Raw genomic sequence first — 123,250 nt, 5'->3', positions numbered from 1 at the left:
CTGTCCCACTTTCTTGTATATTCTTGTGGCCCAGTTATCTCCACTCTGCTCCACCTACATTTCTTAATTGCTGGTAGGTTTCAGGTCACGTGTGTGGCAACTGTGTGGTGTTAAGGTTGTGAAGTTAAGGTGGTATCAGTTTGGTTTTCCATCTGCTATGCAATGACTGGTATTCATGAAACTATTAGGAATTCAGTATTTTTGAGATCTCTATCTCTTTGTTAAATGTTGTTGAAATTAGCAAAGTATTAGTGAGGGACTAGACACACAAAATGATTATGTAGGCCTTTTATTTTTTTCTCAGAAACCAGAAAAAAATAGCCAAACAAAGGTTCGTTATACTTCTTCATCAGCCTCTATGAAACATTCATTCTGGGAATATATTAATTTTCAACTGATTTTTTTCTGAAAGCCAGAAACACAAGAAAACTTAGAATAAAAGTGTTTCTCAGCTATAGTAATAGTTCAGTAATAGAATCTTTGATAACAACTGTTCATTTTAAAATATTAACTTCTGTATCTTTTCAGGAGTATCCAGCATAAGATTACAGAACAACACATAGATGAGTAGGAACTACATAGAATTAGAAAAAATAAGTAATGCAGTACTCCAGGAGGAACAACAGATACTACAGAGCAGCTTAAAGAATTATGTTGACTTTATAATGTCGCATTTTTGCACGATTTCTTAAAAGCTTTGGACAAAAGGTCAGCAAAAAAAAATATTATTTATTCTTAATTCAAGAAGAAAGTATTTTTAAGAATAATAAGACTTTCTCTAATGCAAAAAAAACCCCATGGACTGAGTTTTGAGTTGGAACTTTATTCTGGAATTTCTTTGTGTCCTCATTGAGAAATAGAGAGCAATGGGATTTGCCATATTCTGGTACTTTTCTGGCCAAAGCGTGACGGGATGGGATCTTTGCTTCTTCAAAGAGGGCTTTGCATGCCAAGTCCCATGCCCTCATAGGTGTCTTGGTTTCACTGGGATCTCACCTGAGGGCACCTCGACACCTTTGAGGACATGGCCCTAAGGGTCAGCCCTTCCCAAGGCCCTTCTTCGTGGCAGGGCAGAAGGGTGCAGGCCTGGCCGTGGCCTGCTCCCTTGGGGGTGCAGCAGGCCGGCCCAGGTGCCGGCCCTCGCCCTGGCGGCGTCCTCGTGGCGCAGCCTGGGGGCTCGCTTGTGTTGCCTGTCTTTCCAGGGGGGTCAAGCAGCGCGTGGCCTCCGAGGGGCCAAGAGGAGAAACCGCCAGCGGGGACCGTTGGGACACCCTGAGGGAAGGAGGCGTCGTGGCTCTGCCCCCCCCCGGCCCGCCGAGGGCGGGGGCCGGGCCCAGGTGAGGGGCGGGTGTGTGAAGGGGGTTGCCGAGACCTCTCTCCGCACACACACGCGTGGGGGGTGGCAGGGAGCTTTCGGGAGAGGAGCGTCTCCGCCTCTGGGCGGGTCTGCGCCCGCCGGGGGCCCGAGGGCCGCCGCCTCGGCTCGGCTCGGCTCGGCTCGGGGAGCGGCTGCTGAGGGGCGTGCCACGCAGCCAATGGGAGCGCTCGTCGCAGGAGCCAATGGGGGCGGCGGTGACATCGCGGGGGCCGCGGGCGGGCGGGCGCGGGAGCGCGCTTTAAGGAGGAGGTCGCCGCGGCGGCGAGGCGCGGTGTGGCGCCCGGTCCCGCATCCGCGCTGCTGCCGCTCCGGCCCGGCCCGCGCCGCCATGGAGCCCGCGCGCGTCGCGATCGTCGGCAGGTAAAAGGCTCCCGTCTCTCGCGCGGGGGTGCGGGGCCCGGCCGGCCCGCGGGGGCCCCGGGGGCGCCGTGCCCGGGAGCCCCGGCCTGCGGCGGCGTCGTTGCTCCCGCAGCCGCTCCTGGGCCGGAGCCGCTGGGGGCCGCGAGGCGTCGCGTTAGCTGCTGCCGCGGGCGGCAGGTGTCCCAGTGAGGTGTTACCTGGGGGCGCTCGGTGGCTCTCAAGTGCATGAACTCTTCGCTTCTGTGCTACGAAACGCCTGAAAGAGGGTTGAATCCGGGACAGGAGTGTCCTGTAAGGGAAATCTGGCTAGTTACAGTCGGTGCTACTGCTAAAATTCAGGATCCTCTGTGCGTGGGTGAAAATGTTCCTGTTACATTTGATTTGTTAGAAGGTGTTTCTTTACATAAGACCTTGAAAGCTCTGTGTTGTTGTGCAATAAAAGTGTTTCCTTTTACAGCAATTCCTGAAAGCCCTTCACTTTTTGCCTATATTCTTTATGTAAGTGAAAAACCAGTGGAGAAGTTGAAGTACAGCTCTGACATACTCTGATATCTGAGATGTTTTGACTTCTGTGTGAATGGATTGTGCTTCATCCTCTTGTTAAGCTAAAACTGAAGCTCTTCAACAATAATCTTGTTAAGGAGAAAAAAAACATCAGCCGATAACCAACCTGTGCTCACCGTTACTTAGTCTTAGAAGTGCAGGCAGCAACAAACTTTATCTGTGGGACTGCTTGAGGACTTGAGACACGTGTCTCAGTGCTGTCATGTGATAGTGACAAAACTTGCTGCTGTCTGTGGCACTCTGAATGCTTGTTTCCCGTAGATGCGTGAAGGGTTGGGAGGGAGAACTGGGCTCTGGTATCAGCAGCCTGCGCGAGAGTTGCACTGAACAAGGAAAAACTGGAAGCAGACATAGGAGCTCAGTGAGCAGGTCTGGAACCTTGGTGGTCAACATTTCACCACTGAATCCAAAATAATGGTGTTTAAAGTGTCAGAAAGACCCCTCTTGGGATCAAATGTACTAACATCATATTGTGATATTGCTATCATGCAAACTAGAATTATCTGTTATCTACCATTGACTTATTTTATACATTCTATACTTTTAAAGAAAATCCAACAACCTTAAAACCTATGTCACAATAAAAGAAAAAAAATTTTTTTCATTTGTCAAACACTGTATTAAGGAAATTTGCTGTCTACTTAACAACGCTAAATGCAAAGGTTCGCTCAATTTTTTTTTTTTGTGTCTCATATTTCCACTGCTTCCTGCTGCTGCCTGTGCTTCCTGTTTCATTCTATTTTTGTTCTTTATTCATTTCTTATAAACTAAGAGCTGAACATGTTCCTGTTTTCATTTCTTCCTTTTCTGATCTGGCCTATTGCCTCTATCTTTTTTTTTTAACTCCCCATGTCATCCTTTACTAAGACCCTAGCGGCCTCACATTTTCCAGATGCCAGAGGCTGCCAAACCCAAGTTTAATGCTAACAGTAATCTCAGAAATGACAGGAAATGCATGTAATGATCAAAAACTCACTGTAACAATCATGGATGTGGAGCTGTGTTCTTGTCACTGTTAAAAATTTTTTGTGATCTCAGGTTTATTTAAGCTTACTTAGTGTGCCTCAGTACTTCCATTTGAAAAGGCTAATGCCTGCTATAAAGCCACTTAAGTAAAAATGTGCATTGTTTTGAGAGACATGATAAAATTATTAGCTCCTGTAAGTTTCTTCTTTATATTTCTCAATAATGCGCTATAGGTGGCATGACTTCACCAAAAGATGTTGACAGACTGCTCCTGCATGCCTCCAGCATGGTAGGCTGCTTCATCTAAAAATAAGGGTGATGCTAGAGTTGGGTGGGTGCAAAAGTAGCCTCAAAGCCATGTTTTTCCTTTTCACATGCTTAGAGTACTGCCAGAATTGTAGTGGACCTGTAACTTAATTAGCTGGGCCTTGGTTTCTCTGATCGTCTCTGAAGCAGGTTCCCAAACTCTTGGACCAGTGGACTGCTGTCAGTCTTCAGACCTTGAACTGGACAAATGAGTTTGCAAAAAATACTTGTTAATATGATTCCATAAACTGACTATGGGTCAGAATCACAGGTGGGGAAGCTGTTGATACTTGAGTCCAAGGTCCCAAAGTAGCAGTTCTTATTCTCTCAAATTCTGCTGTCCCTTTTTTCTTTTTTTCTCATTATCTTTCCCCCAATTCTGAGAAGCTGCTGCACAGCTAGCAAAGGATATATAACTATTAAAGAGAGAGATTTTTTTTTCTTTTCCTCAATATGTAACTGATCTGTTCATCAGAATAGTGAACAGAGTCCAGACTCTATTTTGCTTCTTGCAACACTTGTCAGACCCCCCCCCCTCCCTAAAATAAATGCTTCCTTATTAATTGGCTAATATTTCTTTTTTTCAGTGGGCTGATTGGTCGCAGCTGGGCTATGGTGTTTGCTGCTGCAGGCTTCGAAGTGAAACTTTATGATATTGTGCAACAACAGATAACAGGCGCACTGGAAAGCATTCGGTAGGTCACCTGACTTGTGATGACTGGCATTGAAATAAATGTGGGATTTCTGTAATTATGAATGAATAGCCACACCTTGTTATTTGAAGGAAATTCTGTTAAGATCAGAAAAATTGTGTTCTCAGATCTCTGAATGTTTCAAGAACTCTTTAATTCTTAGGTAATGATTTAAGAGCTTGGGTTCAAGTTCTTGAAATAATGTTTAGCATAATTAGATTATCTATAGCCTATGATTAAAATACATGAACATAAAGGCTTTTGTGTAGAAAGACAGCATAGTCCCATTCAAAATGGGAGGAGGCTAATATTGATTGCTAAGGAGCCCCACTACAATTATCAGTATTCTCTATAGCTTAAAAAGTAATGTTTTGGGAATTGTAGAAGAAGAGGTTATTAGTTCTACTAAAGATGTGACTACTGATCAGTTAAAGGAGATTCCAGGACACTACTCTATGAGGAGCAAATCTGAGGGCTTGAACATGTGAGCAATTACACTGGCTTGGACCAGTAATCCTCTAGTTCTTCGCCCTGTGAGCCTGTGGCTCTAGGGCTAAAGCCTCATGCTTTAGGTACGCGACAGAGCTCCAAGTTAAGTCCTGCCTGCCTGCTTCCCCTCCCCCAAGCTACAGTGCCCACAAGTGGCTTGTCTACTCAGTAACTCTGACTAGATCTCCCAGGTATTTCTCTAACCTTCCTTTGAACCCATGTAAACCCTTTTGCGTCTTCCTTGCCAAAGGACTTTGTGTTCTACAGGTTTACTACTCACTCCATGAAGAGCTATTTCCTTTTGCTTGTTTGAACCTGGCTCCTCACTTGCTTTGTTTGGCTCCTAGTCCTTATGTTAGCAGGGGCAGTGAATGGTGGGTCCTATTCACCCTGTTCTTACCAATCTAACCATGGGTATATGCCCCATGAGAGAGAGCATTGCTAGAATGGTTCTATACACAGGCCTATATTGCTAAATCAGCATTTAATGCTAAAGTTCACGCTGTTCTGTGATCAGCCCCAAGTCAAATGCATCGGCCTTCCCCTCTTGCTATCTTGAAGGGAAGAATGCCAGCTGCCTTGTGTCAGCCAGCACAGGGAGTAAAGTTGCACCTGAAAGAGGGCTGTGGCATGCTGCACCCTGACTGCTTTCTGCAACAAGTTTTACAACAAAGCCTTGGAGGAGTGACTTTGGAAGCCCCTTGTGGGACAGTTCAGTTGTTACTACTTCTAAGTCCTGCTCTAGGAGGACACTTTTTTTAAGTTTGATGGAGGGGAACATGTCTCCCACAAATTTTCCCTCTCCCCCTTGTCCTACCCCCAACTTCTGTTTCCAGGAAGGTGTTAGTCAAACTTAATATCTCTGTTGCTAAGCCTAAATAGCAGACACTTTTGGTTTTGCAGAATTGCTGTCATAGCTGGGAGGTGACTCTGGATTATTTGTAGGAAAATAAGAAAAAAAATAGGGCTGTATGCTGTATCTACTAATGTAGACTGCAAAACTTTTTTTTTTTAAGCAGAATTAGGACTTTAGCCTTCTAAGGCTTTTGGCTTGGAAAATAGAAGCATAAAATGACATGTGATGACATGCAGAGAAGTATGTGGGTGTGTCACTGAACTTTCCTGTGCCTGCATATGCTGTCCCATAGGAGTTCAAGGCAGGCTTTGCCTTTTGCATAAGCAGTTCTTAACTCAACTTATAATTAACCTATACATCTTGGCTGTTGTAGCATCTTGGTTAACAAGTCTAGTTTCAGAAGAACATAGTTTTTTGTGACAGGAACAAGCTGTGCAGTTTCTTTGAACAGTATTTTAATGATTATATCTGTCTAAATACCCTTGAACTTGAACTCTTTTTTTTTCCTTTTTTTTCTTTTTTTCCTCTGACTTTGTAGTGCACAATCTGCAGTAAGTCCCTTTGATTTACGGATATGATAGCTGTATAAGAGCTGGAGCTTGAGTAAAAATGATCACTGTGCAAAGTTATTCTTTTGGTGTAGTAGAGGTAGGCACTCACAAAAGAGCAGCAGAGGAATGCCTGTTGAAGCTGTTGGACAAAGCCAGTCAATAGCTACTTCTCTTTGAACTTACTGGGATTTGTTTTCTTTTGTCTCTCCAAATCCCTAATACTTTTAGGGAAGTTCTTGAATTTAACATCTCAATAGTTTTCGTATTGAAAGGAGCTTTGTTTCACTCTCATTTGCAGTTCATGATCTTAGTGTATGGAGCTACTTTACATGTTAAAAAGTAAGTAGAGTGCACAGAGGATTGTTTTTAGTTTCCTTTTTTAAAAAAAGGAAAAATAGATTTGAGTAGTAAACAGCAGTCACTTCAAAAGGAACAGGAATGAAACATAAGCATTAAGTATTATGTGATTGACTTTTAGTATACTGACTCTTATAAATCCAGAACAATGAGTTACAAAACCATGTTTCAAAAGGGCATTTCAGGGTTCTTTAAGCTAATGAATTTAACTCTTGCAAAACAATGTGTTGGTAGCAGGCATGTGTAGTCCTGCTGGAAGACTGAGATAGAGACTAGGATGGAACTATGTTGATAATGACAGCTTGCATGAATCGGTGTGGAAAATCTAAAATGTACTAAAATGTACTCTGTCTGGTTGGGGTCAAAACTGAAACAAGTGAAAATACTTTTCAGGTTGCCACAATACCAGTAGACCAGATAAGGAAAGGAAATGAGTGGGTTTGCTAATGCTTGACTTGGTGTGATAGATTTACTACCTACTTAATTGTTGATCAGCGCATGGCAATTAGTGCCCTGACACAACAAACAGCATATTAGATTGAACTGGGTGTACCAGCAGCATTATTAACCAGTGTCTGCTCTAATGGAACAAACAACTTCTTCCTCCCCAACCCCCTTCTGCTGAAGATGCAAATTAATGAACAGCTTTATGCCACACTTGGTCTCCTGAAAGCCTTACTAACCTGCCTTGGAAAATGTAACTTTTCATATCCATTATGCTTTGTTCTAAGTCAATGTCATTGATTGATTCTACTTTGAATATAAGATTGCTAAACTTTAAAATTATGAGAATTAGAAGAACAAGTAGTACTCTATTCCTGAAAGTAACCCTGACACATACTATATGTATTATATATGTGCATATGCTTTAGTGTATGCCCAGCCTACCAAAACCCCCCCAAACATTTATGACTTAAACTTTTTGTAATATGTAAACTCTTTCAAATACTTCCTGTGCTACTGTTTGAGACATAATTATGCTGCTGGTAAAGGTTGATAAATACAGTGGAAACACTGCATTTTTCCTTTATGTAATTGGCTCATGTTCTATGTAGAACAGTTTTTGTTCCATATTCATGCTTATAATGAAAGACTACTGCAAGGAAAAAAGTTTATTTGACTTGGAAGAGAAGGACACTAAATCTTGGAAATGTGTGCATGTATATTCTGTGGTTTCTTTCTAGAAGTGGATGCTGGCTAAGTATCATCGTATTTACTTAGACACAAAACTGTATCTCCTCTAGGACATAGGAACTGGTAACTGTTTTTAATTTAAAAAAAAACCCAAACAGTTGCCTGCCTAAAGGCTACAGGTTAAGTTTGGAAAAAAATCATAAACATAGTAGATCCCAGGGAGTAGCCTGTGCTAAAATATAAAGACAAGATTATTTTTTCAAACCAATTACATCATCATATTCCACTGTAATAAACAGTATATATGTCAATTAGAAGTTCTTTCTGTCTGCCAATCCTTCCCTTCTTCTCTAAGCTGACTACAAAAGTCTTCTAGGACAAGTTGAAGTTAACTTTGTGAAGTGGTGGTTGTATCTAGAGATATGAGCGCGTGAAAACTGGTATTGCTACCTTTATTAAATATATTCTATTGAAGCAATACTAGTATCAAAACATGAAATACTTGGCTGGAGAAGTAACTTCAGCCATCTCTTCTGTGTGTATTGGCTGTTGGTGAGGGCGAACTTGTTTAAAAACCTATGTGAAAATATTCCATGCAATCTGGGTATCTAAAGTTAGGATTCTTGGGTCATAGATCTATATTTCACTCTGGATTCTTGTCTCTTCTACCCAGAAAAGTGTGCTAGACACTCTTAAATCACAGTGGAGTTGATGCAAGGAGTCAACACTGCTAAAAAGTGATGGACTTCTACTAAGGATCTAGACTTGTAAATCCTGTCTCTGAGAACATCTTATGAAACTCGAAAATGTCTGTGTACATGGTTGACTTGCATCATCTGCCTCTCCCTTAAGCCCTCTTGAAGGAAATTACCTATAATGTCTTGTCTCTAGAAGCTGTTGCTTTCTGAAGTAGGGTCAAAATATCCTGTATCAATCTTGCAGTCTCTGAGTGTTTTGCACACCTAGAGAGACAGGCTTGGCTTACATTCAGATTACAATCATGGATTACAATCAGAAGAAATACTGCAAAAACCATTTTTTATTAATGGGACTCGAACGGTCTTTGTAGGATACCCCCAAAATCTTATGTTACAACTTGTCCTTGGCAATGGTACCTGCTTTGTTGGAGTCCTAAGCCTTATGGACTTCTGCTGCTGGTTACTCTGCATGGGGGGCTGTGTAGTGGGATCATGGTAGAGGTGCATTGGTGAAAAAAATTTACCCATCTTTGGAACTGTGATGGAAGTAACTGCTTTAAGTGTCTCGCAGGATGTTTCAATGTTTGAAATCTATCAAGAATTATAAAATAATCCCCAGAAGTATACGGAAAAGGAAGCTTTGTAGCATCCGTTTCAAGAACTGTTTGAGGGTGCTTGGAGAGTACTTTCTGATTACTGTATCTCTTTGAACTCTTAAAATATCTGACAGGCTAGCTCAAAGTATGCATTTTGACTAAATGTGCATCATACATAATATGCTTTATCTATATCAGGATGGACTCTGTAAGACATCTTATAATGACTATCCGTATGAAGTTCTGGTTTAGTAATAACTATCCTAAACATTCTTGCATTCTGTAAGATAGCTGAAAATATGAATGTTTGTAGGAAAGTGCTGAAAGCTCTATCAGATTTTTAGAACCCATTTTTAATAAATGTATTGTTTCAAATAGGAACCAGGTAGCTCATCTTTTTGAGAGATTTCTTAAATACCTCATACTTGTCCAACATTTAAGCTTGACCAAGCTGAAAGAGTGGGATTATCCTTTTTTCCTTAGATTAACACATTGTACAAAGCACTCGCTTTCTTCAGTTTTACAGAAGATAGGGTATGAGAAATAAGAGGTGGATTGCTGATTGCTTTACTCCCCTGTTCTCTCCGGTCCTTGTAATGTGCCCCTTCACCCCCAGATACTGAGGCTGTAGAACAAAATATATATGAAAAAATAGATGGAGTGTTTGAGGCTCGCTCTGTGGAAGGATCTAAGACTAATCCTAGAATAGCAGTTTTCTCCAATCATCCTTCTCACTGGGGAAGAAATGAGTTCCCAAGCTCTTCCAAGAAAGTGAAGGACATGGGGCAGGGCCCCCACTGTGTTAGAGGTAATAACTCCAAGTTTGCATTTCAGAAGAGGCTAAATGCCTTTGCTGTCTCCTGAGATTTGAAGGAGTGTGTGCCTGTGTGTCAAGAGGTGCTTTGGGGCTTGTCTGCTCAAACAGTGGATGGTCATGTACTCATTCTGTCCATGCTCTGAGCTGTTGCTAGGTCTGGAAGCTGTACAGCCAAGGCCCTGCAGGCATGGTATGTACTCTCATCTCTTTCAATCCTTTCTCCCTGCTATAATAATAATGGGATATTTGAAAGTCCTTTTTATCTCTTAACTTTTTTTAAAACTTTCTGTTCCAGATCTTTTGGGATAGGATGCCAAATAAAAAATTGGGAGACATAAGTACTCTGTTCCGACATGCTCTGTGATTGCGAAGGGCTTCCATCTGTGACACTACCATCTTTCTTGATCTAGAGAGCCGATCTGGGATTCTGCCTTTGAGTGTTTGCAAATCAGTTAAGTCTTAGTATTTATGGAGTCCAGAAGACCTGTTGCTTCAACCATGGATCGCTTCAGATATTATACACTTTCTTCCTCTAGTTCTGCAGCTAATGATACTCTGACTGTAAACTTCCTTGTCCTCCTATGAAATGTGGTTTGGGGCAGTGACTTTTCAGCTTCCAAAAACCAAGAGTCACTTGGTCTCTGTATGAATCTTTCAAATAAGTCTCATCTGAACCTGGAAGATGTGGTTAGATTTATTAGTGTTTTAATTGAGAGATTAGCTTCAAAAGTGTGCTCCCAATCTTCCACAATTACTATGCTTTAACTTGCATCTTAGAGCAGTCTGTATGGGACTGGGTTCCTTTCAGATGAAATTATAAACCAAAAAATGTACTTCAGGAGCTCATCTGGTGTGCTCCAGACAGTAATGGTTGTTCTGTCCAATGGGACAGTCTAGAGCTGAGTGAAAGCCCCACTCAAAATAGGTATTTTGCAGACATCCAGTCCTTAATATGAACTGCTTGCGTCTAAAGGTCTATTTTTAATGCATTACATTGATTGCTAGAGTAGACATAGCCTTAATTTATTTAAGCTGATTTTGGGGGTGGAAGGGGATAATCCAAACCTTCCTCATGATGGCTTTGGTGCAAGTTAAACCATAAACAAAACTCTACCAGTTTATTAAACTGGAATACCGTAGTTAAAGTATTAACTTCTCTATACAATGTTTATCCTCTGTACTGTCAAATCTAAGACACGTTCTGGTATACAGAGAAGGGGATTCGAGCCATGGTAGACAGTGAACAGGAGCTAGTATAATGCTGTAACCTATAGCAGAAATGTCATTATTCCCCACCACCACTTAAAAAAAATATATCAGCGAGTTCTGTTCTTCCAGAATGGACTTATGCAGAACTTTGCCTTCTGAAAACTGATTGATTCTGATCAGATTGTGTGGGACTGAATCTAAACTCTCGGACATGGGACTTGGGTCTGTTCAGTGGGATTTGCTTGTATGTCAGCTTCATCTGACTACAGGTTGCTCTTCTGGATGTTTCAAAGACAGTAGATTGCCACTCAGTCAAGAGACATTTAAAACTAAACTATAAAGAATTACGGCCGAGCAGTCTTGAGATCAGAATATCATACTTTCTCTCTTCATTAAGTATTAATTTAACCATAAATTTTATTGGACTTGATTTATAGTAGGGTGCGGTATTGGAATAAGCAATTTTAACTTTGCCATGGTATAGGAGCGCAATTGCTATGAAAAATAAGCAAGACTCATGGGCTAGAAAAAAGTAACATTTCTTCTTTCAATCCCTGGCCAGATAGAAGTACTTTAAGAATTTTGTGAACATTGTAGACTGTGTCTGGAACTTGTAATGAAGTGTCATATGTATGGCAGTTCATATGACCAAGGAAGTAAAATGTATCTGTGCCCATGACTTAGTTATATCCTAAGTTCTGAAATAATTTTCCCCCTGTAATTGAAGCTCATCTTTCTCGTTCCAGTAAGAGACTGGTCTCTAGAATATACTTGAACATATGTTACTTCTTGCTGTCTGGTGCCCTCTTATGCTTTGTAGGTATAAAAATGGCAACAGCTTGCTAGATAGAAAGATTCTGTCTTTCCAAGGGTTGTGCCTGGCCATTCTGTAGCTGAAAATGCCTCCAAAGGTTTTGCAATTACAAAGGCCGTGTCTTGAGAGTCCTTGTGGTGTTCCCGTTGGCCTGGTATGCAGAAGTAACGGGTTATCCAAAGAGGTGACGAAATCTCCGTGCTTGAAGGGTTTCAAGGCTTGGCTAGACAAAGCCACAGCTGACTTGATCTGGTGTTGGCAATAGTTCTGCTTTAAGTGCAAGTTGGATTAGATTCTTCCAAAGGCCTATTTCAGCCAGTGTTTCTGTGAATATGTGGGAGACCCAGGTTCTAGGCTGCCCTGTGTGGTATGAAGCAGGGATGTGAATTGTGGTGCTCTATTTTCAATAGGTCTCCCTTGGTTTTGGTGAGAATTTCCATATTGGACATAAAACCCCAAATGAACAAAAAAAAACCCACAATGAAAAACTAAAGAAAATGCTTCTTTTTTCTTTTTAGAAAGATTTCCCGGTGTCAACTTGTCAGTTCTGGTGCTAAGACTCCAGAAGTATTCTGACAAACTTAATGAATGAATTTATTTAGTTCACTGGATCTGGCAACAGCATTGGAATTGATCTACTAAGCTTAAGAAGTGACTTGTAATGAACTGCAGACCCAGCTCAGACTTAAATGCACAACTGCCAGCACTGTTACCATAAAAAGACATAATGGCTAGATCACATTTTCCTGTTACAAAATCTTTGCTCCCATTGCAGCATCTGGTTTGTGGAATGCCAGTGCTGACATCCTGAGTGTGCCATGGCTGGCATGTGTGCGTGCAACAACTTCAGGAGATTGCAGATCTTACATTGACTTGCCTGCGTTGCTGTGCTCTTTTGCTGTGCCCCAGCTCCTCTGAAGTCCTTTGCATTGTCCCTCTTCAAAATTGTGCCAAAGCAGATGGGCAGCCATCCCTCTTTAATACACTGCCGTTGCTATGGGCAAACTGCATTTGATAGCTCTAGATCTCACTGGTCAGAAACCCAGGTACTTTTCTCAGCTTATACTGCTGTTTTGAAAAGATACCTTGTAATGTATAACAAATTTTCCAGGTTGCTTGTTGTACATCTACCTTTTATCTGGGGGAAGAGGAAAGCTGGTTGCTAACACCTTTGAATGGCCACTTGCAACTTGATATATTAATTGGCCATTGTGTGTCTGGATGGTGAGCTGGTCCCAATGCCAGGGACTTACGGTTGCATACCATGACTGTTGTGCCTCAGGGTAGAAATTTGGGGCTGGTGATGTTTTTTCTGGCCCAGATACCCTCTCATTTGTCAGGGCTTAGTAGATAGCAAGCTGGTGCAATTACTGGTTTGTTATCCTAGCCTTTGAGCAATGGCAGTTGACTGAACTTGTGAAGAATGATGCTGGTGTTCTCTTGTCCTCTTCTCCTCCCTTCCCCCTGCCAGTTTGGACAGTGAGTTTGTGAGACTCTGGTCTTTAATCTCATAAGTGCTTGCTTGTTGCAACAGTATTGGTATGAATGCTCTATAGTAGCTATGAATAAAAGTGAAGTAAAAGGGTATGAACAAGATGAGTTAAGTGCTGCCATCACTTGCAAGACCCTTCTGTAAAGGCTTTTTGGAGTAGGAGTTGTAACTAAGAGATCCCAGCAGTTTGTGATCAGGAGTGTTAATATTCATTGGGTGCTTGAGGTACTTACTGGTTAAGTTCCCAGAGTAGCATTGACATGGGCAGTGAGGTATGACAGTAAAGTTTCAGAGCTAAACAAAGCATGAGCAGTAAAAGTGAGTAACGTTCTTATCGACATGAAGTGTTCATTTTCCAAAGACCTTAGGAGGCTACTGAGTCAAACCCTTCAAGTTGTGCGCATGACCAAATTTCAGACTGAAGCTGTGTGGTGTGTGTTTGGAGGTATCTGGGATGGCCTCAGGATCTGTGCTCATCCTCAGGGATGATCATCTTGAAGTCTGCATCTTTGAATAAAAAAGTCATCCAGCAGAGGTCAGTAGTGCACTGCTGTATATATTAGCCAGTATATTATGTGCTTTAATGTATGGTAAGTGTCAGGGGAAGCTCCCTTCCTTTGCCTACACTTTTGTGGTAATCCAGTGCTCTAAAGGGAATATAAAGAGGATTTAGTATTTGTAAGACTTGAAATTTGTTTGTGGAACAAAACAGCTAAAGAGACAATAAAACTGTTTTAGTGGAGAAGACCAAAAAGTTTTCCCTGGGAGGGAAGGCCAAAACTGAAGTAATGCACTAATCATGTTTCCTGTTGCATGGCTTTAAATAGCTATAGTAACTTAAATAAACGGTTAGCATGATGGTCAGTGATGTTAACTGGAGGATTTTTGTTTAGAAGAAAAAATTCAGTCCAACCTTAAATTTCAAAAGATGAAGACAGTGGCTTTGCAAGTTAACTGAAGATGGCTCATATATATGTATAATGGCTCATGAGAGAAGTAGAAATGTCAAGATAATCATCATTGGCAGAGAAAGAAGGGAATAGAACAGGAGACAGATGCTGAAAATTTCTAAAGGAGCTTGTGAAAGAAAAGTAAAAGTCACATCTTAGTCTGTCAAGATCCAGATGCTGGATTTAGGCAAGTGCATCTGGGAAATGGACTTCTGAGGAACTGATAGCCAAGACCTTTTGGATTCTTGGTTCCCTACCATCTCACCTCACAAGGTGTGAAGGAGCTGGAAGTTTGGATACTCTAGCTTCTGTTTCTTTTACAGATAAAGCGCTAGCAGACTTTAATAAGCTGGAAGCCTTAAGAAGTCTTAGATGGAGCTTCTGCCTAGCAAGTTGTAGTGTACCCTTGCAACTTGGAAAATGGACCTGAAGCTTCCTGTTTCTTATCACTTGCCATGCAGATTGCTCAAGAAGCAGAAATCTGGGCTTTTTAGCCATCCGTTGGTGTGTTGTCAAGGAACCAAATGAGGAACTCATCCAGAAATGTGATAGATTTCCAGCTGTGGTTTCTGTGACACTGCCTGGAGGGGGATGTGTTTGGACACACATTTTTCCCCGAAGTGTTCTTAAACAAAAAGTTACTAGAAAGCAATTTCTGACTAGTTTAGCTTTGGTTGGGAAAGGTCTAGTTTTTTAATCATAAATGCATAATCGGAAAACGGGCAGAAAGCTATTAACAGAAGTCTTTGCATGAGTTTTGGTGTGCATAGACTGGTAGATTTTTAGGCCGAAATTAGCATTTCTAAGGGGCTCCGGGGAAACAAGTGTGACAGAACTGAGCAGTGTCTGAGATGTGTGTGGCTTCTGGCCTCATTTTCCAGCTAAGAGTGACCTGAGCCTTTTCAAAGCTCTTGTCCAATGTGAACAGAATGCAATGTCTGGCTATTTACCCAGATGTGCTCTGCCCAAAACTGAGTAAAAAGTCATGGTCAATGATCAGCTGTGACTAACATAAAACAAAAGTGTTAGAACTTGCTGTATGGAAATGATTAGCTGGAGTTAATTACAAAAGCAGTACCTTGAAGAGGAAAAAGTTAATGCTTGTAGGAGTTAGCCCTTAAAAATAAGTGCATGTATGCTGGGTTGGAATACACAGTGTTGCCTTTTCTTCTTTCAGATAGAACCTCAGCTGACATCTTACCTACTCCCAAGGTATTGGAAGTATTTTGATTTAAGGTACAAAGTCCACTGTGATCTGAAGGTATTTCTCTCTTCTGGCTATTGTGCTAAACCAGGAGCAGCACTATTCTGTGCCTTTTTGGCTATTGCTAAGTAGCTACTGAGACCTCCTTACGTTGATGTTAGTGGGGTTGCTCTAGGATAAGATACTTTTGCTTCAGACTGGTGTCAGAAAAATATACTAGGAACCTGGCTTGTTTGCTGGGAAACAAATGTTCCCTTTCCACTACTTTGAGTGGAAAGGAGAACGTCAAAACAACTTGTAAACCAGCAGATGTCTATGACCTCTTAATAAAGCCTTGATAAAACTGGTAGAGCCTGTATCTGTATGTGCTTTCTTGGACACAACACAACTACACTGGATTTGGATGCTGAAATAAAATCTTAATTCTCTGGAAGTTAATGGTTGATTTAGTTGAGCCATGAGCTCTAGCTAAAGATCTGAGGGCCCAGTGTGTCTCTGCTGAGGTTTGACTTGCTTCTGTTTAATTCAGTAGGAACTGGATCGTCTAAATTCCATCCTTCTCTTCTGTAAACTTTATCTTTGGTAACTTCAGAAGACTGCAATCTAAATGTCTTGGACTGAGTTAATCACTCTATAGGGACTGGGGAGAAATAGGTACCTCTATTATAAGATGAGATGGATTGCATACTTGGATGCCTGAAAAAGATCAGACAAATGCATTTGAAGTGCATATACATGTTGACAGGCTAGGTCAAATGAATCCCATTCATTTTGTTCAGGAAATCTGGAGGAGAAAGCTTGATATTTTTATTGGACCTATGGATTCAATACTTCACAGAATCACAGAATGGTTGAAGTTGGAAAGGACCTTTAGAGATCATGTAGTCCAACCCCCCTGCTCAAGCAAGGTCACCTAGAGCAGGTTGCCCAGGACTGTGTCCAGATGACTTTTCTTCCTTGACAGAAAAGAGCTCTGAATAAGAGGATGGTTTGACAAAGTGCAAGTGCATTATCACACACTGCTCAGCAGGTAGCGTGAAAAGAGCAAAGAAAAAGTTAGAGGCAGAGTGATTTAAAGCAGTGTGTTTGTGTGTGTGTGTTTTTTAAGCACTCTGTACATCTCTCTCCCTTTCAATTAACTTAATGTTGCTTGAAAAGTATAGATGACTTTTTTTTCTTTTTAAGAAAAGAGTTTTCATAAAGCAACTGAGAGCTGGGAGCCAGTCTAAGATACCTACTTGTTTAGGATTGCTGATGTAAAGGTGCCTGCAGCTGTCTCATTGGCAGGTGGCTGAGGGAAAGCTGCCCTAGAGTGCACATGCTGGAGTGGGACTGAAGAAGAGGTCTGGGGCTGATGTTATTGCAGTCCTGTGGCTGGCTGCCTGTCCTGCTTCATGAGGGTGAAGGACTGTGTGTATCTCTGGCAGCTGCAGAAGTCCATGACAAACACACAGGGACCCATCTCTTCAGAGGACTCTACATGCAAAAACAAATACTATTACTGTCTGGATACATGTGGGGGTCTGGGCAGGCATATTAAGGACTGACGTATGTCTGGGTGTGGAGTTTAGCTGGGCCTGTGTAAGTAAGTTCTGCCCATGTAACATGCACTGTCCCATAAAGTCCCTAATGAAGACAAACATGTCTGCCCAAGTACCACAATCACTTAGGAAAGACATGATGGATCACTGGTTGTTTCTATATTCAATTAATGTGTTACATTACACAAATCATATAACTTGGTCCACACTGCAGAGCTTCTCTGTTTGCTCCAGTTCTTCCACCCTCCAGGTTGGTGGCAAGTGCAGTTCCTTTGGGATGTTTTCTTACATAGTAAAAGAAGCCAAAGTTTCAAAGCTAGGTTGGTAGGGAGAACAAAGGATCCCACCTGTCCCTGCTAATCATTAGCAGGGACTTTTCCCTTCAGAAAGAGAATTTTTTGCTGAATAATAAATGGAGGCTCAGAGGAGTTGTCTTGAGTTAACTGTGACAGATTTAACCATAATAATGGCTGTATCAAATAACTTCAGGCTGATCACAATCAGATAGTTTAATCCCACCTAACTTCTGTGGAATTGCACCTCCAAATTATTTGAACGGTTTTGAAAATGTCTTGCTTGCTCCTGTGTTGTGGTGTTTTGTTGGTTTTTTTTGGTGGGGGGGGGCGCAATTTCAAGATATAGCGAATTCTTCCTTTGGGGGGTGGCATGTGCAGCCACAGCAGTGATGCATATTTGATTTGTTCAGTTTAAGCTGTGGGATGCTCAATTCAGTAACTACTCGGATTTTCTGACGTTTGCTCTGCAGTTATTACCTATATTAGGGGGATGTTTGTTTAGGAATGGCTCCTGGCTGTATTTTCTTTTTTTAATACAGTTAAATAGTGTTCTTACAGAAAGGCTTCACAACAAAAGACCTGTTTGTAAAACTAGAGGAACAATGTCAGTAAAGGCCTCTCTCTTCTCGTTAGATATGAGAAGAAAAACCTCTTACTGATCCTGCACCAGTGAAAACAGGCTTGTGGTGGTGACAAGCTTGGGACTAGGACTAGATTCTAGAGCTTGAAGACAAGAAAAATCTTGTAAGAGAGTGCTGGTGGTAGAGTGGGCAGAGAGAAATGACTGAAATTAACCTTTATATTTTTGAGTATAAATATAAGCAGTAGCATGACAAATAACATAGTACTACTGGGTTGTTAAGAAGCTTTTAAAAGTGACTTTAAAATGATAAATACTTAAACGTATGTGGTGTTTTTGTCAGCAAACAAATGAAGGAGCTGGAGGAGTCGGGATTCCTGAAAGGAGCCTTGAGTGCAGAGAAGCAGCTGGCTCTCATTAGTGGCTGTACAGACCTGAAGGCAGCAGTAGAGGGTGCTGCTTTCATTCAGGTAAGCAAAGATTTGGCAACTCCTAGCAAACCAGAAAAATTATTAAATTGTTCTGTGTAGTAGGTACATACTGGAGAGTTCAACCTCCTGACTCCTTGAGGATGATCGTACTGGCTACTGATGGCTGACACTGGCTAAGCCTGGAGTGACTTGCTGATTTCCATGTGTGACGCAGACTGTGCCTGTTAGAGGGAGGAATGTAGAGGGAAGGTGGGCAGGAAACTCTCAGAGAAGAGCTCCTCTGTTAGGCAGCATCACACACACTAGTGCTGGGACTAAAAAGTATTTCTTCTTCTCCAGGTATCTATGTAAGGCAGGGAAAATGGCTATGCCCAGGGGTGACTTCTGTTCTGACTGTGCTGGAACTCAAGCTCTTTCCTGCTTGGGCCTCAGACACAACCAAGTTTAGTACTGTGGAGTGTGCACCCTGTCTCTGCCAGAAGTGCTCGTCATGGGTGTTATAAAGGGTGCTTTGTGAAGGAGGGGAAAAACTGCAGCCCAAAGCAGCTGTCTGCATTAGAGTATTAAGAACAGGGTTAGTGTATAGGGCTGGGTCTGTGCTGCTAAGTAAGACTGGTTTGGGGAACAAGCTGAATTACTGGACCTGATAGTCTGTGCTGCTTAGCTGTTGGTATGCTCATTGACATGGGCAGTTCAGGGAATAGTGGCAGAAAGGACCATTTACAGTAGACAGTGTGAATGAGTTTGTATCAGACTTGGCACCTTATACACTAAATGGTCCCCCAGTACTATTCCAGCTTTGTATCGTTAACTGTCTATACATGTATGTATGCTGCACTCCAAGACTTACAATTTGTCCTGTTTCAGGCTATAAATCTACCACTCTACTGAGCTGCAGCACATCCCTAATAATAATAATAGTAAGAGATAAAAGGGGACAAATTAAGGATACTGCATGCAGTCCAAAAGAGACTCAGTGTTAAGTATTATGTATTGTGGATGTCTCTTACTTGATTTCAGTACAACTGTCTGCATCTGTCTGCTCTTTGGTCTCAGAGCTAGAGATGGTTTGCAGCCCTATGCTGTTCAGCAGTATGGTACAGCCTGTGGTGCTTTCTCCTAGTACTCTCTCCCAGCCTTTCAGTCTCCAGCCATTGCAGCAGAAGGATTTCCCAAGACAGATATTGCTTTTGTCCATTCAGAAGAATGTCTGAACATGAAGAAAAGCTGCTTTACTGTGAAGATGACTGAGCACTGGAACAGGTTGCGCAGAGAGGTTGTGGAGTCTCCATCCTTGGAGATATTCAAAAGCCATCTGGACGCAATCCTGTGCAACGTTGTCTAGGTGACCCTGCTTGAGCAGGGGGGTTGGACTAGATGATCTCCAGAGGTCTCTTCCAACCTCAACCATTCTGTGATTCTGTGAACTTCTAGCATCCAAGCAGCCTATCAGCAGCAGGATTTTTTTTAAATCCTGTGTGCTGCTAGCTTGGCTTGATGTCCTCTAACTTTTCTGCTGGAAGACAGAATTCAGAGAGTAAACAGTTTTATTCTCAAGTCAGGATTTTTAGACCCCTATCATATCCACTCAGTCTCTTTTTGAATTTGAGGAGTTCTAGTTTTGCATAAAACAACTTCTCTGTCTTCAGAAAGCTTTGGAGAACTGCAGCAGGAATTGTTGCTTTCAGAGTTCCAGACCTTTCCCTTTTCCCAAGTTGGCTTGGTGCATGGGGGGAGAATGGGAGACAGCAGAGCCTCGCATGGTAGTCAAGATGTGAAGGCACTATAGATTTTTATAGTGGCAAACTATGAGAGCTGGCCATTTCATTTTACTGTTTTCACTTAAGTTTATCACTTACTTCTACTGAGTTTAATTTATTGCCTAGTCAGTCTTGTGAAGTCCTTCTGCAGATGTTTGAGGTAGTAATGACAAACACTAACTTAATATTATGAGCTAACTGTCTACTCACTGCCCACCTGTCTTTTAGTTCATTATGAATGAGTATAACAAAGAGCACTGATCTCTGAAACTGCACTGGTCATCATCTTCCACTGAGTAAGAACTGACCATTATTCTTACCTCTGTTTACTATCCCTTTACCAATTACTATCCATGAAAGGACCTCTTATCTCTCACACGGCCGGTTAACTTCCTTGAAAGCCTTTAGTGAAGGACTTTGTTGTAAGACTTCTGGAAATTCACATGGACTGCGTCAGCTAGATCACTCCTATTCCCATGCTTGTTGCCTCCTTTAAAGAATTCCACTACGTTTGTGAGTCAGAACTTCCCTTTGAAAAAGCTGTTTTGATTCTTCTCCATTTATTTAATACTCATTCAGTGCTACCCTTTTCTCCTGACTTGCTTGATAGAGACATCAGGCTTACAGGCTCATAGTCAAGATTTCCGTGAAGCTCCCCTTAAAGTTGCATCACGTTTGCCACTCATCACCTCTCTGGTAGCAATGTGTACATTTGGTTTGGTTTCAAGTGAGCAGCTGTATATCACTGTCAGTGTGTTGGGTATTTCAGCCAATTTAATTTAGAACCTTGAGGTGAAAACGGGTCTCAGGGCCTTGTTATTGGTTCTTTCTGTCCCTGCACCCCTGCTCTGTTCTATGACTCCTTCAGCTTCTTCCAATTTGAGGCAGACCCTGGGAGCCTCAAAAGCAAGGGCTTCAATCAATACGTTTCTCCTTTCTAGTCCTTGCAGAAAACTCAACAGTCACAAAGAAATCACTATTTGTTTTGTGTGTTTTCCAGATATTCCTTGTGTACTTTAATCATTTCTTGGCCCAGTGCATACCCTGGGTTCCTCATCTCCATGCATTTTGAAAGAAGAAGGGATTTTTTAAATTTATTTACTTATTGACTATTCCTCCTGTAGGCAGTCATGGATGTTTTCTACCTTGTTTTATTGTATTCTGGCAAAATAACAATCTTTCACTGCCATCTTCATCTGGGTACCTCTTCAGCTTTGTGAAGGCTGCCTTCTTGGGTTTAGTAGCCACTTTGTTCTGCTTGGTTCCTTCTGCTCTTTCAAGCACTTCTTACTGCTTGGTAGGTGCTTGCTTTGTGTTGCTTTGTCCTTTACTACCACTTGTGTATCTCCTCATTAGTGTCCCCACTTTTATTTGACTACTTTTTTTTGAAACTTAGCATAGCTGTAATGAAGTTCTTGGCTCTTGTTGATCCTACAGAGATGCTAAGTCTTAATATTTTATGGTTGCTGTTAGTGTGGCTCTTCAACTATAAGATTTCTAAACCAGGTCCTGCATGCTACTTCAGACTAAATTGGGAGCTGCATTTCCCCCCCCGCCCCATGGTCTCTTTTAACTAGCTGATCTATGAAACAGGCATTGGGCAAATGTCACAATCAGTAATTAATGTTGGAAGGGGCCTCTGGATGTCATCTGTTTCAACCCACTGCTCAAAGTAGGACCAGCTTAGATCAGCTTACTTAGGACATGTCCAATTGAGTTTTAAATACCTGTAGGATAAAGACTTCTAGCCTCTTTGGTTAACTTGTTACAATGTTTGATTAACTTCATTGCAAAACTCTCCTAATATCGAATTGGAATTTCCCTTCCTGCAACTGGTGACTCTTGCTTCCCATCCTACCACTGTGAACCTCTGAGAAGAATCTGGCTTCTCTGTGAGCTCCCTTTAGATAGCTGAAGACAGCAGTGTTGCATTGATAGTGTCTGAAATACCCCAGTAGCAACAGTCTGCCTGGGGTAACTCAAGTTTCCCATTACTATTTTATGTTCCCGTAGCCCTTCTGATGTCTCTTAACGTGTTGTTGCTAATTGAATTATATATTTAAAAAAAAATAAGTTAAATGTAGTAGACACAGTGTACCAATGGGTAACAAGCCTTTAGCATGACACCTTCTCAGCAGTGCTCACTAGCTCATCAGTTTCAAAGCACAGTATCAAATTTTGCCTCCAGACAAAGTGTTACCATATATACAATGTAAATGGACAAATTTGTTTGAGCTAGTCTTTACTATTTGTACTTAAGGAGAAAAAGTAGATATAAAAGACTATGAGCCTAGAATAAGGATTTTTATTTCAGCAATGAATTGGCTACCTTATGGCTGAATGAACAATATTAAATTTCGGTAAAGTGACCAAGTGTAGCTCTGAAACTAGAAGGACAAAATGGTCTAGTTGTAACTTATGAGTGCAAGTGTATTGGTTTGATTATTATTTTAAGTAAAACATAATTTGCATTAATGGTAGTTGAATATAGAAGACTCAATTTTCTTGCTTAATGATGTAACCTACTGATTAACTTGTCAGAGGACTTCCATGAGACCTGCATTTCTTTGCACTAGATTTCAGTTGGTTAAATCTTAACTTCTTTTCAAATTTGGCCTCGGTAGAGCAGGTCCAATTCAGGCTCTGAAAACTTCCTTCATATTTGCACTGCTTGAATCAAATCTCCAGACCCTTGTCTTCTATACTGTTTTCATGGGACATTACTACTTTGTCCATTTGTTTTAAGTTAAAATGTGTATCTTAAGTAGCATTAATGCGGATATCAAAGTGAAAAAGATACATGAAGTAATTGGAAAGACTGAGTAAGAAAAAAATTTAGAACGGTAATGTCATGAACCTTTAAAAACAAGGTATTGACATATTAGTTTGTATCTTCCATCACCTGAGCTTTCTTATGAAATAACTCATCTGGATGATTTGGTGTGCTTCGCACCAACTGCAGAAGGAAATCAATCTGTTTTTTGCTCTACAACTGAGTCTACACCCAGAAAACAAAATGACGAAAGTAGTGCTGTTTCACTTCTTGGGACTTTCCTACGCCACTTAAATCAGTGCATAACCTGTGGCATTTAGGTGAATGTGCACTGTAAGCTTTTTCCATCAGTAAAAGCTTTAATTTTAAAATATCTTTTTTTATTAGTGTAAAACTCCATGGAGACAAATGAATTGGGACTTCTGTACTATAATGTCCCTGTCATAGGATTATTAGAGCTGAGATAAATATTTCTTACTACTGTGCACCTAATTTTCCTATGTAAATATATGATTACTTTTGGTTTTGCCGTTGTCGTCGTTTTGTTGTCTCAGATACTAAACTTACTGGTATTCCTTTTGCTATTAAAAACAGATTTGGGTGGAAGTGTCTCCAGTTACAAAATAATATAAGCTGAATAGAAATTAGAGCAGCATTTGCATGACCTCTTACCACATTGCTGTTAAAGTAGAAGCATCTCTTTTAAATGCTTTGTTTCATTATTCTGTCAGTAAATTGTTCCAAAGCTTGCTGGCCCTCAGAGGAGGATAATATGGCTAACTGTTGGTAAGATCTAACTTCTGACACTTGAGCTACTGTGTATTCTGGCAACAAGTGGGAGAGAGTGACCTGGCTTTACAGCGAGTGCTTACAGTGAGTTGTGAGGCTTAGCAGGGCTCGGTGAAGCCACATATCAGAGGTGCTCTCTGTGAACCCATCAGTCATGCTCTGGCACAGGGGAAAGCAGACTGGCAAGGAGCTAAAATTAAGCTTGTAATTTAGATTGCTCTAGTAGAGAGAACATATAATCCTCATCGTCTGAGGGTTTTCTTGTTTCTTTTTTTTTCTCTTTTTTTTCCTTCACCTTTTAAAGGAACTCTGCCTAAAAGCCTCAGAACAATGTGGGGTGTGTATGTGGCGGAGTGTGGTTTTTTTTTTTTTTTTTTTTTTTTTCTTTCCCCCTTTAGAAAGAGGTGGACATCCCCCCCACTTTCACCTGCAAACTCTTTTAAACTGGTAATAATGCTAATAGGTCTTCAGCCTGGTCTATTTTGGGTCTTGCTAGCCATTTAATCTCTGGTGGACATATTTAGAAAAACAATGTTACAGCTTAAAAAGAACTTTGAAAAAGATGGGAAGTGCCTCAAAATGGGATACAAGCATTGACTTGGGAGTCCTGACAGTATGTGTTTCATGGCTTCTGTCAGAGAAACTTATCTTTAAATCTGAGATTTTTCTGGTAACAGTTTCCAGACACTAGCTTTTGCTTTACTTTCCCTGATGGCTTTCAAGAACCATTTTTCTTCCACAGATGAGGGGGTGACTGTAGGTAGCTCCAGGCAAAGCTGAATTCAGCTGCCAAGAGCCAGTAAGATGGAAGATGATCTGGTCTGGGAAGCTGTATGGCTGTGTCAGTGAAGCACCTCTGTAACTGAAAAGCTGCTGAAGGGCAGAGTATGTGAATATTGCAGTGACACAGCTACTTCTGGACTAGTATCTGGTCAGCTCTTAGTATTGGGCCAGTAAACAGGGGTCTGTTTGCTTTCAGCTAGGTAAATATAACCTTAGGCCTGGTTTTATCCTATCTACCTTAAACACTTAATGGCACCACAAGTTGCATTTTAGCTTCTGAGACAGCTGATTCTAAATGGGTTAACTGCCTTGACCTCTTTGCAGAGGATTGGGGAAAATTTAAGGGTTGAAACAATCTAAGCTCAAAGACTCTTGCTGTAAAATATTTTAAAGTCATTTTAATAACTCTTGTGATCCCTTTGTACAGTGTAATGACCGTGTTTGAGTCGAACTGAGAGATGGTGTTCCAGGAAGCAGCTTGCCAGGGTCACCCCCGTGGTGTTGTGGTTGCTGTTGCCTCCTCCTGACAGGCGGAATTGCCTTTCTTCTTACTAACTCCTGTTCCAGCATCCAGCTGTGGCATAACTTCTTAGAGTGTCACCCACAAAACTTCCCGATCAGTTGTTTTTCCTGCATTGTCTAATTGTACCTTTTTTCCAGGTTCCAGTCTCTTGCTTTGCAGTTAGAGCTGGTTATATTCCTTTTTCCTAAATCTCATCTGACTGGCAGCTTAAAAAAAAAAAAGACACATGGTGCTTTTGGGGCAACCAAGTTCCCAAAGACAACTCATTTTCTAAATAGTGAGAATGTATGATTGTAGACAGGCCCTTCCTTTAAGTCAGACAGACAGCCTGTGCCACCTGAACTGAGCCAGGTCTATTTAAAAGTGTAGTCAAGTGCTAGCATAGAATTTGGTAGGAGGGCTGAGTTGATCAGTAGTGTTCAAGAAAAAAAAAAAATTGTGTACACCCCCATTTGACTTTTAGTATGAGTGGAGTTTTATCGTTCGCTCCTAACACTCTAAAATTCACTCCCATCTATCCTGGGTGTGTAACCACTGGTATCGTCTACCATTACAGACTTGCCTGTTCAACTTGTTTTTCTTCTGAAGGTTTTGTCAGACACATGAACCTCACGGAAAAAGACAAATCTCTTCGTATCATGATACTGACCCTAGATGAAGCTTCTTTTGTGTGTATTTAAAAAACAAAACAACAGCAACCCCCCCAGATCTGCAAGTTTTGACTCTGAATTGGGTAACATAGTTCTGAAAAGCAGTGCTTCTCCAGCTCCTGTTTTGTATTTCATACTAAGTAAAGGTTGAACAAACATTTGTAATGCAGTCATTTGTTCTGAACAGTGTACAGTGGCAGTAATTTGATATTTTATTGCTCCAGTTCCTTAACAGTGTATGTTTCTGAACTACAGGAAAGTACAAAATGCTTCCGTCTTAAATGCTGGATTTCCACTCACTGGAGTGGTATTTACTTGTACCATATCATGTGGGTAGAGACTCTTTGATTTCACTTAAGAGCTAGTGATTTAGCAAGCATCAGATTTCACACTGGTATGAACTAATACATTCAAGACACCTGAGTAGTTGTCAAATCTTTAGATTTGAAGGGAATTATAGCCCCCAGTTTTTAAGCAGATTAGCCTAAAAATACCGATGTTTTAACTGATGCTTTACAACTGCTACCTAACAAATTAAAACCACAAACTAAGTGTAGCAGTAGATCGGTGAGATTAAGTTCTATTAAAGCTTTTCTGAATATGAATTTAAGACTATTTTAAAAGCCAGTCACTTGTAGATTTGCTAGAAGACACTTTTTGAATTCCAGTTCAAAATATAATTATAACAACTTCAAGCCCTATGAATCAGAATTAAATTTGTATAGGGGTTCCCCTCACTGTAGTCCTCTGCTCCTTGACAGAACAGCATATGAGAGGATCCTGCCTTTATTAGAAGATTCACCTTTAGCTTTGTTGGCCTACCAACTATAGAGTTGTCCAAAATCGGGCTGGAAGAGACTTCAGAGGTTACTTAACCCAACCCCAGCCCCAAGGCAGGATTGGTCATACCTAGACAATTGTCTGTCAAAATGATTTAACCTGTTCTTAAAAACCTCATGTGATAGGGGCAGAGAAGGAATCCCATGTAAGTATTTTATTTCAGAGCATAACTTACTCTGAGGGAGTCTAACTGAAGTCCCAGGTTGTGACCATACCTTTCTGTTTTATTTACTGTTTTATAGTTATGTCAACCAGCAATAATCTGGGCCCCCTCATTAAAGAATCACCAGTCTGCCTTTTAATTAAAGGAAGTGCTGTTCTAATCCTGTTCTCTAACACCTGATTTACAGGATACCATGTCTTGTTCAGGTTGGGAATAAACACTTGATTGCCCATGTCGTTTTGGGCTAACTAGAGTTGTTTTCCATCTAAAAAGTCTTTTGTCTACAAACATTTTGTTAATGATCTGGTGTTTGAACATGTGCTGGGAATCCCATTTTGGAGGAAGGTGTGTACTGAGGGCTGTGGGAATGAATGGCTGTGGGATGGGGTGGGGGGAAGGTAAGCAACCTATTGAGCTTTGGTCACGCTGCCTTGCTTTATCCCATCTTGTTTGGGTTCCTGCATTTCCCCCAGGTGTTTCAGGGTCCATCTCGCTTGATCTCACCTCCCTGCTCTGGTGCACAGCCAGGTACTTCCCTTCCTTCCCCCCTTCTCTGTGATCCTAGCTCCTGGAGGGGGGGCAGGGCTCAAGTTCAAATCATGTTCTAACATCAAAATAATGTCACTTTCTAGAGTCTGTACTCTTTTATTTTTAAATCCTCATTTTAACTGATCAAAATGCTGGCACCACATTGCAAGATGTGTGGCCTGGGGACTCCTTTGGTAATAGCTGTATGCACATCTGATGTTTCTGCCTTGTGTCCCAAACCCGTGGTTTTGGTTTTCCTTGATGCTTGCAGTAATCCTTCTGCTCCATACTATCCCTGGCTTTTCTTATTATTCCCGATTTACCATTCTTAATATCTCAGACTGTTGTAGACACTCCTGGTACTTTCTTTCAACCACAGTTTTAAGGGCAAATGTTTTGGAAAGTCACTGTCAAAACTCTGATAGGGATGGAAAGAGCTGTTGGGAGGTAAATTTCAAAAATACAAGGACAGGGGGAGGAAACTTTTCTTTAAAGACTCCATGACCTTCTTTCCTTCTGCCCCCCCCCCCCTTCCTGCTCCATGCCAGGGAAAGGATTTGACTCTTGGCAGTGATTTAGTTCAACATATAATGGAGTGTGCCCTGTATCATGGGGTTTTATTTCATCTGTTGTGTTTCCTTAGACAAGTATACCTTTAAATGCTGGCTTTTACAGGTTGCTGCTGGGACTAGTTTCAGACAGTATTTTCATGGGTGATCTGGAAAAAGTGATAGCATGCTCCGTACTCAAGGTTGCAGGTGACACTAAGTTCTTTAAGGTGGCCAAATGCAATGGTAATCTGAGGAAATCCTGAAAAACCTTATGAAACTGAGCAGAGAAAAGGTAGTAGAAGAGTAGTAACACAGATAGATGTTTTTCCCTAGCTATGTTTCTTCACAATCTGAATTATGCCTACATGATTCTGAAGTCTCAATAGGGAGTTACAACTTAGGAAGAAAATCATGGAGTTGTCCTTAACAGTTCTCTGAAATCACTGATGCAATGTACATTTGCAGCCAAAAAAAAGGCCAGCGAAATGTTGGTCATCTTTGGGAAAGGTGTGAGAAACAAACAGGAAGGTATCATTATCCTGCTGTGTAAAGCCTTGGTGTGCCCACATCTTGCGGAGGCTCGAACTGCAGGCAGCACTCATCTCAACAGGGAAGTAGTGGGACCAGAGATGGGGACCAGAGAGGGTGACTAAAATAATCAAGGGATGAAGCGATGGCCTGAGAAGGAGAGACTGTAAAGGCTGGGGCTTTTTGGTTTGTAGAGGAGAAAGATCAGGGGAGATATGACAGGTTATAAAATCAGGAAGATGGTAGATAACTGAGTATGAGGCTTGTTTTCTGCATCCTGCAATACAGGAAGCAGGAAGCTCAGTAAATCTAGTAGATCACTTTAAAGCAAATAAAAGAAAGTACTACATTACCTTGTGGGCAGTGAACTTCTGGCATTGCCTGCCACAGGAAGTTGTGTTGGCAGGAAGTATCAGCAGGTTCATACAGGAATTTGTCAAATTGGGGGACAACATATTGCCAGAGGACATTTCTTATGTTCTTAGGGAAAACCTGAATAACTTTTGTCTCTGAGCCATTGCATTCATTTTACTTGGTTTGGGGAGAAGCCGTGTGTGTGTTAGAACAGGTGTGCCTTAGGTAAATGCAGAAAGAAGCTGTAACCTCTAAATTTAGAGTTTGTGTGGAAATTGTTGATAAAGAAGTAGGTCTTTAAAATTTTACATCTGCTTACATCACAGTTTACCGGTATATCCACATACTATTTATCTTTAACATATCTCAAAATAGGCATCTACAGCCACTTTGTCATCCTCCCCCCGCCCCAGAAGGGGGGGAGATGAGCACAATGGAAAAGTCTAGAATACTTGTAGGCAAGTATTTGCATTTGAAATGTGTAATTATTTCAAATTTTATGAAATTACCAAGCCTATTGAACACATGCAAAATGCACGTAGTTGAGAAAGTTATGATGGTAACAGTAAAGTTGGAAACAAAATTAGTACTCTGATGTAATAGTTTGTTCTGATATTACAAATATCATTTTTCTCTGCTTTTTCTACTAGCTGAACACCAAACTTTGCAGGCAAAATGTCACATTTTTAATTGCAGGTGGTATAACTCACTAGGTTCATGCATGTAACCCTTGTCTGCTGAATATATCACACACTGATGTGCAGTCTAGAATGCACAAGAGATGAACTCCTGTTTCCCTAATAGAACATGCAACTTTAGTCTTCCAGGAGAGAAATAGAGACTTAAACCCAGCAGGAAAAGCCCAAGCTAGCATGTCAATACAAAAGCCTAAGTAGAAATAATAATAATAATTAGCATTGAAATTCTAATTATTGTTGCGACCCTCTTATACACTATTTTACTTAAAATGTAACTTGATCTTGTTTAATATGAATTCTATAAAATGGTGATAAAGACAGAAACACAGCAGGTCATGCGTTCACGAATGGAATGAGCAGATACAATTTTGCTTTGATAACTTTATTAACCTCAGCTTTGTGTGTTATTTTGGGGGGGGGGAACAGAATCTGCTGTTAAATTGCAGAGTTTAATTTGCATATAGATTATTTTTCATATTTCCTTTTTAAAGTCAACTGCTTTTTACAAGAATCTTTTAATTACTATTATTTAGATGTGGTAAAACTGTATGGAATAATCACATTAGACTTCACAGTTGCTAGCTATTGTAATAGTCCTTTGAAATGTTTCATGTAACTGAATTTCCAAATCTTTTTTAGATATTTTTAATGTCTTATACAGCTAAACTGAATGCTGTTTAAAATCCACAGGTCCCTGCTTTATGTAGATTTATACTAATCAGGCTTTGTTTTAAAATTATGGCTTTCTAAAGTGATTTGATAGACTGAAAATAAAGCAGTTATGCCTGAAGTCTCTTCTGTGTTCTTTTTTTAGTAGATTATAGTTATAGAAGGTCATAGAAGTATTTATATAAATTGATTAGAAATCATGCTCCTCAGAAGAGAAGCTTTCTGGGATGCAGAAATCTTTCTGTTTTTTAATCCTTTGTGAAGATCTTCATATTCTTGTGACAAGCCAGACCTAATGTGGTTCCTGTCCCAGGAGTGGTGACAGTCTAGATCCAGCTTGTGGGATAGGTCTGTGCTCTGAAAGTTGCTGCTGCATTTGCATGTATGAGAGGTTTGCTGTCACTTGACTCTGGAAAGTGTTCTATAGAAGTGCCTCAAAATTGACAGCTAAACCACAGCACTGAAAAACCACTTAATATACTGTAAAGTATTTGTGTATAAATTCAAGAGTGCCAGGGTTTGTGGCATGTTTGGAGATCCTCACTTGACTGCGTGAGATGAAGAGCATACTTGTAGAAATTAAAGCAGTTATGATTTCTGAACAGTGTACCTGCTACTTGAAGTTCTATTGAATTTAGTGGGAACAGGGAATGCACAGAACTGTTAAAATTAATTTTCTACATCAGTGATATGGTTACAGCAAGGCTACAGGGCACTCTTGCTGTAACAGCTACAGTATGGCAGTGAAGTATACCTTGTGGGGGTTAAATGGTAAGCTCTGGGTGCAAGATAAATGCAGGAGGGGAGTACCTGCTGAGGATGTTCATTGCATGCTGTGAGCTAGAATGCATGGAGCTCTGCCAGGTATTAATGATGAGCCAGTTGAGAGCTTATGGATCAGGATTGGTGGGTGGACCAACATGGGTCGTAATGTCGGTATCTGCTACAGACTGCCTCATCAAGAATTTGTCCAGACAACTGGAAGACACCTCACATACACAGGCCCCTGGTGCTCTTGGGGTACTTTAAGCACCCTAATATTTGCTGGAGAGGCACCAAAGCAGCAGAGCATAAGCAAATTGGGAGGTTTTTGGAGTGTATTGATGATAACTTCCCGATGTAAGTGATAAGGAACCAATGAGGGGAGATGCTTTGCTGGACATGATGCTTGCAAACAAGGAAGAACTGGTTGGGGCTGTGAAAGTTACGGGGAGCCTTGACTGCAGCAACTGTGAGATGGTGGAGTTCAGGATCCTGTAAGTTGGGAGCGAGACATTAAGCTGAATCACAAACCTAGACTTCAGGAGAGCAGACTTTTGCTGGTTCGGGGATCTGCTTAGAAGAATCCTATGGGCTATGGCCCTGGAGAGGAGGGTCCAGGAGAGCTGGTCAGTTTTCCCCCCTCCCTGATCACCCCCAAAGCTCCAGATTAGTCTGTCCTAAGGGCAGGAGGTCAAGCAAAGGTGGTAGGAGGCCTGCATGAATGAACAAGGAGCTTCTGACAAAAATCAAACATAACAAGCAAATGGACAAGAGGTGGAAGCAGGGACAGGTGACCTGGAATACAGAGACACTGTCCAAGTACACAGGGATGGGGTTAGGAAAGCGAAAGCCCATCTGGAATTGAGTATGGTGAGAGATATATGAAAGGCAACAGGAAAGACTTCTGCAAGTAGAAGAGCAGCAAAAGGAAGACCTGGGATAACGTGGGCCTGATTCTGTATGGGTCAGGGGATCTGGTGATGAAGGACACAGAAGAAGCTAAGGCTACTTGATGCTTTCTTCATCTTGGTCCTTGCTGGGAAGACCAGCGTTCAGGAATCTCCAAACTATGTAATCAGGAGATAAGGCTGGAGCAAGGAGGACTCGCTCTTGGTAGAGGAAGATCAGGTTAGGGAACACATAAACAGACTAGACATGCACAGGTCTATGGGACCTGAACAGGATGCACCCACAAGGCAGCTGGCTGATGTCTTTGCAGAATCACTCTCAATTATCTTTGAAAGGTCATGGCAATCAGGAGAGGTTTCTGATAACTGGAAGAAAACAAATGTCACTTTTATCTTGAAGGAGGATCCAGGGAACTGCAGGCCGATCAGCCTCACCTTGATCCCTGGGGAGATGATGGAGCAAATAATCCTGGAAATCATTTCAAAACATGTAAGGGACAAGAAGGTATTTGGGAGTAGTCAGTATGAATTTAAGAAGGGGAAATCATGACTGACCAACCACATAGCCTTCTGTGATAAGGTGACTGGGTCAGTGGATGCTGTTTACCTTGATTCTAGTAAGGCTTTTGATACTGTCTCCTAGAGCACCCAGTAGACAAAGCAATGAAGTACAGGCTAGATTAGTGGACAGTGAGGTGATGAGATAGAGTGCACCCTCAGCAAGTTTGCAGACAGTACAAAACTGGGAGGAGTGGTTGATACACCAGAGGGTTGTGCTGCTATTCAGAGGGACCTTGACAGGCTGGAGAAATGGGCAAACAGGAACCTCATGAAGTTCAACAAAGGGAAATGCCAAGTCCTGCACTTGGGGAAGAATAACTCCATGTAACAGTATGTGCTGGGGGCTGGCAAGCTGGAAAGCAGCTTTGCAGAAAAGAACCTGGAGGTTCTGGTGGGCAACAAGTTGAACCAACCGTGTCCCCTTGTGTCAAAGAAAGCTGACAGCATTCTGGGCTGCATTAGGAGGGGTGTCACCAACAAGTCAAGAAAGGTGATTATTCACCTCTATTCTGCACTGGTGAGACCACATCTGTGGTCCAGTTCTGGGCTCCCGAGTGCAAGAGAGACGTGGATGTACTGGAGCGAATCCAGCTGAGGGCCACAAAGATGATTAAGGGATTGGGGCATCTGACATACAAGGAGAGGCTGAGAGTGCTTGTTTAGCCTAGAGAAGAGAAGGTTATGGGGGAGATCTTACCAGTGTGTATAGATACCTGATGGGGGGAGAGGGGAGGAAAGAAGACAGAGTCAGACTCTTCTCAGTGGTGCCAAGTGACAGGACAAGAGGAAATGGGCACAAATTGAAACACAGGAAATTCCATCTGAGCATAAGAAAAGAAATACTCACTGTGAGAGTGGACAAACACTGAAATAGGTTGCCCAGAGAGATTGTGGAGTCTCCTTCCTGGAGATATTCAAAACCCAACTGGATGAGGTCCTGAGTTACCTGCTCTAGCTGACCCTGCTTTGAGGTTGGACTAGATGGTTTCCAGAAGTCCCTTGCAACCTCGGAGATTCTGTGATCTGCATCACATCTGTAGGAGCAAGGCTGAGTGTTCCTCTACCTACTAGACTTCTTGTGATTTGACTGCATCACTGTCTTCTCTTTACTGTCCTTTCGGTTGACCTTCCAGCCCATCAGTACCTGTTACCAGTGCTGCGGCCCCACAAGTGTTGAGTTTGCCTGCACTCACAGCTATTCCGTACTCTTCCTCTTTTCCTTCCCCCTGTTTTTGAGGTGCTGTCTGTACACCTCTTAGCCTTGAGAAACCAAGTTCTTTCTTGGATTTTCATCCTTTACATCTTGCTGTCTAGGGGTGCTAACCCTCAGGCAGCCTACGCTTAGAGTTGATTGTTGCTCTCTTGCATGTTCCGCACAGTGGGCATTAGGTCCCTAGATTAGTGTTCCCAAGGTGTGATGCATATTATGTTTGCTCCTCTGGGTCTGTTTATCAAAAGTACAAATCAGATCCTGGGTACAAGGAGGTCGAGCTACCTGCTTATACTTGTGCTTCAGCAAGTGGTACTTCAACCTTGAAGATGACTTTCCTAGCATATGTGATTAAACAGCAGAGAGACTACTGTCTGTGTAAAGGAGTCTTTACAGCTGTGTGTTGTTGCTGATGATCTAGAATGAGGATTTTAGAGGCATTTCACAGATGGAAGAGCATAGACTGTGAACTATGCGAAAGTTGAGGGTTGGTCCTGCTTTGTTACAGCATTCTGTAGCAGAGCTTTATCTGAAATTTCACTTCCTCTGCAGACATACTCAAATTTTGCCGTGTTATAAGGCACCTGCCCTTCAAGGATTGCTGGTGTGTCAGTTCATGGAGCAGGACCGTGGACATTAGCACTTGTGGCTTCTAAATCTGAATTTTTAAATGACTGAACTGCTATCAAGTCTTCTTGAGGGTTGTGCTGCTTCAGGGGACTGTGAATGTAAAAGCATTCAAAATGCAAAAAAGACACTGCTGAATGCTTTCCTGGGCTGCCTTCCTTTTTCATTCAATAAAAAAAAATTGTTGTAAAGGTTCATAACTCAATGAACAGTCCCAGGGAAGAAATATTTTCTTGGTTACTTTTTGAATACACAGCAGCCAGAACCTAGTCAGAAGGTGGGAAGTCACCACTGAACAGCTATGGCTTTCAAACTTTGTTGTTCAGTGATTCTTCATGCTTGGTGACCACTGGAAGGCTCCATACTCACTACTGAGGTGGCTTAATGCCGGTCTCCTTGATGCTGTTATAGAAAGATGGCTTGCTTGTTGCTGAATGGTTAATATCTTTCATCTTCTCTATGTCCAGTTTAAATCTTTGGCTTTCACCTCATGCTGTCGTGCTTGTGCTGCCATGTTAGGACTGTACCACTGTGTGCATAGTGGTTGCAGTGCTTTGCTTAAGGTGTTGACCTGGTTGTTTCAACTCACGATGCTAATAAATCCATGGCCTTGGCAGCAGTTCTAATTGCCAGTGTAAAGAGAAGGTATTTTGCAAAACAGTGTTTTGGAGAGTGTTTCCTAGAAGGTGATACAGGTGAGTTGCTACCTTGGCATACCCAAGAGTGGATAGGAAGAATCTGTGTACATGCCAGCATTTAAATATAAGTAAATGAAGTTTTGCACTTAGATTAAAATGAGTATGAGTGGGAGCACAGATGGCAGGCACGACACTGTGGAAAAGCATGTACAAAAACATTGAACCACTGGATTTAAACAGATAAAACTTCCTGGCTTGCTGTGTACTGGCACTCAAGGGGTTGCATCATATGAGTGCAACTTTTTAACCAGGAGCTACTAGACCTTGATCAATTTGTTTGAGTGTCAGTGTTGTCTGTTGGGGAGATAGTCTAGTGTGTGCTTATCTTTGTAGGGTTCCTTAAGACTTCATAGGCTGGTCAAGTGGTTACTATATGTTGCCTGAACATATGTTTAGATTTTTTAATGCCTATTGCTTGTCAGTCTTTAATACAATGCAATCTTTCTAGGACAGGAATTAACAAACTGTCATGTTCTGATCAGGCTGTTACAAAAGATGTCTAATAAAGTTCAATTAAGTTGAAAATCAGATTAGTAGCAACCTTGTTCAGGTGCTCAAGCCTTTGAATAAGGGTGTTCTGTTTGCTGCAAATGAGAAGTGTGATCTTCTCTACAAAAAGGGCACAGGAATATACAGTATCACTTAAAATGCATTGAAGTATACTCTAACCTTGTTACACTGATTCTTTGAGAGACTGTGTGATAGCTTTAAAACCGTATTTTACCTGCTTACTGTTTGATCTTTTTTTTTTTTCCTCATAGTAAATAGAATAGCTTCAGACCTCTCCAGGCTTCATAATTGACAGCAAATGAAGTTCCTGTTTAATAGATTGTTTAGAGCTTAATTTCTCCTCTGTTCTTAGGGGAATTGGTGTCTCTGAGAAAATAATTGTATGCTTGATGAGGACAGAAATTTTATTGCAGTGGTCCAACAACCTGAATACAATTGTGACACTATACAAGTAACTGCAAGCAAATGGCCCTTTCAGAAACCTTACGTAACCATGACAGGTTTGAATTTCCAGCAGATTTGAGTTTGCCTTTTTGATTATCATCTGATGTGAGAGGAGGCTTAGAATTTCAGGTTCACAATCAACCTATTCAGTGCAACTCTTTTATTAGTTTGAAAAGTATCTGCAAAGTTCTCTTCATCTTTGGCTTTACTAAAAGAAACTATTTAAAGTTAACCAAAAGCAGGGATCCAGGAATTATGAGCAGAGTATCAATTTGTTTTGATAAGGAGCTCTGTTACTTTGGGCTCTATCTGGAGCTCTTAAATGACCCTGTTTATCACTTCTACATCATGGAACTTTTAGTACAGTTCCATGCAACCTGTTTATGTTTTAAGAAGACTTCAGATTACTTTTAACTCATTTATATCCAGTCTGATGGAAATTCTAGCCTTGGGCATTCCTGCTACAGTCTGTCTGAAGTTACATGTATTAAATGGATAACTTCATATTATATAAAATGTATAACCTTTTTCCCCACCTTCATTCACAGAATAGGAAGGACAAAATAAAATGCTGATAGGTGGGAGAAGATTAGGACTGGAAAAGCATGGAGAGGTATTTTCTGTGTGTTTTAAGGGGAAAGCTGAGGTTTTGCAAGTGTGGGGTCCTGTTTGAATTGTGCCTGCTTCAAGAATAAGAACACAGATAACAACTAATTGTTTTAAAAAAACAAATGGGGGAATGAAGGTAGGTTGTTTTTTGAAGTGAAAAACCCTGTTTTTTCCTCTGTTTTCTCTTGGTGAGACTGAAGACTATCCTGTTGATTGTGGGATCTGCTGTACTTATTCTCCCATGTTCTTGTTGCTCCCAGACTGGGGGACTTCTGTGTGCTCTCTTTCAGGCGGCTCTTGGGGATAATTCTAAAATTCTAGTGACTGCAGGTTGTGGCTGTCTGCTCATACTTGTTAAACTTCACACCATGCTTCAGCACTGAACGTGCTCGTGAGCTTTGGGGAAAGTTTTGATAGCGTGCTTTCTGGCTCAGAGATCTTTCTCAAAGTTGAAATCAGTGAAGATACTTAACCTTTTTAAGTCTGCGGGTCCCCAACAGATATTTCAGAGCAGGTTCCAGAGCTGTAAGTTGGTATTCGCAGCCTTAGTTCTGGAGATGGTAAGCTTGTCTTTTGAGGTATGATGTAATACCTTCCTGTTCGTTTCCATTCTGTCTGAAAAAAACCCACAGACCATTCTAATTTGAGGTTCTCTGTAAAATAGAGAACAAGTCTTATTCCTCCATACTATGTTATCTTTCTATTCATGAATAAAATAAAAGTCTATACTTCATACAAAGCAGAATCATCTGTTGTGTGTTAAAGCTCCTGTAGTGTGTGCTGGTCCATCTCCTGCTACAGAGGAACCCTTGTGCTTTCCTTTTCTTTATACGTGGGAAGGTATTTTTGTGTATTATGGCTCACTGGTATATCTAGACTGATTTATGGAGGTATTTAAAATAGATGGTTCCTGTGATTTCCAAGGTATTGAAGTAGGATCAGTGAAGTCTGAAATGTATGGATAAATACTATTAAACTAGAAGACTTCTAATACTGTTTTTTGTTTTTATTCCAGGAATGCACTCCAGAGAACCTAGAACTGAAAAAGAAGATTTTTGGTCAGTTAGATCTTATTGTTGATGACAATGTTATCCTGAGCAGCTCAACCTCTTGTCTCTTACCTACCAAGTTGTTCACTGGCCTTAAACATGTTAAGCAATGTGTTGTGTCACATCCTGTGAGTACAATGGCATGTTTTGCTTTTATATTAATAGTACAGCCATTTAATTAATCTGCAATCCAAGCTCTTTCCTGCAGACTGAAAGATACTGAAGGATATTTGAAGTGCTTGTATGCCATCGTGTAGTGTGTGAGGCCTAACTTTTCAGAAATGCTTTAGTTTGGTTGTTCTATGTGCAGCAGCATAAACTAAATTGAGAGGATGTGTGCACCTTTTGTACTACTGGCTCAAGATACTTTCCATGTAAGTTATTGTGCTTATATAGCTGTGTGTTACTCAAACTAATGTCTCTCAAAATACAGGAATTCTGTATTTTGGAGTCAGACCTATAAAATTCCCTACATTCCCTTATGACATCCATTGTTTTTTTCTGGTGTCCTTTTCCATCTGCTGTTGGGTATCAGTGAGGACCCAAACAGCAAGTTGCTCGTGCATTTCAGCACATGCAATAGATAGATAGTTGATGTAGATAAAAGATGGAAGGTTTTGGCTCTGGTTTCATCAGACTTTGAATGCAGAAGCTATATACCTGAAGAGGAAAAGCAGGTGGATGAAACAGAATAAATTGTACTTGAAGCTAAATTTTCATGCTCTGTGATGGGCTGGGACAGGCCAGTGATGCATAAATGGCAAGACTAGACGTGGCAGCAGAACCCTCAAAATGCTGACAGGCACTTGTCTGTGAGTTTCTGTAGAGGTCTATGTGGAGCTGCCAGGAAGCTTTATCACATCTCTGTTCAGCCTCGAAGAGCATTTTGTCTTCATCACTGGGATTCTTACTGCTTCTGATTTCCACTACTCAATAGCTAATGAATTTGCTAACCTAATGTCAGTCTAGTATTTGACAGATCAGTTAGGAGGGCTGTTGTCATGAAAGTCTGCAGTACCTGGAGGCAGGTGCTGCTCTGCTGTCTGCAACTTGGTATATGAATTTCATCTCTCCAGGGCATCCTTTAGAGGTCATGACTTGGAGGTAATTTCCCAGGCAACACAGAAGGACCTTCTTAAGAAAGACAGTATGCAGTCTAGAAAGGTAAACAGCAGTGGTGGGGTGACTTGCCCCCAACTGATCTAGGAGTGTAAAGTAAATGCCAGTTCCCTGGGCGTTCTCAAGAGTGGCAGTGTGAATATCAAAATACAGCATTACTTTACTGTTATGTCTCTCCAGCTACCTGTAGCCTAATGCCACAGTATCAAAGGGTTTGGTCAGTCCCTTTCTGACCCCTCTCCTTGTGCTTTGAAGTGATTGAGGAGCAAAAGGATTGTTTTCTTGCCATATAATTTAGTTTTCTTCCCCTTTTAATTCAAAAAAAGAAGTCAAGTTAGGCATCAAAGTACGTATCTGTGCCTAGGCTTAGCCTTTCTCCCATCTAAAATTTGGTAGTCCCTTATCACTTATTTCCAGGGCCATTGCTTTCTGCAGTGCAAGAAGAGATGATGTCCCCTCTTCTGTGTTTCTGTGTCAAGTAGCTATGACCATAACTAAAATTTCATACCAGATCGTGGACTTCATATTCTTGCTGGTTTATCAGTCTTTCATTTTACATTACTCATTCTTACTGTTTTCTCAAGTTGGTCGTACTGGTTGACCTGTTGACCTGTTTGGTTTGAGCTGCAGTCATTATAGGAGCCACTTCTGAAAGCATTTTTAATCAGATCTGGGAAGGTAGCTAGTCCCTCCATAAACTTTCTGTGTTGCTGTTGTGAGGGTATATGTATTCCATGAGATGAAGTGATTTTTTTTTCCTTAAAATATCTAATTACTCTGAAATGGCTTTGCAGTCTGATTGACACCATTTTCTTAGAAGTCTCAGCTTCACTCAGAGGTGAGTGTAGTGGTGAACCTGTGAGCCAGTGTACTGTTCCAGAGGCCCTTCTGTATCTGCTGTGTCAGGAAACATGCTTGCTTTGCAATAGCTATTGCTTTTTGGGGTGTGGGTGTGTGGGTTTTTTTGTTTTTTTTTTAACTGCGACCTTACTAACATTTTGAACAAGACGGGTAGGATGTGGGGAGGGATGGCTGAAAGAAGTAAGCAGCTCAGGAAGAAGATATGAAAACAAGTGTGAAATTTGATATGTCAGAAAAACTAAGTTTTAAAGCCTCTAGCACAGGTGAGTCTGCTGAAGAGAAATGGAATCAAATGCCCAATGGGCAGAAGGAGCTCATCACTTTGCCTAACATAGCAATAGGCTCAGTAATTGGAAAAAGTGAATGAAATCCAGTAGTGCAGCTGTATGATAGAAATGCAGTGTACTTACAGGCATAGCTGTTTTCTGCAAGCAGTTTCAGGCAGTGTATTGGTAGAGCTCTTCTGCATAGCAGCTTGTTTCTCATGTACTGTATAAACCTGCTAGGTCAGACAGCTAGAAAATGGAATTAGAGGAGACTGTGTGCCAGTGAGTAAAGTCCCTTGCTGTGGAGGAAACCACATAAAAAAATCACCGTAAAAATATATTAGGCTCTATCTGTTAGATTTTTTTTTAACTTCACTACTCCTATTGGAAATTGTTTCTCTCTTCTAATTTCTATTTCAATCATATTAATGGTCCATTAAAATTAATTTGATATTTGCTGATAGTTTGTTGTTTGTATTTACTTTGTCATATCCTTCCTTAGCTTTCATTTTGTTAGGCTGAGTAAGGTGAGCTCTTCTACTCCCTTAAGAAAGGCTTTGCATTTCCCTTCTCATTTTTAGAAACCCTTCTCCCCCAACCTGTTCCATCTGCATTTTTACCACTTTTAATTTTTACCAACATCCATTATCTCACTCCTAAAAAATTGTCTTCCTAAGTCTCCTCAGTTTGCTCATTAGCACACCCATGTACTCTTTGTGCCAAGTTCATGAAATAAAATATTTCAGTAAGATCACTGTCAAGAGCAATCTTGGAGGAAATTCATAATAGCCTCGTCTCTCTCAACAGTTTGCTTGTTCTCTTCCTGATGAGAACCTGTGATATCCTGACAGGTTAGAAAAACCTTCAGAGAACTCTTTGGTGCTTGCAGTGTTTGGGGTCTCACTGAATCGCCTGGCATAGTTTTGCGACTAACTGTCCCTCACACCATTCTCAGCTTTGGTGGTGGCGCTGCCAGAGTCTGGTGTGAGAAAGGTTGTGCTGGAACACAAGGCACTTTAAAGGCAATGAAGTAAACGTGTTACATGAGTAGTTCCAGCAGACATAACCTGACAGCAGGCTTGCATCTGTCAGTTCCTATAGTAAAGGGTACCATTCAAATACTGAAAAGAAAGAGCAGACAGAGAGGAAAGACTGCTTGCACGTTGCTGTGACTAAGTCCTGTATTTGCATTTACATGAGCACGGTTAAAGAAAAGCGGTCCACTCTTAATTGAGCATGGTGAAAGAATCAGTGCGTAATTGCCATACTTGGAACATCGATGTTATTTCTGATAGTCAGTTATGACATGTTAGGTCTGTCTGCTGCCTGGCAATGAGTGCGAGAGCTGCATTTAAGACATTAAGAATATGGCATAAGGACTATTACTTTTGGAAAGAGCGTGCATTATGTACTGTCCATAACTCTTAAGACCTAAAGAACTTTTGACTGTTTCTGGGACGCTCTTTAGAGTTCAAAAAGTTTAGTTGGCTGTTTATTACTTCAAAAATACGTCACACAAAGGTCTTGGCTTGATGAGAAATTACATTTGGGGGAAGAGTCAGGAGAGGTAATTTTTTTTTTTTTTCAGTGGGTACAGTGTTTGAAGGTAGCCTGTTCTGTAACTTTTTTTGGAAGTATGTTTTATGTGATATCTGTTAATGGGATTAGCATATATTAGACTTGGGCTAGTAGCAGCTTATCTCTGAAGTGTTGCATCTTGCAGGCAGTGTATAGCAATAATTTTGTTATAAATTTCCTGAATGTCTAAAAGAAAATACTTTGGAAAGAGATGTGATGGCCATATGTTTTACAAAAACAAACAGCTTGAATATTGGGAAAACATCAGATATTCAGTAAAAAGTCTTCTAGTACTGTTGGACTGCACTGATCGTTAGAGTAGCTTGATGAATTTTGCTAGAGTTAAACAGAAATAGATTTAATCATCCAAGACTAACTATTTTTTTATTTGAATTAATTCTCCAGCTCTTACTGGTTTGGTGAATGCTTTCTGGGCCTAGAGATCAGGCTCACTGTGTTCCCTAGAAAACACCCACACTAATAAAAAATTGCAAAGATGCTTTATACTAAGTGGATCTGTTTATCTGTTGATAATTAACATTCTTCTTTTGTGTTTCCTCTTGAGGTAAATCCACCTTATTTTGTGCCGTTGGTTGAAATTGTTCCACATCCAGAAACAGATCCTTCAACTATAGAGAAAACATATGCTCTGATGAAGAAGGCTGGTCAATCTCCTGTCAAATTAAACAAAGAGATTGAGGGGTTTGTTCTGAATCGGCTCCAGTATGCAGTGATAAGTGAAGCCTGGAGACTTGTGGGTGTATGTATAATTTTTTTCCGTTTCTATGTGCACGTTGCCAGTTTTATAAATGTGAGAAACAAGATTGTATATTTAAATTTCCTATAAAATTGTGTCTTCTTTGTTAAACAGTCGCTTATGTACATGAAAATAAAATAAGTAAATTTAAAACAGTAACAAGTTTGGACAGTAATAAATAGCAAAGCTTATGAAAAGGAAAGTGATATGATGATAACACTGTCCTTTATCCTACTTTCTTTTCAGAATACTGTAATTTTCAGGACAACCAAAATTAAAATGTTAATAGCACAGAAATCAAAATACTGATTTTTTTTCAGGTTGTCTCTTCATTTCCTGTTATTTTCTGAATGTTGCTGGCCTGCTTTACAGGGCTTATGAAAATAATATTTTAAATGCATTTCTCTTTTGCCTTGTAGAAGTTCTTATGTTCAAAAGTTATTTGATACTTGTAGGTAAAGACAGATTTCTCCTCCTCCTGCCCATTCAGACTTCTAGCTCAGAATCATCTGTTTGTGCCACTTCAGCTTTTCCCACAGCTCTGTGTTCTGTGCTACAAAGTCTGATCTTTCATCAAGAAGAGCTGAATTATGAGTCTACTGCTATTCTGTTGAGATTAACTAGAGTTTGAGGAGAACTTTTTTTTTGCCACGGAGAATGTTTTGATTTTTCAAGCTGTTTAAAACAAACATTTGCACACAAAAATAGGTAAAGACTTTAAAACTAAAGTAATATTAACATATCATAAACAAAGGAGCTCTTATTCCAAAGCAATACCTAAACATAGTTGCTGAACTCATTTTGCTTACCTCCAGTTAACTGCCATTAGCAACACTGTGCAACAATATAAAGTAGGTGGTGAATAAGAATACATAAAGCCATGTTGTTAGGAAGGAACTGATCTTCTACTGGAGACCTTTAAATTAAAAAGGGTTCTGTTATTAAAAAAAAATAAAATTAATAAGTATACTGTAAAAAGAATCCCTTCAGAAAGCTGTGGTCATGTTGAAATACACAGGATAGAAAGGACAGTAAACTCTAAGTTGTTTTTGAAACCATAATAAGACTGGCCAAAAAAGATTTTGCGAATAACTTCCTAAAAACATAAAAACTACTACTACAGAATGTGAAAAGAAAGGTAAGTCCATAGGAAAAAAAGCTAACTGAACTGTGATGTTCACTACAGATGATTTTAAGGAGGTTCCTACACTGTAACCTTTTCTTAAAAGGGAGGGATTGATCTGAGGAACTGTCTTAAGCTGAACTAGAACAAGTCATGTTAAGAACAAAGATTTTTAGAAACAGATAAAATGAATAATAGCAAAATAAGAAGGTGAGATGAAATTTATTCAGGAATCCCAAAACTCAAATATGAAGTTGATGAAATAAAGATGTAAGCATGTTTTTACGCATCAATTAGCAAAATACTGCAGGAGTAGAAGCCAGCACTTACAGCTGAGTTCTTTTAAAAGAGTTCAAAGGGTAGCTGAGAAACTGTGGACCAGTAAGTCTGATAATACGTAGGTATATTGATATGATATCCTGGGTCAGTGTGAGTATCGGGGGAAGTAATGCCTCAAACATCTAGTAGGATTCTTTTATGTCTCTGAGAGGCATAAACTAAATTGTGGAACTCACAGCCATAGAAACCTTGGATGTTAAAAATGTGAATGGGTTCAGAGGATAATTAGACAAATACACGGAAATGAATTCCATCAAGGTATGGATGCAGAAGCAACCTCCATCTCTCAAAGTCTCTGACTACAGACTGCTGGGAGCTGAGAGGGTATATATCATTGAAAGTATCATTCTGTATTTGCTGTTCGCTTATGGAAAGATTATAAGAATCCTTTATGGACTACTGTCAGAAAGAAGGTGTTGACTTTTGTGGGAGGCTGTGCCATTAATATGACCCTTGATGTACACTTTTTGGGTGGGGGAGGGCCTGTTCTTATGTGAATAGTAACAAAATAGTGCTTGAAGCACTGACAGACATGAAAGTTGCTTTCTCTGTGCTTCATCTAAATTTCCAAACTGTTTCTTCTTCATGTTCTGTTCTTGTATAATTTTACTGCATTTCAAGCAAATACACATTTAAACTCTAACAACTTTGATGGCCTTATTTCTGTTCCAAAAGTCTAGATAAATACCAGCATATCAAAGGTATAGTTTCGGCTGTGCTACTTTGAGCTAAATGCTGCCTTTGATAGCAGGAGAATCATTGTAGATAGGAGAGAGGTGCAAGCCTGAGGCAGTTTCTATCTTTCCACTATGCTGCTGCCAACTTATTTTAATGCAAGTCTTGTTCTTTTGGTGTTTTGCACTTTCAAAGTAGGGAAAAATGTTTCTTGGTTCTGATTTTTAAGTCGCTTTTCAATCCTTATGGTTGAAGGGTAAAGTTTTGAAAATATCAGCCTCACCAACTCACAGTCTTTGAAAAGCTCCTAAAATTGAAAGTTTACTCAATCTAAGCATGTTTTTCTTCCCTTGCTACAGTAAGCTGCATGATTCTTTCTGGTAATGGAGCTTTCGTTATCCTAAGAAGCTCTGGAGTGGAAGCTAAACAAAGAATGTTTGCAGTAGAGACATAGCAATACAACATCCTTGTCCAAAATGACCAAATTACTAATCCTTCTGTGGTCAGATATGTAAATTGCTTGTATTAGATTTGGCAAGCTAAGTCGTCTTGGATGCAGAACACAGCATTCTTACAAAATTACTTATGAATGCTTTAGTACTTTAATGCTAATGATTGTACATTACGTTTAACTATTGTAAAGGAACAATGAAACAGAACCATAAGACATAATTTCAAGTTCACTTATATTATTACTAGTTGTAAAGGTCTGAACAAGTATCTTTATATGTGTGCAATTATTTGTTATAAATTGATCAGTGCTCCTATTTCAGTTCTAGGTTTTCTTTGATTTTTTTTAATATGGTGAGTGCTTGGAAAAATCTACATTGTTGATAGAGGACTGCTGTATCTGCATTGCACTGTATGAGTTCTTTGGCATGTAACAAAGATATTTTGAATATGAGGGCCATATGTGAACCAAGAGAGAAAAATAGTGGCAGTCTTGATAAGTGTTGTGAAGTCACTTGAAATAATCTTAAATCAGCCCCTTTATGCAAACAACTGTCTGTTTGTGAGGACCTTGAGAAATGAACTTGAACGTTCTCATCAGGGTCCTTACCTCGAAAATATTTATAGTAATAGCAAGGGAGTGATTTTACACATGCACATACATGCAGGTACAGCTGTGTTAATAATGTTTGTCTGGAAAGCTTTATCAAGAATAGACTGAACAGCTTGCAGACTGTGTTTTAGTTCCCAAATGTAGCTTGCCAGCTGATGACTCCCAGCCCCTCTGTTTTCTTTAGCAGTGCTCTATTGGGATGTATGATGGGTGAGACATGGGACGTGGATCTTATGATGGGAGAAGACCATGCAAAACTGTGATTATGTCTTTTGGTGGGCACCATTTGAACATGGGGCTCTACAGAAGGCAAGCAGTGCAGTCCCCAAACCTCTATCTCTTGCTGGGAATTCACGTGCTTAAGTATAGCTGGTTGGTGGATCGTTCATTGGGGTCACCAGCTTCTGCCCTGTGGGTCCAGGAGTAGGAGAGGCTGCAACACAGCCAGAAGTCTGAGGTGAGGCCCTGCCAGCAGGTCTGGTTCAGGTTCAGGCTCTAAATGCCTGTGAGCATGGATGCTGGAGCAGAGAGAGCAATGTTATTCAGGGCAGGGTGATGAGAGGTAGTGATGAAAATCAGGGTGCTGAGGTCTCCAGGAGCATACACAAGGAGGTTGGGATTTTGAAGCTGGGTGCTAATTGAATGCTGTGAATGCAGGACTGGGTCAGGCTTGGGAATAGGAGCTATAGAGGTAAGGTGGTGGAAAAATTAGAAGTCATGGGGGTTGTAGGAAATTAGGAGAATGAAGAATGGTTTGGAAACATATAGTGAATACAAGTGGGAGCTGAGAATTTTGGCCATGCAGATATTTTGGAATGTGATTTTAAGGATGCACAAGTTTGACTTTACAAGTATTTAGAAGCAAAAGCCGTAGATTCATTTATGGGTCTAAAAGAAGGAATTCAAGATAGTGCTCTCCTTTGAGGCAAGAGTGCTTAGATGAGACATTTTATGTTGGATCCAAATTAGTCTTTCATGTGACAAAATGTCTTTTTGAGCATTATTTTGACTTAAAAGTCACAATAGCACTCTGGCAGTGCCGGTGTTTATAGCAGGAAATTTTTGCATCACTGATCTCTGTTTCCCCATGCTCCGTATTTGTTCCATGAAAATGTAGATACTGGGAACACTCCAGTTGTTTCTTCATCTGTGTATCTCTTTAAGGTCATGTGTCTGAGAACTTTCTGTAAGAAATTAACACAGGAGCATCTAGCTCGTATGAAGCTGAAGTTCCTGTAGGTTTTTTAATTTGTGTTTTTAATTCTTCCATTTCTGTTAAAGTGTTGTAAAGCTGATTATGATGAGAGTAAGAGACATATTGTGAGATATTGAGGCTGAAGATCCTTATTCCTCTGATCTTCCTAGTCTTTACAACCCTAAATTTTGGTATTACAAGTCTGGAACTATTAGAATAATCTGTAGCCAGTAGTAGGAAAAATCTCTCTGCTTTCTCTGTTATTCCCTGTTATCATTTATTCACTTTTTCATGCTTCCATTGACAGTTGTCACTGGTATATCTGATTTAGTTCATAGCTCCTTGGAGCAGACACTTGTCACCTTTATTTGCCTGGAAAGCACCCCGTGCACTGCTTATATGATTACTTTTGCAGTAAATCTCATTTGCAGATTTTTCTAAGCATCATCTGGAATTTGCAAGGGGGTCATGAAATACAGCAGCAGAAATAGTGAGGAGGATACGGCAGTTCTTCAGCCCTGGTCTCATTTAGGAGATTCACTGCTTTTGTGAACCTGCTAAAATTATTTTGTGTATTCAATCTTCAATATGTGTCTTAAGATTCTGTATTTTCTTCTATGTAAGCTTTTGATACCATTTTGAATATATCTTTTTCTTTAAAACTAGGTTTTCTTGTAGATTGTAGACACTGTAAAAGATCAGAGGAACTAGCAGCTCTGCCATTAAGGATTTGGGTTTTTTGGTTAAGCTTTTGGAAAATAAACAGTCATGGTTTGGCTATGTGTCCTTTTTAGTTCATTTTCACAGCAATCAGGTATGAATTGGTGAAGCAATTGGCTTCAGTCCCTAGCTTATGTATCTCTCCCTTTTCAGGTGACTAGCTTGGCAGTCCTTAAATATTGGCAAGACTTTTTACTTCCAAAATCATTATTGTTATTATTATTATGAATAATGATAATAATTGTATTATAGTGTTACCCAGGGGACCTGTACAAAAGATGAAAGATAAGGTAGGGGCTTAACCATCTAGTTAGGAAAGGTGTTCCATAAAAAAGGAATATCATTAAAGCAAGTTCAAAGAGCCAGGGAGAAAAATTGTGTTGATACCAAGTGTTTGTTAGAGGGTGAGGTGAGTGAGGATGTCATGGAGGAGGATAGTACAGGCCAGGAAAGTAAGGAGGTGTGAAGTGTGTGGGACAAGTTTCTTGAACATGATGAAATGGAAAGAAATGGGGTTGGTTGAGGGATCTAGGAGAAAAGTCATTTGCTCAAAATGACAGGACTGGGAAGAGATCTCATCAGGGTGTGTGTTGAAGGGACTTGATCAAAATGATAGTGAAGGGAAGGATGTAACAAATGCTGCTAAGAGAGAGTGAGTAGTAGTGATCAGAGAAAAAAGACTGGATATTGGAGATATTATAGAGGATAAAGTGACAAATTTGGAGACAGGAATTGTGTGGTCTGGGAGGGAAGTAGAGTCCAAAGTAACTCTATACACAGGCTGAAGTGAGTATGAGAATGTGATGAGTTGACAGCATCAGAAAGAGATTGGTTTTTGGCCATGTCACGTTTAACATGATTACAAGCCACTGTCAGCAACAGAAGTTGAGATGTAGGTGTGACTCACAGATGTACAGATTGTTCATTAAAACCAAGCAAGTTGGTCAGGTCTTAAAGGTGGAGACTGCAGAACCTCCACAGGTGTTGTAAAGGGGAAGAGGGCCCCTGCCTAGTGAGAATCACTAACAAAATACCAAAGGAGACTGCAGGTGAGCTGGGGTAGAGTAATACTGTGGCATCCCAGGAGATTAAAATCTCTAAGAAGATGTCATAAGCAGTCTGGAGGATACTGATCTAGCCTAGATTTTGAACTTTGACTGGCCACTGGGGTCACTGGGGATTTTGGTGGAATTTGTTTTAAATTAAGACCTTGTCCCTGTAGCTGTAAAAGTCTGCTTCCAGTGAACAAGGTTTTAACTCTGACCACTTCCTCTTCCCTGTGAAAAGTGCTCAAGGGGAAGGCTTACAAGAATGGCTACTCAGGATGAAGAGGTTGAAAAATCCCCTTGGGGAGGTTATGTTTCAGGCTAGACTTAATGAAACGGTTGGAAGTCTTTCTTGTTTACTTCTTAGCATAAACAACAATCCTTATTGAAGACGCCTTGCTAACCTCACACCCACCCTGCTGAATCATTCCACCACCTTATGATCTCCTTAACAGAAGTGGGAGTAAAGTTGTTCCCTAAGGGAAGACAGTCGTCGTTGTTCCTCATTTATGTGTTTTTCAATTCTGAAGAGATAAAGTAAAAGGCTTCTGTTTAAGAGAGTCTGTGTGACGAAGAGAAACTGGGCCCACATTTACAGAATAATATGAGACCTCGACTGGAGAGGTCTGTCATGATCTTTCTTTCTGTTAGTACCAATTTTTATCTTTTAGAAGCTGTAGCCATAAAATTACAGCTATAGCCAAAAGGCCAAGAGCAAAGCACTCAGCCTATGCTACTGAGGGCACCTGATCGTCAAATGCCGGCATTGAAACTGAGGACTACAGTATCAGAAGAAATAAATCAGTTTTTCATTTGAAAATTAATTTGCAATGTTTCTGAAGTGTTCCTAGAGCTTTATCTGAGCCTATTAACTCTTTACTGTTATGCTTACAGTTTTTAACTACTGCTGTGGTTCAGATTCTTTTCTGGAACTTGGTTCTTGTGGTTGTTTTGCCCACAAATCCATGTCAGCCAGAAAAAAAAAATCACTCATTGAGCATAGCTTTACCAGCATAACCCACTGTTCAGATGAAGCTATTCCCACAGAAGAGTGCTTTTGTTGACTTTGCTTATGTCATTCAGATAAGTTGCATTGCCGTGTCCAGGGAAAAAACTCTTTAACAGAACATATGGTGCCTGTATTAGTCCTCCTGGCACTGGTTCTGTAATCTGAACACAGTCTGAGGCTTGCTTTTTAGTTCCTGCCTTTTTACACAGACCTCCTGGTCTGCCTTTACACAAGTCACTTTACCATGCCTGTGCCTTACTTTTAAGTTACAGAAGATAATACTTCCTTATCCCTGCCACTTTATGTCTAATTGAATTGTTACTAGAGCTGTGTGCTCCAAATATGTTGGCTAGATCTTAATAATAATATTATCGTTTCCTTTTCAAGATAGAGTTCAAAACCCACCTGCAACAGTGATTCAGCCAGGCTTATTTTTGATCAACGCCTACCAGCAGATTGAGACTTGAGGCTGAGTCTTTTAAAAGGCTCTATTTAAGTCTGTGATGATGAAACTTGATTTCTGTGGCCAGCTGTAGAGGTTATGTTGGTCCTTGGCTTATGATTTGCTTTTAAAGTAACAGCATTTTGGAGGTTTTGTGGTTGATAAACACAAGGAGACACCGTGGGTGGGATTCAGCTCACTTAAATTGAGATTTTTACAGAGCAGACATAGATGTCCAAGCTCCTCACTCTAATCTTTCAGCTGGTGAGGAGAATTAGGTCCTTTTAGGACAAAACTCATCTGACCTATTCTAGATGTCTACTTTAGGATGCCAGTTGCCTTTTTCTCTGTAGTGATTATAAAGAGAGACTAGATATCTAGGTTCAGATGTCAATGTCTACAATTGGTAAGGAAAGTTCTGTCCTGTGTTTGCATAACTCTGGCTGATCACTGTGTGTTATGAAGGGAGCAAGTCAAACTGGATCCTATGAGAGAGAAAGTTAACAGAAAAAATCCTCTCTTTGGCCAAGCAGATGAATATACCTGCCTGTATTCTGCAGCTCAGAAGGGACTTGTGGAGAAAGAGACACTGAGAAGGGAGGAAGGGAAGATTTTTTGTCTCAATGTAGGGTAAGAAGACAAAGTAGAAGCAGTTCAGCATCTCTCCAACCATCGTAAGAACCAGAAGGAAATGTTGTTATGTCCCCTGGGATAAATAGGACAACTTCTTGAAACCAAATTTTATCTGATGGAAGTGGTTAGAACAGGTATTAGTTCGTATCTTTCAAATAAGTGGAAAAACAACCTCATATAATAAATATTATTATTCTCAAGTGAAGCTGTAAGGTAATGAATGGTATCTCTTTTTTATAAGCCTTCACATGCTTGCCCTAACCTGATGGAGGTGTTGGCCTTCCCGTCAGTGATACCATGTGGGTGTAACAGCAGTGCTCAGCTTTTAACAGGAAAAATTCTTCATTTTGCATACTCCGTATCCTGCCAACTCTGAGATTTGAGGCTAGCAATGAACTCAAGAACCTGGGCAGGTTGAGACTGGGTAGGTTGAATGTTTAATGAGTTATTTGGTAGAGAGTGGCAGCTGTATTACTTGTGTGTTTGATCAGCCTTTTTTGGTCAATTTCTGCAGGCGGTAGGTGCTTCAGGGGTAGTATAGACCTCTGCACTGCCATTCTGTCAGAATAATGATTCTGCGCTAAAATCCAGAACTAGGAGAAGATAAAGGGAGCCAAAACTTCTATATTTAAAAGTGCTGGTACAGTACTTGGATTTTCCTCAAACTATTTTTTTCATGTGTTATTAAGACTGTCACGTTAACTCTGTCTTCTTGATTCTCAGTTTCTAAGAAAAAGAAATATATTGGTTAACATAAACAGCTCAATTTAATTGTAGTACATGAATTATTGTAAGTAATGAGTATCAGGCAAACTAGTATGTACAGATAGTACATATTACATGCAAACTAATGTGTGATCTACCCTAAAATTTAAATATGAAATATTGTCAAAGTTTAATTTGATTCTAAAGCACAGCATTCCTACCAATGTATTAAAAAAGATATGCAAATTTGTTTACACTAATGGTGGTGGTTTGGGTTTTTTTGGTGGTTTATGCACTAAACCATAGGAAGGCTTGTATAATAGGTGCACATTTCTGGCAAACAGTTCTGTTTCTGTTTGCAAACTAGCTACTATTTCTAGCCTTAGTTTTGATTAATTCTTAAACTTTACTAAAATTATACAAAAAGTCAAGCAATCTTGCATTAAAACTTAGCATTGACAAGTTTTCCTATTCTACTTTTACTACTTAGGAAGGAGTAGTATCTTCTACTGATCTAGACCTTGTGATGTCTGATGGATTGGGAATGAGATATGCATTTATTGGACCTCTGGAAACCATGCATCTTAATGCAGAAGGTAGGTAGTTAAAAATGAGTTAAATACGAAGGGAAGGCTTATTTTGCATAAAACTTTGGAAATGTATAACAAAACCTGTTAGGATTGCTGTAACTATGACATTTTTCTCCTTTTATTGTAAAGAGAAGAAAAGGAAAATATATCTAAAACTTAAATGATGGAAGGATCATCAGATGGAAGGAAATGGATATTGAGTATCCTGTTATAAGTGATAAGATTAAAGTTGAGATCTTAAATACTAGCCATGTACTCCAGACTTCCAAGATTTGTCCCAGTGCATTGCAAACATTACTGCACACATAGTTCAGGACTATCTGAGAGTCAGGAAAAGAAAGTGTTGAAAAAATTAATGTGATAATCCAGTGTGAACAGAAAATCATTTTCTCTAGGCGAAGTGCCTTTTTGCAGAATTTGTAGCAAAGGCTCAGTGTAGATATGCCTGGAGATTTCTTGCATGAAGCTGGCTTAGATCCTGGGTAAAGTGAGATTGCTTCTGTCTGCCTCTTTGCCTACAAAGTTAAATTAATGCAAGTACACAAATAACAGTTCAACATCTGTCTTGTTGCATAATCAAGACATATTTTAGATGTTTTGGGGAATTGTATATATTAAACCCAGCCAAATAAAAAGTAAATTGCATAAAAGCAAATCAAAATTACAGGTGAGAGTTACAAAGGTTTAAGCAGTGAGTTTAACAAAACTTGAAAACTTCTCAAGAAGTGAAGATCAACTAAGTGCATTTTTAGCTCTTTTTATTATGGGCTATCTCTTTATTCTTTTCATTTGTATGGTTCCTGACATAATGAACCCTTGGTCTTTTAGGCACTGCAGCAATACGTAATAATAGAGTAATAAAATAACAATAAGAAACCAAGATCATAAAACATCAATGCACAGTTAGAAGTATTATCTATGTCTATTTTTTGGTTAGTCACCTGGCAGAAGCTTATCTTATGTCTCTTAAGGCTGACTGGACAATTTTGACATGAATGTGGAATTATGTATCCTCTACCTGGATCTTTTAGCTTGTCAGTTTAATTGCATGCCAGTAAATTAAAAGTCAAAAAGTGTTTGCCTTTGTGCATTGCTAGGGAAACAACATCCATCCTCTAAGTAGAGGCATCTTCCCAAGTTTCCCTCTTCTGATCTATTGATGTGTTACAGTTTTCTGATCTTCTCTAGTGATTTTAGACTTATTCAATATAAAGCATATACATTCTTTAGATAAAATAAAACAGATGAATGAAGCACAAGCCTTCAGCACAGCAATCCACCTGGAGTCTTGCAAGCCTGGGTTTTCCAGTTCTGCTCCCATTACTCCACTAACCTGCTATTCTCTGCAGTAACTGTCCAGGCACAGATTCTTCCCATGTGGTACATGTGAGGTTAGGTAGCTATGCCTTCTTTCATAGTGTCCAAGTGACATTTGTATGTGTTATGTGTAGCTCTGAAGTAACTTTTTCCTGTAAGAGGTAGTGGCTAATTGTGCTTTTATGTCTCTGAGCACTCCAAGGATGTGCTGGGACCTGAACTTCTAGATAAGGATATAGAGTGGAGACAGAGCTTGGAAGAAGGGATGCCAGTTTGAAGAGGTGGTGTGGAATGGTAAAGTGGTGTTGAAGGTTGGTTGGGTTCCTAGTTTGGGTAGTTGGGAATGTGAGGAGAACTGGGAGAATGTTTAGCTTGGTATTCATAATCCCATAAAGTTTGTTTCTTAAAGATGTCACCCCGACATATTTCTAAAGGTTTTTTGAAATCCTAAGGCCCACGCATCTTCATCTATTTCATCTAATCTGACTTTCCCATTTAGTTAAAATAACTTGGGTGTCTGGGTTTCTAAATTGATTTGTGTTTTGTAATTAACAGCTGTTTGAATCTCTGTCTGGTTAGCAACCCTGCGGTCAAACACTTGGTTCCAGGGAAACTGTTTGACTGTTCAATGAAAAGATAATCCCTCCAATCTGAATTGAAAATAAGAAAGGGGGAAAAATGGTTCCTTTGCCCTGACCATTATGTCATGGTGAGTTTGCTATTTCTGTTCAGAGCAATGTGTTGAACTGCCTCTGCTGTAGCATAACAACAGAACAAAATGCTTGTTAATACCAAAAGGTTGTAAATCAGTTTCAGAGAACAAATCATGCTTAGGAATTTTTTTTTCTTTTGAATTAAAAAAAAAAACAAGTTTCAGGCTTATTTTTTTAACAATGTTCATTTGAGATGTATGAAATCATATAAATAATCTGGGTTGGTTTTGATGTTTTTTCCTGCAGTGCCCTTCTTTGGCATTTGATGTTCCATCATGATCCAGTTTAGTTTCCTTCCTCCCATCAGGAAATAGTCATTGTTACAAAAACATTTTCAAAATAAATGTCTCATCTCAAAATAGTTTTAGGTAATGTATGTGACTGGCAGGTTATTTATTCATGACAGAGTTTATCCAGCTTCTTCTTCAACTTTTGTTAGGAATGTTAGTATTCCAGATCAGAGGAGGAAGAATCATGAACAATAATCCAAGAAATGGATAAACCAAAAGAGTAGTCTGGGGTAGCTCTGGGGTAGGCTTGCAGTACCATTTAATCAGATAATACTTTGCAGTTGGGAACAATACAAAACATTAGAAGTCTGTTGAGCTGTATAGATATTTTAACATTTTATCATACTCTCAGTTAAAAATAACCCTAAAATGGCATAATTAGTACACTTACAGACTGGGCCTCTTGCTGACAGGGTGCTTTTGTGATTGTTCAGGAACTTTCATCATGAAAAGTATTGCTTCACTCCCAATCTTACTGATGCGTTGTCTTTGTGTCTAGAGCTACTCCTGTTTATGTGCTGGCAAGCTGACTCAGGCTGTTGTTCTCATCAGAGACAGTTTAACATCAAAATTGCTGATGTCAGGACACACGATGGCTTATGGTCATAGTTCCATACCATGGCCAGCTTCTCTTTGTTTCCCCAGTACTGCTTCCAATAATATGGAATAGTATGGACCCTCTCTGATGCACTGTGCTCTTCTTGTCTATTTTCCCTCAGTAGAGAGACGTGGAGATGGAGATACGCCACCCCTTCTCTCCTGCTGGTCAGCCTGTCCAGCAGCTTCACCAGTTTCACAGCAGCTGCCTTTCTTTTCAGCAGATCTTTTAAGATCTTAATTCCCCTAACTCTTAACCTCACTGCCAATCAGTAAATAGAAGGAAGGGTGGTAGGGATGCAGGAAGCATGTGAGAGAAAAAGGCATTTATCTGTGGGAGATCTGGGAAGGTGAAGTCTTTTTTTGCGAGAGGGGGTGTTTGGTTTGAAGAGAGAACATTATTTCAAAGTTTTTTTGGAGATTGGTGTTATTTTTTTGTGTGAGGGATGTGTACATCAAGATCCTCCCATGAACTTCTTATGCGCTAAAGCCAAGTTTCTTATTTCTTTCCTCCATATTGATAAATGATCTTATGAAAAGATATTATCCAAGCCACTTTAAATTACCTGTCAATCTGTGCATGGATAGTAGGAATTGTGAATATACAGCAGTGTGCAGCAGCCTTGAACACAGAATAAAATGCCAATGTCAAGTCAGTAAAAGGAACACAGGCAGCAAGAGCAACTTGAGAACTGAATGGCAATAGAGAGGAAGGAAAACTCTTAAAAAAAAAAAAAAGCACATCCAAATTACATAATATGATAATTGTGAGTGTTGATTTTAGTTTCAATAACCTTATCTTTGAGTTTTTCATCTTATGATTTGACCTGGCACCATCACAACAAAGCTGTTAAGTCTTTTACAAGGAACACCAATAGACTTCATTAGAGTCATTTTACCCACTTATTTGTAATGGGACTATCTTAGCAGTCACAGTGTCCCTCCTGTATGTGTACCTAGCTATCTGTGAATCTACTGATGTTGCTCCAGCCTGAGGAAGATCATACGTTCTGTTTCTTGGATTTCCAGTTACTTTTAAGCCCTTGAAAAAAATCATCTGTAAAACCAAAGGCTGGTCTGTTATATACAGAGTTTTATATGCTTGCAGCAAAAGTTCTTCATGTGTTTCACAATGGGCTGTCTTAGATCAGTTATTTCAGTGGGTTATGAAGTGAGCTATAATTGTAATTTAATCTGGATCTAAACTTGCTAATGCTAGCACAAGGACTACATATTGGGAGCTTGAAAGATTTTCATTGCTATTTTTCTCTTGAGTTTATAAAAAGACTATGCCAGGATCATAGTCTGCCTATTGTTCACTGTGGTGTTTGTATAGATATCCACAGGAACTGCATGGAGACTGGGGCTGATAGATAGTCCTTAATATAACCCCAAATATCCAGTAAACTAGGTATGACTCTTCATAGTCAAACTTGTAATTCTCTTACTGCAAGTGGGAAAGCTTGCTGATCTTAGAAGCACCTGTCAGATGAATAGATTTTGGATGACAGGAGGAGAATGACTGTGCTGTATGAAAAGCACATTTCCAAAACATCAAAGTGAAAGAGGGAAAATCATAAGCCATAATTCAGAGCAAGGAGAGTTTTCTTCTCTGGCTAGGCAAAACATAGCCAAACATGTTTTTTAACACTCAGTTACTGTGGAAATATGTAGCTATTAATACATTCTGGTTCAAAAGCAGAGATCATTTTCATTGTTATGTCCACTGGTTTAATGCTGCCATGTAGGGAGCAAACCAAGCTTTAGCCCATTTCAAGAGCTTTTGTACCACAGGCAAGCAAGCCAAAGGTGTGAGATTCTTTAAGTTAAGTGATCAAATCTAAAAAAGGAAGATTGCCTCTCTTTCTGTCCAAACCATGTGTTATGCTTTATGATAATCAAATATCTCCATTTAATTTAGGAGTACTTGTAAAGGGCAGTACTGAAATGAAGTATCACAATGCTGCATAATCACATTCAATTCACTTCCCAGTGGGCTGAAGAAACCTACTCATAGTACTTCTAAAACTACTGTTTGCCTCTATGCAGCCTGAGAGCTTGTCTATATGGGAAACTTAGTGCAGTAATTTAAGGCATGAATTTTTGAGCACATTAACTGCTCTGCACCACTTTCTCTCTATAGACTCTTAGGTGTGAAGTGATTCTCTCCACCTGCTGAAGGGAGCATGTGATTTTGCACAGGCATTCTTAATGCTTTCTTGCTCAGGTCAGTATAATAGAGTTTTGTCTTCTAAAGAAGTCATCTTGGCACATCTTTCTCCCTTGTGCTAGCAAAAGAACTTGTATGGTCACTAAGTGACTCAGACTGTGGAACTGTTCCTAGATACGAAAATAATCTAGCAAAAAAAGTGGTTCATGTTAACTTAGTTTAATTCCTTGATCCAGTTCGTAGCAGTCCTGCATAAGTTTTTGTGCATCAGTTTTGAGATAATAGCACAGAGCCAGTGAGAATAACTTTTTTTTTTGGTGCTGCCACTGGCTTAGAGTATAGTTACATGAATACTTTCGAATACCCTGAGTGAATTTATATGGGAATTAATGTAGAATAGCAGGTGTCCTGTGAATTCTCACCCTAAGTGCATGCATCTGTGTTTAGACACACCCTTGGTAAAGACAAGATTACATTTAGAAAGTTTTCCTCATAGCTGTAATGTCTAGAAATATAATTCCCCTATCAGCAAACCAAAAAGGCTGGGATTTTTTCCTCTGAACATATCCTGAGTATGACAAATTCTTCCATGATGTTCCTGAAATATGCCCCTTCTTTTCTGTTCTAGTCCATACTCATCTTCAGTCTTATTGAGTGCAATATCTTCTTAGATTTTACCTGCTAAAATCAATCCCACCCCAGTCTTTTCAAATTGTTGATGCTATTACATCAGTGGCTTGACCATTTCATCTATTCTTTCGAGTCATTACAGTGTCTTATCATTATGCTGCTCATCAGGTTCAAAGTCATCAAGTTAATACTCCGTATTATGAGGCACCCTCTGTCTTCGATGTGTTCCCCATCCTTGCCAGTAACACTTGCCTCTCTGTCTCTTTTTTCTCTCACAAATAGCTTAGTGCCTTCCTTGTTTTGCCCCATGCATGCAATGCCGTTGTCATACTGGTTTGCCAAGTTCCCTTGCTCGCATCCTTCAGCCCTTTTGCTTGCTGTCTCTTATGAAGAGGAAGGAAGGAGACATAGCGTACAAGAAGCTAACATATTTGAAGATGTTTATGTATTGTAATACGTGACCATAACACCATTTATCTTGTCATGTTTTCCCTCCTTTTACCTCACTCCTCCCTTCACATTTCTGTTTATGATCCTCACTTGTAAGGAGGTCTTCTCAAGACAGTAAAGCATTTTATGCATGCTCCAAAGCTAAATGTCTGTCACAATCACAGAATGGTTGATGTTGGAAGGGACCTCTGGAGATCATCTAGTCCAACCCCCCTGCTCCACCAGGGTCACCTAGAGCACATTGCACAGGATCGCATCCAGGCGGGTTTTGAATATCTCCGGAGAAGGAGACTCCACAACCTCCCTGGGCAACCTGTTCCAGTGCTCTGTCACCCTCACAGTGAAGAAGTTTTTCCTCACGTTCAGATGGAACTGCCTGTGTTTCAGTTTGTGCCTGTTGCCTCTTGTCCTTTCGCTGGGCACCACTGAGAAGAGTCTGGCCCCATCTTCTTGACACCCTCCCTTGAGATACCTATACACATTGATAGATCTCCTCTCAGCCTTCTCTTCTCCAGGCTAAACAGGCCCAGCTCTCTCAGCCTTTCCTCATAAGAGAGATGCTCCAGTCCCCTAATCATCTTTGTAGCCCTCCACCAGACTCTCTGCAGTAGTGCCATGTCTCTCCTGTACTGGGGAGCCCAGCACTGGACACAGTACTCCAGATGTGGCCTCACCAGGGCTGAGTAGAGGGGGAGGATCACCTCCCTCGACCTGCTGGCAACACTCTTCCTGATGCACCCCAGGATACCATTGGCCTTCTTGGCCACAAGGGCACATTGCTGCCTCATGCTTAACTTGGTGTCCACCAGCACTCCCAGGTCCTTCTCTGCAGAGCTGCTTTCCAGCAGGTCAGCCCCCAACCTGTACTGGTGCATGGGGTTATTCCTCCCTGGGTGCAGGACCCTGCACTTGTCTTTGTTGAACTTCTTGAGGTTCCTCTCCACCCAGCTCTCCAGCCTGTCCAGGTCTCTCTGAATGGCAGCACAGCCCTCTCGTGTATCAGCCACTCCTCCCAGTTTGGTATCGTCAGCAAACTTGCTGAGGGTGCACTCTGCCCCTTCATGCAGGTCATTGATGAAGAAGTTGAACAGGGCTGGAGCCAGTACAGACCTCTGGGGGACACCGCTAGCTACAGGCCTCTGCACTGCTGATCACAACCCTCGGAGCTCTGCCATTCAGGCAGTTCTCAATCCGCCTCACTGTCCACTCATCTAGCCCACGCTTCCTGAGCTCGCCTATGAGGGTGTTATGGGAGACAGTGTCGAAAGCCTTGCTGAAGTCAAGGTAGACAATATCCACTGCTCTCCCCTCATCTACCCAGCCAGTCATTCCATCAGAGAAGGCTATCAGATTGGTTAAGCATGATTTCCCCTTGGTGAAGCTGTGCTGACTACTCCTGATCACTTTCTTGTCCTCCACATGCTTGGAGATGGCCTCCAGGATGAGCTGCTCCATCACCTTTCCAGAGATGGAGGTGTGGCTGACTGGCCTGTAGTTTCCTTGGTCTTCCTTCTTGCCCTTTTTGAAGACTGGGGTGACATTGGTTTTCTTCCAGTCCTCAGGCACCTCTCCTGTTCTCCATGACCTTTCCAAGATGATGGAGAGTGGCCTAGCAATAACGTTCGCCAGCTCGCTCAGCACTCGTGGGTGCATCCCATGGGGGCCCATGGATTTGTGGGTGTCAAGTTTGCCTAAATGATCTCTAACCTGACCCTCCTTGACCAAGGGAAAGTCTCCCTTTCTCCAGACTTTCTCTCTTGTCTCCAGGGCCTGGGATTCCTGAGGGCTGGCCTGAGCAGTAAAGACTGAAGCAAAGGCGGCATTCAGTAACTCTGCCTTCTCTGCATCCTTCTTCACCAGGGCACCCACCCCATTCAGCAAAGGCCCCACATTTTCCCTAGTCTTCCTTTTGCTACTGTTGTATTTGCAGAAGCCCTTCTTGTTGTCCTTGACATCCCTTGCCAGATTTAATTCCAAATGGGCCTTGGCCTTCCTCATTGCATCCCCACATACTCTGACAACGTTCCTATATTCCTCCCAAGTGGCCTGTCCCTTCTTCCACTTTCTGTAGACTTCCTTCTTCTGGTTGAGTTTTGCTAGGAGCTCCTTGCTCATCCATGAAGGTCTCCTGCCTATTTCTCGTATGAATGCACCTATCTTGAGCTTGGAGGAAGTGATCCTTGAATATTAACCAGCTCTGCTGGACCCTCCTTCCTTCCAGGGCCCTAACCCATGGGATTCCTCCAAGTATGTCCCTGAAGAGGCCAAAGTTTGCTCTCCTGAAGTCCAGGGTTGCGATTCTACTTAGTGCCCTGCTTCCTCCTCACAGAATCCTGAACTCCACCATCTCATGGTCACTGCAGCTAAGGCTGCCCCCGACCTTCACATCTTCCACCAGTCCTTCTTTGTTTGTTAGTATGAGGTCCAGCAGCACACCTCTCCTTGTTGGCTCCTCCACCACCTGTGTCAAGAAGTTATCATCAGTGCTCTGCAGGAACCTCCTGGACTGTGCCTAGCTGTGTTGTCTTTCCAGCAGATATCGGGGTGGTTGAAGTCCCCCATGAGAACCAGAAGTTAATACAGCCCAGGATGCTGTTGGCCCTATTTGCTGCCAGGGCAAACTTCTGGCTCAGATTCAGCTTGCTGTCCACTGAGACCCTGAGTTTCTGGGTGCTCAGCCTATATCACTGCAAGTTCTGCCTTTCCAGGTGCAGGACTTTGCATTTGTCCTTGTTAAATTTCATAAGGTTCCTATTAGCCCATTCCTCCAGCCTGTCTAAGTCCTTCTGGATGGCAGTCCTGCCCTCCAGTGTACCACCTGGTTCTCTACCCTAATTTGGTATCTCGCAAACTTTTTGAGCAAGTCATGTTGAACAGATCTCAGGATAAATTCCTGCAGTATTCCATTTTTATTGGCTGGCAGGTAAAGGATGTTCCATTAACCACTACCCTCTGAGACTGATTGTCCAATCAGCTTTTAATTCATCTAGTTGTCCAAGCATCTGGACCTTAATGTTCTAACTTTGATACAAGAATGTTGTGGGAGATAAGTGTCAAATGCCTTACTAATGTCAAGATAAATGATATCCATTGGTTTCTCCTTGTTCACAAATCCAGTGATTTTTATCATAAATGGCAATCACGTTGGTCAGACATAATTTACCCTTGGTAAGTACATGATGACTGTTCCCAATCACTTTCTTCTTCTTCCTGTGCCCAGAAACATGTTTCAAGAGGACTTACTCCATGATTTTCCCAGGAACTGAAGAGAGGTTGATCGGCCTGTAGTTTCTTGAGCTGTTCTTTTGACCTTTTTTGAAGATGGGTGCAGCATTTGCCTTCCTCCAGTCACTTGGGAGTTTCCCCAATCTGCATGACTTCTTAAATATAAGAAGGTTCCATGGAGTTGTAGAGATCAAGTTCTTGCAAGTAATCCCTGACTGAGTCTTCATGTACTGTTGTTCATTCTTCTCCTCCTTGAACTCTGCCTCTAAGCACAGAGGCCTGGGAGATCTTGTTGGTGAAGACTGAGGCAAAGAAAGCAATGAGTAACTCCTCTTTCTCTGGGTCTGCTGTCACTAAATCAGCCACCCATTTCAGTAATGGGCCAACATTTTCTTTGTTCAGCCTTTTATTACTAACGAAGCAGTAGCAATTCTTCTTGTTGCTCTTGAAGTCCCTTGCAAGTCTCAACTGGAGTTGAGCTTAGGCTTTCCTGACACCATCCCTACATGCCCAGGCAGTGATTTTAAATTTCTCTGTTGTAGCCTATCCCTGCTTCCACCTCCTGTATTCTGTCTTTTTGCATTGGAGCTTAGCCAAGCCAATCTCCTGATATGCCTACTTGTCTTTCTGAGTATAAGGATGGACTGTTCTTGCCCATGGAGGATACTGTCCTTAAAGACCTGTCAGGTCCCTGGTCTCCTTTACCCCTCAGAGCTGCCTCTCCTAGGATTCCACCTACCAGTTCCCTGAATCAACTGAAGCTGAATCAGCTGAAGTCTGCTCACCTGTTCTCCTTCCTCACTCACTTCAGGATCTTCCAATCCACTGTTTCATGGCTGCTACATCCAAGGTTGTCATTAGTTATCCCTTCAACTAACAGGGAAGAACTGGTTAAGGATTAGCAGAGCCAGCTTGTACCTTTGTCAAGAAGTTATCCCCCACACTCTCCAGAAACCTGCTTAACTGCTTTCAGTCTCGCCATGTTGCCCTTCCAAGCAGATGTTAAAAATCCCCTACAAGAACAAGCATCTATGATTCAGACTCTTCCTCCAGTTGTTTAAAGAAGTCTTTGTCCACTTCCTTACCCTGATCAGGTCCGTAACACACTACCAATATAAGGTTACCCTTACTGGCCACTCCTCTGATCCTGAGAGCTCTCAACCAGCCTGTCTCCCCTCCCATAGAAGTGCTCCATACATCTGAGCTGCTCCTTCACATAGTGGGCCACCCCTGCTCCTCATCTTCCCTGTCTCTCTTTCCTGAAGACCTTGTATCTGTCCATTGCAGCACTCCAGTTGTGCAAGCCCTCCCACCACATCTTAGTTTTTCCAACAATATCTGAAGTTGTTTGACCACAAATGGAGCTCTAGTTACTCCTGCTTGTTTCCCAGGTGGCATGCATTTGTGTAATACGCTTGAGGTGGGCCTATTCTGCTCTGTTTTGTTTCTCTTGAGGTCTCTTTTGTACCCATTACCCCGCACTCTTTGCTTTCCACCCCAGTCCACCACTTCCTCACTTGACTGTAGATTGTAATCTTCTATTCCAAATGTTCCTGGTTTAAAGCTTTCCTCACCAGGTTGTCTAGCCTTTTAGCAGAGATGCTTTTATCCCACTTTGTCCTGTGGTGATAAAAAGCCAAATCCCTGTCTTTGACATCAGTTGTACAACCAGGTATTGACCTGCAGGATTCATCTGTTCCTCCCCAAGCCTTTCCCCTTCACTGGCAAGATTGAGGAGTCATCACCTTGGCCTCCATGCCCTTGGACCTTACCTCCAAAGCCATATCACTCTTGATGTACTGAAGGTCGGTAAATAAATAATAACAGAAATGCTCCAACTTAATATGACACATACCAAACAGGTGGATAGGAGAGGTGAGAGCACTCTTTCTGTGGACATTGCAAAGGGAAGCTCTCTGGTCTCAAGTAGCAAATCACGAATATACCCATGATTAGAATATAAGTATGTACTACACCCCTTACATAGCATTTCTTGCTGGTATGTTGCATTTATGGGTTTTGCAATGAAGACATGTCCTAAATGATTTTTCCACGAACCTTAATGGAAATGCTGTGGAGAAAATCCACTTTTTCTTGGTGGCATTTAGTTGTCTTAAGAGCACACTTTCTGCCCCTACAATCATGTGTCTTTCAGCATCCCTGCAGAAGGCAGGGATCCTATCAGAAAAATGGCAGATGTATGGTTATGTATTTAAAGGCTGTTAACATATGTACAGGGGAAGGTAAACTTGTGGTTGCAAAGGAATTTCCTACTTTTTGAGTCTTTGATTTCACAACTTAGTAGTGTTCTTTAGCATCAGTTTGTATGCATACGAGTGCATGTGAACTATTAATACTGAAAGCATTTTTTTTGGTCTCTGTTTTAAGACAATACTTAAGCCCAGACAGTATTATTGAACTTGAAGTAGGAATTTCTGTTCATATGCAATTTTTCACTTTCATTTTTAGGTATTTCAAATTACTGTGAAAGATACCATGAAGGTATGAGACTTGTTCTGAACACTTTTGGACCAGTACCAGAATTTTCAGGTGAAATTGAGCAGAAAATCAATCAGGTAAATATACAGTGGATAAATGCAATGACATCCAGAACAAAGATTGTTAGCTTTTATTTTAACATATGTGCCATTTTGATTTAGTGTTAGAGGCATCTGTAATCTGTATTTCCTGTGTGAATGTGTACTTTGAGTGAAAAGATAAGTATAGAATGTATATACTAATATAAATCCCTTTTTAAAGCTCTTTGAAATACATTGAGGGAATGTGATCTAGGAGCCGAGTAGCATTATTATCAGCCAGAGGAGTGGACTGCTAACAGCTGCAGGGTATTGACATTAACCCCCCAACCTCGACTGTTTCTTATCACTTTCATCCTATATCCTTATCCTCTGCCACAATATGCACAGCTCCAAGTTTTCTTTCCTACACCAAGACTTTTCCCCCCATGTTCTCTTCCTCCATCTTATTGCATAAGCCTCATAACTTTTTTCTTCTGGGTGGGCTAGCAGACCAAGTAAATTTATTTGTGGATGATGTGATGGGCTATCTTTAAACAATCTATATTTTGTGCTGTTTATGAACTGTGGTAGCTAATATAGTTGCATCTTTCTGTTTTCAAGGTCAGTTAGAAGTTTTAACCCAATGATATGTTTATTTCCTGTAATTTTTTTTCCTCCAGTGCTGCTTCCGAATAGGGCCTAGAGCTCTAACTGTTGGGATATTTATATGACATGCATAATATTTTCTTTAAGTATCTTGTTCTTATTCTTGTTTTTCTATCCTTTACAAACTAAAGTCCTAGTCTGTAAAGCATGCCATGACATGCTTAACATTTATCAGGCAAGCAGTCCAGTAAGATTACTTGCATGCTTAAAAGTAAGATGTGTTTTAAATGCTATACTGGATTGGGACCCAGTTTGCTAATCTTGTTTCTAAGCCCACAGTTTCTTTATAGTCATGGTATAGGTTCTTTTGTGTATCTATAGGAATTAGCTAAAGTATTGCCATTTCCTAACTCTGCCATTTCATAGTTGTCTTTTTTTAATGCTTCTCTAAGGAACATGTGCATGTGTCAAATTGTTCCTGATTAGCTGTTACAGATTAATTCTTTGTATGGATGCACTCACACATGAATTTAGTTTAGAGCACATGTTTAGCCACATAAAAGGCCAGGTTGCCTCCTTCCCACTTAATAAAAGGTTATTGTCAAAAAGGCTAGACAGTGGCTGTGTGGGGCAAACCGAGAAGAGGCTGATGCTTTGATGTTTCTGTAAGCACTTTTATTGCCACATTCAGCTCAACCTTTTCCAAGTGGGAGCACTTTTCTTCTCATACAGGTAACTAATTTCCAGTCAGCCATGTAAAGAACTAGTGGCATATTGCTTGTGATAGACTAAATTATGATTTTTGTAGACAGTTACTTGATCTGAAGCAGGGAAGGCAGGAAAACAATCTTGATAAGAAACTTCTTACTCAGAACAGGAGATTTAATCATCTTTAAAATTTTCTGTTTCAGGCAATGTCAGAAAAAATTCCAGTGGTTCCACAACAGCTGGATGCCAGGAGAGAATGGAGAGATGAATGTCTCGCTCATCTTGCCAAATTGAAAAAACAAATGAAATCTGACTGAGGTGCACCATGTCTAACAGGAAAAGACCAAATGAAGAACAGGTCTTCATAAAAAGCAGAGATTTTTGGTGAGACAGAAGAGGTGACTGAATGTGCAGGCAATGATATGCACAAATGTAGAGACCAATGAAGCATTTGGTCCAAATTTGTTATGATGTAATTCATGAATAACTGGAAAAATTATAAAAAAGTTCAGTTAAAACTTTATCAAATTATTATATGTATGCATTAGATATGTAAGCATTTATTAGCTTTAACTATATTAGTAATGTGCAATACTGGAACACAATCAGGTTTTAAATAATGCATTTTTAAACTTGCTTAGAAATTCGGAGCTTGAACAATATTTGCTTATTCAGGGATCTGAAATAGGCAAGCATCAGTTGTCTGTCACTGGAGAAAAAAAGCCCTCACCAGCCAATCAATATGGCAGTGAGGTTAATTTGTAAAACATTGGCTGTAGATAAGAGGAGGTTACACTGAACAAAGAGTAGATTCACTGGCCATTCTGCCAGTGAAGTGAGAGCTCCACAGCAGTAAGGGTCACTTCAACTTAGCTCTGTAACTGTTCCACAATGTAGAGGAAAGAATTACTTTTTCTTTCCCTCCCTATGGCACTTATGTACCTATGTGATGAGTTAAATGTGAGTGAATAGAACAGAGCAGAATTCCTCCCTTATCCCCTACCCCTGATTCTGTAAGATTCATCAGAGACCTACTCAGTTTTTCAGACCATGCACTTGATACGCCATGACTTCACCCCAACTTACGTCAGATGTTTGATGCCATCGATAGGCATAGCTGCATAAATGTGTGTCCCATTCTAAGACTTTTCTATGATAAATAAGATGTTTTGATTTAACAGCTTGGGAGACACCTTCCAAGCTACATAACAACCTTCTGAGTGATCTTGGGAAGCCAGTTCACCTCTCTGTTGCCTTGTCTATTTTGTACATTATCTGAAACAAGGATTGTCTCTGTAGGACTCAACTGTAGTGAATTTAACAACTGTGGCTGAAGGAATCCCTCCAGATATCTGCTGCTTTGCTTCCCTGCACAGAGAATTGTGTAGTTGCTTGGGTGCAGCATTTATGTTTTACTGCTGCCCCTTTTTACATGGGTCACAACATCTGTAGAAGGACGGAGTATATACATGGTAATAGTAATGTGTTTGGTTGCTGCAGTGGCATGCTTCAGTCCACAGCAGACAAAGTTTTACTATGAATGTATGTACCATATAATACGGTTGGACCTTGATCTTAGCTAGAACCTTTGGGCATTGTTGTAATACAAATAATAAGAATAACTTGCAACACAGCATTGCATCCATATCACTTGAGTTAAACATATTTGAATTTGTACTAGCTGGTCATGTAACTTCAGTCACAGCACAGATTCAGAAGTGTTAAACTGATTTTTTAATGTTTGGCTCAGGAGCATTTTAACTCTTGTTCTTAATGGAGAGTGGAGGCACACAAGTTACTGCAAATTAATTAGTTACCATGTTGTGAGCTGAGCAGCAGATAATTTGTATCACCTGATGTAGGTGTTAGGGCAAGAACATGTCTCTGTATGAGAAGCGTGGGATAGGATGCATAGCATAGAGGTCTACATCTGAACAGGTTGTCATGTGCTCCTTTTATAATCAGTGGAGAGAAAGAAAAATGTGTGAGCTCAATTTATTTTATCCCAATATAGACCTAAAATGGTCAGGTGAATCACACCCTGAAAGCACCAGTATCTTCTATTGCCTGGAATGGGAACAACAGTGACTGGCTCAACCTGCATTTATAGATATCTGAAGTTGGGGAGGTCAGTCCCCACTCTTGGTGACTTATTAAGCAATAGTAAATTAATCATGAGGCTGATTTCTTCATTTTATGTATGTCTTTGTATTTTAGACGAGGCCATAGAAGGTTCTGATTACTTTTAAGATTAGAACTGTTTTGCTGTGGGCATATGACATTGTCATAGCTAATTATCTTGCATTGCTTCTGTTTATTTTGAGGTATTTTATAACTTAATCATGTCATCAAATATTTGTCTCCATTTTTATTATTTGGTTATGAATAAAAAAATGTAATGGGAATGGTATTAACTTCTCCTGTGGTCCTGTGTGATACTGTGGTGGCAGCACTACGTATACATCTTTAGAAACAAGTGCCCTGGTAAAATAAGTTGTAGAAATCTGTGAGAGTAAATAGACAAGAAATAATGTGCATTCTGGTACAGGTCATACGTTGGTGACCACTTGCTGTGTGAGGGAATAGTTTCCTGTCTTGTGAAAAGCCTAAGAAAGGCAATGGAGACTGCCAGTACACTTCTGTGCAGAATGACACCAGCACCTTTGCATGGTCAGGCGTATAGCAAAACTCACCTTAGAGCACCAATTCACACGGGTTCCCAGTTACAAGTGGGATGAAAAGCTTGACAGAAAATGTATTTTAACTGACATTTGCTTAGTATTTGAAACATACAAAATTACTACTGGATAAATTCAACTAGAAAACTGGTCACAAATACAGTTAGAAAATACTACGAAGTGTTAGCTGAAAGAATGAGATGGGCTCAGCATTGTTCTGCTCCTCTTCTGAAAGACCTGTATTCTGCTCACAATTAACAGTTTTCTCAGCAGCTGTTAGACTGCATCTAGATATTGCATCCATTTTGGGGCTTCCAGTACAAGGAAAACATTGGCAAACTGGAGCGAGTTCAGCGGAGACCACGGAGATGGTCAGAGCTGGAGCATTTGCCCTGTGGGGAGAGGCTGGGGGAGCTGGGTTTGTTCAGCCTGAAGCAGAGATGGCTTTGGGGGCACCTGACAGCAGCCCCCAGCACCTACAGGGAGGTCACTGAGGAACTGTAGCTGGGCTCTTCATGGTGGCACTTGGTGGGAGGATGACAGACAATAGGCACAAGTCAAACAGAGCTGTTTGGAGATTGGACTGGAGACCTCCTGAGGTCCCTTCCAACCTGAACTATCCTGCAATTCCAAGTTTCATTTGATTTTGGCCTACTTTGTGGAAAAAATCCTCTCCTTTGTAGAAAAATTCCTCCCTTCACTGGAGTTAATTTACTTAAATAAATTAACTCCAATGAATTTATATAGATTAGTTCAAATCATCACATACGTTGAAGGTGTTCTAATAAATCTAAATTTGTAAATAAATTTAGGATTATTTGAATAGATGTAAATATATCTGCAGTCAGGGTTTTTTCATGCATTTTCCTAGGATGATTAAATTAATATCATTAGATTGATATAACTTTTCACATATAAAGAAAGTCTTACAGAAAAGGTTGATCCAGTAAAAAGCCCACTTTGTTGATCCCCCCAGGTCACCACTCCTGGTGAGCGATGAATGCCGTATCACATTGTTTAGCATCTCCACTTCGTGGGGCTGCTGCAAAGAGCAGAGGGAAGACGTGGAATTCCATGGCTTTCTGGAGGCAGGAAATAAGGAAAGTGGCTTGCACCACAGAACACGGCCGCTTCCTTTTGGAGATTTTTCACAGGATTCGCTCTCACTGCTTGTCAGTTCTCAGTCTGAATTGGCTTTTCAGGACTCAGATTCAAGAGCTTCTATTCCTGCTAGAAAGCTTGTTTTTTTTTTTCTCTCTCTCTGATCTTCCCTCCCCACAGAATCACAGAATCACAGAATCACTGAGGTTGGAAGGGACCTCTGGAGATCATCTAGTCCAACCCCCCTGCTCCACCAGGGTCACCTAGAGCACATTGCACAGGATTGCATCCAGGCGCATTTTGAATATCTCCAGAGAAGGAGACTCCACCACCTCTCGGGGCAACCTGTTCCAGTGCTCTGTCACCCTCACAGTGAAAAAGTTTTTCCTCATGTTAAGATGGAAGTGTCTGTGTTTCAGTTTGTGCCCATTGCCTCGCGTCCTGTCGCTCGGCACCACTGAAAAGAGTCTGGCCCCATCCTCTCGACACCCTCCCTTCAGATACTTATACACATTGATAAGATCTCCTCTCAGCCTTCTCTTCTCCAAGCTAAACAGGCCAAGCTCTCTCAGCCTTTCCTCATAAGAGAGATGCTCCAGTCCCCTAATCATCTTTGTGGCCCTTCGCTGCACTTGCTCCAGTAGTGCCACATCCCTCTTGTACTGGGGAGCCCAGAACTGGACGCAGTACTCCAGATGTGGCCTCACCAGGGCTGAGTAGAGGGGGAGAATCACTTCCCTCGACCTGCTGGCAACACTCTTCCTGATGCACCCCAGGATACCATTGGCCTTCTTGGCCACAAGGGCACATTGCTGCCTCATACTTAACTTGGTGTCCACCAGCACTCCCAGGTCCTTCTCAGCAGAGCTGCTTTCCAGCAGGTCAACCCCCAACCTGTACTGCTGCATGGGGTTATTCCTCCCCAGGTGCAGGACCCTGCACTTCCCTTTGTTGAATTTCATGAGGTTCCTCTCTGCCCACCTCTCCAGCCTGTCCAAGTCTCTCTGAATGGCAGCACAGCCCTCTGGCGTATCGGCCACTCCTCCCAGTTTTGTATCATCAGCAAACTTGCTGAGTGTGCACTCTGTGCCTTCATCCAGGTCATTGATGAAGAAGTTGAACAAGACTGGACCCAGTACTGACCCCTGGGGGACACCGCTAGCTACAGGCCTCCAACTAGACTCTGTACCACTGATCACAACTCTCTGAGCTCTGCCATTCAGCCAGTTCTCAATCCACCTCACTGTCCACTCATCTAACCCACACTTCCTGAGCTTGTCTATGAGGATGCTATGGGAGACAGTGTCAAAAGCCTTGCATTCTTGTCTTTTCTCTCTCCCCTGTCTTCTCACCCTTTTCACTTTTTCCACTGCATCTCTTTCTGTGGTCTCAGCTTCTCATAATAGTCTAACTACTTCCAGGGCATTTAGCAGATTAATTTGCACATGGTTCTGCTAACTGAACACTGAAAAATCCCTTCCGGGGAGCAGCTTGTAAGAGCTGAACTGCTTGTAAGATACAGATCCTGCTTCTGTTAAATTAATTGGTTTAGTTACTTTCTTCAAATTCACGTTACTCCTTTTAACCCTTTTTTTTTTCACTCAGATGTAGTAGACTTTGTGTGATAGATTGCACCTGATATGTTATGGGGACTCTTTTCCAATTAACAGCAGCAGTCCTGTAAAATTGCAGAATTATCTCAGCTGCGGTCAAACATTTATTTGTTTGATTATTAGTAGAAAAAGCAAGGTGAATGTTCAAGCTACTATCCTGTGATAAGCTGTGAGATTTTTTTGAAGAATTTATCTTGTGCTGTTTTTTTTTAATTGAATATTTTTAGATTCTGTATTATTTTTAATCAAGTTGTATCTATAGAACTTTGTTGCAGTGTGTTTTTTCTGTTTTACTGATTTGATATATTTTTTTCCTTATTAAGTGTATTTTGCTATTAGTTATTGCTTCTTAACAAAAGCAAAGTACTATGTGTTCATACCAAAGCCTTTGATTTAATGCTGTTAGGAAACTAAAACGCTTATTTTGTGTAATATAAGGAAGAAAGGAAAGATATAGGGAAATACTTAGGTGTTTCTTGAAGAAAGTCCAATATCTGTTTCCTAGGTCTTAGAATATAGTGGAAGTAGTTGAAGCATCTTGCAAAGCAGGAGTGTGAGCTTACTTTCTGAGTTTTGTACTTATTTTTCTGTTGAGTCATGATAATAGTTTGAAAGTTAAAATGTGAGTATTTTGTGATTGCCACGTTATCTAATTGGAGTGTTATTAAGAAATGGTGTTACCCTATCTGCGCTGTCTTTTAGATAAAAATCTACTGTGCTTCATTTAGGAAGCACGGTAGTGCTTGTGGTGCTTGTTATAAAACAAAACACAGGAAAAAATCATTTTTGGTTCAAATGATGTGAATGTAAGTCTCAGCTTTCAAAAGGAAGTTGTGATCTGCCACAAATGCATAGATGGCTACACGTCAGAATTGCATTGCCATAGCTCGGGGTTATGAAAAAGTCTTTGAGAACATGTAACTGTGGTAGCCTCACTCAGATGGAGACACAGAGGACAGGAGTCCTCTACAAGGACAGGAACCAGGCAGATTTGAACCTAGGAATTGTCTTAAGCAACAGTAGGAAAAACAAACGATCTTTTGCTTTCAACAGTGTAGCAGGTTCTAAGAGAGTATTTAACAAGTTAGTTTGGATTTAGGTAGACTAACCAAATGTAAACACCTATGTTTGTTCTAGCTGCCTGCTCATCTGCTCATGTTTCCCCAAGATCCAGTTCACAGACAGGGTCGCCCTCCGCTTGCTGTGTGCGTTGGATTTTTGAAGTAAGTGTGTGTGTGTATACACATGTGTGCTATTACAAATTGGTCAAAGTGAATGGAAAGACCTTGGGGGAGTAGAAAATTGACCTCAGGGGAGGTGCATGTTTGGTTTGATAAGGCTTCGTATCAAGCTAATGGCCAAAGATCTCTTTCAGTTTTCTTCAATGATTTCAAAAACAGAAGGGAATTCTTCCCTTCAGTGTGTTACTTAGATTTAAGTAGAGATATAACTTGATAGTATGCCACTTAAAGAGAGTTACCAGTTGACTGATGTTTCTTACAACTCATTTTTCTAGTAGAACTTTCTTTTGCCCTCTGTTTTTCCTGTTATTGTACAGCTTTAATTTGGAAAAGTCATCTGACAGTCTAATACAATCTAATATTAATAGCCAGGGCTATTCAGACCTCTCCTATCTTTTATAAACTGGAGGCCAAAAAAGAACTAGCATTTAAATAGCAAATACTGTCGTACCAACAGTTTCGTAAGACTTGGAAAATAGGTGCTAGTGTCTTGACTTGGAGCTTCTTTGAGACAAAACAGAGCAACCTTGCCTGTTTGACCCCCAGAATTTGCTCTGAAGCTCTGGTTTGCACATGCTCGTATGTTATGGTGAAATGCTCTCAGGGTGGTTTTGGCTGGCTCCGACTGGAAGCCAGCTGCAAGTGAAGCCATGGACAAATGCAGCTGCATTGGCAGGGTTTTGTGTACAGCTCATGGAGAACTGGTTCAGTGTCCTCCTGCCTGTGAGGAAAACCATGTGCTGTTCCTGCTGGAGTGGAGCATTTTTAAAGGATGGCTGTTAGTAACAGCACTGCTTCCACAAAATTCAGTGGACTATCTTGAAATACGTAAAACTGGTTAGTTTTCTAGTTTGTTGGAAAACTGCATGGCTTATTTTCTTAACATATATTCAAAGAAAGGCTCCCTAGGGCTGCACATCCCTCAGGATAGCCCCTTCTCAAATTAATATGGGCACATATGAAAAAACATTTGGATGACAAAAGTCCCAGAAAGACTCTGTTCTGCAGTGATGATTGACAGATCCCACTCTGGGTCTGTGCTATGTAGTTTAAAGAAGTGGGATTTAATGGCAGGCTTATTGGCAGGACTTCACTACAAGAAGTAAACCCCAGCTGCTCCTTCAGAGCAGCCCTGCATCAAGCCCAAGCTGTGGGGCCTGGGAGGCTGGCAGGCTCCCTGGCTTCCCCTTACCTTGCGGCAGGAGCCAGCACTGGGGACAAAAATGGCTATTTTAAGCTCAGTGTCTCTGTTTCTGAGCATCCATCTTTTAGTTCCTGGACTTGACTTTCAGAAGTCTGATGCACCTTTTGCTCCTTCAGTGGGAATTGTCTTTAAACAAGCACTGAAATGAAGAAACGCCTGGAAAAAATAGCACTTAATGTACATGAGATTGCTTGTGACTTCTTGAACCTGAGTGTAAAATGGAGATATTAATACCTGTCTCTGTAGAGTTCTTTCAGATATCTAGATGTCAGACCTGTATTTAGGAGCAGTGGAGATGTGCAAGATGCAGACTCCTCTAGAAACTTGCCTTCTGTTATCTGTTGATACAGCATAATCTAACATGGAAAGATCAAGAACCCATGCTTAAATGCGGATATAGGAAATCTTTGTGCGGAAGTTAAACTTAATTTTTTTAACTATTCTAGAAAATGAGCTGTAAATTTACCCCGAATAAAGATAGTTGGTTCTTTTTCACTTAAGTCTATATGTTTACTATTACAGTATTAATGCACTGCCTGAGGCCTCTGTAAGGATCCAACACCTCTGTGTTGGCACAGCCAGGGAAGACGCTTTCAAATAGAAAACATTAATAAGCCTCTGTAATTTAAAATCGTGTGAAAACCTTCCTTTGTATTTTTGATGTGTTTAAACTTCAGGTCTGGCACCAATTTTTCCAATAATGTAACAGTACATGCTTTCCATATGAGGCCATTGTTGCTTGTTCATGATCTGCTTTAAACAGATATTACATTTAAGTAATACAATGGTAACATTTCATGCCGCCCAGGGAGACAGTGATGAGGCTGGGAAATCCTTGCTGTCAATCTGATATTACTCAACAAATGAGGTTGTCATTTAACTTGGGGTTCCTGGGAACTGCCTTGATATAACTGGTTCTTCTGAAAAAGATTTTATTTTCTTAGCTTGCCTAATAGTTGCTTATATATGAACGAAAACTTGCTCCCAGTAGAAATGATTTACTGTTCCATTGTGCTTTGCGAAGGCAACTACCTCAGTGAAAACCTTGGGAATTTTCATGTAGCACGGATTAGTTCATAGTGTGCGAGTCGCTCACTACATGCGGCAGCAGACTGTTGTATAGCAAAGTTACTGTTCAGTTTTACTCCCAACCATGTTGTTGTGGGTCTTTAATTTTCTCTTTAAGTTCTACTTAAAAACCTCGTGTGGTTCGGTCTGTCTGTTGAGTAGTTAGTGGTAGTATAGAGTATTTATGTGCAGTTAAAAACAAATTACTGGAATTACAGAGGATAATACAAAGAAGGCAGGCAAGAAGTGCAGAGCCTCTCGCATACCAAAGCACCTTAAGACCACAAAAAAAGATTTTCCTACATTTGCTCAGCAATGCCATTTCAAACCCATGGGGTAATGGAAACATGTAATTGTGCCATTTCAAACATATGGAGTAGTGGAAATAGAGAGTTGTGTAATCATGCAGTTTAACTGAATGGGCAGTGCCTGTGCATAATCCAGATCATACAGAAGTTTATGGAGTAGCATAGAGCAGCGTTGTGTAATTCTGTAAACCAGAAACGTCTTGCATTTGCTTTTGTTTTTCTTTTCTTTAGGAAGAAAAGTTTATTACAAACATTATGTCCCTTCCCCCCCCCCCATCAAAGTCCATACTAGTGCATTGTAAAGGGTGATTATATACATTTAATCAATTTTTAAAGTCTGAATATAGCTACAGTTGCTAACAGTGGCAGCATCATACTTCTCTAGCCCATCATTTATAAAACAGAAGCTATCAATAATAAGCATGTGACAGCTAGAGGAAAAAGGTATAAATATAAAATTGCTAGCAAATTGCAGATATTACTTATATCACTAAAAATGAAAATGTTTCATTATGTAAAAACCTGAGTTTTAACTTATTGTTATTTTAATCTGATCTTAGCATTTGAATACTGTATTCTAAAGAAAACTATCATATGGAGATTAATGCAACTATATTTAATCAAGAATAAAAGTGAGGTACTTGTTACTGTTTGTCTTAGTATTGCCTCGCTGCATTGTATGAACAGTGTGTTTGCATACAGCTTCTGTTTTCAAGTCTCTTCTTACAGAAATTATAGTTGAGACTCCTCTCTGCGGTACTAGCTTGGGATAGTACTACCCTGAAAACTCATCACATTTACCATAATAAAACTTGCTGTGGCAAACTATTCAGACAGTGGTTGCTGAGTGTATATTGAGATAATTATTGTTATGTCGTGTCCAGTCTGCCTATGCAGAGTAAAAGAAAGTGTAATTTCCAACTACCATCTCTCCTGTAACCTGCTGATTCCTGAATGCCAATACAAGGATCTTCTGCTGATGCCCAGCTTTGGTCTGTGCTGGTGCAGGTTCTTCTATAGGCAATATGGTTGAATACTGCATGTTGCACCATGCATCCTTGTCCACAATCCTGAATTTTTCAATTTCTTTGGCCTGATGGGTCTGTGTCAGGATCCTGCCTGACCTGCTGCAGTGTTTCTGTAGCAGAAGAGTTTTGTTTGTAATATCTTAACAGGCTGATCTACTTAGCCAGCTCATGGGAATCCTTGTCACAGCTTGTTGCATAGCTAGAAACAGGCACTAATAGCTCATCTTCACCGTCTTGTCTTCCAGCCTAACAAGCTTGGACTCTTCAGCTGTAAAATCAAAACTTTCCTTTCAAGATACATTTACCCGCAAAAGCTAAGTGAGGTCAGTCTGCCCTACCTCCATTTTTTCCTTCTCATGGGCAGATATGGGACAGACTCTCTATTTCATGATCTCTGCTGTAACTTTTCTCATTTCCCCCAATGCAAGTTACCACCAGTACCACCGATCAGTGTGAGGAAAGGTTAAGAACTTTCTGTAAGATGAATATTCGTCTTATCAGCAGCATGTGGCTCTTTCCCCAAGACAGGTGTAGCTGCAGGATATTCTTCAGGTGGTCATATCAAAGCCCCAAAACCTCATAATCAAAAGGCAGAAATGATAACCACTGGATGTTAGAGTCTACAAGATGGGCTGAATATGATCATGATTTATGGGTAATGTGGCATAAACAATACCGAAAACTTGCAAGATCTCTTAGTTGAAGCAGTGTCATTTGAGAAACTTGCATAACAATACGTGATCACCTTGTTTATAAACTTACAATAGGAAAGCACAAAGACCAAAACTGAATTAAGCTCAGTTACCAGGTGAGGGGACCATGGGTAGACCATTTTGTTTTTCATCAAGTCCATAGTTGTGGACCTGTCATAGCTCAGTGAACTTATTCTCAATTGCAGGAACTGGAATTGAATTGCTCTGGTTGTTTCTCACAAATCGTCCTACTTGGGTACGTCTCTTCAAGAAGCTTCTTTGAGGGAAGCAGGACCCTGTATTTTCCAATCCTTTTTTGATACATGAGCCTTCTTTTTGTGTTTTCCAGACTCATGTAGCCATATGGTTACATATTCCACTTCCTTATATTTCTTCTTTTTCCTTTTTTAAACCTTCCTTTGAATTGTCCATTTATCCTACACCATTACTCTCTTCTGGCTCTTTATTATTAATCTGTTTCTCAGCTTCTCTCTACTGTGTAAGTGGGGACAGAGGATGATCTTTAATTTCAAAGTCATACATATGGATTAACTGCTACCTAGGTTTATCTCAACCTCCTACTTCAACCTCTACAAGCGAACATCCTCACTATCAAAATGGAGAGAAACTTGCCATTTTATTTTCAAGGTTTGTTGTCCTCCATTGTAACCTGTGGAGTGTGGGTTAATGCCTACAGCTCCTCTTTTCTGTGATCTTTCCCATTACTTTTACATTCTCTATCACTTTATGCTCTTCTACTTCTTCCCGTATCTCTTCTTTCTTGCGCTGCATCGTCACTGTCCTTCTATTCTTCATGTGATCTGACATATTAGCTATAAAAGTCCTTTTTTTCAAGTGCACCTTTCTCATCCTGCAGATGAGAAAGATTGGTGGCAATTTACTGTTTTGGGGGTTTTCTTGTTTTATTTTTTTACACTGTGCAGATGGGATTCAACTGCAGACTTCAGGCCATCTGGACACTGCTTAATCTTGGTTGATGTCTCAAAGGCCTTTTTTTGATCTTTCCCCAGCAGCACTTATTACAGTTCACTGCGAGCTAGTTGCCCATTGGCAGCAACTTTTCTGACTCGGGTTCCTCCTGCAACGGCTCCATGTGTGTTGCTGGTGGTAAAGAGACAAAGAGTCTTTTCCTAGTCCTCTCTGTTGATGAGGATGTTTGGCTTCTCTGATTTAATCTCATGATACGTTCCAAGGTTAAGCTGCTCCCTGGTTTATGGCTGACTCCATATTCATCTGTCGACTAGATGGCTGCTGAGATCATTGGTGAATGTCTTCTCTGTGAGCCTTAAATCAAAGTTATTGGCAGAGGACCTTTGTATGCCACAGGTATTTTTGTATTTGGAGTCACAATGCACAGGGCTGTAGCAGGACCCTGGTAGAGTGGGTGGCTCCGGCAATGGTAAACATTATTCCAGTTCCTCATTGCTTAGCTCATACTCTTCTCTTGCTCCTTTAACTCTGGTAAAAACACTTGTAAGCACTTTTGGGCTTTATTTTATTCTACCATATATTTGATTACATTTTTATGACCACACTCTGCCTCATGATGCTACCTTAGCTGTTGCATAATCACCATATTTTGTGTCGGTGCTGCTCTCATTTTCTTGTTCTCCTTTTGGACTTCTGACAGCTCAACATCCAGAAGGCCTTCTTTCTTTTTCTTGAATCATACAGTCTGCACTTTAGAATATGAGAAATGCCCTGTCAGATCAGACCAGTGGTTTGTTTCTCCCAGGAGTCCACCTCAGACAATGGCAGGAGAAGATGCCATTTAAGGAGAGCACATGAGCCCTGTCACTTTTTTGTGGTTCAACCCCATCATACTCCCTGCAGTTGCTGGATGAGGGAAGTCAGTAGTACATCCCTGTTTATACCCTTTAGTATCTGGTTCTGAATTTGTTGTCCCTGAATTTGACTCAGCCCTGTTTGAACCTGCTGATGCTCCACATACCTCCTCGATTTCCCATGGCAACAAATTTCTGGAAGTTCATGGCCCTCTGTGTGAAGATGAGCTTTCCTCTGTTTTAAATTGACCTCCTGCTACTTGCAGTAAGTGACCCCTATTCTCCAAATCCCACAATATTAGAACTAGCAGTTCTGCATTCACATTTTCTTTCCACCATCTTCATCCTTTTGCTAAACTTAATCATATCCCTCTTCAGTCTTCTCCTCTCCAAACCGAAGTCCTGGCCTTTCTAGCCTTGTAGGGCAGCTCTTCCCTCCCACAGGTGATGTTAGTTGCTTTTTCCTAACTTCACTGTATCCTCCATGAGATGCAGAAACCAGCACTGGAGATGGTGTGTATGGTGGGGGTGCAATCAGGTTTTATACAGCGGCTGCCCTCCTTTTGTCACACTTGCACTTACTGTCGCACTTATTGCTACCGCTGCAACTTGTGTCTGAGCCCTAGTTCCTTCCAATTCTTACCTTATACTCTTTCCCTTCCAGCCATGAGATATATTTTTTCCTGATTTCCAGGCCTGTTTTGCAAATATAGTCCTTTCAAACATGAACTTTTCTCAGAGAGTCTTTATTCTTTTTATTACTTGAAGTATTATTTTCAAATGTTTTTGGTATATCCTATAGTTTCCCCCAGTGAAAATCACTTTAGCAAGCCCACAACATCTGTTCCTCTTCTTTATTCCTTTTGTGAGAAATTAGGAAGTGCTTAATAAATACTTACCCTCTTTTTGAGTATATTTCTCTGGATATGGGACCAACTGCAGTCGCACAAACTTAGCAGTATCCTCCATCCTTGATCAAAATTCCCAGATTGCCTTACCCAGGAAAACCACAACAGTTGGCTGGAGAAAGTATAGTCCCCACAACTAAACTGCAAGCTGACTTAATGAAGGCAGATTTATTAGAGGGAATTTTATGTCATAAAATTCCCTCTAATAAATAGTTTATTGCCACCTTTGACAATAAACTATTAGTAATATAGCAGATAGAGCAGGGCTGAATAACATGCTGGAACTCAGCCTGGGACAGAGGTAGGTTATTGCCTCAGCCCATGCCAGCATCTCCCTTCACTGCCCAGGAAGAAGGACAACAGCCCTGTGTCACTTGCTGTGTTTCTCTCTGCCATTTATACATATACAGAGTGCTTTTCCTAGCAGTCCAATTTATATGCAGCTGTTGCCTTATAGAGTTCCTGCCTTACTACTCAATCTTTTTCTTTCCCTCTCTCTCTCTCTCTCTCTCTTTTTTTTTTTTTTAATCCAGGCCTGTTTGGAGCTCACTAACAATTTTCCTGTTCTTTCGGCTGCCTGCTCACTGCTCAGCTGCACCTTTTGCATTTTCATTTTTTTCCCTCTGGTGCAGCCCTTGGCAGAGGCAGGTGCACATCTGTGACAGCTGCTCTTCCAAGGAGAACTGGGGCTGGAGACAGCACAAGGAGCTGCTGCAAGGAGCTATACAGGCGGCTGAGCTGAGTGTGACACATCCGTGGAAGTTGTTTACCTGAGCTACAGTCTTAGCCCTCAGCATGGCAGGTTGGAAAAGCCGGACTGGGGACAGAATCGGGGCCCTGTAACCCTAAGACAAACATAATCCAAGCAGCTTTATCACCTGCTGCTCATACTTCTGTATCTCCTTATAATGTCCATAATCTTGGCTGATTATATATTTCCCACTATTTTATAAATATCTACTTGAGCTTTGTTTCCTTATGTGGGCATGGAGACCATCTTCAGATACTTATCTATACTGTTGGGTTCACTGCTTATGAAACAGGTTTAAAAATATTTTTTCAAGTTTTTACAAGATTGTACAAAGTTCATCTTAGGTGAAATCACAGGCCTTAAAGAGAGTTTCGTTCATGGCTTAGATTATTAAAAAAAAAAAAAAAAAAAAAAGTCTTCCTAAATGTAAGTTAAGCAACAGAACAAGCTATTTAGAGCAGCTGCAGAAGGTCTTTGAGGTCTTTTAGGGAAGGTTAGATACATATCTCCTGGAGATGAGGCAGATATAGTTAGCACAAATCAGGAACCCTTCATCCCTATAAAGATGCAAATTAAAAACAATTAAATAAACAGAATTGCCTAATGCTTACTATAAGCATACACCCAATGATGATGCAGCCAACAATTAGTTTATCGAACAAAGAGACCATGTGGAAGACCAAGAAAAAGGTGGGGTGACAGTTAATCACAGTAAGCCAAAGGCTGACTCTGTGAAGGAGATTTCCAAAGAGATATTTTGAGAATGTTTCAGATGGTTGCAAGCAAAAAACCCCCCCCAAAACACTATAAACCAGAGGAGAAATATTCAAGGAAGTGATCCAAAATACACTGGTGGTGGAAGTTGAAGAAAGGCGTAAGCAAACATGGTAAAGCCACACAAGCAACAAAACAAAATTGTTATGGAAAGGTATGAATAAGCCTAGGCCACTGAGACATCGTCATTGCACAAAGTAATGAAGAAATCACCAAGACTGGAAGCACGTACTTTTTGGAGAAGGGAAGGCATGAAGGAAGTGGGAAATAGAGTTGACATACAAAAATGTAACTTGTTACAGAAATACTATCAGGCTAACAACACTAGCCATAAGGGAACAAATGCTGCAGGGGTGCAGGGAGCGTGGAAGGAGCTCTGTGATAGAGGCCCAGACCCTGTGGTCCCTCCAGACGTGGGCACTGGCTTGCTGAATTAATCAGGAAGCTTGTCAGGAAAAGTCAGTGTCAACACAGAGGCTGTGGCAGAAGAGGGAGCAGAACAGGGAAATGGCTCTAGAGCAGGGAATAGCTGTAAAACTAGTGGGAAAAGGCCACTGAAAAGCTCTACATGGCTGGCTGCAGAGACTTCTCCCGATGCCATGGAGGGTGAACTCAGCATCTCCTCAGAGGTACATTGGGATCTGTATTGGAAAAACCTCAGTTAAAGGAGCTGCCGGTGGCCTCCCATGAGGTTGAAGGCAGCAGCGGGCAAGGAGCAGTGCGTGGCTGCCGCCGGCTGGAGAGGAGCCGGGAGGCCACAGGGCAGGCACGTTCCTTCCTCGCAGGAGGGCACGTGCTGCAGCATGCAGCGTGCCACAGGGACAGCGGCAAAATCACACAGACGCTCAAATGATGCTGCTGCTGCTGTCATGAAAACAAAAAAGCACAGAGAGAATCGCAGTTCTCCAAGAGCTGCAAAGCGTCGGGCCCCCAGTGGAGGTCAAGCACTAAGGATGGACGGGAGGGGTGGAGGGCCTGTGCTTGGCACCATCTTCTCGAGCAGAGACCTGGCATGGCAGAGGCTGTGGCAGAGGTGAACACAGGTCCCTGACCACTCCAGGTGTCCCAGCAGAAATAGCAGCCGTATTTGAATTAGTGACAACGCTCTCCATTGCCCTGCAAACATCGCTTTTGCCAGCTTGGATTTGCAGCAGCTCATTGTCAAGGTCTTCACCTAAGGAAAAGGACAAAATGTTGACATGTAGCAGCAATGTTGATAAATGACAGGTAAATGCTGTGTACGCAAGGGCTGGCTCAGCACCAGGAGCTGCTTCGTGGATGAGGGCAAACGGCAATGTGGCTGAGCCTCAGCTTTTGAACTGGGCACTAGTTACATGAAGCTGTTCTTTGAAACCTTTTTTTTGTATCAAAATGCTAATGTGTCCAATCCTGTGTATAATACATCCATGGATATTATCCTATGGACTGAAGCAAGCAGAAGGCCGAGTAAATTAGAGATTTACATTTGAAAAGACTTCAGAATTAAAAGATTTGGTTGCAAGACAAATAAAGAGAAGGCTGTGAAATAAAGGTACATAATGGGCTACAGCTGAAAAGAGAGGTGATATGTAAAGAATGTCCTGAATTAATCACTTCCTTCTGTAAGTACTTGGGTTTGGCGAGAGGCTATCGTCTAGCAACCTAAGCTGTTCTTTTTAAAATTTTTTTACAAACTGTTTCCTGGGGGTATTATCTCTATCTGGCTCAGCAAAACAGATTAAAACAGTATCTCATTTAACATTGTCTATAAGTATATGGAAATATTGGCTCCAGACGCGTTATGAATTACACTTACAGAATTGACATGATTTAGATCATAGAAAGTGGGGCATACTTGGTGTTCAACACTTTCTTATAGAGCAATAATCCTTGTTTAACTTTATGGATCTTATCAAATGCTTGTTCGAGCCAAGTTATGACTCTTGCCAAGAATATTTAATGCCGTGTTTCAGACGATGAAATGTAGAACAGGAAGTGAACTCAAGGGATCGTTCAGTTCCACCCTCTGCGCTGAGGCATCCTGCCTCTTCGCCCGTGAGCTGTGCCAGGACCTGCCCTTCCCCAGCCCCACAGCCAGAGGCACCCTGGTCCGGGGAACCATCCTGGGGGTTTCTGTGAGGACTCCTGAACGATCTCTGGGGAAAGGGATTCTCCAGCCTCTCCCCATGCTCCGCTCCTTGTACATTTTGGAAATGTTTCCTAACAGCCAGTCCAAACGTTCTTCGTTACAAAAGGAAAACCGATTTCTTCACAGCTTTATCTCAACAGATGATGTAAAATGATCATCATCTTAAGACACTTTTATGCATTAGAGATTGTTTCCATCTTGTTCCTAATGTTCTTTCCTTGGACTAAACAAACCAAGTCCTTTCAGTTTTCCCTTGTGAGTCCTTTGGCCTACTTTTCTCCTGATTTTCGTGCTCTCTGAATGCTCCTCAGCCTGCCTGGCTCTGCAAGTACCATGTCCAGACCGGGGCCCAGTCTTCCAGTTTACTCATTCAAAGATCTTGGCATATATTAAATTACACCAAAACAATGCTCATTTCTGTATTAAGGGCATGAAGATGACACTTGTCTTCTCCCAGTCCTTCTCAGACGTATTTCCTTACATTTCAGAGTGATCAGTGGTGATCCCAGCCAACCTCCAGGGCCTGCTGACCTCCCGCTCAGTTTGCCTGCACCCATTGCCCCTGCTCTTGCGTGCTGTTATTCTCAGCGCTGTCTGGATGAGCAGAGAGTGAATGGGTGGAGGGTAGGGAGTGGATGATAAGTGTCTTTATCCTCCTCCTCCTCCCTGAAATGTGCTGCCTGGCACTTCTGGCTAGCACGGGAGGGAAGCCTGGGCTGGGCTGGGCTGACTGCGGGTCACCCTCCGCTCCCGCTGCCTCCCTGGGCTCAGGGTGGACTGCAAGGCCACATTCACCAGTTTTGTGGAAAAATAAGTCTTTCCCTCTCTGTGCATATCCACCACCGTTGTGCAAACATGGTCCAGTCTGGAGTAACAATCTCTTCCCAGTTTTGCTGGCAGACAAGTTGCGTCCTTGCTCATGTTAGCAGAGGCCTGCTGCAGCCACCGGCCCCGCTGCACAGCCCAGGCAAGAGCTTGACAGCTTTGGAGCAATGCTGTGAGCCACAACCTCATTGCAAAGAACGGGATGAGTCATTGCAATGTTAAAAATGGGTCAAAAAGTCTGGAGAGAATTATTTTAATGACACTGCAAACCCCAGTGGAGAGCTGAGATAGTAAGGTCTTACCGTGCGGGCAAACCCCCAGAAAGCCACTGTTCCTGTCCTGATTAATAACAAGCAAAGCTTGAACATACTACGTCATCTTACTGACGGCTGCATTAATGTCAGAAGGACAGAGCAGAAGGTGGAGGTGAAAAGAGGAATTAGGCCTAAGATAATCACTAGGTGTTAAAAATAATATATATCTAAGGCTATAGCAGTCAACCAGGAGTTCCCTTCAAAACCTAAACCCTCTTAAGGCACAACCATAACCCACAACCTAGGCATTGAACTATGTGCTATGCTTTGGTCTCTTCCTTCTGCCTCTGTGTGTCGGGCAAGACGGACCCTGCCTGGGCTGCCACTGGGAGGAGCTGGGTAGTCTGAAAGCAGGTCACACATGCCCCTGTACCATGCCAGTGGTCCCTATGCAGAACTTTTAGAAATCAAAAGAGTCTGCCTTAGACATCATGAAATTTTTCATTATAAAGAACACTCTAGCTCTTTTTAGTGGAGCATTTGGGTATTTTAAGTGGAATTTTTTTGTTTCTTTAATCCACAATTTGTAGGATTATAAATGTACTGTGGGAAGTTGCTTTTGATTTAGCATCTTTTGTTGGTCTGTGTTTTTAGCAGAGACTTTCATATACACCAGGTGACCCAAGAAGACATGACCTTTTAAAAAATGTACTCTATCATCAGACAGCATTTGTAAAACCCAGGAAACTCATAAACTACTTTGCACAGTCAAGGCGTGGGCTTTGGTTGGTATTTTTAAATTATTTTGAAAATTGTTCTGTAGAAGGTGCTATGCCAGAAGTGCCAGTTCTCCTGCTGCAGCAGTGTTTTCTAGTTATTTCTTTCTTAGACAAAACCTAAGTCCTCCCAATGTGTGAAATTAGACCTTTTGACTATGGAGGGTGAGACTGATGGGGAACACAAGAAATGCAATGTTATCCCCCTTCCTCGGGTTCTGATTATGAGCATGGTTGCGATTTGCCATCAGTCCCGGTGCTGTGCTTGGCTTGCTCTTGCTGTACACCCATATTTTGCAGTCGAGGCTGCAGTGGTTTGTGGCATGTCTTCACAAGCTCAGTGGTGAAGCTGAGCTCACACTGTGGTGGGACAACTGGTCTTGCCCTATCCTGCCCCACTGTGCAGCATAAACCTGGCAGGAAGGGCTTCCTTGTGCGGTTCCCAAGTGCTGGCGCATCCCCGGATGCAGCACGGCCGGGGGCAGCCCCTCCACTCGGCTTCCTTGAGGAAGGCAAGGTTTTATCATGCCACTCTTAGCCCTGGGAAGGAAAAGGCGCCTTTCTCCTCGGTTTGCTTCAGCAATGAGCACCCGTGCACTGTTCACCTGCCCAGACTGCTTCATCCGGTGCAATGGCCTCTCAGTGAGCCTTCACCTCCTGTCACTGCTCCTTGTGGCAGGAGGTAAATCAGCATCTCTCACCCTGTTCCTGAAAGAAACTCACAGTCTCCTTGGCCACACTTGGCCTCATGAAAATGCTGTCTGCCCAGCACCACCAGTGCTTCAGGGTGTCACTGGGCTCCTTTCGTGGCCGGGGCAGGTGGAGCAGCTGGCAGCGAGAGACCTCTCTCCCAAAAAGGCCTGTGCTGGAGAGTGTCAGAGACATAGCTGACACTCGGCCAGGCCTCCTGGGTGCCACCTTGCCTCCCCACAAGGAATCACTTCCTCAGCAGGCAGCAGGCAGCCCCGGCGGGACCTAGCGGCCCACCCCAATGTGGGCGCTTGCTTTCCCACCCCACTGCCTGCTGCTGCCTCCCCACGACCAGTCGCGCCAGGACATCATGAAGTTCAACAAAGACAAGTGCAGGGTCCTGCACCTGGGGAGGAATAACCCCATGCACCAGGACAGGTTGGGGGTTGACCTGCTGGAAAGCAGCTCTGCAGAGAAGGACCTGGGAGTGCTGGTGGACACCATGAGGCAGCAACGTGCCCTTGTGGCCAAGAAGGCCAATGGTATCCTGGGGTGCACGAGGAAGAGTGTTGCCAGCAGGTCGAGGGAGGTGATCCTCCCCCTCTACTCAGCCCTGGTGAGGCCACATCTGGAGTGCTGTGTCCAGTGCTGGGCTCCCCAGTACAGGAGAGACATGGCACTACTGCAGGGAGTCTGGTGGAGGGCTACAAAGATGATTAGGGGACTGGAGCATCTCTCTTATGAGGAAAGACTGAGAGAGCTGGGCCTGTTCAGCCTGGAGAAGAGAAGACTGAAGGGGGATCTTATCAATGTGTACAAGTATCTCAAGGGAGGGTGTCAAGAAGATGGGGCCAGACTCTTTTCAGTGGTGCCGAGTGACAGGGTGAGAAGCAACAGGCACAAACTGAAACACAGGAAGTTCCATCTGAACATAAGGAAAAACGTTTTTCCTGTGAAGGTGGTCAAATACTGGAACAGGCTGCCCAGAGAGGTTGTGGAATCTCCTTCCTTGGAGTTATTCAAAACCTGCCTGGATGTGGTCCTGGGCAACCTGCTCTAGGTGACCCTGCTGGAGCAGGGTGTTTGGACTAGATGATCTCCAGAGGTCCCTTCCAACCTCAACCATTCTATGACACTGTGGGACAGGGGGACAGACCGCCTGGGGCACCGTGAGGGGGGGGGCCGGTTGCGGGGTGGCCATGGCACCACTGTCCCAGTGGCAGTGGGGAGGAGATCTCCTGCAGAGAGACACCGGCCAGGCAGCGGCTGCCTCCTGCCAGCCAGCACAGGGGGTGTTGCGCCGACCCGCAGGGACTGCATCTCCCGAAGCCGCCGCGGCGCTAACTGGCTTGAATGCAGCCCTCGTGGCCTTCAAGGACCACGAGGCGTTTTGGTTTGGCCTTATCTCCTGGGCCAGTTCTTACCTCGACTCACCCTACAGGTCGGACGGCTCTGGTGGCAGAGCTGGCACGTTTCCGGGGCTCACGCCCACACCCCTGCAGCGCGCGCGCATGCCAGCAGCCCTGCCACAGGCTTTCATCATCCCTTAGGCTTCCAGCCTGTTTAATCACGCACAGTTAGCAAGAGCGGGAAATATTTACCAAAATGAAATTTGGGGGGGGGGGGAGGAGAAGAAGGATAGAAGGAAAGAGAAAAGAACTAAAAAGGGAAACTCAACTTTATGTGAAATATGCACCGAAGTTCATTAGAAAAAGAATTATTTTTCCTTATATACATTGGCAGCATGAAGATATATCTCATGCAGGGTATTCTTTGGCTTCTGGTTTGCATGGTAATTTGACTGTTAAGTTATTTGTTCCTTTCTTCTGTCACATATTTAGCTCCTGCTCATGTTGAGAGAGGTTGTTAGCGAAGACTCTGGGATGTTAGAAGTTAAGCTCTGGATAGTGTTTCTGCTTTTTATTGCATTTCAGTAAACATCCACTAATTCTTTCCCAAAGTTTCCTCCCGTGGGATAACATTTTGGCTACGAATCCACATGAAAGAGAGGGCTGAGATTTGGATACGGATTGCTGCGGTCAGGTGTTATCACACATTGGGATGCCCCTATGCACTACTGACCAATCCCAAACACCCTTCAGCAGCAAAAACCAGCCCGGTAGACCAAAGAATACCCCTTCCTCAGGACCCTTTGGTCCTTATAAAAGCAAGCAAGACATCCTCCTGGGCTTGGCAGGTGCCATGAGCTGGCCCCTCCACCGGTCTGCTCCCCCCGGCCACCGGCCCCATCGCTTCTCCTGGCTCCCACAGGTGGGCTAAAGCCCACTACGGGCTCCTGCACCTCCACACCTCAGAGCAGGACAGAAAACTGCAGAATTTATCATCACATTTTTCTCATATTTGGGGAATAAGGAAAAAAAAAAAAGAGTGATAAAACCTGAACAGTCTTGTGTAGAAAAAAGATGACCTTAAGACACAGATTCACAGGTCACAGGCCCCTCCCCCAACCCTGTGCTGTCTTACTGCCTGGTGGTAGGTCACGCTGATTATTTTCTCTCTGCTCTGGTGTTCCTCTTCTCTAAAATGGAAATTTCTGCTTTCCCGCTGGGGAATTTGGTTGGTTAATCATTGCTGTGGGTTTCTCTGAGCTCTGGAAATGGAAAGCTGTACCGAAACTCTGTGTTGTAACTAATAGCGCTGTCCACAGCTCTGTGGGATTCAAATGAGATTTCTGGTTTCACTCTCTCTGCAAAAGCTGCTCATCTGGCTTCTCTGGACACAGACTGACTTGTGACTGTCATCTCAGTACTTAATGAAGGGGTTAATGGACATTGCCTCCTCCTCCCTGCCCAGTGTGTTTGTAAAGGCAGCCTGGACCCTTCAGGGAGGGAGGGCAGGTGTGGATCTCGTCAGAGATCTCCTTTAAAACACTAAAATGGATGCCTGAAATCATGCTATTGCCTTGTGAATATCTGATTTGGCATGGGATATGCAGACAGCTTTGTGGACATGGAGAGTGTTAAAACCTATCTACTTATTGTATTGCAAAGGCAATGCACTGCAAACTTGGGAAAATATTACCAGTGTGGCAAGCTGCATGAATTTTGCCCTTACGCAATAAGTAATATGTGAATTATTTTTTAAAATTAGTATTCCATGCTTGTTAGGATTTGTTTTCTCATTAAGTTCCTTTGCTCCTTTCTCAGGACCGGCCTGTGTGCTGCTGACATGCATTACTGTTCTTACACACTTTCCATTAGACCTGTAGGGATCAGGGTCCTCTGTACTAGGTTTCACCCTGAGAGACTGCAATCTGCAGGACAAGAGCTGCGGATGAGAATTAAGAGCAGGCTGAAGCATTTTGGAAGCATGTAAATACATGCTCAGCTACACCAGCAGCCCCCAGTTAGCAAATGTCAAGATGAAAGCATTACCCGGGCTTTGAAAAGGACAAAAATGGTGAGGCGTAAGTAGCTCACATCAAGTTTTCTTCTTAAGACTCATGCCTCACGCCAGAGGGTTCCCCCAAACAAAAAGCCCCCAGGAACATTTGTTCTCTGAGGTTATGCCAAGAAGCTGAGTGGGGAAACCAAGCAGTTGTGTGATATTCTGAAAGGGTTTGGAAGATCTTTTACACATTCTTTACTGGCGATGGGTGGGAGGCAACGTGTCGCGACAAAGCCGTGGAAGCGCACAGGGCACAAGCCCGTCTCATTCCCTCTGCCCCATGAGCATGGCTGTAGGTTGATGAGATGGACTCGGAGGCACAGAAAGGGGCTGAGAGCCTGCAGGAATCTTCTCAGTGATAGGGAAAATTCTGAAGATTTAGAGATTGGGCCTCATTTGGATTGGATCCATTTCAGACGGGCTGTTTGCAGGGCTAATATTTATAGAAATCAGAAGAAAAGGGAAATAGAAGAGACTCCCTGAGAGAATAGCAGAAGTGGGAATGAAGGGTTCAGACACAGCTTGGCAGAGGGAGATTACAGGTAGCAAAATGGCAAGACGAGAAAATATTTTCTACCTCTGCTCAGCTTGTGGCATTGTCCAGAGACAGCACAGGCTTTGGAGACCTGAATTTCGGGCCTGTCTTTGACCTGGTCAATGCCCATGTGTAAGCCATGGCTCTGTGTCCTACTCGGGATAGAGGAGGAGAATTTAGTCCCTCTCTTAGGCATCTCAGTAGGCATGCGGCCAGCTGGCCCCCTCGAAGTCACCGAAGGCAGCTGGGTAAGGCTGGTCCTGGGAGGAGGATAAAGACAACGCTGGGAAAATCACAGAAGTACCCAAACAGACCAAAACTTTCTGGATATCTCGTGTCTCACTGTTCTCCTTTGTGCTTGCATTTGGGATGGAGATTTCATGCAGAGGACTCATCTTTCCTAAAGGCGGGGAAAAAAGAGTAATGATTTATCTCTACCTTATTCTCTCCTTTTGCTCCTTACCTATACAATTTTCTTTTACAAGTAGGCAGTGACCTGTATTTTCTTACAGGTGCAGTTATTTTATGGTTGAAGAAAGGGCAGAGTTTTATATGAAATACAAGTTAAAGAAGGAATCACTGATGCTTAGGGCCCATGGTGATGGAAAACGTACTGGAGCAGAGTGAACTCCTCTGTTCACTTAAAATAGAGGAGGATTTAACAAAGAAGACCAACAAGTTTCCCCTTTAAAAATTCAGAAATTACTAGAGTCTTTTGAACAAAGAAAAAAACGCGTCCGTGGGAAGGGAGTGCCAGTAATAACAGGCCTGCACTCACATCGAGTGGTAAGAGAGAAAGAAGCAGCAGTTTCCCCTGAGGGAAGTGGGATTCTGGAAGTTAAACAGCAATATTTGTAATTGTGAAGAGTTAAAAGGCTTCCTAGGCACCATGGCTTCCCTTTCATATCCTGAACGTGTTGGGGTAATGTATTAGCCCTGTGGCACAGCGGAAACAGCCCATCAAAGAGCTTTCTTTCCAAGGCTCCATCTTCCGCAGGGAGACTGAACGTGAGAACGGGGAGGTGGGTAAGCGTGGTAAGCGCTCTAAGAAATTCCTGGTGGGGATTATTTACATTTTCTTTCTACGCAGGAGATTGCTGGTTTCTCAAGAGCTGAATCCTTCACCTGCCCTCTTGAAAACAACTATTGTTCCTGGATTTGCTTTGTTAAATTTAGTCAATTCAGACAAAAATGAAGATGTCTCAGTTAGGTGTGGGTTACCCTTTACATATCGATCAAGTTTCACATTTTCTTTTCTGCATTTGGATTATTCTGTTAAACTTGCATTTAAGGCTTTTCTGTAATGTGACTTTTGGCTTGACACAAAATACAAATAATTATCCTGCTCTAATATCATCTATATTCTATGTGCACTTCTCCTACAAATGTGGTGCCATGTAATCTACACAAGCATCGATCCTAAATTAAAAGATGACATCAAAATCTGAGTCACTTCTGCTACACATTATTAAGCATCCATTTTGATTAAGCAGGTGACGCTTGCCAGTTCCATTTCATATCCACCATTCCCCTTTTTCTAGTTTCTCTCCTCCGGGCAGAGGACCGCATACATGGCCAAAACACAGGCTGCTATGTCTTCGCATCTGCCTTTCACTTGGCTTTAATACGGATTTTGCCTCATGTTTTATGTCAGAGACACTCCTGTGGCCCCATTCAGTGAATGATCTCCCCTCTCACCCATCTCTCCAGCCCCAGCTAGGATTGGTGGCAGAAAACCTCGGGAGGCTGGACTCAATAGCCCAAAACAAGTGTCAGCTCCTGGCTTTGTTTTCACTGGGTGGAGAAAAATCTACAAGCAAAGCAAACCTGGTTTCATGGCTAAGAGGCAAATCTTTCCTCCTCTGCAGCCACAGGAGATCCTGAACATGGTGAAAACAAGCAGTTTTGCTACTTGGTGGTGAGAGAAGGGGAACGAGGAGGCAGTCATCCAAGGGGCACCTCACTTTGCTTTGCCCAACAAGGCAGGTAGACTTCACAGCGAGAGGACACCCAGGAGGCAAGAGGTTTGCAGCCACAGGAATTCATGGACAGGCCTTGTTATCCCCAACCATGTGAAGTGCTGAGAGCCAGCGAGTTGCACAGATAATAGCCAGTGCGTAATATGAAGGGGTGAGGTCTCACAGGCATGATTGGGAGACAAATGCAACTGGGAGCCCATCCATCACTGGACTGAAGGATGATGGAGTAAGTGGGAGGAATCCTTCCTTGGGGTCAAAACAGTTTGACAGATTGGCCACAAGGAAAGATGTCCTCTTGTAATGCAAGCATGTCTAGCATTGATTCAATGGGGACCTGTAAGTGTCATGAGACATCAAGTCTTCCCATAACCTGAGTCATGTTGGTAATCCCCACATTGAGGATTACCACACAGAGATGCACCCAAAGTAGCACAAGAAATCGGAAATTGCATCCCTCGTGAGCCACAGGTGCTCCACCGTCCTTCTTGCTGTTTTAGAAAATAACATCATCATGCCAAACCAGGAAAATCAGAGGGTGTGACTGTCCTGCATTGCCCAACCTCTGCCCACTCAGCCTGCTTTTGCTTGGTGGTGGTTGTGAAGAGGAGAGGGCTAGCTGGGAGCTGGGGCAGGGAGGAACAGCGAGTGGCTTGTGAGCAGTGGTGTACCTGATGGGAGGCACTGGCTAAACAGAGACCACCCCTTTCTACTGAGGATGCATTAGATGAGAGGTGCTCACTGGCCACTGAAAATCAGTAGTGTTGGCTGAATTAAAACTCTTAGATAACACTAACAGGCTCAGAGGAAGTGCCAGAAATATCCTAATAGTTGCTGGCTGATCGCAGTACTTGTATCTGCCAGTGGCCCACGTGTGCAGGGGATGGAGGACACCCAATGGTTACATTATTGGCCTTTCTGTAATGACCTCCTGCGAGCTGGGGAGGGGGCTATGTTTCCTACTTCTTCAGGTACGATCTTGTCTAGACCATGAAACATGAGTTTTTCCTGACCAAGTTAAAGAGAGGCTATGATTTTTACCAGGACTATTCTGAAGAGACTGGCCAGCCTACTCTGAACCGTCCCAGGTCAGGATCCTGGCACTGAGAAGAGAAATTAAACTCTGCAGCTTTGATTCATGTGACAGAGGATCATTGCAGAGAAGGATGAGAGCGCAGAAAAGATCCCTTCTCCTTTCTCTTCCTCTAGGGCCTGACAGGCCATTCCAGTCATTCTCACCTGAGAGGAACAGGGAGGGCTGTTAACACCTTAATTAGTCATTTCATTTGCATACCTTAGGTCTGTTTAAAGTTAGGCCAGTGTGTGGGCTGCAGACAATAGTCCTTGAGCTGGAAAATGCTGCTAGCTTTTTGCTCAGCCCCTACCGTTGCTGCAGTTTGTTCTGCTCAGTTTGCATGAGAGCTGTTTTCTTATATGCTTCACTTTCAAGATGCTTTTGTGAGCATATGCGGGAGATGGCTCCTGTTCAAATCCAGCAGCTGGCCTAGCAAAATCTTGCACTTGATCTAAAATTGTGGCAAATCATTAATTCAAAGCCACAGTCCATTTGAAGTATCTCACAGAAATCCATTATTATTTTTGTCACTGCTTGTTGATATGTTCAGTCACAATGCTTGTGAGAACAGACAAAAACTCTTGGTTTTGGCCTGAAAGGTGCAAGGTGCAATGGTAAGTCCCAAGCAAGAGGCAGGAAGAGGTGTGGGAGGAAGGAAAGAGGATGTGGGAGGGTAACTACCAGGAGACCCGCAGGGACCTTAGTCACATGGACCTTGTCACAGTTCAACCTGACATTTTCTTGAAGGGCTCTTAGCTGCCCTCTCATCTCAATGGTAAGGTGTGAGGGAGGAACTTAATGTTTAAACTTTTTCTTTTTAAGTGGATAGTTAAGTAGATAGTGAGGAGAAAACTCTTGTCATGTCTTGGAAGCCTAGCACTCCCTAAGAGAAAAAAACACGTGAAAGCTGGCCAGCTGTCCCAGGAGAGATGAGACAGGCCAGGAGAGCCTGTTTCCTTTTTATCTTGGAAGTCAGGCAATAGGCAATAAATTAATGGGGAATTTGCATTATTGGGGATTTACATCAGTTGTTACTCTTATTATGACATTTTTTCTTCTGTGTCTGCCCTTCTGCTAGAGAAGTTAGATATCATCATTTACAAAGTGAAAATACTGTCAATGTAGTAGATGATATTTGAGGTTATTTTCTTACAACTTATTATACATTTGGAAGTGAATATCAGCTATAGTTATCAACTGGTGGGTCAAAGTTAAAGGCCCATAAATTTACTCTAACCACAATCAACCTTTCTTCCAAAAGAAAGCATGATTTTTTATGACTGAAAGATAAGTATAAAACATATATGAAAGCATGAGAGCTAAATAAAGAACAATGAGACTGTGTATTATGCAGTTTCTATAAATAGCCATGGAAGAAGAGAGCAAAGTGTTTAAAGGAGCTAATTCGATCAGGAACATTTATGGCTAATTCACTGTGGCTCTTTCTTGGATTTCATAAGCACATTGTGTCTCTAGGACTAAATTCTGCAGACCTTTTCAGTTCACAATTATTATGTAGAACCTCTGTCCTGCAGACTACAGTTCATAGTTCTTTGCATAAAACACTTGTAAACATTCAGTAATGGTGGAGCGGAAAAAAAATGCAAATCTTGAAAGGAAGATCAGGTTTTTGAGGTATGCTTCGGATGCTATGAAACTGAAGTAGCTGAATTAGAGGGGTATATGTATTTACTCTGCCTGACTGAGCCGGTGAGGAAAATGAGCAGTTTGTGCATTTATATAACTCTGTATTCTTGCCCAAATTCTTCTGTCTCCCTCACAGGCTGTCAAATAGGAGCAGATGCAAATGATTAAACTCCTTTGGCCAAATTCTGCTGTTATTTAGTTCCAGTAGCATGTGTTCAGCTGCTCCAGATGCAGACTTCTATTTGGCCTCTTAGCTTTTTGCTGCTTAGCTTTTGTTGTGCGTGTAAGAAATGTGAGATGAAGCTAATTTAATTTTCTGTGACCTATATAGAGCCGCCTGATGCAACCCCTGCGATGTTGCGTCTAGGAGACATCCCCAGCGAGGCTCCTGCTGTTCTTTGGGGACTTTTCTTGGAAGTCGGCTCTATTTCCGTAGAGTCTAGCCGTGCTTTCCAGATTAGGGGTATTCAACCACCCCTCCTCAGAGTCAAAGAAGATAATTACCAGCATGATTTAACTGGAAAATGTTCAACTCCTGAATATACTGTGGTGACATTTATAGGTGGTATAGTTAGTGCATGCACATGGGAGGAACAGGACTTTTTGTTAAGATGTATATCTAGGATTTGACCCTTTCAAATCGCTGTACTAATGTTAAATAAGGGTTGGCATGTTAGTAGGTGTCCTATATTTACAAAAATCATCTGACATAGACATTACTAAGGCAAGACAAGAGGATGCTGAGGTGGAAAGGGAAGCTGTAGCAGAAGCCGTTGTTGCCCCCGGTGTGGAGCAGCGGGAGCTCCCCCCGCCCCGGGGATGCAGGCTGGGGTCATGCGCCCCGGTCAGGCAGCGGTCCTGGCTCCCATCCGGGCAACCCGGAGAAGCATCTTGCCCTTAACCACTGCACTGTAAACTGAACCAGAGAGGAGGGAAAACTATGGGGTGAAGAGAGAGGAAGAGAGAAAAGTCTTCAGATTTCTGGATATGGGGGAAGAAAAGGTCTCAGCTATCTCCCAGTGTATTTCCACAACTGCCTTTCACCATGGAAAATATCTCACAGGCACAGTGCAGGGAAGCAGTGCCCATGCCCCCACCGTGCTGCAGGTACAGAGCCTCCACCCTGCAGAGGGTGGCAAAACTGTTCAGGCAGACATCTCCGAGCTAGACGCATGCAAAAGGGGAGAATCACGTCACCGTGCAGTGGCAACTGCTCCTCCTTGGGCGCAAGCTCATTGGAACGGTTACATCTGAACTTTTTCTTTTCAGGTTGAGATAAATCCATTTGCATAAATAATCTTGTAGAAGGTTTTTTTTTTTTAATTACTGTCCTTCTCTTTATTAAAGCATATTCACACCAGAATGATTACATCACCGTAATGATACCAGTGAAAACTTCTGATAACACTGTAGTGAAGTAATTTGCACAGAAGAAGCTCCATTTATAATTTCTGAAGGAAGTGTATAGTGCTTTATATCAGTTTTTTCCCAAACTGCAGAAGTCTCTGAAGTGCAGGGTGGGGCTGAAAAAGAGAACAACTTTAGGATGTCATTAACATTTTAGAAAAGGTCAAAGTATCTCACACCGAATAAAGGTAAAAGGCCATAAATACTTTCTTTATGTTACTATCTATGCAGCTGTTGTTCTTGCCACAGGGGTGTTTTGCAACTACAAATGGAAAGGCTGGTTATACACTGAAGAACAGTTGTCCCTATTTCTGTCTTTCTTAACATGTGTTCCACACTAAGAAAAGCCTTCAGCATCCATATTTTACATATATCAGCTCAGTGATGTGATGACTTTTTAATGGCACTACTATCAGAAAGATGCCTTATCAGTTTGGAAGATGTCAAGAGCCTGACACCCGCTAACTCTAGAGCTAATTTTAATGTTATTTTAATTAGCATCATGGAGAATGGAATGGAGAGTCTGCGGCCCAGTCCTGTTCTCCTAACATTTTGTGAGAGGTTTGGCACCAGGTTTTATGAGAACAGGGCTGGATGTCATATCTATGTGCACTAGTAAAGCAGCAGGAATTGCCAGTATCTGCATCACCTGTAAAGTCAGATGACCTTCATAAATCAAAGAAATGATTTGAAGCCAATAATAGGAGGACTTCTAAAGATAAATTCAAAGGGGGTCACTTGCAGAGGGAGAGAAGGGATGTTGGGTGGGTGATATGGCCACAGTATGCTCTCAGCTGTTGCAGAGCATGGGGGTATTGCTGTGTGGCATTGACTGTGGTATGCAGGAGCTGCGTGTTGTGCCCTGCCTGCTGCTCAGTGGTCTCCCTGAGAGAACCATGCTCGGTGTAGGAGCCTCTAAGAAAAAGGGAGACAAACTGAAGTGAATTTGTAGCTGATGAAAACCAACACTCAAAAGTCTTTGATGAAAAGAAAACTAAAAAAACTTGTGCAGCTGATTCTCAAAAGGCCGAAGACCCAGATCTCCCAAAGGTGTCTTCCTAAGTACTTTTGAAAATCAATGGAGTCTGGCATCTAAAAATCATAGGAGTCTGAGCAAAAATGCCCTAGGAATACAAGTCCTATTGGCTTTTATATGTGTGCAAAGAAATGCAGAGACAAGTTAATTCACTGCAAGTGAAATTGTAGGAAAGAGTGGTAGTTGTCTATAACTAGATGAATGAGAGACATCACAAAAAGCAAGGGGAGTGTTTACTTCTAGTGCCTGGTGAGGGCAGGAGAGACAGTAATATGCTTGAAACCAGTCTTCATCTGAAAAATGATCAACGAAAGATAATAGACAAAGAGGTGATGCAAGAGTGGAGAAGTGTGAAGGTGTGTTCATGCACAGTCAGGGTGGGGTGCTCTCCCATAAAGAAGCACATTCAGACCGTCAGCTGCACAGTGTTGGGCCCTGAACCATCATCTGAAGATCACTTTAGGTGAAAGCTAAAGACTGGAGTAGCAGAATAGATAAGTGGGATAAGGAGAAACCAGAGAAGATATCCTTACAAGGGACATAGAAACCTCAAAGGAAGTGAATGGATGCCGGGCAGGGAAGGAAGGAAGAAGAACAAAGAGCTGAAGAACAAAGAACCTGGATGATGCTAGGCAATGGGCAACAAGGGCAGAGGCTTCTGGACAACACCCTAATGAAAGAGAAATCTGGCTACAGGGAAGTAGTGGAAATGAAGGAAAGAGGAGAGCATCAGACAAGTGCTGATGCCTACATAGGCTTGCTAGGCAGAGTAGGATTGAAAAAAAAAACACTCTAAGAAGGGCAATCTGAGATCCAGGAAGCAAGAGAAATCCAAGCCTTTGGGGGAGCTCAGGAGGCATTTTAGAGGAAGTGCAGCGGGAAGGGTTGCTGTGGGACACAGTGGTGAGAGCTCTGGGAGGAAGGCTGGAGGCAGGCCCGAGGCTAAAGCCAGGTAAGAGCGGAGGAGGAGGAGGCCTGGGGAGAGGAGTTCCTTAGGATGAGGAAGAGCTACAGGAGCAAAGTGGAGAAGAAGGAAGGGAACAGAGGATGTGGGCAGTGGATGTCGGAGGGCAGGTGCCAGGAGAATAGTGGGGATGGCACAGCAGAAGGGGTAGTGGTGAGCAGCACAGGTTAGGAGACATGAGCCCTACTGGCAGTCGGCAGCAGGAGCTTGCTTATTCAGCAAGTCAGGCAGCAATTAATTAAATCAAGTCAGGCAGCAGTCAGTCAGTTAAATCGGGTAACAATGACTCAATTAAGATGAACTGGGGAACAATGAACTTATTACATCAAACCAGAGAACAATGAACCAACGAAATCAGCAGGAAGCCTCCACGGGTACATCCGGAGCCCGAGCTAGCTGCCACAGGGGTGGAGGGACCCTTGGTGCAGCGGGCTGCTCCAGGAGGACATCACAACGATGACCGTGCATCACTGCTGACAGCCCGCCTCGTCCCCCTTCGCCCAGAGCGAAGGAGAAGGACACGGCAGACTAGCAACTGGTCTGATGAAATATTCGTAATAAACCAAAGGGGTGGGGAGATGGAAACTGCCAGCTTTCAAATTAGCAATAGCGTTGCAGAAATCACTGGGCCGCCTACAGAGGGAGGAAGCCCTGCCTTTCAAACCAGGCTGATGCTGGATATCTGGAGCTGTCAGCTTAAGAGACAAGCTGAGAGGCTTCGATGGGAGCCTGGTGATGATTTAGTCCACCCTACCTAGCACGTACAAGAGATGTGCTTTCCAATGGAGTCCTGGAACAGCTTGACTATTAGACCATTTCTAGTAAACAGCTGCATGTTTCCATTTTGAGGTAAACAGTGCGAATGATACTGAATGGCATGAGTCAGGCTGGCTGTGTAGTGGCAGTGCAAGGTGTTGTTTTCATCACCTTTTCGTGGTCCCCCTTATCGTTTGGATTTGGGGACTTTTGGAAGTGGGGTTTGGGGGGGGGGTTGGTGCTCTTCTGTTCCCTCTTCTGTCTGCACAAGCAAGGTACATCACTGACCTTGTTGAGTCACCTTACAGGAAAGGATCAAGTTCAAGATGTGTTTATTCTGGGATATTTCATGAATATCAGTTAACTGAAAATAAAGAAGGCAAGATCTCACTGATGAGGACAACCCCAGGTCAAAAAGATAAGGGCAACGGCCATCTGTCCCATTATTCAAAGAAAGTGCAGTCCTAATTGTTCTGCAATACTTGTGAGGCCCTTTCAGGTGGGGAAAAAAAAGGCACCCATCATAGCAGTGCAAAGCGCTTGAGGAGCTGTAATGGTTAATAAACAACTATATTATACAGCTACGCTCAGTGATACTACATGTTGTCATTAAAGTAATTATATTGGAAAGGAAGTGACTCTTTGGGTGTCCTTTCTGGGTAGGTGAGGTCCTGGGATTTGCCGAGAATGTGTAAGTCCAGGCCAGTACAACCCTATGGAAATGTCTGTCAGTAAATTAAAGTGAAAAGAAATGATAAGGAACAACTCCCTGAGCAGCATACAGCAAGGACGGTGTTTGACTCAAGAGTCAGTAGAGTATCAATGCCAATATGAACACCTGTTGCCTCCTAATGAAATGTACCCTGGGAGAGCAAGCACTGTGAGACATACCTGCACAACAGTCCCACAGCAAGGCACTGGAGTCAATTTTCTTTTTCCTCCTCTGGACTGCAAAAATAGTCAGAAGGTTACAAGAGTCTAATTAAAAATGTGAAGGTTTGGAAAGAAACCAGAAATGTTCAGGAGGAAAAAACTCCCACTCCCTGTTTTCACCCCAATTTTTAAAAAGCAGTGTGCCATGGAAAAATTGAAAAGAAACTTTTTTGTGATTTTTTTTTCTTTTTTCATTCCTTCTGAATAATAGGAAAACTGAGAAGTTGGATTTCTTTTGTGGAAATCTTCAGTCTAATGAAGTACCTGAAAATGAAGTAGATTTTCAGTCAAAAGTTCTAGCCCTCTCAAGCTCTGCTTTAATTAGTGTGTTCACAAGGAAACATGAACTACATTAGCATTTTTAAAAGAGTTCTAGTGATTCAAATGTTTTTTTGTGAGATAGCCAGCTTTGCTTGTGATTATGACCTTAAAGTTGATGGTAATGCACTATCAAAGAGACTAGCCTTTACCCTAAAGTTAGGCTTTATACTCAAAGTTACTCTTGGTCCTCAATATTCAGTCATCTACATATATTTTTCCAAGAAATATATTTACAAAGATGTTTCCTGTGATTATTATATCTCACATTATAATGTGAGATAGCTATTGACACAGAATTTCTGAATCCTAGAATTTTAATCTTCCTCTGTTTATATGTGAAAAATAGTTTCTATCTTCAACCTTCCCCCTTTTCCCCTTTTTATTTTAAAATTATGTTGACAAACAAAATATACACATGCACATTATAGTATACAGCTGCAGCTCTAATAGGAGGATGCATTGTCATAATTCAAAAGTAATGAATTTACATGTATTTATTCCACAGGTTTATCAAGCAGTGCTTCTTATATGCTGACTAAATTATACATAAAACATTCCTCATCTGTAAAGAAATAAGTACAGTTTAGCTCTGATAAGTAGGTAATTACTAAATATATTTCAAATTTTCCCATAATTAAAGAAAAAAATCCTGGGACCAAACCCAAGAAAACCTTTTTCCTTAAATTTCCAGCACTTATATATCTCTAAATCTTTCTATCTAGTGTCCCTTGCACCATTACTTATAATCAGAGTAAAACAGCAGGCAGACATTACCAGGCCGAAGTAGCAGCATTTGACACTACTTGCAAGTGTGTGAAGCGATGTAAAAAAGTTTCCAGGCAGAGGAGACCGTGGCCCTTGTTCCCCACGCACCCACTCATGGGGCACTACCCAGCCACGGTTCCCGCTAAAGAGCTGCTAGTTTGACATCTGCTCGTTTTGGAAACACAAAACTTCACTAAAGGCTTTTTCTTTGCTGCCAAAACTGTGTTTTGACTGTGGGATAAATGCGAGGTGTTAGCTTCCTACTGTACTACCCTCCTGGACACAGTGGTGAAGATTTTACTGCAAGGCCCCTAGGAGAAGTCCATGCTATACCCCTGTCCATGGACGATCTCCTTGAGCTAATTTCACAGTGAAACCTCCAGCATCTTGTCTCTACCAGTTTTTTGTAATAGTTTTCTTACCGTAAAAAAATTTTTCTGGCAGCAAATGCAGCCTTGAAAAACAGTGCAAAACTCAAGCTCCTCCACTGCAACTAAATATATCTGTTGTTTAGAGCATTTTTGACCTTAAAATGACAGAGGGGAGACACATCTTACTTCTTCAAGGTCACTGAATCAAGTCGGAACGTGACGGTGACGGGAGAGGGAACAATGCATGACTTCCAGATGTCTCTTTTAAAATTTTTTTTTTTTCTTTTTTTAACATTAGGAAACAGGCTTCCTCTCTTGCAAAGAAGTGGCTAGGTCCTAAACCACCTCCCTTCCTCGTATACGCTGTACATCTGAACCTTGAACATCATCTGCAGGCACAACTCCTACTGAGGACGGTGAACACCGCACACTCAGACCTCAGGTATTTATTGCTCGTCTTGCTCAGTGCAGCATCATATACCCCGGGCCCAGTCCTGCAGTTGCTGAAGTGAACTGACTTCAGCAGAAGCAAATCCTGGGCCCCTGAAGATGGGATGTAACTCCTGAATGGTCGGACCTCAGGGCTGACCCTGCTTTGGTTGGACAAGAGACCCCCTGAGATCCCTACGACCCTAACGTGCAGGGTGCATGGGTCTAGATGCCAGGGGAAGGGGCAGTGAGGGAAGGATGGGTGCCACAGAGACAAAAGCTAATGTTTCAGCCATAGTGGATGGCAATTTAATATATTTCAAGTATGAGACTGAGTTGCTTGTGCTAGACATTTCCACCTCTCAGAACTTGAGCATGAGATCAGATGAGCCATTGACTTTTACAAAAGATTTTCTCTGGGACTATTTTTTATTCCAGTAAGTGGAGATAATGGGTGGAAGAATTTTGCCAGAAATTGTTTATCATTTGAGCCCTTATGCAGGTGTACTTAACAAGTGCAAACGTGTGCATTTTTCACCCAAAGCCTGAGAAAGTCTACAACTGTTGTTAGTTGCAGTTGTGCTGCACATTTGCTCTAGAAACTTAGTTAAGGGAATAAAAAACATTTATTTAATGTGACGTACGTGTGCAAGATGGAGAACTCAGAGTTACAGGCAGGGATTTTTGACCCCAAAGGTTATGAAAGTAAAGCGTTTCCTCAGCAACCGTGCTCCTTGGAAACAGAAAACTTTGCAAAAACAGGTCTTGCACCGACATAAATCTGCAACAGGATGAAAGCCTGCGAGTTTCCAGGGTACTGCTGCAGCATTTCAATCACCTTTTTAAATAAACCTCAAAAAAGCCAGAAACGACTGTTTTTTTCCTCCCGCAAGCGGCCAGTAACTCCCTATTGATTTCCACGAGAGAAGCCTTGGTTCTCCTGCCCCACGGAAAAGGCCCTTTGCAATGTCCCGGCCCCGGTCCCGCCCCGGGCGCCCGCGGGCGGGCGGGGGGCGGGCTAAAAGCGGCGGCAGGTGAGCGGGGAGGCACCGCAGAGCTCCGCGGCGGCGGCCAGGCTGGGACCGGCCGCTCCGCAGCACCGCGTCGCCGCGCCAGCCTGTCCCGCCCGCGGCTCCGTGCGGCGCGGATCTCCCTGCGCGGGCGCGGCGAGGCAGGTGAGGGGCCGCGCCGGGGCTGCTGCTGCGCGCCCGATCGCGGCGGCGGAAGGGGCCGGGGCCGGGGCCGAGGCCGGGGCCGGGGCCGGGGCCGGGGCCGGGGCCGGGGCCGGGCGGGCGGGCGGGCGCGGCCGGGCCGGGCCCCGCGGCCGCGGCACTTGTTGCTCCTGGCCTCCGCCGGGGGCCGCGCGCGCGGAGCTGCCCCGCGGCTGCCCGGGTTCCCCCTTCTTCCCCCGGCCTGGGCGTGCTCGGCCTCACCCTGCCCCTGCTTAGGGATGGGGGCGAGTGCGTAAATCCGGGGATTTGATTTTGTTGGGAATACTTCTGCCGCTGTTAACTACTTGCTTAACTCTTAGCAGCTTTCTCTTTTCACCCCCCCCCCTTTTTTTTTAATTCACAATGTTGCAGCAGCTCGTTGTAAGCACGCTATGTGAAGTACCTGACCAGCTAAAAAAACCCCAAGCAAAATAAAGGCTTCGGCAATCGCAGGTAATTTGTGACACACCTACAGATGTTAGAGAGTTGTGTGCAGGTAAACAGCTTGCATCAGTAAAGCTGACAGGTCCTGTGAGCGCCTGCTCACCCAGTGGAAACATTCCTCACTACCGGGGATAGGGAATGCACGGGATGAGTCAGAAGTAGATTTATTTCTGATTATCAGGACTGGATGAGACTGCACGAAGATGGAGAGCTCAAACCCTTAAATCAGACTCAAGAGATGTGTTAGATTAAGGACAAGAGTGCTCAGCTCACTGGAGCAGATGATAATTGACTACTCTGCTCTGGCTTTCTCTGTATGGCTTTTTTTCCCGTGATTGGGCTTTCCTGAAAACAGGGTGTTACTACTCCCATCTCTTGGTTTGAAGAATCTTTTTCCTCTTCTTTTTCTTTCTTTTATTTTAATAGAAGGATGAACTCCTGTCCTCCATTAGACTTCATCTCGTAGTGTAGAAATGTTCTAAAATAACAGGCAGAGGGTTATGAGTGGGAAACAGCCTTTTGTCTTAAGAATACTCTTTTTAAACCCAGTTTGGGGGGCTGTCTTTGATCACTAATCTGCTGTGGTCTGTATGAGATGGTGTGTGGGTTTTGGCCCAGATTCTGCTTGGGATTACCCCAAAGTGTGCGTGCCTCCTGGTCTGAGGAGTAGAACGTGGTATGTTTTTTTGAGCTTGATTCTGTTAGCGGTTATGTGGGGTTCCTGTGATCTCTTGGTCTCTGTTCTGTCTGGAAACCCTGCTTTCCAGGTGCTCAGCTGCTTACCTTGAAGAGCCCTAGAGGCAAGGCAGCAGGCAGAAAGCTGTGCCACAAATGTGCTCATAGATTTAGCTGAGAGGACAAGGCAATGGTGGGTCAAGCTTCAGCCGTGTGCAATAAGCTCGATGAAGGAGGCACTGCCACACGTTGTCTAAGTGTTGCAATGTAGTCTTCCAGGTGGGATTAATAACATCTTTGCAGAGCCCTAAGACTGCATTGCTACTGCACATGCTTCAGGATTTCTGAGAGGCTTCGGTCCCCAGGACTGTCAGCCTGATGATTGGTAGAAGGTTTAAGACTTAAAAATGGAAGGATGAGAAGTTAATGCAGATATTCTTCTGGAGGAATCATTCCTTCCTGACGGCCCATTCCACCAAACTTCTGAAGTTTGTGCTTTTGCCTTAGGTTGTGTTGCATCCCCTAAAGTGTGTAACCCAGCTGGCTTCCTTGGGAAGCCTTATTTAACTTGTGAGCAAAGTAATTGGACAGTGAGAGAGGGTACAGCAGAGTATCTTCAGAAGCTGGAAGAATAGCAGCACTTTGTGCATTCATAACAAGCTATACCCATCTCAAACTCTGTGTACATCTGTCAGTAAAAAGGTCACTTTATAGTTGACTTCTTTTTGTTACTCATGTGAGCATTTCCAGTGAAATCAGGTCTTCAGAAACAGTAACAAACAGGGTGTAGTTGGATTCCCCCCCCCCCCCAAGGTTTTTCCTTGTTCTGTTCCTCACTGCTTTTAATTGCAACTTTAGAATAAAGATCCATGTGTTATCTGACAGGAGAACTTCCTATGACTCTTGCCTGACTAGACACTGATTTGTGTAAGGAAAAATCTGAAGTGATGGTCTATGAGGAAAGATAACATGTTGTCAAAGCAGAAGAAACATGGAAGAAAGTTAAATGTGTGTCCTGTTAGATACTTAGTTAAGCTAATTCTGTTGCTTATCTCATACAAATTTTTCTTCCTTTGATGCATACTTTAAAGAGGAAAAGATTGTTTTTGACCTTACTTTTGATGAAAGAATATAAAAATACACATTCAAGGAAAAACTGCACTGCAATATAAAATACTAGCATTTTAAACTTAATTAGCCTTTCTAAAAGGGTGCAAGTCCTATCCTGTATGTGAAAGAGTGACTTGCCAGTATTGTAGAAAATGTTACATTGAAGTGGGTGGATCTTGAGGAGCACCTGGTGAATTTGTAGAGGCAATATAGATGTTTCCCTAGGTCTGGAGGAAAGAAGTAGAAATTAAACAGCAGGTTAAAAACATAAAAATGACATAGCTAATAAAGATGCCATTTTCATGATGAAAGCAGGGCACAGTGCACATATGATTTTCTTCAAAAAACACAGAAAATGGAACCCACTTGCATCAGTGAGGAAACTGTCCTTAGGAATCTGTTTCCGTTCAAATGCATTTCAAAGAGGGAAACTTTAAGCACTCCTTGAAGGTAAGGTGCATAGGGGGAAATGGTTGACAGGGGCCAAAATCTAACGAGGATTCTTCTGTCTTGTTATGCCTTCAAGTGTGCTTGGCATTTCTGATGTCCTGTTTTCCACAAGTAGCGTGGATTTCATGCAAAGATGTTCTGGAGGATGGTGATCCTCTGTTTACAGTTGTGGGCTAGTAAAACAGCTATGAGGACTTCTAAACAGCCTTGGAGAAATGATTTAATTCATGTAGGGGCATGAATATGGGGCAGTTATAAGGTGAACTGAACCCTTAATGTAGTCAATTTGATAAGCATATATTTTTATGACCCACTGTGCAAGTAGTTAAATTTTAATCTAGCATGTTAGGGGCATCTGAGTTTTACACTTGGTTTAATTAGAGCAAAGAAAGCCTCCTGTTTTTTGTAAGGCTTGAGTAGAAGAAAAGTACAATGCTTGCAGTGTTCAAACCTGCATCTGTCACAGAGGCTTCCTGTTCCCAAATAGGCTTTGCCTGCTCTTATGTCAAATCAGATATACTGCAATCCCTATCTGTCATAGCTCTTCTGTTGCTCTCCGATTTCCACTGATCTGGAGATAGGTGTTCAGAATAGAGTTTAAGAGCTACTAGAGTGGATTGCAGAGGCTTTTGTGATGGTTAGACTGCTCCTTTGATCCTTATTCAACTTTTACTAAAGAAGTAAAGTTGTTGATATTTCAATGTTCCAGCTGGATGCTCCTTGAGGCTTTTAAAATACTGCTGTAAGATTAAAATTGCAAAGGTTTCCTTTAATAGTGAAATGAAAGGATTTTGGTTGCCAAAGTTTGAGTTCAAAGCTGCATCTTCTTACAGTTTGAACTCTGCATTAAAGCTATAGCGTTGTAGGCAGCTGCATTCCCTTTCCAGTAATGGGAACATCCTGGATGGCTGAATTCAAGCTCTATACTTCTCCTTCCACTTTGAAATGGTACTTATCTGTCTTGGGCCACTGATACCAGAGTATGAATTTGTGAAGCCTACAATAGTAGCGGAGCATTTCAGAACACCATGAGGTAGTGAGATCCGGTTATCCCTGGTTTAATGCCTGGAAAACTGAGGCTGAAAATTATGTGACAAGTCTGGGAGAGTTACAAGTGAGTGCTGTAGCCTGTATGCCTGTCTCTCTTGGTGAAATAAAAGAAAGCTGTCTTTGGAAAAAATGTTAATGTACTCTGTATTCATGAGAAGCTTCCTGGGCTGGGTCCTGGCAGTACTGTTCTTGTTGTGATACAGCACCACAACCAACTTCAGTAAAACTGAGGCAGCTCAACAGTAGGAATAACAAAAGCTGCCTGCCTCCAGTTAAGTGTTTGCCATTTTGCTTGGCAATAAACTAGATCCTAGCTTGGCAGGGTGAAGGTATGCTGGTATAAAACTGCTGAAATCAGGACTTGCCTGTTCTTCAGACCTGGGAATGAAACAGCATACTCAGCTCTGAGATACCTTGTGGCTGGTATCTGCCCCTATACTGTCTGATACTGCCAGCATAACTGCCTAGATCAAGACCTGGCATGAAAGTTGTATCAGTGAAGCCTTTACATGTATGCCAGTTCTCAACATAAAATACTTCTTGTATGAATGTGGGTCATAAGATCATTTTGATAACCATCTTGGATCTGAAGCAATTTTAAAATTTGAACCTTTCTGTGGCAAAAATTCTGCATTAGAACTGCTACTCTCAAAGTTATCTTTGTCCCCAGCTCTGGTCAGGACCCCCCCCCCCCCCACACACACACACACACTCTTGAAGATAACACGTTCCCACTTGGATAAAGTGACTTTTGCTTTGGCTGGCTGCTGATCTTATATCCATGTTCAGAGGCACTGCTGCAAGTGGTGGAGGGTCACACCAGCCTGGCAATTTCTGGCATACCCTGCACTAAAATTCTGATAGGAACAGAGACATCATAACCATCCTCTACATTCCTGTGCAACTCCAGGAGAATAAGTGGGTTACTATCCAATTTGTAGGTGTGAGGGGGGGCATAATCTTATTCTGAACATTTACTTGAATTAGCTTACTGGGTACCCCTTTCTGGCTGGGTCTCTTAGATGCTTCTGTAGCATAAGCAAATATTGTACAAATGCTTGTAATCTTACCACATTCTTACTTGGTAGTATCCTATGGCAGTGAATTCCACACTGTATGTGGAAGGAGTGTATTTTCTGTTTTTCGTCATTGCTAGTTGTGGCTTTCTGAAGTAAGATTTAACCATTGACTAATGATTTCCAAGTATAACTGTCTTCAACAGAGTGAGGAGGAGTATCTGCTAACTAGCTGTAGTCATAATCACAAGAGCTCGGTAACTGTCCTTGGTGTTGTGTATTACAGGGATTTTTAGTGGGTGTATGCATAGTGTGATTACAGATTAATGTAGGCTTACAAGTGCTAAAGTAGTGAGCGTGGCAGCACAGAGCTTGAAACCTGCCTGGATGTTGGAGAATTGTGGAAGTAGTTAGGCTGTAGTTCTCGTCTTGCTGCTGCATCTAGCCTACTACCAGTATCTGAGTTTGCTAGTGCAAAAACTAACTGCTGTGCCTCTAAGTGTTGTGTGATCATACTGAACAGTTTCCTTCATAACTGTAACTTTTCAGTAGAGTATGGTGATATCTTACAATCACTTTTTTAACTCTAACAGCAGTGCCGTCTTGCTCCTCTGATTGCCCAGATGGAGGAACAGAAGGATCAGCTGATAGCAGAGCAGAGATTTATGCTGAAACCTGGAATGGCATATTTTCATGCTGTGTTTCAAACTTCTTTTAGGAAAATTTAGCACTTAAAGGTGGCATAGTCTCATTTTAAAGAGGGTTCTGAATGCTCAGTTACTTGACTTCACTGACTTCAACTGTCTTTTGATCTTGCCAGTTTTTTCCTTTACCTCTGGTTCCCACTTTCATTCATTTTACTCTTTTTGCCCCAAATTCTGCCTGAGCCTTCTTGTCTTTCACTTATTCTTATACTGTGAGGGCTTTACTTCCAGGACCAGCAAAGCAGGTTAAGTCTTTGGCTGTCTACATACTGTAATATTTCTGTAGCCATTTAGCTTGGCTTGTTACATGTCATACTATCAACTGGGCTAGCTCTCTGAAAATGAGAGTTTCCACTCATTAAATGGAAGTAACTTCCCTGCTTTGTCATTTCCTTTGGTCAGCAAGACAGACAGTTAACATTTTACTAGCTAGTAAAAAGGTCTGAAAAGCAAATATCTGGAAGAAAGATAAACAGTGACTGTGAGTCAGCATGCTAATTTTTGAGTAGTTAAGAATAAATTGCTTCACATGGCTAGAGGTTGCCCAGACTTGATGGGAAGCTTCAACAGAGTGTTTAGCTGGACTGATCTTCTGCACTGATGGGTTAACAGCGTGAAGGGCCGTATGCAGTTGAGTTAAATTCCACTTTAGTCCTTGTGCCTGTCTATTGGAGACAGACAGACCTTGTCAGTCTCTGAATTGCAACTTAGAGGATCTAATGAAGACACTGATGAGAGATATCTAAAGCTAGCTAGGAGGAAAGACTGGGCCCAGAGTATTTAGGTGGAATTCAAGCTGCTTGAATCTGGCCCTAGATTCTTAGCTGTGTAACTCTTCAAGAAGAATATGATGAGACTTGCTGCCTTTAAGGGTTGCAGTAGCTGGTAATCAGTGCCCAGATCAAACAGTGTGTCCCAGAGGTCATCTGACTTTCCAACAACATAAAAACAAAACTGAAAAAAGTTTGAGCATGGAGGGGCAAAGGTTGGTGACTAGCTCAGCAAGCAGTGGGAAGAATAGGGATGGTGACAGGAGGAGTAGAATAAATAGTTGGAGGGTTTGGAAGGGTAGGTGGGAATGGTGAAGTGGATTTGGACAGATACGAGAGACAGACTCTGGGGGTTAGAAAGGGAAACTGCATTAGGAGACTTGGGGCTTGTTTGTACTTGCCAGCCAAATCAGCTCAGGAAGGGCTGCTGCTCCAAAGTATAATGGCTGATTCTGCATACCTTCTGCTGTGGACATGCTTCTGCTAGGGTGGAAGCACCTTGTTCTGGCTCAGCTCAATAGACTCTCAAAGCAGATCGAGCAAGTCAAATGGAGGGTGTAGTTTCACTATATATTGTCCTCAGCAGTGAAGCTGGTTTATTCCCCTTTCCTCAACCCCTTTTTTATTCCACTGGCTGCTTATTCCCTCCCATGCTTTGCAATTTGCAGCCTGCTTGAGGTAAAGTTGTGCTTTTTAAATGGTTTGTGGGTTATGCTCTAAATCAGCTGGGTGAAATGATTCAGGTTTAAAAACAAAACAAAAACTTTGTACTGGAGATTACTAGAGTGCCTTGGTAAGGAGTTATCTGGTTTGTAGTGTAACCCCACAAATGACTGCAGGAGATGAATTGCAATGTGACTTCAGGAACAAACAGTGGCGGGGAAGCGTCTTTCATTTTGCCACTGAAGGCACGGTATCTTTTAACTATACCCTGAGGCACTCTTATTTTTGGAATCTCCTTCTGCACAGAGAGATAAGAAGGAGTAATTGCATGTGGAGGCACATCCTTGGGAAGCTGTAGCAATAGAAAGGCAGAAGCATTGGTGTACAGATGAAGAGGGTGAAACACAAGAAAGGATCTGTGAGAGGAGAGGATACAATATGAAAGACTGAAAAGTGGAATCCGTGTAAGGAGGTGGCTTCCAGACAGGAAGAAGAGGCAGGATCAATAGCTAAGAGAAGAAATGCAAGGAAATAAATTTGGGAAATGCGAGAAGTCTGGTAGAATATACAGATGGGTGAATGATGTGTGTGTAATGCAACAGTTTATATGGTGCCTGTCTTTCTACAGGTTTTATGACTAGAAATACTTATGCACAACTAAACATGATACTTAGTGTCAGTTTAGATACCTGAATTGCGAGGGGTATGTGTAAGTAACAGAACATGAACAAAACATAAACGGAGAACCAGCTGCAAGTTTGCTGTTAGAAGCTGACAAATATGATGATCTCCAAAGCAAATCCTGCTAGTAAGGCTGGTTTGCTTAAAAAACAAATGGCAAAGATAAAACAGTGGAGTGGAACTAAATATTTGGAAGTCTAACTCCTCCTTGTGTAAGGATCTCTGCTGGATTCAGGGCCTTTCCTGTTCCCTCATAGGTTTGTTAACCTATAGAGACTTTATTTTCTATCTGTATGCTAATGAAAGATGTACTTTGTTCCTGGAAAAATTACTTAGCAGGATAGAAAGGTAACTCTGCTTCCAGGACTGCTTTCTGCAAGATGCTGAGGTAAGAGTGTAGAGAAATTCTGCATCCTGAAGGAGACTCAGGAGAAGGTTCTTCAGTCTGGAGAAAAGCTTGTTTTTTCTCACTGGCCTTCACCTCCTGAAATAACTCCATTTAGTCAGCCAGCACTACCTGAGGAAAACATGGTTTATGGATCAATGAAGGGAGATTACACTGACATTCCAGTAACTCAAGAAAAAAATAACCTTTTATTTCTGTCACCATTCAGTTTCCTCGCTTTCCCTGAGCAATCATGTACTTTGACTGATGCTTTAAATTGTTGCATGTGGCTTACTGATTATACATGATTCTGTTGTAAAGCAGAAAGTTTCTTGACATTGCTCAGAATGGGAATGTTGATGCTGAAGATAGCTGCAAAGAAACTGATCTTCCTTTTTTGTCTCATATATTTTGACCCAGCTAAGTTAGGAAAATCTTAAAATTACATCACATGATAGATACGATGGCCTTTGAGCCAGTGGCTACTGTTCCGTCCTCTGTAAACATTGCAACGGGAATGTTGTTTACTGTTTAGCCTTTACAGCACAGGGCACCAAAGATAGTTCCTGAGAGAACAAAATTCATAATGCAGAGAAATAAAACCCTTTAGGAGGGAATTTCAGAACCAAGAGCTATGTGAACACTGCCAGAGGACGATGCCTGACTGTCACAAGAAGTGTCTGTTTCCTTCAATCTGAATAAAGTAATTTGCAGAGTAACTTTCTGTAAATCCATCTGAAGGGGAAAACGCCTCTTAATGCTTTCTGCAAATGTCTCTCGTGACTAAGCTGATTGCTTGGCTTCCACAATTGCAGTGGGCCTGGGGAGGTATGAGGGACATGCAAAGGTGAAATACTTTCACTCGTTACAGTCCTAATACTTAGAAGTTCACCTGCTGGAAACTATGCTTCTGTTGAAGAGTCTGTGAGATAGATCAGAGATACTGTTGGCCTCTCTGAACTTTTCAAATATTGACTTTAGCTTTATCCTGGCCTCCAAGGCTTCTCCCCTCTTCGAGGAGTAATGAAGCCTGTTATGAGGGTGAATCATCTGGCTAGGCATCTACAACAAAGGTGCTGGCTTCTGGTTACCCCAGGCTCTTTGTAGCTGGTGGAGAGAAAAGGGAATTTGGGGATGAAACTCATTGAACAGACTTTAAACAGCTGCCTCAAGATGAGATAGATCGTGACCTAGGGTCTCATCTTTGCCTCCAAATATGGTGAGATTCATTTCAGCTAACAGTCCAGAGAGCTCTGCGGTCATATCACTAAAATTCTCAAATGCGGGTTATCCAGGCCTGCCCTTGTAACCCACAGAACTTCAGCAACTGTTTCTTAGTGTCCACCTTTACTGCACAAACATACTCGTGACAATGTTGTGCACAGTGTAGAATTAAGGAATGGCATACTTGACCAAAGTTATATAGGAATTTTAGCTGTCTAATACTTTGTTTTTTGTTTTTTCCAAATAGAGTTACTTTAAAAGAGCATACAAATTTTCAGCTTCTCTTAAGTTTTCTGTAACTTTCTGCTGGAGCTCTGATCCCACCATCTGCATTTTTTCTTGAGAATTCTGGAGGCTCTGAATAACCACATCTCACTCTGGTTATAATGTACCTTACTTTTAACTGCTGATGTCTTCTGGTATCCTTTTGTTACTGTTATCAAACTTCCAGAACTAGTAGCTTTTCACTTGAGGCTGTCTTTGTTGATTTTCCCTGTCTGATTTTTTTCCTCGTTGATGTGGCTGTTTTCAGTTGGCCAAATAGACCTAAAGTCGCATTATTTTTTTTATCTGCACTTAAGTGTAATCATTTTTCTGCTGATATGTGATTAGATTACTAATTGTCACTTTATGACTGCTTATATACAAGACCACACTATACCAGCAACCTGTTACCACAGTCAACAAATATGATGCAGTCATACAATATTGCCTTTATTTTATGCCACATTTGGTATTTTTTTCCTATGTTGATTTAATCTTTATTTTGTTCATTTGTCTTGTCTTAGGTCAGACAATTAAAACAAGACAATGGATTGGGGAGCTCTGCAAACCATCTTAGGAGGCGTAAATAAACACTCCACCAGTATTGGGAAGATATGGCTCACAGTCCTGTTCATCTTCCGTATCATGATCCTTGTAGTGGCTGCAGAGAGAGTCTGGGGAGATGAACAAGATGATTTCATCTGCAACACTCTGCAACCTGGGTGCAAAAATGTTTGCTATGATCATTTTTTCCCCATCTCTCACATCAGACTCTGGGCCCTGCAGCTGATCTTTGTTTCTACACCTGCACTGCTGGTGGCCATGCACGTGGCTTACAGAAGGCATGAGAAGAAAAGGCAGTTCAGAAAGGGAGATCAGAAATGCGAATATAAAGACATTGAAGAAATCAGAACACAAAAGTTTCGTATTGAGGGCTCCTTGTGGTGGACATACACCAGCAGCATCTTCTTCAGACTGGTCTTTGAAGCGGTCTTCATGTATGCGTTTTACTTCATGTACGATGGGTTCCGAATGCCTCGCTTAATGAAATGTAGTGCTTGGCCCTGCCCCAACACAGTAGACTGCTTTGTTTCTCGACCTACTGAAAAGACAGTGTTTACTATTTTCATGATTGCTGTGTCCAGTATTTGCATTCTGTTAAATGTGGCTGAATTATGTTACTTGTTGGCAAAATTCATCCTCAAAAGGTCTAGAAGGGCTGGAAATCCAAAACATCACCCCAACCATGAGAATAAAGAAGAAACCAAACAAAATGAAATGAATGAGTTAATATCTGATAGCTGTCAGAACACAGTCACAGGATTTTCAAGTAGCTAAGGTGATGTGAATGTTGGTATTTGCTCTTTTTGGAGTGAATTCCCCCCCCCCTTTTTTTTTTTCTTCTCTGTAAAGGCTGCAAATAAAATCTGGGATATTAAATAGTTTAAGTTGGGTGAGACTTTAATACAAAATTTCAGGTGCAATTTACACACCTGTTTGAAAAAAGTCAGGGCAGCCTAAACATGTGAAAATTACCTAAGGATGAAATAGGGAAGTATATTTTTCTATTAATATCCTTGCAAGTTGACTATGCCAAGTGGGAAACCCACTAATACCTTCATGCTGACACAGTTCCTGAAAAACTGTACATGCAACAGCAGTAAGAACAAAATTCTTTCCAAGCTAGATAATCTAGTATTACAAGATTTTTTTGTAATAGTGATAGTTTTTACTTGTGAACTGACAATTAAAATATTTTTGTAAAACATAAGATTCCATGTTACGTAAGGTGTTATAGTAAACAATTGAGTGTGTCTTGTTTTCAACCAGGTGTATGCAGATGTACCAATAGTACTGTATTAATAGAGAGGAGGTAGCAGTAGGCTACATCTATACAGCTTTGGAAGCACTGCTTGAGTTTGGACAGGTAGCTTGAGTCACATGCATATACACTGCCTGCCATGGAGGGAGTCCTGTGAGAGCTGGCCACGTGTGGATGATTGGGGTAGCTGGGTCCTGAGGGCAAACTCAAGCCTTAAAACCAGCATGACAATATAGATACAGCCAAGGTAGATCAGCTTTTAAATATCTAGCAGACCTGGTATAAATAATCTTACTAATTCTTTTACTTGCATACTGCCAGTCTTATAAGAACATAGGTAATTTTATGTAGATAGTCCATTTAGCATGTGTTCACTTCTTTAATGTATTAACTGTATTTGTTTCTTTATACTGTATCACATCATGGAGCCTTTTTGGTTTTGATTTGTTTGTTGTTTTCTCCTTTTTTTGTGGTAGACTGATGATGGTGTTGTGGTTTGAAACTAGGAGCTATTTGGTTTGAAGGATGTGCAAAAATGACTTAAAAATTTGGAAATGGGGCAAGTCTTCTCAATAAAAGGCCAACACTAACCTTTGTGAAGTGAAGAGTGAAAGTTTATATGTGAATGCTGTAAGAATTTTGTTAGTGACAAGTAACTGTTCAAATAAAAAGCGCTTCTGCTTATAAAAGTTTGTCTTCACACAGGGACTTTATTATCCAAAATGCACATAACTCATACACTGCCCTTTTAGCTTGCCCTAAGCACCTGTCTGTAACCTCTCATTCCCAGCCAGGACTGTGATGCCCCAATTCTGTTGCCCCTGCTCTAATGGAGGTGTTAGAGCTCATGTGTGCACAGGGGCCTGTGCTTTTGGGAGGGGTGTGCCGTTGAAAGCAAGTCTCCTGATGGTCCAAGAGGTGGGTATAGTGCAACAGCTAGGTACAGTGACTTGTGTGCGTTTCTCTCCCTTTTCTGAATGTCTTCTGACTGCTATACTGAGGTCAGTGGGTTCATGACATTTTTAGAACTTGTTCCTCTTTTATACTAGTGCGCATGAATTAGGCTCATTGGTTTTGTATCATGGTGCAACTCTTTGAATGGGCCAGTGCAGGTAACAAGGAGCAGCCATCACCGGGAGCAGAGGCTGAGCTCAGTGCATAAGCCATCTCCTGCTTGAAGATTTACTGCTGTTGCATCACGCTTTTTAATATTGGTGCCAACACAGTAGTACATGGGGACCTGCTGTAAATTGTTCAGGGTTTGTTGTTTCGGGGGTGGTCAGTAGCCCCCTGATGGGGCGCAGGCACAGGCAGCGGGAGCGGGAGGATGCCCCAAGTTAGCCCGGGCCCCAGCTGAGGGCCTGAACTGCTGCCTGCCATTTGCCTCTGCTCTTCCCCTGGCAAACACTGTCTTCCCTGCCCTCGCAGCAGGTTTCTCTGTTGTGAGAGGAACTTACTGATAGTCTTCCCAGCTTGTCTGCCAGCAAGCTTGAGGGAAATTCTACACAAGACCGTGCAAATTAGTGTGCTTGAATCGTTCTCTCTGCCAACTGAAAATACAGGCAGAAGCGGAGAGATGCTGAGAGTCTGCCTTCGCAGGTGTTGTTGAGACTGCCCTCGTCATGACTCCCTGTCTGAGCAGTACAGGCTCTTCAGTGATTAATGATGATCACGTATCGCTACAAAAATGTTATAAACCTGTCACTTCAATAGAGCTGCTCCTTTGCGATCAGGAAGGCAGTGCCTTGGCAGTACCTGGCCGCCCCATCCCAGCCAAGTCTCCCTCCATCCTGGTAAGGAGCAAACCCAGCCCCTGAGCACCCAGTTCAGGCATCAGCGCTGGCTGCGGGGTGACGGCAGAGTCATTTTTGTTTCAGACCTGTGTTTCACAGAGCAACTCTGGCTATGGACGTTCATCCAAGGATTACTTTGAATTACGTACCATATAGGGAATATAGAAGGAGATCAGTTAATGTTTATACCTGATCGTGCCCTGTCACTTTTAGTGATCAAATTGAAGTAGCCCTATGCTAAATGTCAGTGAGTCTGGAAAGCACCACAGGGCACCTTAAGGCTCATTTTCATTTTCTTCAGCTAGGTTAAAGGTATATTTTCTTGGTATCCGTCACAAAGTACCTGCCCGTTAAACTCCAAACCAGGATATGACAATAACTCTGTATATGGCATTTTCATTTCCTGCTTACAAATTTTCTAACAGTGGTTTTCATTTTAGTTTTCTAGCAGTCAGATTTTTCCAGGCTACCAGTTCCAGGTGTGTTGTTATTTTAAGCCTGGATAAGCGGAAAATGGTGTGAGCCATACTGTGCTGTCACCTGAATTGAAGTTGGTGCCACAAAGCTTAAATGAAGACATGGGGCGTGCCTGGTCCTTTGCTGCGCACTGCACCATTACTAGAGTATATTGGCATCCAGATCGGTCAGAAGCAAATATACCAGTCCCTGCCCAACCTATGCCAAGGATTGTGATAACCCAAAGAGCCAGAGCAAATTTATTGACTCAGCAAGAAAGACCGGTTGCGACAGATGTGTTTGACGTTGATGTTTCCTGTCACACTACTCTGCAACCCTCGTCACAGCCACCTGCCTTTAACTGAAACATCCCCTGACTTCTGCTACTACCAAGGAACAGTCCCCAAAAGTATCGCTGTTGCCTTAGTCACAGTCCCTGTCTGCTGTTCTGTTAAGCTGAAGTATATGGGGCAGCATCACGAGGAAACTGCACCTTTCTGTTAAAAGCAGGTGTCTGCTCTCCCCTCTCCAGGCCTCCTTCCCACCGCAGCGGGTCCTGCCTGTCCCCCTCCGGCAGCTGTGGCCTGAGCGGGGAAGGTGGCTGTATTCGCCAAGGTGGTAGTTAATCCTCGCTGTGGAGGAAAGCTGAGCAGGTTTTCTTGGTTTCAGGCCTCCTCCCATATCTTCACAGGTTGGGTAAGGCTGACCTGGGCCACTCATCACCTCCGAGCCCACCAGCTCGCCCCCTTCCTCCTGCACCCCGGGGGCATGACTGCCTGCCCTGCTCGTGTCCAACAGCTGTCACCCGGTCCAGGGTCCCACCACGAATCTCTGACCCATGGTGACAGGCGGTTCATGCTCCACTGGCACCACCATCGTCCCAAGTGGCAGTTCAGGAGTTTCTGGGGTGGCAGCTGGCTCAGTTGTCCCTGCCCGTCCCCAGCCGCTTGTCCCCACCCTGCGGTTCCTCTTTGTTATGCCTGGGGCAGAGATTGCTCAAGCTGGCTGCGGTGCCAAAGGATTAATCAGAGCCTCTGGAAAATGTCTCTTGCAAATCCCCCCTCCCCTTGCTTTCTTATCAAACGGGCTGGAGGAGGGGAGAGGCGCTGCGCGGCCGTGACCACACGCAGGCCCAGCAGCAGTGTCTGCCAGACTCAACAACAGCCAGTATCTTTGCTGTTTTCGCCCTGCTCCCATCACACAAACTGGCCGTTCATGCCAGTCCCACCACATGCCCTCCCCCATCCTGCTCTCTTCCTCCCAGCCTGGTCCCCCGTGACCGTGGTTTTGTTTTCCCATTGACCGAATCCTTTCCCATTCCCCACCCCTTCTGGACATCATGCCGGAAAGCACTACCACGGCCGACACGAGGAAGACCTCTGCTCCCCATTGCATGATATGAGTTTCCAAATGGGGCTATTACCTCTATTTCCCTTGCCCGAACAAGGCTTTATCGCTGTGCTTCTGAAACGAATTTCTTTCTGCTCCTCACAGAGCAGCCCTTGCTGCCTCGCTGGCTCCTCCGATTGCCACCTGCTGTGGCAGGGTGGCACTGCAAGGCGAGCGGGCTGCAAATGCGGTACCCTACAACCTATCTGGGAGAAGAGACCCTTATTACCTGTGCCTGAGTAATGATCGCTCACAGGTTGACTTCTAGTGCTTGGAAAGCATTTCTTGATGTGCAACAGAAGGAACAGCGGGGACCTGAGCTAAGGATGGTTACTCTATTTCTCGTCTTTGCTATCTGACGCTCGCGAGCTGCTGGTCCTGTGGCGGTGTCTCTCAAGGGAAGGCAGAGGGGTATTCATTTAAAAGTTTTCCATCCTCATTTCTGATGTAAACTATATCTGATTAAGTTGCTTGATTCTCAATCATCGTGGACAAATTTCTGCTCTGCTCTCAGAGAGTATAGCCCGTGGAGCCAGAGAGGCTGCTGGATCTGAGATCCTACACTGTCCAGGCCACTACTTGTCCTCCAGGTAGGCCTGGAGACCATCTCCACCTCAACAAACACCTTGAGGGACTTCGCACTGACTGCAGCGAGAATGTTACTGTCACGGGAGCCTTTTGCCTGCTAGAGGCAATGCAAACCTGCCCTCCTGCACAGCCCTGTACTTTCAGGCTTGGATTTCTCAAGTGAGGCACATGAACTCAGGTGGCCTCCTTTTCAGCTCCCACCGACGCCAAAACATGGCCAGCTCCAGCAAAAAGAACGGGGGGGGGGGTCAAATAACGTTTGTCCCGTTTCCTGCTTACTGCTCCCTGCGCCCTCATGGCTCATGGCAGAGCGTGGCTGCCTCTCTTCTGCACCCACGTGGCGCCCGCGGCTCCGCTGGGTTTCTCTGAGCAGAAGCACCCAGCACTTTGTCTGACGCACTGAGCGATGGCTGGTGGGTCTGTGGGACGAGAAGACAGGGAGAGGTTCATGCAGAGGTCTGACTCAGCTGTCAAGTCCTAGCAAGAGCCCCGGTCAGCGCCCTGCTTCATCTGTGCCAAGAGGCGTATGGACGGGAACGCCGCTCACCACATCTTGTCGCCACCCAGGTACCAGCTGCCCATGAGGTCGGGTTGCCCGCCTCTGCCCGAATTTTTGCTACAGCCTCCCCCCACCACTCGATGCTGGGAAAATCACCTTGGCCTTTTCTGGATGTTTGCAGAAGTTTCAGGGCTTGATTCAAAGCTCCTCATTGTCACTCAGAAAATCCTCACTGATCTGTGGGCTTGGGCCAGGCCTGTAGGAAGGTTGTAGCTCCTTAAAAACACTGTAACACCATTTAGGCACTTTCTGCACAGCCCTTTTGCATCATCTGATCCCATTGCACACAGCAGCTATTGGTTCCTCGCAGCATTTCTGTGAACTGGATATATCACGCTCTCCCTCCAGGATGTGTCCTCCCAGTGCAGACAGGCATGCTCTCTGCGTGCAATGCTGACTGAGTCACCCGCTCCGACGTGTATTCACCCCCTCAAAACCATTTTAGTTGTTTCCAGTGATTTTTACTCAAGCTCCTGATCTGCTGGTGCCCACAGAAAACAGTTTATTACTGAGAGGGGGAAAGCTTGCTAGAATGGTTTGGCTTTTAACAAATTTAAATGCCTTTTTTCTCCACTGGCTTGGATGTTGGGTAGCCATTTACTTGTGTGCAAGTCCATGCAGAGAAGCTTTAAAGAGCCAGATCAGTGAAGCAGTAGCATTTTATATCTTGCTGGGAAAGAGCTGCGCTCCCAACCCATGAGGACTCCTGATCCATGGGAATCAGGTTATTATACTTCATTCAGACTGGGGCAGATCTAATTACATTCACTACTTCCCAGAGGAGCATAGTACAGCCTTTCTTCCTTACCTAAAACATACAGAAACCCTGACTAGTTTAATTTCTCTTATCTCTGCCCCCACCCAGTGTTATCTTTTAAATGATGCATTTCTCGGGCCAGAGGCCCGTCTCAGCGCTGTCTAGGGGACACCTGGGAAGTTCAGAGAGTTACTAATCAGCAACAACAATAATGGCAGTATTATACAAAGCAAGACAACAACCTCAAGAAAGAATTGGACCTCTGTTCTTGGACGCTGCTTTATGATGTGCGAGAAGGCTTGGAAAGAAAAGCAGCTAGTGAAACCTTTGGCCCAGGTAAAATTCCCTAGGCATCCCTGGAGCCGAAGGTCACAACAGCAAAACCAGGATAGACTCTTGCAGTGTCCAGCAGGACCTGGCTGACACAGGAGAGAGAGTTTCATCCTGGGCTGGTCACTTGGGTTCAATCGCAACATCTTCCAGGGAAGCAGGCAATATCTGTTCAGATGGTGACAATAAAAAACAGCTTAAGAGCATCCTGCAGATCCTAAAATAGTCTGGCTGGAAAAAAAAAAAAAAATCACTCTCCCAGTTACTCAGTTTCCATTTTCTTATCTAGTCAAAATTTAACTATTAATTAACCTTTAAAGTTTCCCAGTGCAGATAAGACTTGAGGAGGGAGCAGGAGCATGCTGTCTCCACATGCTGCAGCAGCCCAGCTGGGTCTCAGTGCGGCTCCAACCCTGCTGGAGGTACGGTGCGAACTACCCAGAGGGAGCTGCCTCGCGCACGGGTGTCACGAGCCCACGTGCTCAGCCTTACTTCAGTCATGAGCCAGCACTGCCCCAGCCAGGGCTGCCAGCAGGGTGTTTATAGAGGACATCGTTTCCCCTCTCCTCAGGCTTCTTTTGGGCCTGAGGAAACATAAACCCCGTATCCCTCTTCTTGGGAGATTGCTTGTAATGCAAGGAAGCAAGGATGTCCTGTGGTGAAGAGGTTCACAAGCCTTTCTGTTGAAGCTTTGTATATATAAACCAATTTTTATATGTGCATATGCATAATGCATATGCATGTGTGCGTACATACACAATAAATATTATTTATCAACACAGAATCAATGCAGCAAAAACTAGATTTCCCAGTAAATATTTTAAACACTGGATTGGAGATTCAGTTTTATTTTGGGCTTCCTGATACTTATTTATGTTTAAGAGGATATCTGCAACAGAAGAGGCTGATAGAAGGCAAAATCAGCAGATGACGGAGTGAATTAGGCAAGACCAGAAAGAATTAAGGCAGCTGGGAGCAAGATCATCCCAGCAGCAACACAATGGCAGGTGATAAATGGAAGATAAAATGCACTTCAAGGAAAAATTTGAACTCCTCATCCAACTCCCTGGTTTCTAGTGAACTGAGATGATTCGGGAGTGAGAGCTGGCCAGGCTGACGGTTCAGTTAGCTCTGCTCTGTGCCCAATGGTGAGAGAGGAAAAAAAATATATTAAGTCATATAAAGAAGAAAATTAATAATGAAATTGATAATTATGTCACCCAACCACTCTGGCACAGGGGGACAGGTTAAGATAACCGTGGGGGAATCAGGGACACAAGGATTTTCATCTCAGCTGTAAGCCTGCCTTCTTGCAGGGACCGGAAAGGTGTACCCACACAGAGGAGCGGTGGGGAGATAAATCAGAGATACTTTTGTATTTCTTGGTCACTGTAAAAAAAAAAAAGATATTTAAAATAATAACTCTGTCAGACATCAAAGGCTATGAAACTGGTAACCCTGACACTGAACCTGCACTGACTGTACTGTATTTCCCATGGGCTGAGGAATCAGGGATCCAAGGGGAATACCATGTAATTCATGTTTCCTTCTTCACAGTCCGCTCCCAAGATTATATTTGTGTTTATCTGCTGCTGTGTTCATCTCCCACTCGTGGGAGAGCATTAAGTCACTCCGGGGTGGGTGACCTGTGCTTTAAAACTCACAGCTGCAATCCCACTTTTGCAAGGGGCCGGGTTGGGCCTGGCAGAAGATTTGGGTGCTGCTCTGTGTCGCACAGAGGCTTCGCTGGGCACCAGGCATGGACACCAGCAGGCTCGAGCGACTTTACAGCAAGGATGAGAAGAGCTGTGGGTGCCTTAGGAGCTCACAGATCACCCTAGAAGGCACCTGGTGAATTTAAGTGCCTGGAGGGTTGGGTGGCAGCTGAGTGGGGTTTTACTTTATTGCACTTCTCAACGTAGGTGTCTGAAATTTATTTAAATCTGGCTCAGTACCTAAATAGTCTTTTGGATCTAGTCCCAAACCTATCCAACCCCTTTATCACTGTATAGGAAAACCTTGGTTGGCAGTCAAAGATTTTGGCAGTCAGGGAAATCATATCAGCTGCTTGTGAAAGCAAGGAAGCATTTCAGAGCTGCAGCTGCCTTTTAAGAGGTGCAGCCTGCCCTGGAGGCCACCTGTTAAACAGAATTTAACCAGGGGATGATACAGCCTCGCAGCCTTCCCCAGATGCTCTTGCAACATCACCGAGTTCACACATGATTCACCAGTTTAATTTACTTCTCAGCAAGCTAACCTTCACTGTTGCTTCTTTTAACAATTTTGATTTTATACAGCATCCCTTACCACAGAGCTGGAAGGCATTATCCAATTAACCATTGAAAAATTGATCACTGAAAAAAACCCACCTACTAAATGCTATTAAAAACCAGCAGCAAATGCATCTTTTTCTAATAGATCTGATAGGAAGAATTGCTAATTTTTTCCAAACACACAAACCAAACAAAAGGTAGATGTCATAGAAATGAGAGGCCAGAGGGACTTCAAGAGATCACAGAAGCCTGCAAATCTGAAGCGGGATCAAATTCGCCTGAGGTATATTTGTCTGGTATGACTTGTTTGAAAGATAAGGGCTAAATTCTGTTTTCATTTAGGCTTTCTCTATAGCAGAAAGGCTGTTCAGATTAATTAAATCAATTTAATATTTATCTAGATAAATTCCTGCAGAATTCCTGTGGTAGATATGCTTCAGTTAGTCTAAACCTTGTACACATTATTTTAACTTAATTTGGTAAGCCATCAGTGCTGCTAAACCAATTTGAACTTTGGATAAACCCTTAACACTAGCCAAACTCAGGGATACTGGCAGCAGAAGCCTAAATAGGTATTATTTTGGGCATCAACCTTTGTTTTTTTTGGGAGGAAGTTCTTAAATTTGCTCTGTTAAAACTCCTGAAAACAAATCCTGCTCAGGAAGACAATTTTTCACTTGTGTGGACACACAAAATGTGCTTCCTTAGCACACACTTGAGGGAGGCACCTCTGCGTTTGGAGGGAGAGTTTTCTGCTGTGGGTGCCAGGGCGCTGCTGCGGGGCACGCTCAGGGTGCCCCACAGCCGAAGCGGCTTTGTCCTTTATGCACCACAAAACAAACAAGCAACTACCTCTGTCCCCTGAAGGACAGAGGTAACTGAACATGCCTGTGTGTGCTTGGGCAGGATCTGACACGTCACAAGATGCCTTCTTTCTAAGGGGAGCTGGCTGGGGAGTTTTCTATCCCTTTTGGTGCAGCACTCGCCCAAAAGCAGGAGACCCAGACTTGTGTTCCCATTAGATTGCTGGGTTCAGTCTCACATCTTCCCTTCTCAAGATGAGGGATGGAGGAAGGGAAGGGAAAAGAGACACTCATCACTCCTGTGAGCTACTGCGCAGAAAGAAATGAGAGCTGTGGGACTCTGAGAGCACAAGAGGTCCCAACTCTAGTCTGGCGGTTGGGATTAGCAACCAGGAAAGGCCAGTTCTGCTTCTGAGTCCTGTTTACTGCCTTTTATTCTGAGCAGTGTGTAATGTAAAATGCATAAACAATCCCAGGAGTCCGAATCCAGAGCCTCCTCCCCTGTCCCAGACAAGTTCTCTTGTCTCTAGGAAAATTTCTCCCGTAAGTGATCTTGTTCCCTACCCCTGTCATTTTGTCCCTCCAGTTTTTGTGTTCCTCTCTGCCCAGCTGAATAAATTCTGCAGCAGAGGTGGAGAGCACCTTTGGCCTAAGCTAACCTACAGCTTGGTGGTTATGGCACTGTGCAGGGAGAAGGAGACGAAGGTTTGAGACCTCTCAGATCAATCAAAGCATTAAAAGAACATTTCCAAACCTAAGCACCCTTCAAGCTAGGTGTGTTTCTACATTAGCATTTTAAAAGGGTCAGGAATACCCCGTTGAAGTGATTTCCTGATCATCTCCACTCCTGTGTTTTGGTTCACTCTGTGGAGCCGGCCTGGGTCCCTTTTGGATGGAGCTAAACCAGAAAACACAGTCCGGGAGCACAGCTCATACTCTCCAGCTGCCACGGGCAGTTAGTCCGCAGGGACTACCCAAAACAAACCCTCAAGACGTGCATGCAGTGGCACCACTGGGTCCTCAGCACCAGCTGTTTCTACAGATCTGCTCTTGTTGGGCTGCACTACTTGCTAATGTATGTACCCTTAGCCTATGTCTATATGTTTTGTAATGTAATGTTGTATACTGTAATACAGTGTAAGGTACTGTACTGTACTGTAATGGAGACATAGCCTAAAGCTATTCTATAAATGAGGCAGATGTGAAAAAAAAGAGGGTCCTAGATACTGGATCTTGCTCCAAGGGTTGTTTATGCATTTTACATTAGATCATCAGCACCAGCAGTTGCTCTTGGAAGAAAGAAACCTGCTCAGCTTTTGGTAGAAAAAGCTGTAGGAGTCTCTTCCACGTTGAAGGAGCAGCTTCTGGGCTCTGCGTCCAAAGGGAGTGCAGTGGTCTAACCTCAAGAGAGAGAGGTGAGAGTACAACCACCCAGTGGCATGGCTTTCAAGCTGTCCCTAGATATCCCTGGGTGTTGTATAGACATGTAATGCTTACCAGAAGGTGATGGATTTTAAAAATCCGGCCTGTAGCTTCTAGGGCTAATTGGAGAGCATTTAGACAACTTCCCCCACATCTTCCTTCACCCTCCTGAACTTCAAGGAGTACACAGGTTCTTTTATTCCTGAAGCCAGACTGGCCCCAAGTCTGTCACAGCACATATCAAATGAGCAAAAGCAAAATTAATTAATTAAATTGTGGGGTTTTCACATCAGCTGGCAGTACCATTATACTTGTGGATGGTGCTGGAAG

General features: G+C 42.4%; 2 protein-coding genes across 5 annotated transcripts; both read left to right on the top strand.

The window, feature by feature from the left end:
• The first annotated feature begins 1,620 nt into the window (after nt 1-1,620).
• CRYL1 (crystallin lambda 1) lies at nt 1,621-67,024 on the top strand. Of its 2 annotated transcripts, XM_067290128.1 has the most exons (8): nt 1,621-1,738; nt 4,162-4,269; nt 18,194-18,320; nt 37,235-37,396; nt 41,658-41,852; nt 51,290-51,395; nt 63,251-63,357; nt 64,818-67,024. In XM_067290128.1, the coding sequence occupies exons 1-8, from the start codon at nt 1,707-1,709 to the stop codon at nt 64,929-64,931; spliced, it is 951 nt and encodes a 316-aa protein (XP_067146229.1). In that variant the 5' UTR covers nt 1,621-1,706; the 3' UTR covers nt 64,932-67,024. The 2 variants fall into 2 exon arrangements, with proteins under 2 accessions (XP_067146229.1, XP_013817630.2); XM_013962176.2 differs by lacking the exons at nt 1,621-1,738; nt 4,162-4,269 and adding an exon at nt 15,439-15,490.
• A 34,099-nt stretch (nt 67,025-101,123) lies between these two features.
• On the top strand, nt 101,124-113,219 carry LOC106500468 (gap junction beta-6 protein). 3 transcript variants are annotated; one of them, XM_067289647.1, is made up of 3 exons: nt 101,124-101,256; nt 101,665-101,745; nt 111,253-113,219. In XM_067289647.1, the coding sequence occupies exon 3, from the start codon at nt 111,275-111,277 to the stop codon at nt 112,064-112,066; it is 792 nt and encodes a 263-aa protein (XP_067145748.1). In that variant the 5' UTR covers nt 101,124-101,256; nt 101,665-101,745; nt 111,253-111,274; the 3' UTR covers nt 112,067-113,219. The 3 variants fall into 3 exon arrangements, with proteins under 3 accessions (XP_067145748.1, XP_067145750.1, XP_067145749.1); XM_067289649.1 differs by lacking the exon at nt 101,665-101,745 and having other exon boundaries at nt 101,124-101,252; XM_067289648.1 differs by lacking the exon at nt 101,665-101,745.
• The last annotated feature ends 10,031 nt before the right edge of the window (nt 113,220-123,250 follow it).

The sequence above is a fragment of the Apteryx mantelli genome, chromosome 1, assembly GCF_036417845.1.
Source record: "Apteryx mantelli isolate bAptMan1 chromosome 1, bAptMan1.hap1, whole genome shotgun sequence".
NCBI lineage: Eukaryota > Metazoa > Chordata > Aves > Apterygiformes > Apterygidae > Apteryx > Apteryx mantelli.
This window is presented reverse-complemented; position numbering and strand designations above follow the sequence as displayed.

Bases quoted from the DNA above. Each gene is read 5' to 3' on its own strand.
- CRYL1 (XM_067290128.1), top strand. From the start codon at position 1,707: ATGGAGCCCGCGCGCGTCGCGATCGTCGGCAG. The intron at 41,853-51,289 runs GTATGTATAATT...TTTACTACTTAG, and splicing joins AAGCCTGGAGACTTGTGGGT to GAAGGAGTAGTATCTTCTAC. The intron at 63,358-64,817 runs GTAAATATACAG...TTTCTGTTTCAG, and splicing joins TTGAGCAGAAAATCAATCAG to GCAATGTCAGAAAAAATTCC.
- LOC106500468 (XM_067289649.1), top strand. From the start codon at position 111,275: ATGGATTGGGGAGCTCTGCAAACCATCTTAGGAGGCGTAAATAAACAC.